At 40.4% G+C, this 123,789-nt stretch overlaps 3 protein-coding genes and 1 long non-coding RNA gene across 9 annotated transcripts; all 4 read left to right on the forward strand.

The window, feature by feature from the left end:
• Positions 1–4,963: 4,963 nt before the first annotated feature.
• On the forward strand, positions 4,964–8,385 carry ptcd2 (pentatricopeptide repeat domain 2). Of its 2 annotated transcripts, XM_026173367.2 has the most exons (10): positions 4,964–5,122; positions 5,425–5,517; positions 5,602–5,731; positions 5,817–5,934; positions 6,038–6,116; positions 6,215–6,306; positions 6,404–6,517; positions 6,719–6,793; positions 6,868–6,981; positions 7,271–8,385. In XM_026173367.2, exons 1-10 carry the CDS (start codon positions 4,993–4,995, stop codon positions 7,490–7,492), a joined length of 1,167 nt encoding a protein of 388 aa, XP_026029152.1. In that variant the 5' UTR covers positions 4,964–4,992; the 3' UTR covers positions 7,493–8,385. The 2 variants fall into 2 exon arrangements, with proteins under 2 accessions (XP_026029152.1, XP_026029153.1); XM_026173368.2 differs by lacking the exon at positions 6,719–6,793.
• A 255-nt stretch (positions 8,386–8,640) lies between these two features.
• cacfd1 (calcium channel flower domain containing 1) lies at positions 8,641–17,560 on the forward strand. Of its 3 annotated transcripts, XM_026173375.2 has the most exons (7): positions 8,641–9,350; positions 9,717–9,829; positions 9,962–10,048; positions 12,911–12,983; positions 13,537–13,662; positions 13,815–13,922; positions 14,320–17,560. In XM_026173375.2, exons 1-7 carry the CDS (start codon positions 9,301–9,303, stop codon positions 14,408–14,410), a joined length of 648 nt encoding a protein of 215 aa, XP_026029160.2. In that variant the 5' UTR covers positions 8,641–9,300; the 3' UTR covers positions 14,411–17,560. The 3 variants fall into 3 exon arrangements, with proteins under 3 accessions (XP_026029160.2, XP_080160286.1, XP_026029162.1); XM_080304160.1 differs by lacking the exon at positions 9,717–9,829 and having other exon boundaries at positions 8,663–9,350; XM_026173377.2 differs by lacking the exons at positions 9,717–9,829; positions 9,962–10,048 and having other exon boundaries at positions 8,713–9,350.
• A 1,878-nt stretch (positions 17,561–19,438) lies between these two features.
• LOC145429985 (uncharacterized) lies at positions 19,439–21,646 on the forward strand. Its single transcript, XR_013910353.1, has 2 exons — positions 19,439–20,125; positions 20,434–21,646. It is a non-coding gene; the product is annotated as an uncharacterized LOC145429985 (long non-coding RNA).
• A 15,797-nt stretch (positions 21,647–37,443) lies between these two features.
• Positions 37,444–94,551, forward strand: LOC113025520 (carboxyl-terminal PDZ ligand of neuronal nitric oxide synthase protein). Of its 3 annotated transcripts, XM_026173362.2 has the most exons (11): positions 37,444–38,003; positions 39,690–39,761; positions 68,450–68,542; positions 68,649–68,707; positions 70,087–70,195; positions 70,863–71,004; positions 71,687–71,859; positions 76,645–76,806; positions 77,727–77,931; positions 78,702–79,032; positions 92,465–94,551. In XM_026173362.2, exons 1-11 carry the CDS (start codon positions 37,899–37,901, stop codon positions 93,024–93,026), a joined length of 2,013 nt encoding a protein of 670 aa, XP_026029147.2. In that variant the 5' UTR covers positions 37,444–37,898; the 3' UTR covers positions 93,027–94,551. The 3 variants fall into 3 exon arrangements, with proteins under 3 accessions (XP_026029147.2, XP_080159697.1, XP_080159696.1); XM_080303571.1 differs by lacking the exons at positions 37,444–38,003; positions 39,690–39,761 and adding an exon at positions 42,458–43,714; XM_080303570.1 differs by lacking the exons at positions 37,444–38,003; positions 39,690–39,761 and adding an exon at positions 43,804–43,945.
• Positions 94,552–123,789: the final 29,238 nt, after the last annotated feature.

Raw genomic sequence — 123,789 nt, forward strand, 5'->3', positions numbered from 1 at the left:
TTCTTATCGTGTGTTATTGAGCTGGAAGCAGCCATCAGAAGATGGGTACACATTATCGTAACAAAGGTTCGGGCATGGTACGCAACAATAGTCAGGTAGGCAATTGTGTTATAAATAATTAAACAATACTCAACTGGCACTGAGGCCAAGAAAATATCCCTCAAACCATTATACCATGAGCAGCCTACCACCAGTAGCCTAAGCCAGGATGGATCCATGCTTTTATTTTTTTATGCTAAATTCTGAATTTACCATTTGTCTTCTGTTGTCCACTTTTGGTGAACTGATGTGAACTGTAGCCTTAGTTTCCTGTTCTTAGCTAACAGAAGTGGCAACCGGTGCAATCTTCTGCTTCTGTAGCTCATCTGCTTGAAGTTTCAAGGTGCTGTGTGTTCAGCAGTGCTCTTCTGCATGGCATCGGTTATGTTTTTAGTTTGCTGTTGTTTTTCTACATATACATATTTTCATGCACTGAGTTGCTGCCATGTGATTGTGTATTAGATATTTGCATTAACAATCGGCTGAACAGGTGTATCTAATACAGTGTCCAGTGAGTCTATTTTACAGGGTATAGAGTGCTAGTTTCAATTTAAAGTCATATAATTACCTTGTCACCAAGGTAATTATAAGATTTCTTGAGGACCACGGACCTCTGAAAATTCCTGCCACGGTAACAAAAACTACAGTCAGCCTCATAATGTTACTAAAGTAAAAGTTTCAGAAAAAGTAGGTACATTGAGGATTTTTTTTTTTTTTTACATTTACATTTTTTGCAAGTGAACAAAATTTACATACTAATATAATCTACTTTATACAGTGATCTCTATTTATTTTAAATTAAATGCCCAGCATGCCTTGGTTTAGCCACCCAAACTAAGAGCACCTGTATTTGCATCTGTTGGTACTATATCTATCATTAGAAATCTGTCACTGGCTACATAGAAACTCCTCTACACTATCTGTTCATTTTCAGTCATGTGGCAGGGATTGTTGGCTGTAAAGTGAAATTGTGGCCGAGTGGAAATTACTTCTTTTAGCCTCATTGCCAACAAATGTCCCTGAAAGTCAGAATTGAGGAGAGATTTATGTCCCCACAGAGATTTACAGAGTGGACTGGAAGCCTCATTTAGTTAGTCTAAGGGGATGTGATGAGGCTAAAATAGCTAAGAGTGAGAGTGCTTTAATACAATCTGTAGGGGTATTAATATAATCTTGTAAATGTGTTTTAAGCTTTGGTTTATATACTGCCAATAGATTATATACTTACATTCATATTTTCATGGTTTTTTTTGTATTACTGATTGATTTGACAACCAGATTAATCTACATAACATTTAATTATATTCAAAATGAATTAGTTTTTCTTACCGTCACAGGTCATTTTTGTCCAAAGCTGTTAGATGTTTGTTACCATTTAGTTAACATTATCATGCTAATGTTCCAAATAAAAATAATGAGCATTTGTGGATTAGCATTGGTATTATTCAGCTCAAAGCACAGCCATGACTAAAAGGCTTGAAGATACAAGTCATTAGCTACTTTTGATCGATCACTTTGTTGAAACAATTCATGCATAACTATTGAGAATCTGTCAAACTGTAAAAGAAATATATATTTAAAAACTAATTAACTAAGTGTGCACAGTAAAAGTTGTTGATGGATAAAAAAAAGTATAACGTTAGTGTAAAATTGTCTGCAGTGCTTTCTAGTTGTTCTGACATTGGCATCTCATTGCCAGCGAAGCTATACAAAAACATGAATTACATATGCTTTATTGTTTGTTGGAAGATGCTTAAACAGATGCTAACAAACCAATGCCACTCCAAAGTGTGCAGCTCACAGCAGATTTAAAGATAAAAACAAAAATATATGGATAGATTGATAGCTACACAGAGAACAAGAAACGTGTCACAAGAATATGAAGAATGAAAAAGAAAAGGCAGAAAGGAGACTGATTATTTCAGACTTTCTGCAGCATGAACTAAACACAAGAGCCTTTCAGATCTGATGCTCCAGAGGTACCGGCTGAGAAAGAACAGATCACCAAGAAGGAACACAGCAGATCAAGATGATAGGAAATGTCTTCACCATTCAGAGTCATTTTGTTGTGCAGTGGGAGACCACAGCTTCACATGTTTGATGTCTCAGAGCAAGTGAACACTGAGCTTTGCAAGCCAAGCTTTCAGGGCTTTTAGCTAATATACAGCACTCTAGTAAACGGACAGCCTTTTTTCTTTTATAATGTATGCATATTTCCTTTGGCCTACTACTTATTTATAAGTTATGCAAATAAGGGAGAATCCCTACTGTTTCTTCAAACCCTAAGCACAGCCATGGGCCTTTAAGATCAGCCTGCAATCAGTGTAATCATAAGGCATTCTACAGATGAAGAAAAGCTGTGGCTTTATATGTCTAACACAACCAGCCTCTCACAGTAATCATTGCCAGCTGTTTTTCTTTTTTTTTCTGCTCCAAAACTGTCTCAGTGGGGACATTTATTAATGATGATGGGGCACCCCAGGCAATTTCCAAAACTAAAGGGAAGTGCACGCAGGGATAAATCAAAGAAGATGTAAGTGCTGTGATCTGTCAGCTGAACCTGGCCATTTGTCAAGGGAAATCGGAGTCTGAGTGCTAAAATAGAACCCCTACAAACAGTGTCGTGCTCCCTGTCGATTATTGCATCATTCCAGCAACTTTGCACAAGCTGCCATCACACTGATCACTCAGCCTGTGGTTATAGATAAGCAACACAGGTTTTAAAGTATGTGAAAACAGCCATATGCTGTTATAAAAACAGAAAGAGAGAGAGAGATGGAGAGGGAGAGAAGGAGAAACCCATAGAGACACATACACCTTGCAGGAAACCATAAATTATACAAGGCCCTGTGTCTGATTGGCTGAGCCAGCAATCTCAGCCGGATGGGCTGAGTTCATGTTGCCAAGGCAACTGTTGGGGATCCTCCCAGTCACAGCCCTATTTTCTCTGTGAAAGACTATCCATCTTAGGAGTTCATTTAAGAAAATACCTCAATTATAGGAATTACGTTTTCAAAACTTAAAACTTACACTGCTTTGCAAAACAGCTTCAGACTGAAAAATTGCTTCATCTATAGCTGCCCACTGCCTTCAGGGAGAAACCACCTAAACATGCAAACCTGTAGGAAATGAGAAAAAAAGAGAGTGAAAAACTACTGCATACTGGGTTCCATTTATGAATTGATTTACTGCTAATAAACAACATGTATATTTTTCTTTTACTGTAGTAGTCTGTCTGAATTTTAACATTTTTGACATTTTTCTTACACCCCCACCATGAGAAAGATTAAAAAAAAAAGCATGCAAAGGCATGATTATATAATACTGTCCGGGTCAATGGGTACACTAACTAGCAGCAGAGTTTGGCACTTACTGCAGCCTTTTATGTTAAAGTAATGTTCCTTTAAAGTAATTAGAGGAATTCAAAAAACATAATAGCTTTTACTACACTGCTTGCGTGCAGAAGGATATTATTGCATTGGAAGTCACAAAAGCCACCCAAATTGCCTCTGTGGTTCAGTGACCTGACACAATTTATACAGCTGGAAAAAATAAAGTATACTCTCAAGGGGTTGAAGGAGAGATTCTTTGCAGTTTGGGATACATTGTTAAAACATTTAGAGAAAATTAAACCATACCCATCTGATACTCGCTTGGCAGCTACCGTATACCCTTATTGTTATGATGACGATTCATTTTGTGCAAACTATTGCCTTTTAAGTGCACATCTTTAAATATGGTGAATTTTGATGTACCTCATTTAAATTTATTTATTTATTTATTTATTTATTTTTCTTTCTTTCTGGATTGGTGTCCAATATGTTCTTGGGGTGGGGTACACATATAAAAAGAAGCATTGTAACTTCGTTACATGTATATCTTTGTATTACATTCTTGACGCTCAATAAAAAATATATTTAAAAAAATTTATGAATTCATTCATAGCCCTACTTGTAACCCATATTTTCTTTTTTTTTTCTGCATGACATGAAATTGGCATACAAGTTTGGAATGGTTTTGGATTTTATAATGTAAATTATGGAACTCTTACACAAATTGTATTATCTTATCTTATCCTATCTTATCTTATCTTATTTTATTGTAAGTGCAAAATATGATTTGGCATGATATAGGTGTTTGCTCATTAGAGAACATGATGTGAGTTTTTGATTCACCTTTTAAAAATATAGACATAGAGGAGCCCAAAGCAACAAGGGGATCTGGAATGATAGCTTGAAACAGAAGAAACATTTTACAGAGGAGGTGAATTTATCTTAGCACTGTAAATGTCAAACAGGCCCAGAAATGACTTAAATATAAATAAAACATTTTTTTTGTTTGTTCAGTAACAAATATTACAGTAAACAGCAATATAGTAACAAAGACTAATACCATATGAGTGTAAACTCATAGTTGACTTTCTGAGTCCCTGCATTTTACATTATTAAACTGTGTATATTATACCTCACTGTGTGGGTACAGTACAAACACTGTAGCTGCTCCAAGCAATGACGCCAAACCAGAAATGTTCTGCAGCACAACAGCACCGCCTGCTGGTTAACAGAAAAACACATTTTCCTGTTTGCTGCCGTTTTGTTCAGTAATAAAATTTCGCGTGGCCTTTCTGGAAACCACGATTCAAATAACATAGTTAAAGCTTCGTTTTAAATGACGATCACATCATTTCTGATGTATAATAAAAAATCTGTCTCCTTCGACCTGCTTAAAGAAACTGAGCCGGGTCATTAAGCGGTGCCATTTTGGATCATACCAACTGGAAATTGCACATGACGGAATTAAAAATAATAACTAATTATATTATTCAGGTTAAATAAAATATTGACATTTTTAAGTGTTTTATTTTGATATGGCTTAATTTCCAGGGCGGAAATTATTTTTTATTTAAAACCTTGCTTTATTATTACCAATAACATCCCCTTTGATTTCATTGCCATGGTACAGCCTGTGGGAGATATGGCGCTGGGCAGACTTGGTAAATGTTGTCGGTCGTTATTATATGAGCCCTCTAAAGGAGTTTTTTACGGTGTTTTACAGCTAGGCTGGATTGAAGGCTGCATAGGAGGTAAGACAAACAAAAGTCGCCAACAAATGTTGTCACTCTTAAAAGGTAGTACGAAAACTGCCTGGTTTGCATAGCGGGGGAGCTAGCACCCTGTAAAGCAAGCACACGTGAATTAAAGCAAGGTACAGTTGTTCTCTTTGGCTATGTGAGTATTGTGCAAGCTATTCTATGCACGGCTACCTTATCACAGGGACTCGTAAGAGCTTTCTTCTCGTATAGTTATTATTATTTTTGCCCATATATGATTGCCATGTATGGGTAACTGATTATGGATTCATTCACATATTTTAACCACCCTACAGCAAAAAGGCATTTGTTGTCGGAAGATGTTATCAAGCTACAAGACTTCCAGCAAAGAAAGCTGGCAGTGGCTCACCATGTCAATGGATCGGAAGGTAAAGTAGTTATTCTTGCCACTGGCCCAGCTCTGCAAATTTATGTCATATAAAACTTACTTTTGTGTAAACCTCACACTACAGGGAATTATATTAACCTATTCAGTCAGAAGCTGCAAAGGAATGAGCTGATATTGCGGGATGATTTGAAGCTTCTCCTTCACCTGTGCCAGTCAGCAGATGACATGCAAATAGCCAGAGATGCCATCTATAGGTAAGTGCAGCATTCATACAGGGATATTTGTTAAAAAACAACCCATCCAAATCTCACTTACCCATTGCTGGCTTGCTCTCATAAGGTATCACACAGAAAACCGTAACTTGTTGTATGGAGACTTCAAATTTGGTCCTCTCTTCATGAGACTGTGCTATGAGTTGGGTCTGGAGAGCATGGCTTTTGCTACAATAACAGACAAGGTAAACTGGGTAACATCCAAACTTGAGTTAAACAACAATAACTAGACTGGGCATATACTTTAGTGTTTGACTAATAACATTTTATTTTCTGCTGTCTGAACAGATCATGAAAGGATTTTTCCACGACACCACATCCTTTAATATAGCCATAGACATGTTGTTCATGAAAGGCTCCTTTGAAAGTAAGTAACAGATTAACTCCTGTGTTTTTTGTTTGTTTGTTTTTCTCCCACAGTGATTATGATATTTATATAATAATGCAAACTTTTAACTATTGCAGATGCTTTGGAGGTTCTAAGAACCATGAGGAGCCAAGGCATACCATTCAACAAAGACACACTCACGTTAGCAGCTGGTACCTGCTATAAGCTGGTAATGTTTCAGATATTTTACTCTTTTATGTCCATTCAACATTACAACCTCATTTATTCTTATATTTGGACCGATGCCCTGTTTTTGTGTTGGTCAGAATACGGCAGAGACCTACCGGATCTGCATCGCGCTCATTGAAGAGGAACAGACCAGAGGGCAGTTCATCCCGAGGCATACTTACTGTTTCGCTGTAGCACTAGCACTTCGAAGAGTGAGTTTTACATTATGTACCTCTTTTGCATGAAGTGAGATATAGCACATATTTAGAGCATCATTTGTTCTCTTTTCTTTGTGTGTGTGTGTGTGTGTGTGTGTGTGTGTGTGTGTGTGTGTGTGTGTGTGTGTGTGTGTGTGTGTGTGTGTGTGTGTGTGTGTGTGTGTGTGTGTGTGTGTGTGTGTGTGTGTTTTCCAGGGTGACCTTGAAAAGGCTCAGTCATTATTTTCACAAATTATGAGCACCGACAGCAGATTATGCCAAAACTTTAAGGTAAAGGTGCAGCATGTAAAATGTAATGTGCATTACTTCTTCCTGTCATTCTGTGTAATTTGTTTGTACTTTAGGTCCTAATACTAACAATGTCTGGAGCATTGGCAGAGGCTATTTCTATCCTTTCTGCAGCCATGTTGCCAAAAAGTCCATCTTTTGTAAAAAAGCCAGAGTTTTCTCAGGAGGTGGTAAGTGAAACTACAGCTACTTAAAATTACTGCAGCTGCCAGGCGATTGGTTAGGATTACATAATTGTTGTTAGTGTAAATGCTTACAAGATGAGTGGTGCATTTAAAGTTCTACACATTTTTTGTCCTGTTTTAAACATTGGAAAATCTAGTCCAAAGGAATTTTGATGTATCCTTGTGCTGTTATTATTAATCCATGCTACTCTGAGGAAATGTTACTCAGATTGTTCTCTCAAGCTTGAGAGAACAATCATCTGCCCAAGAGTTGACTTGGTGTCATCCGTTTCAGGTGGATTTGCTACGTTTGCGGAGTCAAGGCAGGCCGCATATAATAAAAGTGGAGCAGGTAGTGACTCAGCTTGAAAGAGACGGTCAGGTGACTCAGCAGACGCTCGATGACATGCTGTGCCGCACGCCCACAGGGAAGAGGAAACCAGCGCCAATAACACTGGAGAGGAGAACTAGCCGGAGAACTCTAAAGCCTCTACAGTCCACTTTACTGTCAGAGTGAGGCTAGAGTTGTCCATTTAAACACTCTGACATTTCCCAGATTTGACTTTGATGTTATAAACGCACTCATATGATATTTAAGGGCCCTGACCAGCAGCCTATTAAAACACGCTTGTCCTCGCCAGTGCAGATACAACAGCCCATAGCATTGCACCTAAAGAAGCAAAATTGCCAAGAGGAAAGTTTATTTTTCTACTGCATCAGCATCATTGACAGAGTCTATGCCATCTTCAATAAAGAACACTTTAATATTTTATGTTAAATGTGTTTAAAATAAATTCACAGTACCTGTGCATACTCTTAGACTAATGAATTATTATGTGAAGGCACAAAGCAACACTTTTGTGAAAAGGTAGCTTGCCATCTTTAATGCTGAGTCATTTGACAGTCTTGTGTCATATGCATTAACTATCGTTAGCTACCAAGCAATCAGAAACAGGGACAGGTTTATTTGTAAGGCTCGTTTGGAGGTCATAAGTGGGTTTTCTGTTTGTTGGGGGAGAAGTGTGTTATGTGTATGAATGAGTGCTCAAAGACAGATTTATTAAAAATCTAAAGTTTTGGGGGGTGTTGCTGGAATCAAATGATTTTGCTTTCTCATACTTTCTAAAGAAGACACTGGCGATTGTAAAGAGCAAACACTGGGTATGTTGTGAGTTTTCCCTGTAGTCGACACTAGATATTTCCCACATCTTTAGTGTGGTTTAAAGGTTTAGTGTGTCTTATCTATATGAATGGGGGGAAAGTGGGCCAGATCTGTGAGTCTAAAGACATTTAATTACACATTTAAAAATCCCTGAGATATCTTATGAGAAAAAGAAATTCAATTGTAACTGTACAACTCAGTGTTTCTACATGGCCTGTACTATGAATAAAAGAAATGTGTTACAGAAACATTTGTTTTTTAAAGGAAAATTCTATTTAGTAGATACTGAAAAAGAAATTGAGATTTCTGTAATTTAAACATGTAATTTAGTTGGGAGAGTTCTTAAATGGTACTAACCAGCCACAATACTGTGGCTAGTCTTGAGTGTACACTCCCAGCACCTAATGCGACAACTTATATAACATTATATACTTATATAACATTACTTTAGTAGAAAATTATTACAATGCCAACAGATGGATGTGAAATGCTAGTATTTCTACTGTAACAGCATAAATTAAGTACAAATGCCAACCAAACCCGCCCGTAGGAATTTGCCCGGATGTAAACAAACCGTGACGTACATCAGACCCTTCCCACAATGCAATGCTTACGTCTATTTAACACGTAAAGAGGCGAAAGACTGAGCTGCTAAATTAACCTGAACACACCGGTTGGACAGTTTGGAAACAGCAGAAAGAGAGCGTGTTTGTTTTTTTGTTTATGTGACTGATTTTGAAGTTATATGAGGCGGTGCGGCGACATCCTCGCCTAGCGGCCGCTGGTGGCGGTGCTTTTTAGCGTTAGCTTGCCGGTTCGCTGGGACTGTCATAAGCCGTGTGTAGAAGCTCCTCGTAACATCGGGCAGCTGACCCCAACTGGAGCAGACAAAGGAAAGAAAATAATTTATTTTAAAAAAGACGTATAAACTGAAAAAGATATAAAACTATTCGAAGGGACTACGAGGTCGGAGTAAGATGGTTAGAAATTAGTTTGCTGGGTACTGTTACATTAATTTAGAGATTCATATTTGGGTGTTTGGTGGTCTGACATTTGTAAATACTGGCTTTGGTTAGCTTTAGCAAGCGTAGCTAGAAAAACACAATGAGCACCGAAGAGACGGCAGCGCCTACAAAATCCGCTCCGGATGATGATGGAATGACATGGTGGTACAGATGGCTCTGCAAAATAGCTGGGGTTTTGGGAGGAATATGTAAGTAGTTGTCAAAGTCTTATGTCACTCCTCGAGTAAATAACGTTATGTCCACAGAAACCCAAATCCTGCCATGACAACACGCTTAGCTTTAGTTAATACCACAGACTGTGCACTATGACCACTGCTGCTGCTGTGTGCCAGGTCACGACATTTACTTATTTTGTGTGACAGCTATGTGATTAATCTTTACGCCGTAATTGATACTGTTATGTGACCTCCTCAGTATGCAGATGAGGGGCAGCTGCAGAGTGACATGGCATTTTTTTATAACGTAACATCTGTTTTAGATTGTGAATATGCCGCAATTTAACTGCACAGCCACTAAACAAAAGCTTTGTCACTGCTTTGTCCCCCTCGCTGCAGCAGCAGCCACTCCTGGGCACCGTCTGTTTGTTTGTTTTTTCATGCCATAGCAGCTTGTTCTGCCAAAACGAACCGCGGTGCACATACTCAGGTATTCCCCTCAGGAGTTTCATGTGAGGCTTTTTATTTATTTATTTATTCATTTATTTATTTATTTATTTATTTAAATATAACTGCTGGCTCTGCAGTTTTTGCAGTATCCCTGATCCACCCTTCCTCTCCCTGTATCCATCTCTCCTTCACAGTGACACCAGAGTCACCGTGGCCGTATCACATTAACAGCTGCATATTCAGTGGCTTCTGTATTATTAAGGAAGCTGGATTGTCTGAAGGTGCAGTGGATGAGTTTCAGCATGAAGCTGCTCTGTGGTGTTATTTGGTTTAGTTACCACAGTGGTGAAAACTGCAAGACTTGAATACTCTCTCAACTCCACCCTAAAAATACAACTCTGTGTAGACATAGATTGGGGTTCTGCACTCAAGGGTTTTCACGATTTAGTGCAAGGTGGGTTTTTTTATTTATAACATTAACTACTGGCAAATAACCTTTTGCATTTCCTTTTTGTTGTTGTTGTTGTTGTTGTTTTGCAGATTTTGCAGAGCTGAGAGTCCTGTCCTCAATATTACTTAATACAGTATTTAGCATAAGATTTAGAAGCAGTGAGATTTTTTTCAGATATATCTTCTTTTTAAAAAAAATAGCTGTGGACTTCACATATGAAGTAGAGCAGGGCGATATGGCCAAAAATATTTATCACGATATATATTTGAAAATTTGCAATAACGATATAACCGACGATATAATTGATGCGAGACAAAATACAACTCCACAACATTACTAGCGCAAAAAGACAACCTTCCATTTATTTTCACTTAAACAAGAAGCTGGTTTTTATGTACATTAAAGCTTTATAAAAATGTAACAGTGCAAATGCAAATTCCTTGCTGAAAGTTTAACCAAAAGGCATTTCCAGTAGAAATGGGCTGACATATCCTGAGCATAACCATGTATAATATCCACTGAAGTTAAAAAGAGGTGCTTTGCAACATTAAACTGCAGTGTGCAGTGCGTATTTTTCGGACCATAAGGTGCACAGGATTATAAGGCACATTAAGCGAAACAAAGCAGTCAGATAAATCAAACTTTATTAAACTCATTCTTCTTGCTTCCTCCCCTTCTGTACCATTGTTTCATTAATGTTGAATTCTCTGGCAGCTGCTCTATTCCCATGTTGTTGCAGTATATTAATGACTAACCTCGTATTGTGGATGGATTATCTCAGTTGTTCTCCTGACTGAAGTTTGGTCCGTTTACAGCATCCTGCCATGCGATTGCATTTGTCTCTAACCATGAAGAACCTTCACGTTAACTTTTATAAGTGGAAAAGTGTTAGTGTTCGTCCTCCAGCTTCACTGTTTATGTTATGCTAACATAGCTGTGTCGCTAGCGATCACGTAGCACATCATTATATACCAGCTAGCCCAACTTCAGTAACCCTACAAACGTCACTGCTGTTTAGTTTCCTGTCTTCATTTATGTTGGAAGTGATAGCAGAGCTGTACGTTTGAATTTTTTCAGAAATCTCTCAGTCAGAACATGCTATATCATGCTTAGGTAACTAGCGAAACTAGCGAGCTAACTTCCGCTAGCTTCCTGCTAACTTCTAACTCCGTTAAATGTAATAACTTTTGTTTTCATGGATGCCTGGAAGTTAAACTTTATAGTTACACCTGGTAAAGCAGCAATGCTGATCGTTTTATTAAAGATGAAAGGATTTAGACAGTTTTTAACTCTAAGTGATGCTGCAGTGTTGTTTGACCTGAAGAATAAGGAGTTTAGGACCCAGATTACTCCCAGATTTAAGAGCATCTTAGTCCGACAAATACGACAATAACAACGGCCGCTTGCATGTTCTGCAAAAAATGTGCTTTGTTGTGTATCTGACGGACAAACACCAAACCAGTTCCACATCACTGAAGTTGCACCATTTTTACAAACCAATTCTGGTTCATCTGTTTCACTCAACAATCGGCCATGTGCGTATGAAAACAAAGGCACTGCGCACGCGCGTTTTACTCCCATTCTATCGCGATATTTCATTTTCCTATCGTTGCCTAACATTATACCGGTATTACCGTGAACGGTATAATATGGCCCAGCCCTAATATGAAGTATTGTAATTTCAATGTAGTGGATATACGCACACACACAGCAGACTGAAGATATAATAAGAGCCAACCCCAAAACTTTACCTGTTCTATTCTACATGGATATCGTGTATATAGATAGCACTTCTTGTGTTTACAGTTGACTGCATTACATTAGTGTGACTCAAACTGGCAGTAATTTACACCATTAGTTCATTTTCTGTGTTAATTGCTTTATTTCACACACATCCGTGATATGTGAGATGCCAAGTTGGATACATTAGAGCCTGCCAGAAATCCTTACATGTAGGAAGTAGACATGGCTTTTTTACACAGCTTTTGAACTCACCATTTTCTACTGAGCTTTTGGTCTGTCTCATTTTCTGCTGTACACATATTTATTTTTTTACATACAATAGTGGACCTTCTGCGTCTTAGCAGTGGAAAATCTTCCTCACACTGAGTAGATGTTGTCTATCATAATCACTGTGGAGAAATGCTGCGAGTGAAAGGATTAAAAAGTTTCAAACAAATGCTAGCCAAAAAGAGGGACGCGGCCTCAGTTATGATGCAGTTATTATTAAAACACTCTGAAACAAATTCTCTTGTACATGAAAAAGGCATCCTGCTTTGATTTTTGACCTGATTTCTCTCAAATTTATTCTGTGTAGTTAATCTTTGGGCCAGGCCTTGTTTCATAATCGCCCTTTCATCGAGATAGGCGTGCTGTATTTGACCAGTTTATTTGATTTTCGTTTATTTGTTTCAGAACAAACACAGAGCACAGTTGTAGCGCTCACGAGACCTCTTTCATTCTGTGTTTGTCGTCCTTTTGCATTCGTAAGTTTCATATTTTCCACGTCACTAAGCAGCTTACACATGACAACTTTCCCACACAACTTTCGACACTGAAGTGGCTGAACTGTATTAACAGCTTCAGCCGGATGTATGGGACGGATTATTTTCTCTATCGCGCAATGATCTGCTTCTGTGGTGTCATAATAACAGCCCTTTGCTTTGTGTTTTGTCCTGTCCAAATCATGCAGCCTGTGCCATCTCAGGAGTGTGGAACTGTGTCACTGTGAACCCTCTAAACATTGCTGCTGGAGTGTGGATGGTGTAAGTCCCATTAGTGTCGCACTTTTGTAATATTCACATGCCACACAGCTAGATAGTTTAAAGGACAGTTTAGAGGTGGAAATGCAGTAAACATAATACCAAATGACCTCTTTTTAGGCAACACTGTGTGTTGGTGATGTAGCGCATTCAAGGACAATCAGAAAGTTGCCTTTTCTGGTCCAGTTTGTGTAAAGTAATGATTAAAAACACCAAATGAAGAGCCTTTCAGCGAACTATACATTGATATTGAGCAGAAGTCTCATATAGCACCTAACCACACCTACTCTAACAAAGGAGGTATGAAGAGTAAATTGGAGCATCTTGCGCCAAAGTGCCTTAACAATTCTTTATTTTAGGTAGGATTTTTAAGTTATAAGCAGGTTAAGTGGTAACTGTATCTCCAATTTGGCTAGCTGGCTCACTGTGAGAACTTTGTTGTTGTTTCCATGACAGCACAATACGTCTTTTCCAACTAGCTGCTGCTTTTAGTAAAAGGAAAGGGCAAAGAATGATTTCCTTGCCGTGCTTACGTATCCTCTCCTTCCTTCTCAAGGTTGAACGCCTTTGTGTTGTTCCTCTGTGAAGTCCCGTTTTGTTGTCAGTTCATCGAGTTTGCTAATGCGGTCGCAGCTCGTGCAGACAAACTCAAACCCTGGCAGAAGGCCTTCTTCTATTGTGGGTGAGGATGATTTATGCCACTGGAGACAGAAATGAACTATATGGGGGGAAAAATAAAAAACATTTGGAACTTGGGTTTTCTGATAGTTGTGCACATCGCATATAATCTTGGAAATGTACTTAATCAGATTCAATGACTTTGCCTGTTCTCAGGATGGCTCTGTTTCCTGTATTCTTGAGTTTCTCCTTTACAACCTTGTTTGGGAACGCCATCGCCTTTGCTACAGGAGTGCTGTACGGCCTCGCTTCTTTAGGCAAAAAGTAAGAAAGAAAATATAATGCATCTGAAATATCTACACAGTACAGACTGTGCAATAACGTGTTTTTTGATATCTCACCCACATTATATCCCATTGAAACAGGCTCTCACATTAAACATTAAACGTTTCATTATAACAAGTTATCATGTTTTTAATCTCAAGTTTAAATGCTCTAACAGTTCTAATGCAATTTATGTGGTTTCTTTTGTTGTTGTTTATTCACGTAAAGTAACTTTTCACTTTTCAAGATGAGCTGTCCATTAACCTTGCAGTTAACAGTGTCATCTATTCCTGTCATTCTTTCTTTCTTTTTTCCTCCCCACACTTCCCTGAACTTAACATTTTATTATTACCATCACTCTCCTGCACCCCTGTCTTTCCTTTCCCTCCTCTTCCAGGGGAGATGCAGTGACTTACGCCAGACTGCAGCATCAGAAACAGGGGGATGAAGAGAGGATGACAGGAACGACAAACGGGGCTCCAGAGTGAGGCCTTTTCACCAGCTGTTGTTTCTTTCCCTCCTCCTCTGTTCTACACTTGGGATTTTTCTCCTGTCCTCTATCCATCCTACCTCTTTCTCCGCACCCTTTTCTTTACTAAAATGTTACATTCTTGTTGCGCTCACCTGCAAAACAGATTCAGCCTGTTATTTGGTACTTGCCCTATAAACGGGATTCATTATTGTGACCTGATCACTTATATTTAAAACTTAGTTTTTATGTTTTGTTGTGTTTTGCTGGTTTCAGTCATACAGCCTTTATTTTTCTCTCTTTCTTTTTTTTAAACTGACGTTGTTGTCGCCCATAAAGCCTTTCAGGAAATCTGATCAGAAATTAATGTGATTGTAAATTGTACATATTTGACTTCAGGTTATTCACTTTGACTTTAAGGCTGCAGTTCAGAGTTGTGTGTCAGAGGAATTCGCCCCTTTGCATTCTTTGCGTGTGAGTGTGCCTCCCTGCTGTGGCACCGTGTCTCAATGCAATTTAACAACCGTGTGGCCAGAGTGGGTATACTTTTTTTTTGGGCACAGCGTGGTACACAGTGTCAGCAGTGCAACACATCAGCGGGTTAAAAAAAACAACAACAAAAAAGTTATTACACTTTAATAATGCACAATGTCCCGAGGTAAAGAACCGCGTGTATCAGGAGCAGGAATTGTAGCAAACAGAGCTGCCCTCGCAGAGCTGGGAGAGTGGAATTATTGCCTGGAAGAACGTGACTCTTTTCTCAGCTGTCCTCAGATCAGATTCGTCACATTTTGGGATTCTCTTCAGCCTCAGGAGGCTACGTTTGCAGCTGCGAGGCATGATGTGCATCACACATGTGTCAGATCACACTTCAGTAATACTCAGAATCAGTTGGGGAGGGAAGCCTTCTCAAGTTGCGGATGAGCCACAGCTCATCTAGAGAGACACAGGTTTATTTTCTGTATCCTCTGAAGGCTGAGACCGGATCTGCTAGAGAACTTTGAGCTATGTTTACTTGCGCATTGCACCGGCACAAACTGGTTTTGGCGTTCAAAACAAAAAAATAACACTGTCAGCATTCACAATGACACTGCAGCGACAAGATTGCATTTAAGTGGTGCAAACTTTTGCGACTGGCCCTGTTGCGTATGTATTTCTAGAAGTTTACTTTCTCAACACACAAAATACAAGGAGGAGAATATTTAAATCACATGATACACAGTTTACTGCTACCTGCGGCAATATTTAACGCAGAAAAAACACTAACCACACTTATAAATACTATCTGAGGATTTCACTCATGTGCGAATTTGCTTCACTTAGTAAGTCTGGACGATAAAAAGCGATTGCGGGGATAAGCGCTGTCACTCCAGAATGTATTATTGTATTTGAGAATGTTAAGGACTATTGTCTTCTGACGATAATTAACATTCCTCTTTGGTTTTACTGAGTTAACAACATATGATTTGCGTGTAATATTTTTGTATGTGGCTATGTTTTGATTTCATGACCTTTTATCAACAATCTAGAAATTTCTAGACCAGGAATGTCAAAGTCATTTTATGTCATGGGCCACATGTGACTTGTTTTTATCTTAAGTGGGCTGGACCTGAAACTCCTTGTTCTGTCAGTGTAAAGACATTTTACTACACATTTAAAAATCCCTCAGATGCAGAAAAGTGCAGATTTTTCTACATGATCAAAAAATGTTGCTGTAGTACATGAACGAAATGCATGAGCACAAATAAATGTGTAAAATTACAGAAAAAAATGTTCTGGTAACTACAAAACTGAAGGATTGTGCTGATTCTAATGTGGACTCATTGTAGAAAAAAAATTCTGCATTTAATAGTGAAAAAACGCAATCTTTTCTGTGATTTAATTGTTTATCTATTACTTAATTACTTTAGGGTAGTATGGATGGCAATCGGGGAGGTCCTTATGTGTATAAAAAGCTCTAAAGCTCATGAAAACACAGTTAAAAGTCCAATATCAAAGCCATTCTGTGGGCCAGATTGGAGTCTTTGCCGGACTGATTCTGGCCCCCAAGCCTTATGTGTGACATCCTCAGTCTAGGCACTTAATGTCTGTCAACCAAAACCTTTTATAAATCTCTGGCCAGTGATTTCAGTAGCATAGCTTCTGAGCACACACAGGTCTAAACTGCAGCTTGACGTCATATTTGAGGGATATTTTTAACATTGGAGAATGTATCTGGTGCATCCAAAGATAGAGACCTTTTATCTTTATTTTTGTTTTGTGCTTTTTATACATTAACTTTTCAGTTGGCTTAAGTTCACTTGAGGTATTTGTGTAGCTTTCAGTTGAATGGCAAAACCTGCTTGTGCTGCTAACGGACAAGAGACCAGTCGCCAACTTGTGGCATGTAGATTTTGTGAAACGTCATGAAACGAGGAGCAAAACTGTGCACTCATTTGGGAATCTTTGTGTAGCTGGGGTTTCTTTTCCCGCTTTAGAATCCGTTAATAAGTATCTGCTGATTTCTTTGTGTCTGACATACTGCTCTCTTATGCTCTACCAAAACCCATCCACAGTTTAATGAAGGGAAGTGTCTTGATTCAGGGAGTAATTGGTCTGTATCCCACACAGTCACCACCGCAATGGTTTCACTCAAATGAGGTATGCAGTGCTCACCAGTGTACCGTGTGTGTGGTTTGTTTTTGGGCCTTGCCATTGTTATTTTAGCAGTAATAAGGATGGAATAAGTGTTTACACATACCTCTTACAGCTGTTTCTACCTTAAGTCTTGACTGAGTGAATTATTCATACCATCACCATCAGCTCTCAGGTATCATAGTTAACAGTGCACAGCACACACAACCAGCCTGTGCGTAGGTCCTAGTCGAAGCCTGACTCTACGATTTTACTGTATCACCCGAGTCAACGTGAAAAGCATTTTGTCATGCAATTAAAACACACACAAAACAGCCTTCACACACATCCAATCCAGTGATATGCTAAAGTCTAACACTATAAAAGCGCTCCACTGCTGTTTAACACTGCTTTCTCTGTCCACGGCCATCCACAACAAAACAAATTGCTGCAGGTGTTGAGTGTATCTTGTGCTGTAAGGGATATGTGAATAATGTGTGTTGTGATGTGAATCCTGATCATGTTACAAATTAGTGAATAAACAAAATTGCTACTACTGCGTGGTGTTGGCTTCTTCTGTACCTTTTTGTATCACTCTCAGGTTTGTATTTCTTCTATCACGATGATCAGGTCAAAGTTTACATGTTTATATTAATGTCAGAGCCCATCTAACTTAGTAACTGCAGTTCTGTCCTCTGTCATTTCAAATATTTCGTGTATAAGACATAATAAAAAACTGCTTTTTACCAAATCCTCTTATTAGGTAAATACTGTACATGACATGCATTACTTATTTAGCAAAAATGACGGCCTAACATCTCCACTTTGTTCTCATCTGTCCAGAGGACTTCCAGAAATCTTGTAGTTTGTTCAAATGCAGCTTTACAAACTTACGTTGTGTTGCCATGTTCTTTTTAAGAGAAGAGGCTTTCTTCTTCTTGTTTAGTTGCTTTCTACTTCTGCTGTCAAAAGTTTTCTCATATAACATCCTAACTAAAGAGTTGGAGATGTAGCTCTTTTGCAGAGTAATGCACACTTTGACCTTGGGGTCATCCACTCGTGGGAAGATTGGCAACTGTGTTGAATGCTTTTCCACTTGAATAATCTTTCTGACTGTAGAATGACACGCTATTTCTAAGTGGCTGTATAACCACACCCAGATTGACTGGCATTGACAAGATCTTTGCTGATGTCAACAAGCTGCCAAAACTTCTGTTTTTTAATGGAGATGCACATAACCTCCTGAGCTTCTCTATAAAAAGTGGGAGAAAGTATTAAGGATGTGTTTAGTATTCACATGCTGCTTCTTAGTTTTGGTTTGGTTTCTGTTTAATAAATAGTGGTGTGGTGTAATATATCATGTTTTGTCATTCATCCAATTTTAAGACCTGCTAGGGGTCCTGGTTAGATTTATCATGTTTCCTCCCCTCATCCCAAACCAGGCTGCCTCTCCCTGAACTAGGTTCTGCTTGAGGTTTCTTCCTGTTAAAAAGGAGTTTTCCTTCCCACTGTCAACAAAGTACTTGCTCATAGGGGATCATATGATTGTTGGGGTTTTCTCTGTAGAGACTTTACCTGACAATGTAAAGCGCCTTGAGGCAACTGTTGTTGTGAATTAGTGCTATATGTATAAAACTGAATTAAATTGAATTGAACTGCTGTTCTCATATGCAAAACCTTAGAACTGGAAGTGTTTATTTTAATTTATTTTGTTTTTTGCCATTAATGATTACTCTTGTTAAAAAGTTGTACACCTGGGAAAAGTAAGTATGATATGTCACAGTCACGCGTGGTTCTTTTCAGTTCTTTTTCAAATGTTATTTCCATTTACTGCAGCTAGGTAGAACCTTTTTCCTCTTTAAATTATTCAGCTGTGGTTGAATCTGGGCAGAACATCCTGCTCCTTCTGAAAGCTTCAAAAGACAAAGCATCTCTCTGTCTGAAGTGTGGAGTTAGGCAAGAAGATGAATACTGATGAAAGACTAAATTTTATAAAAAGATTTCTGTTATACGCTGGGGGTTTGGGGGTAATTTTGTTAAGTGTTAGAATGTTTTGGGGCACCTTTGATTGTGTTTTCTTAATAAAACAATTTCCCACTGACATTTTAAGATCCTTTCAGACAAATAAGCCTTACTTTGAATGATAATCTTGGAAAAAATGGCCCCTTTATGTTTTGAAAAACCAAATGAAAGCAAGTAAAATTTGTTTATTTTTCATGAAGTCCTCTCTGCCATTTTTTTAAACTGCACAAACTGTGTTTGTGACAACTGTTTATTGAATTTCATTCAGTTTCAGTTTTATTTATACATCACCACATCACAAGATTCACCTCAAGGTGGTTGTAAGGTAATGATTCTGCAATAATACAGAGAAAACCCCAAAAACCAGACAACCCCCTTTGAGTTCCCACTTGGTGACAGTGGGAAGGAAAAACTCCCTTTTAAGATAAGATAAGATAAGATAAGATAAGATAAGATAGAACTTTATTAATCCCTCGGGTGGGTTCCTCTGGGAAATTCGATTTCCAAAAAAGCACAGCACCGACAGAAGTTACAGAGTTATACACACACACATATATATATAAATACAGAGACAATATAAATAAAATATACGAAGGGGATAAATAGAATAAATAGGAATAAAAATAAAAATACAACAGGAAGAAACCTCTGGCAGAATCAGGCTCAGGGAGCGGCGGGACAAAAGACACACTGTGTGCAGATGATTCATAGAAAGGTTTCAGTGTCACATAGATGATATTGATAGATATTACTGTTATCATTAAAAAGAGATTTCAGTGTTATCTCTTATGCTTCCGCTTTTTGTATTGTTACAAGCAAAAATATTTGGGCTTTTTAACCCTCTGATGCATAGTGGTCACTGGAGTGGACAGCTACTAAAACGTACATATCTCTTTAATGCATTGGTTTCTATGGTGGAACTGCATATTAGCCTCTAGAGTGCTCTCTGCTGCCATGCTCCATTGAGGTCAATTCAGTGTTCAGTTAGTGCAACTGCAAGTAAATTTCCTCTGAATCAAAGATGGCAGACAAACTGTCACCCCTGCCGACCACTGCTGGCATATCCTGTCAATCCTTCTATGCTAAAAGAGCCCAACAGGTAAAAAAAATATGATGATATGCAGTAACATCTAGGGAAGGATATTATCTGTTTGGAATAAGAAATTGTTATGTCTAATATGTAGAAAACTACAATTAACCATGTGTCCACTGTAGTGGACATCATGCATTACCCACTATATTTTTTTAACATAAGTCATAAATTGTCTCACTGTTTTTTGGGACTGTTTTGGTTATAATTAAGCATATAATTGTTACATTTATAAGCTACTCATTTAAAATATATATTTCTGTGCAGATCAGCTGTAGTTTGAGTTACTATAATAATTATTTTATCATATTTTGTAGACTTCAAATGCAGCAAAGAATAAGGCAGCGTACAGAATAGTCCAGGAAATTCCATCCAGCTCCAGTGATGATGATTTCATTGATGAGTGCAGTGATGAGGAGTTCAGTGATAAGTCCAGTGATGATGAGAGTGGCTGCCAGAGCAGAACAGAGACATAGGAACTACGGATGATGAAGACACAGACAGTCAGGATGCAGAAAGTGAGAACGATGAGGGGCAGGATGAAGAGGAAGGTCAGTATGATCAGGGAGCTGTGGGAGATGGGTACATGGCACCTGACCATACTCAAGCCCGCAAAAATATTTGGATAGTCCAAGACAATGACTTGGTTGGAGACTTGCCTCCTTTTCTAGGAGAGTGGAAATTGAATGTGGAGGGGAAGGATCCCATAGATTTCTTCAGACATCTGTTTCCAGCAGATCTAATTGATAATATAACATACAACACCAACTTGTATGGGAAAGAACTGTCAGTAACAAGAGAAGAGATTCTCCCTCCAGCAATGCAAAAGAGGAAGACCCAGTGGGACCCCACAACCCGTGAAGTGGAGAGCAGTCACCAAAGTAGCCTGTGAGGTCAGGTTTGCCACAGGATATCACTGGCCCCAACTGACCGAGGTGAAAAATGCAAACAGGTGCCATGATGTTGTGTGCACACGGAAGACCAAATACATCTGCATGCAATGCTGTGTGCCATTGTGCCCTGGATGCGTTGCAAACTTTCGCACAGCCTAGGTGTGATGAACATAGAACTGTTTGGAGATGCAGAGACTAAGATGTCAGTTTGTGTTTTCTTCCAGCATGCTACTAAGGGCTTGGTAATACTGTCCTGCATCGTTATAGAACTGTGTAGACTCAAAAATGTTTCTCTTGTTGGAGATAGTTTGCCATATTCAGGTGTAGGATTCATAGCTAGGACTGTTGATTGGTTTTGTTATTTACGTCTAAACATTGGGGCCTTATGAGTTGAAAGTTCCAAAAAAATTGCTGAGATGTTTTTCAAAGGATACAAGCAAACAAGTGTTTGTATATTTACAATAGAACACAAGGTAATTAATTTTTACAGTAAATTCACAGTATTTCATGCTAAGTGCTCAGGCGCATGTAGTCCACTGGAGTGGACAAGTTTATAACTTTATAAAAAAACATATTTTTGAAAAAAAAAGAGTTAAACATTTTTTTTCATGTCCTGAGAAGAATAAAAGCACTTAAGCACTTTTTTTTTACATTTTGCCGTACACTATTGCTTTTTTATTAGTTTTCTTTGAATTATTTGTATCTAAAAACTCATGAAAAATAAACCCAGTCTGACTTGATTTACCAGCACTTCCCCTAAAGTATGCTGTATAATAAATTACCTATTTATTAACTACTATTTAAATTTCCTTTGTAGTGAGTCATTTCACAATACATCAGTATTACATTTTGCATTGCTTCCTGGAATGTGCAACACATAAATAATGCTATCTGTAAAACTGCTCTGAGAATTCTGAATAAAGTTCTCATGTTTGAACATGTGATTCTATTTTCTATTTTCTTCTGGCCACTGAAGAATTCATGTCTTTGCCTTGAGAAACTCTTGGGTAGTGTTTACAGCATGTTTTGACTCATTGTCCATTTGTATGATCAAGTATATCTCTGTACACATTAGAGTTCATCCTGCTACTCCCAGCAGCAGCTACATCATCAATGAAAAGCCATAACATAGCCTTCACCATGTCTAACAGACGATGTAGTATGCTTTGGATCATGAGCTCTTCTTTCCTTCTCCATATTTTTTTCTTTTCCAATCATTCTGATACAACTTCATCTTGGTTTCATCTATTCTAAATAATTTTTTCCAGAACAGTGCAGGCTGTTTTAGATGTTTTCTGGTATTATCTAGTCTGACACTCTTGGACTCAAGTGTAACTAGTGGTTTGCACCTTGTTCTATGCTTTCTGTATTTAAATTCATGATGGTGTCTTTGACAATGATACACCTACTCCCTCAAAAGTGTTTTTGATGTTGTGAAGCTGCAATCATCTACTTTAATACTTTTGTTAAATCCCTTTAATTAAAGCTGAACTTCAACCAGATCTTGACTGTTAGATGAGAAAAAACAGGCGCAAAATTTCAAAAAAGTATGGCCCTAAGCATATACATACATACAATGATGCTTCACTGCAAACCTGCTCCCATCACAAGCCTGTTTATGTCTTGTGTAATTATGTCTCCGCATGTTTTCATTATCTGAACTCTGTGATTTGTCACAGTCTGAGTCTTCTGTGTGGTTTATGTTTAATAACAGCTGTTAAAGTCAGATGACTAGACAAGGAGTTACCTGATGTGTTCTGCAGATTAGATAAGTGTGAAATAACACTAACACAGCCAGATGTAGATCAGCTGCACCGCATGTGGATAAGATCAAACAGGAATGTTTCCATTAGTCTATTACATCATTAATTGTGAGACCTTTTCATATTCACAATGACCAGATACTAAGATTACAGAAGAGCAGACAGTGGACAGAGATATTTACAAAGCAAATAAAAATGGCCTAAAGCACAGCTTGTAGCTCAGGTGGTAAACATGGATGCTCATTTAACTGCAGGTTAAATCCCAGAAATGATGTGGGCTTCATAGATAATTGGCAAACCTTCTGGAGGAAACCTGGTCTTGTTAGGAGAGACCGCATCCATCCCACTTTGGATGGAGCAGCTCTCATTTCTAGAAATATGGACAAATTTATTAAACCCCCCCAAAATATGACTATCCAGAGTTGGGACCAGGAAGCAGAGTTGCAGTCTTACACGCCTCTCTGCAGCTTCTCTCCTCCTGCTACCCCCCCAAAAACCCATCTCCATAGAGACTGTGTCAGCTCCCAAACAGACAAAAAACAAACTAAAAACCAGCAACAAACAACTTAAACATAAACAATTACAAAGAAAGAACAATAAAGTATCCACATCTGAACCAAAGAGTAAAACAGTGAAATGTGGATTATTAAATATTAGGTCTCTCTCCTCCAAGTCTCTGTTAGTACATGACTTAATAATTGATCAACAAATTAATTTACTCTGCCTTACAGAAACCTGGTTGCAGCAGGATGATTATGTTAGTTTAAATGAATCAACACCCCCGAGTCATTCTAACTACCAGAAATCTCGAAGCACAGGCCGGGGGGGCGGTGTGGCAGCAATTTTTCACACCAGCCTATTAATTAATGAAAGACCAAGACAGACTTTTAATTCATTTGAAAGCCTGATGCTTAGCCTCGTCCACCCCAGCTGTAAAACTCAGAAACCAGTCTTACTTGTTATCATCTATCGTCCACCTGGGCCTTACACAGAGTTTCTGTCTGATTTCTCAGACTTTATATCTAATTTAGTTCTGAGCTCAGATAAAATAATTATTGTGGGTGATTTTAACATCCATGTAGATGCTAAAAATGACAGCCTCAACATGGCATTTAATCTGTTATTAGACTCAATTGGTTTCTCTCAAAATGTAAAAGAACCCACCCACCACTTTAATCACACTCTAGATCTTGTTTTAACATATGGCATAGAAACTGAACATTTAACAGTGTTTCCTGAAAACCCTCTCATGTCTGATCATTTCCTGATAACATTTACATTTACAATAATTGATTACACAGCGGTGGAGAGTAGACTTTATCAAAGTAGATGTCTTTCTGAAAGCGCTGTAACTAAGTTTAAGAATATAATCCACCCACTGTTATCATCTTCAATGCCCTGTACCAACATAGAGCAGAGCAGCTATCTGAACGCTACTCCAACAGAGGTCGATCATCTTGTTAATAATTTCACCTCCTCACTACGTACGACTCTGGATACTGTAGCTCCTGTGAAAACTAAGGTCTCTAATCAGAAGTATTTGACTCCGTGGTATAATTCTCAAACACGTAGCCTAAAGCAGATGACTCGTAATCTGGAGAGGAAATGGCGTGTCACAAATTTAGAGGATCATCATTTAGCCTGGAGAAATAGTTTGCTGCTTTATAAGAAAGCCCTCCGCAAAGCCAGAACATCTTACTATTCATCACTGATTGAAGAAAATAAGAACAACCCCAGGTTTCTCTTCAGCACTGTAGCCAGGCTGACAAAAAGTCAGAGCTCTTTTGAGCCAACCATCCCTTTAACATTAACTAGTAATGACTTCATGAACTTCTTCACAAATAAAATTTTTATCATTAGAGAAAAAATTACCAGTAATCATCCCACAGATGTAATATTATCTACAGCTACTCTTAGTACCATTGATATTAAGTTAGACTCTTTTTCTCTAATTGATCTTTCTGAGTTAACTTCAATAATTACTTCCTCCAAACCATCAACGTGTCTTTTAGACCCCATTCCTACAAAACTGCTCAAAGAAGTCCTGCCATTAATTAATTCTTCGATCTTAAATATGATCAACCTATCTCTAATGATCGGCTATGTACCACAGGCCTTCAAGCTAGCTGCAGTTAAACCTTTACTCAAAAAGCCATCTCTAGACCCAGCAGTCTTAGCTAATTATAGGCCAATCTCCAACCTTCCTTTCATATCAAAAATCCTTGAAAGAGTAGTTGTCAAACAGCTAACAGATCATCTGCAGAGGAATGGTTTATTTGAAGAGTTTCAGTCAGGTTTCAGAGCTCATCACAGCACAGAAACAGCTTTAGTGAAGGTTACAAATGATCTTCTTATGGCCTCTGACAGTGGACTCATCTCTGTGCTTGTCCTGCTAGACCTTAGTGCAGCATTCGATGCTGTTGACCATAATATCCTATTAGAGCGATTAGAACATGCTGTAGGTATTACAGGTACTGCACTGCAGTGGTTTGTATCATATCTATCTAATAGACTCCAATTTGTTCATGTAAATGGAGAGTCCTCTTCACACACTGAGGTTAATTATGGAGTTCCACAGGGTTCAGTGCTAGGACCAATTCTGTTTACATTATACATGCTTCCCTTAGGCAGCATCATTAGAAGACATAGCATAGATTTTCACTGCTATGCAGATGACACCCAGCTCTATCTGTCCATGAAGCCAGATAACACACACCAATTAGTTAAAGTGCAGGAATGTCTTAAAGACATAAAGACCTGGATGGCCGCTAACTTTCTGCTTCTTAATTCAGATAAAACTGAGGTTATTGTACTCGGCCCTGAAAAGCCTAGAAATATGGTATCTAACCAGATTCTTACTCTGGATGGCATTACCTTGGCCTCCAGTAACGCTGTGAGGAACCTTGGAGTCATTTTTGACCAGGACATGTCCTTCAATGCACATATTAAACAAATATGTAAGACTGCGTTCTTCCATTTGCGCAACATCTCTAAAATTAGAAATATCCTGTCTCAGAGTGACGCTGAAAAACTAGTTCATGCATTTATTACTTCCAGGCTGGACTACTGTAATTCATTATTATCAGGATGTCCAAAAAACTCACTGAAAAGCCTTCAGCTGATCCAAAATGCTGCAGCAAGAGTCCTGACAGGGACTAGAAAGAGAGAGCATATTTCTCCTGTTTTGGCTTCCCTTCATTGGCTTCCTGTTAAATCCAGAATTTAATTCAAAATCCTGCTCCTCACATACAAGGTCTTAAATAATCAGGCCCCATCTTATCTTAATGACCTTGTAGTACCATATCACCCTATTAGAGCACTTCGCTCTCGCTCTGCAGGCCTACTTGTTGTTCCTAGAGTATTTAAAAGTAGAATGGGAGGGAGAGCCTTCAGTTTTCAGGCCCCTCTTCTGTGGAACCAGCTTCCAGTTTGGATTCAGGAGACAGACACTATCTCTACTTTCAAGATTAGGCTTAAAACTTTCCTTTTTGCTAAAGTATATAGTTAGGGCTGGACCAGGTGACCCTGAATCCTCCCTTAGTTATGCTGCAATAGACATAGGCTGCCGGGGGATTCCCATGATGCATTGAGTTTTTCCTTTCCAGTCACCTTTCTCGCTCACTATGTATTAACAGACCTCTCTGCATTGAATCATATCTGTTATTAATCTCTGTCTCTCTTTCACAGCATGTCTTTTATCCTGTCTTCCTTCTCTCACCCCAACCGGTCGCAGCAGATGGCCGCCCCTCCCTGAGCCTGGTTCTGCCGGAGGTTTCTTCCTGTTAAAAGGGAGTTTTGAATGGCAGTTCACCCATGTCCCTTATGTCAGTCAGCCTATTCTCCAATCTCATCATTTAGCCTGATATATTCAAATAAGTTCAACAATATTTTTTAAAAAAGAGGAAAAAGAAATAAGAGGCTTATGGGATCAATAACGTCATGGGATTTCTGCTGGATGCTTGGCAACCAATTAGCAATGATACAGACGTACACCATTTAAAGTCTACTAAAAATTTATGTGTTAATGCATTTCAGGGTCATTGGGGAGGTTGGACGAGACTGGATACACCCTGGACAGGTCACCAGTTTGCCACAGGGCTAACGCAGAGAGATAAAAAGCCATTCCCACACATCAATGGGCAATTTAGAAATAACCAATTAATCGAACCCCACTAACGGTATGTGTTTGGAAGCAAGCTGGAGTACTCAGAGACCAGACATGGGAGAAGTCTGTGAAGGTTCTCAGTCATCCAGGTCATTGTAGTCAAAGGAGCTTGCAAAGAAAAGCGTCTGGACTTCTTTAAGTTGCTTGAAGACGTTTCACCTCTCATCCGAGAAGCTTCTTCAGTTCTAAGGTCAAATGGTGGGGAGTCCCAGATTTAAAGAAGTCCAGACGCTTTTCTTTGCAAGCTCCTTTGACATGGGAGAAGCATGCAAGCACCACCAGATGGTGGATTCAAACCCAAGGACTTCTTGCTGTGAAGCAACAGTGCTAACCACCACACCACCCAGTAAATTTAGTAAACTTTTTTCTTTTAATATAATTTGGCTTTTTAATTTAATTTGGTTGATGATCCTATAATTCATGTTTTAAAATTAACTGTGTTTTAAGAATATTCATGGAATTTTATGATAAAAACTGTCCAACAATAAAATACAACAGAAAGCACAAATATTCACATAGACCATGGATCACTAAGGGTTTACAAAATGCATGTAAAAAGAAAAATACACTCTATAGGGAATTCCTAAAACAAAGAACAAAAGATGCTGAAAATAAATATAAAAAATACAAAAATAAGTTGACCAATATTATACGTGTATGTAGAAAGGAGAATTATAGTAAAATATTGAACAACAATAAACATAATATGAAGGGAATATGGGATGTTTTAAACGGTATCATTAAAAATAATTCTGGACAACAAAGTTATCCTCAATACTTTATCGACAATGGCAATATTATGGAAAACACTGCTGATAAGGTCAACAGCTTTAATCATTATTTTGTAAATATTGGACCAAAACTGGCAGAACAAATTCCTGAGTCACTGCCATCAATAGCCTGTAGTGAAAACCTGATTGATAGGAACCCTAACTCAATGTTCCTCACATCAGTGGAGGAAAAAGAAATAATTGACATTGTACACATGTGTAAATATAAAACATCTACTGATTGTAATGATATTGACATGAAAATCGTCAAGAAGGTCATTGAAGGAATTGTAGGACCTCTAACATATATTTGCAACTTATCATTTCAGACGGGAAAAGTGCCAAACAAAATGAAAATAGCTAAAGTTGTGCCGCTGTATAAAACCGGAGCTAGACGCAACTTCACAAATTACAGGCCTGTTTCTTTACTACCACAATTCTCCAAAATCCTAGAAAACCTGTTTAATAAACGATTAGACAAATTCTTAGATAAATATAAATTACTCTCTGACAGTCAATATGGATTCAGATCAAAAAGATCAACATCTCTGGCATTAATCGAATCAATTAAGGAGATTACAAATGCTATAGATCAGAAACAGTATGCAGCTGGAGTATTTCTGGATCTCAAGAAAGCATTCGACACAATCAATCATGACATATTAATTAATAAACTGGAACGGTACGGGATCAGGGGGGTTGTACTGCACTGGGTGAAAAATTATTTAAGTGACAGGAAACAATTTGTGAAGCTGGGTGTCCATTCCTCATCATGCTTGGACATTGCTTGTGGTGTTCCACAAGGCTCTCTACTGGGTCCAAAATGATTTATTATTTATATAAATGATATTTGTAAGGCATCTGATATATTAAAATTAGTATTATTTGCAGATGACACAAATATTTTTTGTTCTGGGGGGAATCTAAAGGAGCTGCTGGATACAATTACTTCAGAAATGTGCAAAATTAAAAAATGGTTTAACAGGAACAAACTATCGCTAAATCTAAGTAAAACTAAAATAATCTTATTTGGGAATTCCCTTAGAAATGCACAAGTGCAGATTCATTTAGGTGGTGTGGAAATTGAAAGAGTACTTGAACATAAGTTTCTTGGTGTGATTATAGATGATAAATTAAACCGGAAGTCTCATATAAATCATATACATAACAAAATTTCAAGAAGTGTTTCAATCTTGAGTAAAGTAAAACACATTCTGGACCACAAATCACTCCACATTCTCTATTGTTCCCTGATTGCACCGTATTTGAATTACTGTGCAGAGGTTTGGGGCAATACTTACAAATGTTCCCTATCATCAATCTTTCTATTACAAAAAAAGGCCATAAGGATAATCCATAAAACTGGTTACAGAGATCATACAAATCCACTATTCTTAAAATCAAAAATTCTAAAATTCACAGATCTGATTCATTTTCTCACTGCACAAATTATATATAAAGCAATAAATAACCTGCTTCCTGACAATATTCTAAAAATGTTTTCTAAAAGGGAACGGGGATACAATTTGAGGGGGGAATTAAATTTAAAACATCCTCGTATCCGTACAACATTAAAAAGTTTTTGCATCTCTGTGTGTGGAGTGAAGCTGTGGAACAGACTAAGTAAAGATATGAAGCAATATCCGAGCATGGCGCAGTTTAAAAAGCGATTTAAAGATATGGTTTTTACAGGGTACAGGGAAGAGGTAGAGATTTGATAGGGTGTTCTTGTCTAATATTTTCATGTGTGTGCGGGTGCACGGGTATGTTGGTATGGGTATATATATATTTGTAGGTTGTGTATCCTTTGAGGTGTTAATGGGGTTATTGAAAATGTGTATATGTGCGTATGTGTATATACGTATGTATGGATAGATAGAAACATATATGCATATATATATATATATAAAAATGAATAATAAAAAAAATACACATGACATATAATGTAATTGCAAGGAGGTATTTCTGTAGTCTATTGATTACTAGATAGTGGAAAAGGGGTGGGATTAAATACCGGTAAGCTTATGCTTCTTCCTGCTCCTTTTTGAACATGAAAGTTATTTGTAGTTGTGGTTGCTCGTTTTCCTTTTGTTTTGCTTTGTTCATTTGTCTCTTTTAATTCTATGTTGTTGTACTTTTTCAACATGTTCAAAATAAAGATTCAATCAATCAATCAATCAAAATAAAAACCCAGGCGTATGACAAAATGACTGCCAAGTGGCGAGACTTGAAGGGTTTCATCAGCTGTGGCTTCACATTTGTCACACAGACCTGAGAGAAGCAATGCTCATCTCAGCTAATGCTCAGTCAGAAAGAAAAGATGCATGTTTGACGTTATCAGTCAGAGCACACTGACCATCCAGCTCATTTTAATCTGACGTTTTGAGAATGCATCTTGTCTCACACGGACAGACTGATAGGCTGCGTAATAACCTGCAAAAGTATTAAAAAAACCACCACTCCGATAGCTGCTGCTACTGATGGAACTTTTCTGTCTAACTGGATGTCATTACCATAATAGCAAAAATACAATACTTTTAATTACACACTGTGTAGAGAGAGGAACACGATAGATAGAATGCAATAAAATGGAAGACACATGTTCACACGTGGTGAGCTGTAATGGAGAAAGGGCTAGTTTTAGTTGTGTTTAGTTTCAAGGTGTTCTGTGAATGACTGTAAATGATAACTAGGGCTACCTAAACTAACAATTCACACACCACGGTCACGCAAACACATGCGCTCAACGGCAGAACATTTACAACAGCCTCACAGCGCACACAGACTTATAGGACACACACGCAAGCCACGCTTATTCATATTAGTGAATATACACACACATAGTCAGACTTATGGAGCCTCTCACCACACATTTTTTTTCTCTTTCTATTTACAAACAAGTGATGTTTCCACATTCTCTTTACCCGTCTAAAAGAAGCTCCCACCGTACATCATTAGACATACACACACAATTATGGGCACACTAAGGTTTGTCACATGGAATGTAAATGGAGCTGGCACCAGAGAAAAAAGGTTAAAGATATTTAACCAGCTTAAAAAACTACAGGCAGATGTTGTTTTATTACAAGAGACTCACAGGCCTGTCACAGGTTTAAACGAACTTAAAACACCTGAGTTTCCTAATATGTTTGCAGCCTGTTATAATTCTAGACAAAGGGGAGTAGCAATTTTAATACATAAAAACTGTAATTTTACAGTACTCGATACAGTTATAGATCCAGAGGGTAGATTCCTTATTATTAAATTATCAATATTTAACAAAAAGCTATGTAAGTATATATGGTCCAAATGTTGATGAACCCTCATTCTTCCACGGATTTTTAGTGCACTCTCTGAACACCTTGATTGCACACTTATTCTTCGAGGCGACCTCAACCTTGGACTAAATGAAGAAATTTAGTCCAAGGTTATTATAGTCTTCATATTTAGACTATAATGACACTCCCGGAACATCAGCATCTGTTCTATGGGAAGCAGGGAAAGCTGTGATGAGAGGTAAAATAATTTCTTTCTCATCACACAAAACGAAAGAAGAAAACAAAAATATTCAGGAACTAGAAAAAACCATCAAATCCTTAGAAGAAGCCTACGTGTGCGACCAAGATAAAGAAATAATGAACAAAATATGCAAAACAAAACTAGAATTAAATGAAAGTATTAATAAAAAAAACACAATTCCAAAGACTTCGCTTGCAGAATTTTGAACACAGTAACAAATCAGGTCGATTTCTAGCTAACCAGTTAAAAATAAATAAAGAAAAAACAACTATATGTGCTGTTAAAGATTTATCTGAAAACACAATATATGACCCTGGAAGAATAAACAGCATTTTTAGGGATTTCTATGAAACTCTATATTCATCACAAATACACCCATTTAAAAATGAAATTGATCAGTTTCTTGACAACACAACTCTTCCAAAATTACTAGACAGTCAAGCAATGGAACTGGATTCACCACTGACGCCAAGTGAACTCCAGGAAGCCCTGATAAGCATGCCCAATAATAAGGCTCCAGGTCCAGACGGCTACCCTTCAGAATTCTACAAAGAATTCTGGACAATTCTGGCACCAGTATTCCACGGAATGTTGCAGGAAATCGAGGAAAATGGCAGACTACCACCAAATATGAATTCTGCAAACATTAGTCTCCTGCTAAAACCAGGCAAAGACCCTTTATTTCCCTCAAGCTATCGTCCAATATCCCTTATTAATGCAGACCTCAAAATAATCTGCAAAGCTCTCTCAAAAAGATTAGAGAAGATAACCCCCTTTTAATTCATCCTGACCAAACTGGTTTCATAAAAGGTCGGCACTCATCAACAAATGCACGTAGATTACTTAATTTAATAGACTACTCATACAGTAAAAAAATTGAAACCACAATATTATCTCTAGATGCAGAAAAAGCGTTTGACAGAGTTAACTGGAAATTTTTATTTGCAACTTTACACAAATTTGGTTTTGGAAACTCTTTCATAAACCGGCTAAGAATATTATATAATTCCCCAACAGCTTGTGTCAGAACAAATGACCAGACATCCTCCAGCTTCTGTCTCCTGAGGGGCACCAGGCAGGGATGCCCACTCTCCCCCTCACTTTTTGCAATTTTTATCGAACCACTAGCAGCAGCATTTAGACAGGCTGCAACAATTAAGGGCATAAAATGTAAGAACATAGAACATAAAATCAGTCTCTATGCGGATGATGTGTTGCTTTTTCTCCAAAACTCACAAACCAACCTTTCTGAGGTAATCACTCTAATAAACTGGTTTTCAAGAGTTTCAGATTATTTCAATTAACTGGTCAAAATCTACAGTTCTTCCAATTATCTGCTCCTTCCATAATTCTTCTTCTGCCCCACTACAATCTGGAAATATTAAATATTTAGGTATTAATGTCTCTCCTAAGCTTTCAGACTTAACTAAATTAAACCACATCCCATTTCTAAAGAAAGTAGAAGGCGATCTGACTAGATGGAAATCTTTACCCATATCACTCATGGGAAGGGTCGCCACTATAAAAATGATGATCTTGCCAAAAATAAATTACTTATTTTTGATGATCCCTAACAAACCATCACAAGATTGGTTCAGATCTCTTGATTTGTATATTTCTAAATTCCTTTGGAAAGATAAACCCCCGCGTATCAGCTTAAAACCGCTACAAAGAACCAAGGATAGAGGAGGATTAGATCTGCCTAATTTTCAACAATATTTCTTAGCCAACAGGCTTCAGTACATCTCAGGATGGTTAAAACGTACCTTCTTAAATGAGCCCTGGCTAGATGTTGAACAGGCACTATGCAATAATCTAGAGATTTCTGACCTACCATTTATCAGCTCAAACATCAAAAGACATGAATGCTTTAAAAGCATCAACATCAGCTCTTCTCTGACAGCATGGTGGGAGTTTCTAAAAATAACGGAGTCTTCATTAATCCCATGCAAACGTACACCTATCTGGAACAACCCTGACATATTACAAAACAATAATATGATTAATTTTCCAGAATGGAGTTGTAAAGGAATTAAATACTTAGAACATATAGTAGAAGGAACAGACTTTATTCCATTTGACAGACTAGTTATACAATATGGGATCAACAAGAAAAGATTTTTAGAATATCAACAAATTAAATCCATAGTAAAAAAGAAATTTAATCCCAGTGAAGCCGAATTACAAACACCACTAAGTGCGGCACATTTTCTTACTCTTAAATCCCCTAAATTATTGTCTAAAATATACAGAACACTTTCTAAATTAGATGAATCAATATCCATTCCTATTGCAAAGTGGGAAGCAGATTTGTCAGTTGGCTTAGACCAAAACTTCTGGTCTCAGATTTGCTTAAAAACCTTTAAATTGATTAAAAATCCCAGTCTGCAATTAATACAATACAAAATACTACATAGAGTGCACTATACAGGTCATCGGATGTTCCAGATGGGCTTTACATCTTCCAACAACTGCTCACACTGTCAAGGCAATACACCAGACAATTACATCCACGCTCTTTGGTTCTGTCCACCAGTGCAGAAGTTTTGGCGCGAGATATGTGAAGACTTATCAAATTGTCTCAAATGTAAAATTCCAACCTCCCTTTAGTGTGCTTGTTGGGCAAATTGGATGATGTCACTACAGAAACTAATACAGTCCACATGGTTTTTACTGCCCTATGCATCACCAAGAAAACGGTCCTCATGAGCAGGAAAAATAAAAATAATCTTAATTCTAGCCAATATAGAAACCATCTAATAGATCACATTAGTCTCGAGACAGCCTCTACCACCACATTAGATCAATCCCTCTGGGCTCCTTTGATCGACTCCATCACCTAGCGGGGGTGGGGGGTCGTAGTTTGGTCCCGCCTTCGCCATTGTGGTTGATGTGGAGGTTGGGACGGCTTAGGGCGTCTGAAGAACCCCTAGGGACGTTATCCCTGGAGGGCTTAACCCAGGGGTTGTGGTCATAACCTGGTTAGTGGCTCTGGTTGCTCTTAGAGGGTGTTCTCCTTGTGGCTGCGTGCAGCAGGCCTGGGGGAGGGTCTGTGCTGGAGGACGTAGGGGGCCTCTGGATGTCTGGAGCCTGGATCTCCTCCATGCCTGCTTCATGCCCTGGGGGACGGGGCTATGGCTCTCTACATCCTCTAGCAGACCATTACATGGGGAAACCTTTTGAATACAAGCGCGCTGATCCACACAGGTGTGCACACGGGTGTTCACTGTTCATAGACATAAACTACACCTTTATTGGCTGCTATTTCCAAGCACATTGTGCGCTGTCAGTCCTGCTTGCTACACAACAACATTCAATATTTAGTATTTACTGCTGTTTACACTTAGCTACATTAACGTGATGGTGTTGTGTTTAGTATGTTGCTTTGTTTTGTTTTGTTTTTTTCTCTTCTTTTTCTCTCAACAGGTGATCCAGGAGATTTTTTTTCTCTTCTGTCTCTTTTTAAGTGCCCTTTCTCACTGTCCCTCTTCCCTTCTGTTTTTCTTTTCCTTCATCTTTCTTTCTCCCTTTCCTATCCCTCAGTCATGTCTGTCCCATCTGTAACAACTGAAAATAAAATAAATAATAACAACAAAGGTCGATCAAATGGACCAATACGGCAAGGCCATGATGATCCGTTTGGCAAAGTAAATCCATTAGGTATCCTTGTTGGTCTTCAGACAACAATTCTGACGGCTAAAGAACCAAAACACATACAGCACGGTGACTGCCAATTTAACTTATAAGAACCAGAGAAAAGTGTGAATACAATCAAAAGGATTTAGCTGCTAGCAGGTTATGCAGTTCATTGTGTCTGTATCAGGTGTGATCCAAACTCACCTTCTAAATGGCCAATAGGAATGCAGTATTTTTATCATTAATGGAAAAATTGCATTTTACTGTCTTTGATATTTCTTCAAAGTAGTTTTTTCCCCAAAAAATTTCCAGCTTAACCACAACCTCTATGGATTCTTTGCTTGGATCCCCCCCCCCCCCCCCCCCATCAGTAGCACTGACCTTACATGGAGGTTTAATAGATGCTTAATGCCTGTTTGATGAATCAAGGTTAATTCTACCCATCTGTCACCAATTAATTAAAATGGCATTATGTGAGAAAAAAAGTGTTGTGTGTCACAAGACTTTCTTCTCTCACTTTTAAGCTCTTGCCCTTTAAGTGCCGATTTAGTGGGATTTAGTTGTGTCACCTGGCTTCCACTTTCTCACATTCATGCATATTCATTCATTCAGTCATTTGATTTACAAGGATTAGTCTCTATAGGTCTCTAGCTCTGCTGTCTCTGGAGAACAAGGCGACAAGTTCAAGAAAAAGAAGTTTACTTTTTCTTGAAAAACAGCTGGAAAAAAGGCAAAGTTACCTTTAAAATTCAGTAACTTATAGTAAACGGCCAGCAGAGGGCGATAGGACATAATTTCATTTGACGTCTGGAGGATTTAACTTAGTTTTTAACGCAGTAATTAATTATGTAATAGATTAGCGGCTACTACTAGTACTACAAAAGGATGGCTCTCTTTATTATTGATGCTTTAAATACTGAACATGATGTTCCTCTTACAGACTGCTCACTGGGCTTAACGTTAATTTCTCAGGACGCTCTTATCAGCTGTCGGTAGCTGATAAGAGCACCCTGACAATTAACCCTCTATTCACTGTTTCTCACATCACGAAACCAAAAACTGATTTCCGGTATTTGTCATAAACAAAACAAAACAAAAAACGACAGAGTATATTTAAACTGGTGTAAATGACTTGATGGCTCACAATGTGTGAAACGTGTTAAATCTATTTATTAGGAATGATATGAGGCAGGGGCGATTCTAGGTTCAAACTTTTAGGGGGCCTCAGCTCCCACTCATAATGTCACGTTATTAATATTAATGTAATATGCTGTTTCCAAATGTAATCAGTCCTTTTCACATTTGCAAACCTCAATTCAATTCATTGACATTAAAAATGTTTTTTTAAAGAGTCGTCTGGCCAAGAGGGCATCAGAGTTTGCAACAAATATAACACTGCTGTTCTATAATGTGACCAAAAAGGATTGGGCTGATTATAATGTAGGTGCAATAAGCCATACATTGTGTAAAATGACATGCCACTGTGCAACCATCAAAAACTATCATGCAGGCATGCAAAGGGGGCTCACTGAGCTCGTCTTATAACAGACTCACAGAGGCTCTGGTTAGAAAACTCAAAGGGCTGATGAAAACGAAGGGCTGATGTGTGTGAATCCCAGCCATTTAATCAGCAGCATGAGCTGATCAGACCTGAAAAGTGTCTTTAATGTGGAGAAAAACAGCCCAGGGCTCATGGTCCAACAGAGCCACTGGATGATGAAATAAGAAATAAGCGGATATATGGCATGAGGGTTTTGAGTGGTCTGATGGTTTTCCAAACTGTATCAGTCATACTTTTAAGTGGGGTTTCATTCAATGCATGATATTTAACAGAACTTTTGTGCAAGTGGATCTATTCTATAGCCTACATCAAGTGTGTCAAACATAAGGCCCAGGGACCAAAATCTGCTCAGCAAAGACTGAAATCTGGCCCACTGGATGATTTTGGAAAGTGTGAAGGAGGGCACACGTTTTGGACTTTTAGGTAAGTTTTACAAGCCAAGCCATCCATACTACACCAGAGTAAATAAGCAATAAATAGACATGGGTTTTTAAAATGTTTACAATAGAAATTTCGTTTATTTTAACAAAGAGTCCACAGTAAGTTCCTTGAAATTTAGTTGCGAAGACTCGCGAAGACTGCGAAGATTTTTTTCATTTATTACATTAGCATTTCTTTATCATGTAGAAGACACCTGCTGCGAATATTATCAGTCAAATTCAATGACCGCTGAGAAGCGGGTGTAGAAGAACTGAGAAATACAGATGAAATCTCACCTTTTCCCCCCTTAAGATATCTCTGGCATTAAACGCATAATTGAACTTCTTCACACTGACAGAACGTGCAGTCTCGCTGGTTCGACCCACTTAAGATCAAAATGTAAATGTGAGTAAATGTGATCCAGATGTGATTAGCAGCTAATTACAGTTTTATTTCCACAGCAGACCCACCTTCGGTTTCCAAAGGTTTCTAAGGTTCATGTCCCCAGGGGAGGACCAACTTAGTCGTCGGCCTTCCTCCCAGCTCCTGGGTTGCGTCATGCTTGGGGACTTCACTCCAGTGAGGGACCTGCTTTGTGCTTTGTGGAGAGAGAGAGAGAGAGAGAGAGAGAGAGAGAGAGAGAGAGAGAGCGGCGTTCCCACCAACAGGACGGGATTCAAAAAAAGGGGGAAAAAAGCACAGCCAGCAGGCAACATCACCTGCAGAGCGAAACAGCGTTGGATTTCCCCGGTGGGAAACAGACATCCGTGTTGTTTTCCTGTATGTCAGAGGCTTACTGCGTGTAGAAGAATTCGCTCAAGTGTCTTTTCGGTGTTTTGTATCAGGAAAAAAAAAGAGGCGCGCAGTTTTGTCCTTCTTGAGGACCCGGGACCTTGTTGACGCTCGGAGCGGGTACGATGGACCGCGTTTCCGCCGGGAATTCGCTCTTGGAGCCGAGCCGTGCGCACACATGGGGACTGTAGCGCTTCCAGCCCGGTTTGTTTAGCGGTTGAACCGTGTTTACTGTGCCGGGAGAGGAGGTCAGGAAAGCCGCGATGCCCACCAGGAACAGGTACAACCTGGTGGATGATGTGGCGGACTCGAGGGTGCCGCTCCACAACGAGGAAGCTTACCAGCACGGGATATATTTCCAAGCAAAGGTGAAGTCCGGAGAGAGCCCGAACCTCCTTAATATGCAGTGTTTTCAGAGTTACATGAGCCTGCTGTGTGCTGCTGGAGCGGCAGGTGCACTGGGCTGAAGTTTGAACACATGGTAGCTTTGCCTGCAGGTCCTCAACCTCACACATTTATTAGTGCACGCATACATCTAAAGTCTAAAATGTTAAAGACGGGACTCGGAGCAGATGTGGGATGACTCAATCGTCTAAAAGCCGATAAAGATAGATGATCATTTTTGATGCTTTGAGTGCATTTGGGAGCTTTTCCCAACTTGCTGAATTATTAAGGTGATCGCGAAGAAACCAGACAGTATTCAGCTTTAATGATTGCTTTTATAGTGGAGATGCAGCTCGTGATTGCTTTCATCATTGGTTGCTTTTTTTTTTTTTTTAAGATTATTTCCAATAATAGCAGTAATGGTTTGCAATAGATGCGAACAGATAATTAAAACAAAATCTGTTTTCTTAGATGTGGAAGTGATGTTAGATCCCGCTGTTTTTGTCAGATTAACAGTGCAGGACTTCAAAAGTTTCGGTTTCCGTTTATGTGAAACAGGAAAAGAAGCTGAAAATAGCAAATATCTGGCACTTTGCACAAAGTCATATTGATGGACCAATCGCTGTGTGAGTCATAGGCACATGCGTCTTTAACTGTATTCTGAGTCTGTTTGTTGTTCCGTTTGATCAGCAAACCGAAAGGGTTAAAAAAAAAGGGAGTGTTTCTGGTCCAAAGTTCATTCACATGGGTGCTTGTATCTTGTATCTCACTGGGCCTGCTCAGCAGCAGGGTGATGTCACTGTTCCTTTCTTTCGCTGAGTGTCCCATAACTCCTCAGCACAAACCTGATATTTACTGTGAATATACAACACTTTTCAGTCAGATAAAAACAGTAAAATATAAAAGATGAATCCCCCCCCCCAAACAAAAACCAAACAAACAAACAAAAAGAAAAATATGCATGATGCATTTCTAAATTCAAACACCATGAGCTGCAGAATGTACACAAGACAATGAGTTATTAAATTTAAAAAAAGGAAAATCCTATTTACCAAGTAAGCAATAAATTAAGGCCAGTGTTGCTGAAGCTCTCAGACAGTTTACTGTAAAATGATAGAGACATCAAAGGCGTCATTGTCCCCAGAGCCCCTTAATTACACAGGCGCGTATTCAAATATATGCAAGCCACAAAGAGCTCATTAAAAAGGCATAGCTTTGCTTTGTTTGGGTTTTTTTTGTCATACATTAAACACATTTTGTCTTAGAGACACCCTGTTTGACACTTTGCAAAGAAAATCTGTGATTGGCTGTGTTAGCTGATCTGGGGCGAGCAGTACCACATGTTGGAGGCTCGGTGAAGACGGCTTTTTTCTTTTATTGAAGTGAATAGTCTAAGTGATCCCTAATTTTGGTGCCGTTTGATAACACCCCCCCCCCCCCCCCCCCCCTACTTGTCTTCGGGAGGCTGTTTATCTTCCAAGGATGAAAATGGAAAAAGAAATTGCACATTTAATCTTGTGAAGGCAGAATGGCTTTGGGAGTAGAAGCACGAGGGATTGGATACACTGATCTCAGTTTGTGGCTAAGGAATATTAATTGTGCAGCTGTTTTCCATGGGACAATACCTGACGCTGATGCTTTGTGTATGTGTGTTTGCGTGTTTATTGCAGTACGTGGGTAGTCTTGACGTGCCCAGGCCCAACAGTCGGATGGAGATCGTGGCAGCCATGAGGAGAATCAGGGTAAGAGCCAAAGACAGTGTCATCCTATGTTTAAGCCTGGAAGCAAAGACACACACACACAGACTCACACACTCATCAGTGTGTGAGTCCAGCGGTGAGTGGGCCTTGATGGAGGACAGAAACTACCTTTACAATAATAGGAGAATCGCACACACAGTAGAAAAAAAAAGAGCATGCTGTTGTCAGAAGGTATTTGTTCCGAGGAGGCAGTGACGCATGTGGTGCCTGGACAGCGTGTCACGGCTTCTGACGTGGGAAAACAATGCAAGGATGAAAAAGTAAAAGGGCTGAGGTGGATTGTGTGGCTCTCTTTGCTGTGTCTCTTTGCCTCTTTGAAAAATGGGGAGGAAGCGTATACATACATGTTGTGACTGCCTTTGAACAAACTCAGCCTGTGGCTTTTGATTTTTGCATTCTGTTGAGCGGATAGTTTTTTTTTTTTTTCCTCAAATCAGCTTTATAGTATAAGATGATGACCCCCCCCCCCTCTCCGCCCCCCTCCTAGCTATAAAATCATATCATTGTTACTATCATCTTTGCCCCAGAAGGCCGGCGGTTTCATCAGGAAGCTAACACAAAGCGAAATCAGACAGCCAGGCTGGTCCTGTGATCTAAGTGTGACTCACTAGATGTGCTTGGTTCAAACATGACAAAGCTCTTAGCTTTAGCCGAGTGTGTGTGAGCTACTAAAAAGTCATAATGTGTATTTACCCCCCTGAAAAATGCACAAGATTTAAGGACACTCATGCAAGCATCTCTTGGGGGTTCTATGTTTTACCCTTTTCGGGTAAATTTAAAACACTGCAATAGTGTGAACTTCAAATTTGTATAAACATTTGTACAACCGCATTTGTATAAACATAATGCAACCCTACATCTGGAAAAAAGCAGGGTTGCTCTATAAACCTGTGAAAGCTGTTGGGGGGTGACGATAACACACCTCTAAATTTACCACAATTCCAGCAAACCTGTAAATCAATAAAGGTGTAGAGTAAACATGATCATAAGGGTGATACAGCACAGGCTGCAGGTACAGACAAGGAAGGAAGATGCTGCTGGTTGCTACAAGAAAAAGATCATCTTGTACATTTCAAAAATGTACAACACTTGCAACACAGTGAGATCTGTTTACTATGTATTTATGAAGCTCCCATATAAAAATACACAATTTGTCATTAGTGATTATTCATGTTCATGTCTAAGAGTGCGCTCTCATTCGGATGCATACATGTTGGGGTTGTGCATATCTGTATATTCACTTCCTTTCAGAGCCAAAGAAAGCTGCTAAGGCTGCAACTATTAGTGTATTTAAAAAAAATATGACGTAATAGGAAATTATTAAAGCTCTGATTTGTGTCAAATAGTCTCCTGATGACTGTAAATATGATAGTGTGGCTGTCAAACAATTTGGTATCATTTTTATAGATTTTTTCATGTGTTCACAACTACATGCATCAACATGTATGGAAGTGTACCCAGGCACAGGGAAAGCATGTAAACTCCCCATAGAGAGTGCCCAGCTGAACATGGGACCCTCATAGTGTGAGGCAACAGTGCTCACCACGTTACCACTGTACCACCCTATTTACCTGATTATTATTCTTTTGCACTTATTTCAATTCATTGCATAGAAAAAAAGTAATCAAAGATCAAAAATCCATTTTATAGAACAGTCCCACTTCAGTTCTTTTAGAACTTCGCTCTTCTCTGCAGATGGTTGACAGAACAACCATAGAACAAGCCGGAATCACCCACAGACCAATCGTCAAACATAGTTTTGATGCCGCCTCCATCTGACAACAAACACTCTCTGCAGGTAGACAGGCTGTCCACGAGGTTGTCTTTGCACTAGCCCCATTCAGCCGTAAAACACACTTAAGACTGATACACATATTTGTTCCAAAATATGGGCCAATATTTTTTCTTTTAGACTCGTGAAGCATAAACATTTCTCTAGAATTTGTTATGTGTAGTTATTTTTGAGGCCTTGTTAATTCAATTCAATTCAGTTTTATTTATACAGCGCCAAATCACAACAACAGTTGCCTCAACATGCTTTATATTGTAAGGTAGTAATCATACATATGGAAAAACCCAACAATCATATGACCCTCTATGAGCAAGCACCTTGGCGACAGTGGGAAGGAAAAACTCCCTTTTAACAGGAAGAAGCCTCAAGCAGAACCAGGCTCAGGGAGGGGCGGGGCCATTTGCCGCGACCCGTTGGGCTGAGAGAAGGAAACCAGGATAAAAGGTATGCTGTGGAAGAGAGCCAGAGATTAATAACAAATATGATTCAGTGCAGAAAGGTCTATTAACACACAGTGAGTGAGAAAGGTGACTGAAGAAGAAATACTTAGGACAATATAAGAATGCAGTTTAAAAATAATCTTGCTTTATTGTCACAAGACATGGATTATCTGTTTAAACTGCCCAGCTGCTATGTTGCCAGCAGTGGAGAAACTATGCAACATCACCACTTCTTAACTTTAGAAATTTGCATGCAACGGCTGTTATAGATGCCAATACTGATATATTGCCAAATAGCTAATATCGGCCAATATATCAGCCCTAAAGATATATCAGTCGGGCTCTAAGCTATTCCAGCATCCACAACAGTTGTAGAGGAACCGAGTTGTGTGACGTACACATGGTTGCCTACTCACCAGACCTTCTAGAGAAAGCTACCATTTTTAATCAAACTTGTTTCCTTTATGTAGATTTTGTCAGCAAAAACTAAACAGCAACCTAAAAGAATAAAGTCAACACAGATGTGCCAAATACTCCTGGAGTTTATGTTTTAGGTCTGTTTTCCAAGTGAAATGTAATTAGCGTTGTATAGATGTATTTTGAGTAGCCTTCCTTATTTTCACTTCATCCTTTTTTACAAAAGCAAAGAGGCTCGTCTTTGATTTAATGCGCGACCGTTTGGCTGAGGCACTGAGCAGAGACTCCGCGGTGCGAAGCATGATTAAAGAGAGTGAGGAATAAACTGATGGCAGCGGGAGAAAGACTTGGGAGAAGGAAGTCCTGGAATCTAGCAGGGTTGTGCGGTAGCTGGCAGAGCCGTAGTCGTTTCATATCCCTCGGCTAATCTCTTTGGTCTCAGTGGATGTGAGAAAGCAGGCGCAAACATGAGAAGGGAGAGAGGAAGGGCAGACAGCACAGACCATCATCTTTGTATAAACAGTGGATCTGGGTTTGACAGAACGCAGGAGTCGTGCTAGTTTTTGGGTGTTTTTTTTTTCTTGTTTTTTCACACACCTGCCATTCCCACGGAGAGAAAGTGAATAGACACAATTTTGTATCCTGTGGATCTTTTCAGAGTCGCTTTTTTTGTTAGACGTCCTCCCATTATGGCTGACTGGTCATACTGTGTTGGTTTTGTCTGAATTTGCTTCATTCAGTGTGACCAGTGACATAGAAAGTTTGCGAGTCTGTGTGTGTGTGAGGTTGAGTGCTCTATAATAGTGAGACCTCTTGTATTCTAACAACCTCCACAATCGATTAACGAGGCAGAATAACAAAGGCTGGTGTTGCTGCATCCACACGGAAAGATTTGCGGTCTTCCACGGCTCACTGCCTCAGAAAAAGGGCGTGTGTATGTAATGGAATTTCTTTGGGAGACAAACGTGTGCTATTTACAGGAGGCCACAGACTCTCTACAAAGAAAAACAAGTTTGAGGCTATTCTCTCTCATTTTCCCCCGACCCGCCTCACCCCCCTCTCCACTGCTGTTTTCTTTCCATACCCTCACTCTTCCCCTACCAAAATAGACTGCCTCGATTTAGCCCATCTCTGGCTATCTACTCAGTGCTGACAGGAATAGATTTTAGGCTGAGGGCAGGCTACGCATGCTTCTCTTTGAATTTTGATCGGCCCTAATGGGATTTTAAGCCTCCCGCACGTGTCTTTCAGGATGCATCTTCCTTTCCCAGACCGCCAACAGTCAGGTTTTTACATCCTTTCTTTCTTTCTGCATTTGTCTCTGCGTCTGTCTGGATCATCTCATGAGAAGAGCCCCTGTCTGCCATGCGAGAAGGAAGGATACTTTTTTTTTTCCACGTTCCTGCTGTTTTAGTTTGGCTTCGCTGATTCTGTTAGTCTTCTGAGAGCTTGCAGAACTGTCATGATTGTGTCAGATGCAGATATTGGGCTGTCGAGGGGGATGAACCTGTCACGGGGTACAGCAGAACTTTTTACATGAGTTAGTTTTACTTTGTTGAGTTTTGTTTATCATGCCTATTTTATAGTCAGACATAACTCCGACTGTAGGTAGAACAACTGTTTTGTTTTGGTTTTTGACATGACAGTAGCTGATTGTTGAATAAGTAAATATTGGTGTGTAGTACTGTCATTACTTCTTCCAGTTTCTCCCAGCAGCCCAGGATTTTGTCAACAATTATCAAGCTGCAACTTCAGGGTTTAACAAAAGGACACCCCAAAAACCGCAGTACCTCTAAACACCACGTGAGGCTGGTTTCAAATATGACTCAAATCCTACAGACTTCCATTCAGCTCATTTACACCTTCATAACAAAAGCATGTGCTTAACATAGATACTGCAGGTCCATGGGCACTAACTGAGATCTGTCTATGCTACACCTGCACAAGTCTGAGCCATTTAACTGGAAGTCTACAAGTTTTTTTTGTGTGTGTATTGTACCTTTTTGAAACATTTCCAAGACAATATTATAACAAGCAATATAAACTGATCTGCAGTTGAATGCACAAAAGGACGGTGGCGAAAGTTATCTAGGATGAATTAGCATTTGTTCTAGAATTTGTGATATTTTGTATGATAGCAAGAAAAAGCTAGCTAGTATTTGTCAACTATCAGCTTCGCTCAAATGATTTCTTTGGAGCCCTTTGAAGACACTGATACTTCAACACACCAGAACCAGGAGATCTGGCTATCTTTTATATACAGTCTATGTCAAAAACCATCAAGTCACCAGACAAATTGAAGGAATCTGCAGTCGAAAGCATGTGCGTTTGTTTTTAACCATCTTCTTTAATTCTTCTTGTTCATTCACTCAGTTGTCATACAACATACTGCATCACTGTGATACTGGTCAACTTATTTGGCAGTGGCACAAATCATTTAGAGAATGACTGAAATATTAGTATTCATTTCCTTCCAGTCTGTTTCCATCGTCCATTAATTCTTAAAGGTCAAATTTTGGCAACTAGCCCTAACAACTGTTTTCCCGTGCCTGAAGGCTCCTAAACATACCACTTAGTCATAGCACTTGTGAATGAGTGTGACGTTCATAAATGAGGCATTTCGCTCAAAGCCTCTTGTAGACTCAAAGTTAGATTAAAACACTTCAGATAATCACATAACATGGCCAGGTATGACTGAACTGCAGTCAGGACTCAACATGAACAGTTCCTGAGTTACAGTTTTGCAAAACAGTTACACACCCTGCATGTTCCAGAAAGCCGGGGGAGAAATGAAAGCACAGCTTAATTCCAGGCAGTTGTAGATCTACAGCAAAGTGGGGGTGGTTGGTCACCACGTGTGAATGGGGGGGATACTCTGTTTCCAGAGAGGCATGGACAATAATGAGAGGTTATTGTCTTTTTTTTACTTTGTATTCATGCTAGCTTAATGGCAGATGTACAAGAGCATAGTCGGTGACCTATATGTGTAGTGGATTAGACGTGATCTCAGCTTTGAAAGGGTGCACTCATCTTTTGTTTACCCGGGGTGAACAGTGGTACCGTCTTCTTGATTAACAGTAAAAAAGTTACAATTTGTGACCTGCTGCGTTTGAGCCTGGTAACACTAAAAAGTGGCACAGAAGAATTTTAGCTATAGAAAATCTATATTTTGTAAAGTTGATGTCGCCAAGCTTGAGTCACTGTGCAATTAGTCTAGTACCGATACCTTTGTAATGCCACAGTTCTTAGTATTACACGTGCTACTAAATATATTTTAAATCAATCAAATGAACACATTCCAACAAAATTTTTAAATATACTCAAACTGACAGGATGAATGCTATTCTTTTCTGCAGCATCTGGTTATTTTGATGTGACAAGTTGTCTTTATCCTTTGTAAAAGTTGTATTCAGTACTGCAGTTTGCAAAAACTAATAGCAGAATTTTAGGATGCTGAGAAACAAGGCAGAATGTGGAGCAGAGGAGAGAGACTAATTTGTTTCTAAATTGTCACAATCAAACCTTTTTATTCTGAAGGTTATTTGTACCTTTGATCCTCGTCATATGTAACCATCATTCAGAATGAACCAAAGCTGACCCTGATGTGAAGCATTCATCCAGATTTGCTTTGTCTCCTCACAAAATCCACCGATTGTATAATTCAGTGGAATTCGGTTGATTTTGTAGTAAAAATTCAACAGTTTGAAGTGCTCATGAGAGCAGCTTCACTGTAACGTTCACTGGAAATTAATTCACGGAAACTTTATTCCACATTCAAAATATGCAACACAAGTGAGCACTAGCTATTATGTAATATTTGATTTTGTCTGATAGTGTGGTGTATATTCCTGGTGTGTGGGGTAGATAAATATCCTAAAGGGACAGCAAGTCTTTCTTCACATGGTTGGACAGACGGCTAGTAAGTGGTCCCTGTCTCCAGTACCAGCTTCACATGCACAGACACACAAGCTTCTCCTTTCATCATCATCCCTAAGGCTATGCTTTCTTTCAGCGCCACAATTAGTCAAGTCTTATATACTCTGATGTCCCTACACTCACCCGAAGCAACGGAAAAGACATTTCTAAAACCATGAACTCAATCCTGCTGCACAGCCTGAAAGCACAGTTTTCCATAGGCATTCAATGTCCATTAGACTCTGTACCTCAGCACACAGTTCAGGTTTTATTACATTAACCAGTTAAACTCATTTGGAGTGTGTTTTTAGATATAAAATGATTTACATTACGGTGGTATGGTCTCTGAAAGTGTATAGCCAGAACCTGAGCGGTCCTGTAGCCTGCCTATTTCCACTGTTAATGCTGCCACAAAGCCTGCCGTAGCTAATCTCGAGTACAAACACAACTAAAGTCAACGAACCAGCAAGTGGATATGCTTCTGTGTATTGTTGGAACACATATGCCAGGTTCCTGCCAGAAAAGACACCAGTTCTAGGTGGATAGGACAGTACAAATGACCAAATTACCCCCTCTGCTAAAACACTCATTGTGCTGAGATAGACAGAACAGCCAGTCTGCGTATGTGCAACTCTCCAAGGAGAAACGGGGATGAACACCATCTGACAGGTACAGGTTCGTAACATTTGTCTTGTTCTTCACTGACTTTTTAAAATTGTATTTTTTTCATAATGAAAAAATGGTTACCTGCAGTAGCATGGTTCAGTGACATGTGGTGACTGCTGTTGCTGTTTAAGGTTGAGCTCAGTTTAAATACTTTGTACAGTGCTGTGCCCCTGTGTCACACTTACATTTAGATCATCAAACGTATTTTAATATTAGATTTATTAAGGCAAAAAGGCTATTCAAACCTACCTGGCCCTGTATGATAAAGTAATTGTCCCCAAAACCTAACAACTGGTTGTCTCACCCTTGGCAGCAAGGACTACAATCAAGTCTTTGGGATGACTGGCAATGAGTCTTTCACAACTCTGTAGAGAAAGTTTGGCCCACTCTTTTTCACAGAATTGCTTTAATTCAGCCACATTTGAGTATTTTTAAGGATGAATGGCCTGCTTAAGGTCATGCCAAAGTATCTCAATTGGATTTCCATCCCAGTCTTCACTAGGCAAACAACAGTTTTTAGCAGGAACAATATGCTAATTCAGTGCTGTAGGAATTCAATTTTATGGCGTATTTTCCAATTATGTCCACAAAAGTTTAAATAAGGCAAAACTCAACTACAGTTAAGTTGTCAAATGATTTAAAGGAGCATTGAGAGAAGCAGGATGTGCCAGTCTAACTTGTGGCATTGCCAAGAGTTTAAATATTCATGTAAATGTGTTATTTCAGTCTTATTTAACAAACTAATAAGCATCCCACAAACCTGTTTTTCATCTTCGATGTGGAGGAGAGTACAGTTAAGACTGAGAAGTGTGTAATGAATGTTTTTAAAGATGAGTCAGAAACATTGTAGAAGAAACTGTGAATGTGCTGTTTTCTATACAGGGAGTGCAGAATTATTAGGCAAGTTGTATTTTTGAGGAATAATTTTATTATTGAACAACAACCATGTTCTCAATGAACCCAAAAAACTCATTAATATCAAAGCTGAATGTTTGTGGAAGTAGTTTTTAGTTTGTTTTTAGTTTGAGCTATTTTAGGGGGATATCTGTGTGTGCAGGTGACTATTACTGTGCATAATTATTAGGCAACTTAACAAAAAACAAATATATACCCATTTCAATTATTTATTTTTACCAGTGAAACCAATATAACATCTCCACATTCACAAATATTTTTTTCCCCTCCTTGTAAATCTCACATTTGATGATGGACCGCAGGTTCTCAATGGGGTTCAGATCAGGTGAACAAGGTGGCCATGTCATTAGTTTTTCTTCTTTTATACCCTTTCTTGCCAGCCATGCTGTGGAGTACTTGGACACGTGTGATGGAGCATTGTCCTGCATGAAAATCATGTTTTTCTTGAAGGATGCAGACTTCTTCCTGTACCACTGCTTGAAGAAGGTGTCTTCCAGAAACTGGCAGTAGGACTGGGAGTTGAGCTTGACTCCATCCTCAACCCGAAAAGGCCCCACAAGCTCATCTTTGATGATACCAGCCCAAACCAGTACTCCACCTCCACCTTGCTGGCGTCTGAGTCGGACTGGAGCTCTCTGCCCTTTACCAATCCAGCCACGGGCCCATCCGTCTGGCCCATCAAGACTCACTCTCATTTCATCAGTCCATAAAACCTTAGAAAAACCAGTCTTGAGATATTTCTTGGCCCAGTCTTGACGTTTCAGCTTGTGTGTCTTGTTCAGTGGTGGTCGTCTTTCAGCCTTTCTTACCTTGGCCATGTCTCTGAGTATTGCACACCTTGTGCTTTTGGGCACTCCAGTGATGTTGCAGCTCTGAAATATGGCCAAACTGGTGGCAAGTGGCATCTTGGCAGCTGCACGCTTGACTTTTCTCAGTTCATGGGCAGTTATTTTGCGCCTTGGTTTTTCCACACGCTTCTTGTGACCCTGTCGACTATTTTGAATGAAACGCTTGATTGTTCGATGATCACGCTTCAGAAGCTTTGCAATTTTGAGACTGCTGCATCCCTCTGCAAGATATCTCACTGTTTTTGACTTTTCTGAGCCTGTCAAGTCCTTCTTTTGACCCATTTTGCCAAAGGAAAGGACGTTGCCTAATAATTATGCACACCTGATATAGGGTGTTGATGTCATTAGACCACACTACCTTCTCATTACAGAGATGCACATCACCTAATATGCTTAATTGGTAGGAGGCTTTCGAGCCTATACAGCTTGGAGTAAGACAACATGCATGAAGAGGATGATGTGGACAAAATACTCATTTGCCTAATAATTCTGCACTCCCTGTATTCAGATTAGCACTCTGTTTTCTATAATGTGCCGGCAGTTTTTAAAGACACACAAGGTTAAAAGTCTTTTTTTCATAATCGCAACAAAAAAGTCTATTTGACCACGTGTCCGTTTGTCATATTACTTAAAATATACGTGCCATCTTTGGAAGTTGTGCTTCTCTGCCTGGGGGCATTCTTCCTTAGCATGAGTAGGCAGATAAAACTGGGCCTATCGTACTTTAGTATCGTTTGTTGGATAATGATTGAGGAAAGTGCTGCAGGCTTTCGAGCTGGCAGGATAGGCTGCCCTACTTCTAAATGTGATTTGGAGTCGCGTGTGCGTTTGTGTGGGTGTGCGCGCCTGCACATTCATTTCACTTCTCTCATCTTCTTCCAAAGTGCTACATATAAAGCCTGAAGGTCTCAATCTTCCATTCCCCCAATTCAGCTCCCCAAGACCCTGATCTTCTTTTTGTTTTACTACCGTATTACTCTCCCTCTCATCATTCCTCTCCTGTCTCAGATGTGCCGTGGTTCAAATATGCACAAAGCAGTTAAGGATTAAGCTCAGGTTGATGCAAACGTACCTCCATCAGTTAGTTACACATTACTCTTGCTCCTTTAACAGCTTCCTACTGCTTACTTGGGATGTCTTGATACCTTTAATGTAGCAAATTTATGATTTCCATATTTGGAGACACAGCTAAAGCATGGCTAATTTCCAGTTTGAATTGAACTCATCAACTCAGGTGAACCAACACTCCTCCTGACATGAATGTGGTTCAGTGTTCTCATCAGTCAGTCAAGCAATAAATTATTTCCTTCCTTCCTTATCTCATCTCACCTCATCTTAGTCACCATCTCTTTCCTTCCCAAAGCTGAGCTCTTTTAACCTTTGTCTGTGACAGTGATATTTAACTTGTATTTATATGGATTTATAGGACTTGCTTGCAATTAGGGCTGGGCCATATCATACCGTTCGATATAATGTTGGGCAATGATAAGAAAATGAAATATTGCGATAGAATATGGGTAAAATGCGCATGCGTAGTGCCTTTGTTTTCATATGCACATGGTGGAAAAAGCACGGCGGCGACGGAGAATGAGAAGGGCGAAAGCGGATCGTTGAATGAAGAGGATGAACCAGAATTGGTTTGTAAAAATGGTGCAACTTCAGTGGTGTGGAACTGGTTTGGCTTTCGTCCGTCAGATACACAACAAAGCACAATTTTTGGTAGACCATGCAAGCAGGAAATACGGCACACTTAAAATCAATCCTTTGATTTTCTGAAAAATTGACAGTGCCCCTTATAATCCGGTGTGCCTTATGTAGGAATTCTGGCTGTGCTTACTGACCTCGAATCGATTTTATGTGGTACACGACGCTCAAAAATCGGTCAAAAATTTTTTTAGTACGATACTACGAAGCCGCACCGCTTGATGGATTTTCGGAGCATTACAGTTATCGTAGTCAGGAGCCTCGCAGAGTGATACGTACTGTGCTTCAACATAATACTGCCTTATTGTGTGCGTATAACCTCTTAAGTTTTGTGGATATTATACATGGTTATGCTGAGGATATGTCGACCAATTTCCACTGGAAATGCCTTTTGGTTAAACTGTCAGCAAGGAATTTGCATTTGCACTGTTAAATTTTTAGCTTTGATGCACATAAAAAACAGCTGCTTTAAGTGAAAATACATTGATGGGTTTTTTTGCACTAATAAAGTTGTGGAGTTGTAAAGTATTTTGTCTTGCATCAGTTATATCGTCAGTGATATCGTTGTTGCAAATTTTCATATGTATATCGTGATAAATATTTTTGGCCATATTGCCCTGCCCTACTTGCAATTAATATATACCTTGTTTTAAGTTGCATGTAAACCTGTTATGCAAATCTAATTGAATTAAAAGCTGTGCATTTTCAAAAGGCAGTCCCACATTTATGTGTATTATGGACTGATACATAGAAAGCACATTCGAGTGTTTAATTGAAGTAAAAGGCACCTTGTTTTTAGCGTCATTCACCCAATCACAAAGCACTTTATTCTGTGTTTGTCTAACATTCACTCACACACTCACATGGGTGGAAACTTAGGGTTCAACATCTTTCCCAAGGATAATTCACATGTAAACATGTAGACCGGAGCTAGGGATTAAAATAGCAACCTTCCAATGACTAGATGACCCACCACGGCTGCTCCACGGTATAATGAGCTCTAGTAGATGTTTCTTCTTTGTGGACAGGCTGTGATCACCTGACCAGTGATACTGGGACTCTGAGGCTTACTGCTCTTTGTGGATATATGAGCAGATCTTACATGAGCTATCACGACTGCTTTCCAGACCCTAGCCAGTATAAAGTTAGTATAAAGGTGGAATTTGCACATTACACTACAAAGTGTTATCAGCTTAAATTGAAATCTATAAATTCTGAGCTAACCTGACACTGATGATGGACACCACAACCAGTAGTTGTAAGATATTCCACGCCTTAAACTTAACCACCTTATTGCAAATGCACTCCTTTGTCCATTGTAGCCTTGGAATAACACACAAATATTATGTTTGTTATTATTTAAACAACAATTCATTAATATTAGATAAAACTATAAATTTCCAGTATCATGTCACTTGCTGAGCAATACTATTTACCTTTGAAAATGTAATAATCATGTGTAGGGCTGAACGATTATGGAAAATAATCTAATTGCGATTTTTTGCCCCAATATTGCGATTGCGATGCGATATGCGATTATTTTTTAAGGTCTTTGTCTTCTGTATTATTAAACAAAGACAAGCAATACATCATATAGTATATGGCCAATACTATATTACATTAATTTTAAACTGTTCTTTCCTGGAAGACAGACCTCTGTTATGATGACATGAGGTGATGCATGAATTGATGACTGACATTTTTATTTAACTTCTTCAATCACAACAGTATATTTGAACATACACAATAGTTTATTTTTAGCTTACAAACATCTGAGCATAAAGTGCTGACAAGGAACCCTGGTGTAAACATTAAAATGAAAGTCAGTACAATGTGCAGATTGCAGAAATATACATAAAAAAAATCAGTGGCTTTACCACACTCAGTTTTTCGACATCTGTGAACTACTAGACAGTCATTCAATTAAAAAATAATATTAAATAAATAAAACTAATAAATAAAAAATACACACATCTTACTGATCTCTGCAGTCAGTAACATTACACATAAAGTGCAAACATAATAGCAATTGTATAAACACACACACAAACACACCTTTAAAGTTTAAAGGCGTGAAATTGGACGGTCTAGCCTTCTGAATCAGAAGGCTAGTTCTGATTAGCGTCACCGCTGTCTCGGTGGAGTTTAATAAACTCGGCCGTCTGCTTCTTGCTATCTAAAATATAACCAGACACTGGTGTAAATTCTCGACTGTCTCATACTTCTGTTTAATAAGTTTTCTGTTTGACGTTTAGTCAGCTATGTGAAAACCAAGGAGGAACCCACCCGGGGGATTAATAAAGTTTTATTTTATCTAATCTAATAACTTTAATCTCAGCCAAACCGATTTACTCACGAACAAACAAAACACTGAAAAAAGCCCAACAATAACATTTTTAGGTTGTCTAAGTGACTTATATATTACGTTTAACCCGAGCAGCGAAACTCCGCGGTGATCTGAAAATGATGTGCCGGGAGTTGTGCCGTTCTCGGCCGCATCAGTAACCCTCGAGCTCCCGGCTAGCTGTCGAGCTGGTGGGAAGCAGACGCCTCTGAAAACGTCGAAGCACTTTTGCAAATATGGGATATCTTGATAAACCGAGCAGATATTTGATGTTTACACAGCTACTTTCTCGCCTGAAAATATGTTAAAAGTTTATTTTGTGACCCAGAAAGATTAGTATGAGTAATTTTAAAACTTAGTAGCGGCCGCCATTGCTGGAAACTGGAGTTTGGCTGGGCCGCGCTATGAATTCTGGGATATGGTAGTAATTTGGACAGCCTTATAATCACAGTATAATCGCAGCCTTTGCGGTTAGAAAATTGCACTTGATCATGTCGCGATATTATCGCAAATGCGATATATCGTTCAGCCCTAATCATGTGAATGTAATATTATGTGTATGGCGATATTTGTTCAGCTGTTTGAAATAACCTGCCCATTGAAAAAGTGTAACAAGCTAGGTTCTGAACGTAGCTTTATTGACATCTGGATCCACGTACTCAGGATTGATGTAAAGAGGATAAAGCATGTGAGTGTGTGCAGGCAAGACGTTGTGGTGCCACTGCTTTCTGATTTGAATGTATGCTTGGCATCAGCTGGTAGAATCAGCCTGCAGCACAAGAGAAGTTATAAAATGATGTATAAAACTGCCAATCAGATTTAATAACTTAATAACTGAAGGTGCCAGATTGACATTACTTATTGTTCCCACTCATTTGTACCTCTGACGGCACCCACAAGCCAGTGAATGCGATCAAACTAAAAGCAATCTAGCATAATTCTCCAGTTACTGTATCGCACATTGGCAGAGCCAATGATGTTCAGTGGGAGATTTTGTATTAACATAGATATCTTTGAGGCCACAACCTAACATATAATATATATGTTAAGTTGTTGCAAACATATATCAAATTGTTCAAATACTTTGTAGCACCAAACATGTTCACTTCAAGTAAGACGTTTGTTTGGCATAAGGTGAGCACAACGTTCCTTTTTAACATTATTAATTATCTTGCTCTCTTCGACAGTGCATCTTTTATCCTCTCTCTTTCCCCTCGCCTCCAATCGGTCGCAGCAGATGGCTGCCCCTTCCTGAGCCTCCAGCTGGTTTTGCTACAGGTTTCGTCCTGTTAAAAGGGAGTTTTTCATTCCTACTGTCACCAAGTGCTTGCTCATAGGGAGGTCATGTGATTGTTGGGGTTTCCTCTTTGTTATTGTAGGACATTTACCTTACAATAGAAAGCGGCTGCTTTCTATGACTGCTGTTGTGATTTGGCGCTATGTAAATAAAATTGAGTTCAGTTTAGTTTGTCCTTTACTCGCAAATTTGTGAACTCACCTAAATTTGATGTCTGTGGCACCAACGGATGTTTAGTAGGGAAGCTAGAGCTCTTCTTTCTTTTAAACAGAAACGTCGTTGTCACTGGATCATTGAACAGTTCACAAACTAGACAAAGCTTGATTATAAACATAATCTGCCCAGCTTTGATGCATACTCTATTACATACAGTGCTGAGAGTGTTTTAAACAATAGTCTAAGTCAGTCTACTGGATGATCTCACCATTTGTGAACTGTGAGTTTATCCAGTTTATCATGTCAACATGTATTATCCACAGTAGCTGCTAATACCACTCTGTGATTGGCCAATACAGGCTCATACTTGTCTATTAACAATATCTTTGTCTTACAAAGAACCGTGTTCCTGCAGCATAAGCAGTATAGGTTAAAATACAGATAAAATAAAAACTGTTGTATTTTTAGTGGACTGACTGAAGACAAAAACATCAAGGCTTTCATGTTTTGTGATTTCCTTTACAGATTTTATGTAACAAACTGCTGCAGTGAAAGTTGGAGAAACTGTTTGCTGCATTCATTGTTATCTTCACAAGCATCAAGCCATCAGGGCAGAAGAACTGAATGAATAATGAGGGAAGAGACAGCCCACAAGCTGTATAATGATATGCACTGGAGGCTTTAGCTTATTTTGGGAGCAGAATCTCAATTTCCTAAACTCTGAACTCTTTCATGTTTTCTTGTGCTTCCTTTGAATAATTTGATCCCAGCTGAATTTCTGTGTAATCTTTGACTGGTCTGGTTTCTCACTTTCTCTGCCTGTCTTTGGTGGCTTTTGATAAAGCCTAAGCTCCTTAGATCTTGTTCTTTTTTCATGTCTATTTGTCTCTATTTCCTGTCACCATCACCTAGATTAGGTACATCAGACAAGTGCAGGAACATGTTGTAGCTTTCCAGAATGATCCTGACTCCATTATACCAGCAAGCAATTTCATTCTGCTGACCATCTGTAAAAGAACTTTGGACACAGTCATATCAAATTTCAGTCATATCACCAACCTGTGTCTCTGTTGAAGAGCCAGCTATTTGTGAAAATCTAATTAGATGCCCACAGCAGCACTTGTGCCCAAACTGAAAAATCCCATGAGTAGATTGCCATGAAACTTGTCTCCAGAGAATAAATCCTTTACTTCTAGTGCCTCGTTAAGCCCAATAAACTTTATATGGAATGCGTCTGCAGTTACTGATTGTCTTTAAAAAACTAGCACAAACATGAATTCACCCAGAAGGCCATCAGTCAGTAATTTACTTCATTTAGCACCATGATCAGATACAAGTGCAATTTTTCCTTTATGGTGGTTGCTCCATCACGTCCCCCAAAGAGCCAATTAGAGCCAATCATTTTTATGCATTCATGCACAAGAACGGTAGAGGGTCTGTTCTGTTTTGGGGGATTTCACTGGCAAATGTCTAGATGTGGTATTTATGAATACTTTATGAATACTTTATGAATGTTGGCTCTCTTTTCCTATTTTTTGCATAGGGGACTTGCTTCTTTAAGGAGCTAAACTAAACTAATATTGCCCCAGATTAGAGCTTGGCAATTGGATATATGAGCTATTTGCAATCAACTGAGTTCATCAGTGTAAGAGTAATGTAGTTCTTCTGAATCTGGTAATGTATGGTTAAGTAATGTAGAATGGAGCGCCAGTGTGGAAATCTCAATTCTTGTCTCTGAACAAGTTATCTCAGCGCTTATGCTAAGCAAGCTAGTTACTTGTAGCTCCTGACTGAGCCTGACTGATATATTGGCAAATATTGGTTATATGCCAATATACTGATATTCGCATATATAATGCTGATAAAAAAAAATAAAGAAGAGAAGACGTGGGAGAAACACCCTTCAGCGATTTTATGACAGTTGCATAGTTTGTCCACCAGAGGGGGTTGGAGTCGAGCCAAGGCTGCTGCATTTAGCTTTGCAGCAAAACACCCAAGATTATTTTTTAACTGCACTGTCTAGGGCTACTCGATTATGGCAAAAATGATAATCACGATTATTTTCACTGAAATTGAGATCACGATTATTTGCCGATATTTATTTAACCCTTTAAGACCTACTATAGAACCAAGTCCACCAGAGCTTATATTATTTTTTTTACATGCTGTAGTGCCATTTGTGGGAGCATTTCAAGTTGCTATACATCAATACAACTGTTATAGCCCATATTTTAATAATATGTATGCATTAAGTCCATAGTAATTACATAAATTGCAAAAAAGTGCAATAAACTACAAAAAAAATTGAAAATCGCTTTTGTTTTGTTTACATATATTTCTACTTGGAGAAATTTAAGAGGTTTATCCCTCAAAACTTTAAATGCAATAAAGTTGCAAAAAATAGTTTCCCACCACAGGAAATTTATTTTGAGTGTCTTCATAGTTTTATTTTGGAGATACAGCAATTTTTATATACTGCAGGAAAAACAAAAAACAATCCTATGATGCAAATTTGCAAAGAAAACAGCATGTGCATCATTTCACTGTGGGAAGTGTTACGAACAGCTGATAGGAACGGCAAAGCGTGTTTCTGGAATATTATGTTTTTGTTCCTGCAAGCGCTTTTTATGCAATTTTTGCAAAGCTATATGTGGAACGAAACCGTGACCGAGGACAAGCTGATGGCATCAGATGTAAGTACAACTCCTCCGGTTTCATATGCAAAACAAATTATTGCGCTAGCTTACACGGTTCAGGTTCTACAGGGATTTAAAAATAGTTACCAAAAACGGAGCTTACTGCTCTGACCGGCTTTAAAGGGTTAACAATGACTTTAAAAAAATAATATAAAATAGTGTGCAACACCACTGAAGTTTTTTTTTTTTTTAAACTCTCTTTTCAACCAACGGCAGTCACTCTCCAAATAACTTCTGCTTAGCTTTCCGAGCTTCCCTCGGGTCCTCTTAATCAGCGGTCTCCAACCTTTTTTGCGCCACGGACCAGTTTATGCCCGACAATATTTTCACGGACCGGCCTTTAAGGTGTCGCGGATAAATGAGGGAGGGGCTAATAATCGGCTCAGTCATTTTTAATGATCGTTGAAAGCCCAGATCGTAATCGTGATTAAAATTCGATTAATTGAGCAGCCCTAGCACTGTCACATTATCTTAGTAATATGCAATTTTTTCAGATTTTTGTGTGTCTAAGAAGAAAAAAAAACCTTTTGCTAATATATAAATACAGCTGGGCTCTAAACACCATCATACATCACAGATTGTGAGGTTTTAATGACTGCTGGCTTTTTCATGTTTAAACCCCACCGGTTAAATCCCCCAAATTGGTAATATATTCTTTTACACGACAAACAAGTGTGTATGTGTGTGAGCAGCGTGGGTCCGCTGTAGACTTTCTGGGTAATAAGTGAAAAGGACAGTACAGGAATAGTCCTGGTTATCAGACTGCACACTGCTCATCTCCACTAAGTCCTTTGATTCTGCACAAAAGGCATTCGGTGTATTTGATCTCTTTGATTGCGTCCAATCTTCTGCAGTGTATTACTACTGAAGGACCTCAAAGACTCAGGGCCGCGAAATGAAAACACCAAATAAGATACCTGATTAATTTAAAGAAATGAATGCAGGCCAGATTCAGTCTCCTCTTTCTCTGTGACTCCACTCGACCCCTGCCATTTGAGTTTGTAGTTACATTCCAGGTATTGTGGGAATCGTACAATGATTTAAACAGTTCACTTAAATATTATTACATACAGTGTTAACCCTGTCTTGTGGAAGGATGCAGTCAGGTTGGAATGAAATTTGCAGACAGCACTAAGCTGACTGTCATCAATCAATGCCATGTGGTGGCACACTTTGCACTGCCTTCTGTTGTCAGACATGTTGTTGCTGGTGTAGTGGGCTGCATGAGAAGCTGTCTCAGTCATAGATTTAAGCTACTCACGTCTGAGCTTCATGAAAGCTCTCGAACTCTCTTAAAGCCTCCTCAAGGGGACTTTTTGGGGGATGTTTGCATGTAAGGCACAGATGGTGGGCAACCCTGATTCACAGCCCATGTTTGCCTCCCTAAAACAGGGTTAGCATGTGATTAAGCACTGACCTCAAACCTTGCATTGTTCGAGTAAATGGTTCATCACATAGTGTTTCCCCAACACCCAAGATGATTTGTTTTTAGCCCAACAAAGAGACAGCACACAGAGAACAACTACTGAAATGATTAGTATCCATTCATCCATCCATTCTCTTCTATCCAATTAAGGTTCACAGGGGGTCTGGAGTCTATCCCAGCTGCCATAGGGCGAGAGGTGGGGTCCACCCTGAACAGGTCGCCAGTCTGTTGAAGGGTTTGAAATGAAATGCTTAACAGATTAACAAAAAACTGTTTTACCAGCTATTTTGACAATCAGTTATCAGTTATTCTTAAGATGCTTTATATTGTGAGGTACAGACAATAACAGAGAACACGCCATATGAGCAAGCACTTTCAACTGTGGGAAGGAAAAACTCCCTTTTAACAGGAAGAAGGACTCAGGGACGGGCAGCCAGCAGCCATGAAGGGTTGAGGGGAGACAGGAAAAACTACACACAGTGGAAGAGAGCCAGAGACTAATAATGACTAATTATTAAATACAAAGTAGTGTGTAAACACACAGATTTCTAGAAGGGGAAATCAGAGCCTTATTCAAAAAAATCTAAAAATATCAAAACATTTTTTCTTCTGGGTCTCAGCTTATTTATTTATTTTTTTCAAAGCAGATGTCAGATATTACATACACAAGTGTTTATTAGTCAGCCTATAGTACCGTACAAGCTCTGTTACAGTATGGATGTAGATCGCTGATGGTTGCCCCCCTGCACTGGGTGCTAAGGGGATTTTATGGCTTGTGATCTGACAGCGTTCATCCCAGTAATCCTATTACTCTGACTGCTGCTTTGCCAGACTACTGCTTTGGACAGAGTCACACTCAGCATCCCTGTATCAGCCAGATGCCTTCGTTTACCCCCTTTCTGTATGATGCCCTGTTGCCCCAGTGGCTCCACCTGCCATTTCAGACACACAGTTTGGTTTCAGTTTTCATTGGTGCTTTTTTAAACAGAAACACTCTGGCCTAGATGGCGTCTTTATTGTAATATAAACCCCTGGCTAAATCGATCCTGAGTGGTATCCAGACAGCCGTGCGCTTTATAAATGACACAGAGGGCTATTATTTGCATCACTGTTGTCAACCATACCGAGCAGGTAAAATTATCCAACAGATTCAGCTGTTCAGATTCATCATCAGGGCCAGATTTCCTTTCCTTGAGAACTGTGTTTAACTATAAAGAATGAATAATTTTTACCCACACTCTTTGGAATAAGTCTGATTATGACCTTCAAAACACCAACAAGTGTTCATAGTATCACATTTAATGTAGATTATTTCCATAATTTTAACAAAACTGCACAAGTTTCAGACACTGTCACTGTCTCTTAACCTCCTAGGACCTGCGTCCACATATGTGGACATCACATTTTGGGTTATTTAGACCAAAATACTCAATTTTGCTCTACAAGGGCCTGATATCCACTTACGAGGACATTATGCTGCTACTGTTCTATCAAAATTTTAAACGAATATCCTCATATGTGGCTCTTATTTTTCTTAAAAACAAAAATAAGGTAAAAAAAAAAAAATCTGGTAATTCTTTGTTTTTACATTCATCGGGCTCCAATATGCACAAATATCAAAGAGAAATTAAAAATGCATGCTGTGGAAGAGTTCGGGTCCTAGGAGGTTAATGCAGCACTGGGTACTGAGATGCGTGTTGGTACAGTTCGCCCTCGCTTCCATTTTTTCAGATGTCAAGACATGCCTGATTAATTCCTCTGTTTTACACAACGTGTTAAAGCGCACCTGAAACACAAAGAAGTGTGTAACTCACTCTTTTAAGATAAGGGTTTTCTAAGTTGTGAAATAACATGAATAACAGCCTCAGCTCCTCGTTCACCTTCAGCCTGTTTCTCATTGAGTGCAAGTGCTTGGCATGCTCAGGTTGTTCCTTTGTATTTCCTCCCTTCCCATGTGACTAACCCCGAGTAGATGCCGTCAGCGCCCTGGGACTGGCTGTCCTTTCACCGTGCCTGTCAGTGACTCACTCAAGCGTGCGCCCATTCTCACTCCAAGGGCGCCAGCGCTCGAGGAGTGCCTGCCTTGGCCCGCACTGGGGCTTAGCTGCTTCTTCTGACAAGTCTGCCTCAAGTGTAGTTGAATCCTCTCCAAAGGTACTCACATCTCACGTCACGCTCGCTGCTTACCATCCGCGGAAGGTTTTCGTCTTGACCTTGCCGCTTTCGTTTCAAACGTAACGACACGATGGCGATCAATCCATGCGCTCCATTGTATTCGCTTCCCAGACTTTCATTCTTTTCCTCTCCCCCCTGCACAGATGCACGAGCACGAGCTGTGATGGTCAATTCTGTCTGTCAGTCACTGTAAACAGACTTGCGGTGTAAGTAATGAAAGCCATTTATCTAGAAAAGTAACAGCTGGAGATCCCAGATGGAGCTGGTGGAGAGTCGGGACCAGCTGGTGAAGCCTGTATTCCTGGTAGAAGATTGTCACTAAAGTCCCAAAATAAACATGCTGAGGTCAGGTTAAAGAAGAGTAAATGACGGTGAAGCAGCGTAAACAAAGCCCTTCGATCAACACTGTGCCATGTTCTACTGAAGAAAAAAAGCTGCAGTTATTTAACAGCCTCCCGTCTTGCGCGTAAGCCCGCTGTCATGGAGGAGCCCCTATTTAGCAGGCCGTTAAGTATTCTGTTTTCTGCTAACACCAGCTCTCTCTTGAGAAAAGACTGCTGCTGCTCACTGGGGGCTGCAAACAGGAGTAATATCATTACACAGTAGAGAGCAGTCAGCACACGCGTTATTTCTCTTCATTTTGTCCCCTCAAACACACATATATATCTATATATAGAGAGAGAGATATGTAACGTCGCCGGGGTAAAGAAAAATAAAACTCCCCTCCATTTCTGATCTAGGCCAAGGTCGTTTTCCGGGGTAATTGCACCGACACACACATTCCTGCTGACTAACGATGAGACGTGCCAGGAGGTCTGGGCATCTCTGCTATCGTGAGAGTCACTCTGTCCTCCCTGTCTGGCCTCAGCAGCAATTTAAGCTCCACTTTCTGTTCAACTCATGCAGCAAAGTACATTTTCTTCATTTTTAATTGAATTTCGTTTTTTTCCCCCAGTAATTTGATTTCCCACCCCTCTTCCAAAAAAATCTTTATTTTCATGTTAAATGTTCAGCTGTTGGAGTAGCTAGTCTTTCTTCCTGCCTCAGTTCTGCTCCCAACAGTCATCTCATTGTACCCTGAATCCAGGAAAAAAAGCAGTGAAATTCCTTGGAACTCCCCAAATCTGGGGAATTATAATGAAGCCGTTGCTAGGTTGCGATCTATAGGGCCTATTGTGGGTTCCTGTATGGATTCAATGGTACAACGGGGAGCATGAGTGACCCACAATGCACCTCGCATTCCACTGCTTTTCAGGATTGCTGAAAGCGGGGAAGGGTTGTGAGTGGGAGTCGGGGGTGCGCCCTTCTCATTCCATGATTTTTATTTGCCCAACCTAAAACCCTCCTCATTTATTCATTCTTAAAATGTCCATTAACATCAAGCAGGAGGGGGAAAAATGTCCTTTTCCAACCTCTCATTTTAATTTTCTCAGAAGCCAGAATTTGAAACATGAATCGAGTAATGTTAACTGTAGGACTCGGTGGCCTTTCATTTAGAGGTTGCTGGCAGGTACCATTTGGGACCCGGAGGTTTATTTACAGTATCTGCAGTGTAATTACTTCCACATAATGACTGGGAGCTCTGTTCTTTGCTCTGCAGCCTCTCAAGAAAAAAGGGATATCAGTCACATCTTTGTCTCTTTTTCGTCTTTATATATGTACAGTAAGAATACTAAGAATAGAAAGATTACTGATCACATTCAGGGTGAAAATGGGCGTTACTTGTATACAAACACTATCTGAATTCTCCCATGATCACCATACAGGGTTAATTTAGGTAGCAGGGTCTATAGTATTATAATGTTTCTGATATCTGTATTTAAGGTAATCTAATGGTTTAATGGAGATTTTTAGCATGTAGCATGGTAACATTTGCTCATTAACACTGAACTAAAGGTGCACCTGACTGTCCAGGCCAGTCAAAGTCCTGGCTAGTCAAAGTCTAGCAGACATTTCAGTGATAAAATGTAGCATCACAGTGACGCTCGAGGGAAAATTAGGAAAGGTAACAGGATTTGTCTTTTGGACATGAATGTCAAAGCTGCTGTAATCCATCCACTAGCTACTGAGATATTTCAGTCTGGGACAAAGTCGTGTACTAACATTGCAGGCCTTAAAACCACATGAATAGATAGTCTTACATATTAAAGCTATTTTCCAAAATTTTAGTATCATTCTGAGGGCATTGCAGTTTGTCAGATAAACAATCTCAAGTATCTGATCTGGCTGCGGCTCTCATTGCCTTGAAGCTATTAAATATTTAATTACTCACAAATTGAAAATGCTCTGTAACCTTTTTTTGTCTTGCCTTCTTATACTTTCCTAATAAAAAGTGATTGATCTCTCTCCTTTGGTTTAATCTTCCTCTGTGTTTCTCTGTTGTAAAATAGCTAGCTATGTTCGCCTTGAGCTTTTACATTGCTGTAGTACTGCAACACTCACTGTCAGCATTGCAACTAAAGTTTTATGGTTAAAACCTAAGTCTTTGAAGGGAGATTTTTAGCTCATGTGCCTTTGCATGTCTGTTCAGTCTTCATTAGTCATGCACCTTTCATTACATTTCAGATCTTATTCCTCTCACGTGAGCCTGTAAATCTGGTTACCTAAATTTCTCTAACCTAATTCAGAAAGTTTCAGCATCCGTAGCAGCGCGCTAAAGTGAACTAAGCTCTTCTCTGGAATATCCTGAGGGTTTTCAGAGCTGACATATGCAACGGCTTAGTGCATCTTGTGTCATGAGCTTTTAATTGTTTGTTCTGATGTCAATACCGGGAAAACCATAACAATGCAAGTGCATTAAAAAGCCTTAATATTTCAAAACACTTTGCACTTAAGCAAAGAAAATATAAAAATTTCATACTTTGGATGAAGTTGCAAAATCCCACTTTGCTTCACCATAATTCTGGCATAAACTGTGAATTATAAATGAGCTGTGTGAGTGTTCTCACATCCTTGTGCAAGTACAGTATAAAGGTAGTTTCGTGTCTCCTGTTTTGGTATTTATTAGACCTCACAGTGTAGATCAATGTATGGAGGATATTTTTGTTCTATTTTGTATTCCTCTGTCTTACATTAGATTGGTGTTGCAGATTTTTGTTAGGCTTTGGAACTGTTAGTTAGTGTTAGTACTTAGGTAATTCAATTTTCAGTTCAATTCAATTTTATTTATATAGTATTTATATAGGCTGCTATCATGACCGGTTGGGGGTGAAGGGAGGAAGGCAGGACAAAAAATACTTGGAAGAGTGTCAGAGATTAATATTAACTAATAGCTCGCAAGCTAAAGTATTTTAGTCATTGTCATAGCAGTTGTGTTGTTTAGGTTTTAATTTCTGGTTTATGACCAGACACTAGCCTCATGATGCTAAAGTATGACTCTGATGCTAGTTTGCTGCATGTTAGTATTTAGCTCAGAGCACCTCTATGACTGTGACAGTCCTCTTTTTTTAGCTCTCGGTTTTTTTATTCCTCAGTCTTACATTAGAAATCTGTTGCAGATAATCCGTTTGGTCTTGGAGCCCCAAAAATCTTTCAGAAGTTAATTCTGTTACTTTCAGGACTTACGTTTAGCTTGTAAGCTAAATTGCTTTAATCATTGTCATAGTAGTTGTATAGTGTAGTCTGTACTATCTTGCTGATAGTGATTTTTTACACAGCGTGGCTCTCAAAAAATAAAGAAATGATTTAAATTCTGGTTTATGACCAAACACTAGCCTTGTGATGCCAAAATATGACAGTAAACACCAAGAATGCATGCTAGTTTTTTTTTCTCATGTGGTGAATTTGCCCTGTAGAGTCTATTATTTCTTGCATGCTCCATTTGCCTGTCACTTTGTTGCTGGAACGTGAAAGTGAATTTCCCCAATGAGGGACAATAAAGAATATTTCTATTCTATTCTAGTATTTAGCTGAAAGCACTGCTATGGCTGTGACGGTACTCTTTTTTTGAATCCTGACTAGAATTTCTTTCTGTTTCTGCAGTGCATTTCTCTGTCCTCTTCCACTTTAAAGACCTATTCTCTGTTTAATCAGCTCTCTCAGGACTCCTTTCTGTATAATTAGAGACTGAAACTTTAATCACCATGGATCCAGGGCTGAGAGAGCAGGGCAAATAGACACAAGGAGAAAATCATCACAAAACACGGAAACGGGTGACAAAAATGACTTCATCGAGTCACAACAGTTATTTACTCTGTCTTTGGAGACATTCAGAGTGTGAATATATATAAGGTTAAAATACAACACAGATGTGACTCAGAATCATATCTGTTAGGTCTTGAATTCATAAGGCTCAGCTAATTGCTATTTACTACCATTGTGTAGCTGAATTAAAAGGTCACAATTTCCGGGGGGTCCTTACGTAACAACGGTTGTCTCTTAACCTCCTTTCCGGTTGTCTCTTTGTATCTGCTCGCCTCTCCTCCTATGTTCTCTCTTCCATTTTATAGGCTTCTTACCCTTCTTTGTCTCTATACTTTTATTCACATTTATTTTGCATGCCAACATCTTATATTCTCTTCTCTTCCATTCTTTTTACTCATTCAACGAACTGAAGTATAATCACATTTGCAATATAATATAGAAAATTTACTTTTGTCAGACAAGTTTTTTGCTGAGATTTAGAAGAAAATATATGAATCTGACTGCATTTGGATACATGAGTGTACTTTGGTTTTGGTACAACTAGATAAGCAACTTCAATGATGCTGAAGGCTTTTTTTATATTAAGATGGAGGAAGGGGAGCTGTGGAAGTTGTTTAAGTTGAGCTGAGTTGAGTTTTCTAAGCTAATCACAATCATGTTCAACTCCAATCAACTCCAGGCCTTGAGGGCCGGTGTTCCTGCAGGTTTTAGATGTGTCCTTGAACCAACACAGCTGATTTAAATGGCTAAATTAGCTCCTCAACATGTCCTGAAGTTCTCCAGAGGCCTGGTAATGAACTAATCATGTGATTCAGGTGTGTTGACCCAAGGTGAGATCTAAAACCTGCAGGACACCGGCCCTCGAGGCCTGGAATTGCCCACCCCTGTTCTAGATAGTAAGGTCTCAACATTTCCCCTCTGCAGCTGAATTTCATCTCATATTGCAGGCATATGTTACCAAATATAGTCCACAAAATATGGGCATTTTGGGACATGAAAGATGGATGTTTCCTGTGGCCTCACTGTAAGCCATTATAGCTGGTAGCTCACAAGAGTTGCTTCTTATTTATAACTGATCTGAGTCGACAGGCCAGACTTGCTAACTTCCTCGGCAGAGTGCCTGGCCAGCTGATGAGGTGGAAATGTGTTAGTCACTCTGTGCAGACACAGCTGTTGTGTACTTCTCAGCTAACAGAATGGAGACAAACCCATACCCAAGGCCTTGTACTTAAATGTTGTTTAATTTAGTAGGATAGTTTGTGTTCCAAGAAGAGATGTGGTTCAGCTCTGCAAGGCCACAGTCTTTATAACACGATACTCGATGTACTCGACTTGCATTGCAGCTGAGGGGCTGTTTTGTCTGTCTCTGAGAGCTTTGGCGAAGTGTTTTTTTTCTTGGCTGCAAATGTTTATCGGACTTGATCAGAATTCTTATTGCAAACTGCCAAGCCATTAAAAATGCTGATAAATTAAAGTGCACTGCTGTTTTTGTTTTAATGCTGATAGATTGTTCTCTTAATGCTGCCACCCTGCCAAAGCAAGACATCTCTCACTGCAGTGAAGAACTGGAGTTGTTGGTATATGTGTGCGATGCGACTGTATAACAAGTATGAAACACAATGTCAGAGTGAATTTTAAGTGAAATACAACAACCAAAATCCCTCTAATCACGTTCAGTGTTGGGTTTGAGCACGTGATTGACTGATTCGGTAGATGCATTAATGAGCAGCTGAACAGGTGTATGTAAAAAGTGACTGGTGAATGTAGTTTCTAAGCATTTTTCCAAAGGTATCTGATTTCATCCTGCATGTGTCTTCAGATAATCATCTGCAAGCAAACAGATGGAATTAGGAAATTGCTATAAAAGACTTATTTTCTATGATCATTCACTATTGTGCAGTCTAATTCTTTTTTTTTTTTTTTTTTTTTTTTTGGCCTGTCCCGCTTGGCTCTTTTGCCATCAGAATTATTGTCTAAAGGCAAAGTAAGATGCCCAACGGATTTACTTTACCAAATTAACCATCCCAGCCTTGCCGTAATGGTCCATTTGATTCACCTTTTATTGTTTATTTTATTTTCACTTACTGAATACGGGACAGACTTGACTGGGGGAAAGAAGGGGAGAAAGAAAGAGGGAAAGAGAAACAGCTGAGAAGAGGGACGGGGGAGAAGGGCAAAAGACAAAAACCAACAGAATGAGCAGAAAAAAAAAAAAGAAATAAAAAATGCATATATCAATCACCTGGGTCACCTGCTAAGAAAGAAAAAAGAAAACAAGCAGAAGAGAACAAGAGTAATAGAATAAACAGCATCACAATGATATATGGGAATATGACAGTAAATACTAAATGTTAAACATTATTGTGCAGCACATAAGATCAACAGAACACAGTGTGCTTTGAGGTAGGAGCCAAAAAGGGTGTAGTTTGTGGGTGTGATCACCCGTGTGTACACCTGTGAGCATGGACGCGCTTGTTTTTTTAAAAGGTTCCTTCATGTAATGATCTGCTAGAGGGTGTGGGGGGGCCACAGCCCCGTCCTCCAGGGCATGAAGCAGGTATGGAGGAGATCAAAACTCCAGACATCCAGAGGCCCCCAGAACACAAGAGACCAAGGAAGACCAACAGAGGGGCAGCCGCGCCACTGTCCCAGAAAGAGCTGAGGAGAGTCCCAGATGAGGGGTCACTCAGCAGCCGCAGAGCAGAATCCAGGGGGGGTTGCAGTGACATGCCCGTGAGCTCCGCCGGCAGCCAGCCGTGCCTGAGTGACCGAGCCCCAGGCCGAGAGGCCGGGGGCACCCCACCTCCGAAGTGGCCCGAGCGAGCCCCAGGCTCCAGGCCCCGATAAGCGGCCGCCAAGGAGTGAGCCGGTGTGTACCTGGACGCCCATCCCCGGACACAAAGAACCACCAACGCACCGATGTCTGAGGGGGTCCGCCACTGGCAGGGGAAGTGGTGGTAGGGGGAGATAGGCCTCCAAACCTTGGAGGGCCTGAGATGTCCCCAGAGAGGTGGCGCCTGACACCCAATCTGACATATAGACACAGACATACAGGCACACACAGATACAAACATCCATTCCCACCCTCATGCTCTCATATGCTCTTACTCCACACTCAACCAACGTGGAGACAGACATAGAGAGACGCTGTACACACGATCACACTCCCCAAGCGTACTCTACAAACCGGGTCTAGGTACCCCCGCCCCTGGAGGGGGGAACTGCACCCAGACCCAGGTGGTGTTACCCTTTTCCCTGCGGTGGGGGGAGGCAGACCGCCCCGACTCCGCAGCAGCAGGGAGGCCCCACACTCCAGACCGCAGTCGGACGGCCAACTCCTCCTCCTAGCCCCCCCGCTCCAGCAGGTCGCAGAGAACGGGGGTGAGAGAAGACTCCAAACCTCCCTCCACCCGCTCATTGTAGTGTTGATGCATGTGTGTTCTAAGGTGCATTTAAAACCCAGGAGGGCATGGAGCTACCTGCCAGAGAGCAGCAGGTAAGCGCATGGTCCCTCCTGCTAGCCCTCAATGTCTACGTGTATTTAACCTTGAGAGGTGGGCAACGACGCCAGGGGTGGGGTGTACACCCTGATGGTACTTTTGGTGCAGTCTAATTCTTACTTAGTTAAAGCTCCACTACTGCAGCAGTCACATTTCTATCCTGCAGAAAAGATAAGATGCTCTTTATGTATGCATGATTAATATTCCGATCTACTTTTTTTCATTTACTTTCCCAGTACGAATTCAAGGCCAAGAACATCAAGAAGAAAAAGGTCAGCATCGTGGTGTCTGTGGACGGGGTCAAGGTGATGCTAAGGAAGAAACAGAAGGCAAGCTACCAGAATCCAAAATGACCGTTTTCTCCTGGATTCAGAAATGAAGCACCACCACGAGAATATTGGAACTGAGATATAAGCGCTTTCTTTTCATTCACAGAGAAAGGAATGGACATGGGATGAGAGCAAAATGCTGATCATGCACGATCCAATATACAGGTCAGTGCACCCCTCGAAACAAGTTCATATCTTCATATATAAACAAGCAATAACATCTCATCTTCCCTTTTTCGGTTATAGACTCAGAGGATAAAGCTGCCTGATATTCAGCACAGTCTGTTCTTTGCTCTCTGCATCTTGATGTATGCTTTACCCAAAGTAATTGCTTTGAGTAGACTACAGGTTATACAGTGTACCCCTCTAAGTGGATATTTTGTCCTTTACTGCGGGCCCAGTGGATGTAGCTTTTGCATGCTTTACATGTCCTCACGTGTACGTTGCTATACATAATGGGTGGCTATATATGGAAAACGAGGCCTACATTCATAATACATAGGGGACAGCTTATGCATGCACTGTAGTTAGTGAAGCATGTTTCTGTCATTGTTTAATTTTTTTTTAGTCAAACAGTCACCAGTTGACAAGGTGAAGATGTCACCTGCTCCCAAGCGATTTAACTGTAACGTGTCAAAATTGTACTGCATATCAGATGCTAGTAGGAGCAAGGTTTGTGTGCAGTCAGAGATTTGAGTGCAAGTTCATGTAAATTATGGATAAATCTGTGGGAGGATCTCATTTGGCAGAACCACACCTCACCAAGGGTCTTAGTGATGTTCAATGTAATTATCCTTTCTGTGTGTGTAAGTGTGCTTTTTGAGCAGTAGGTCGCTATAATTTGTTTGCCTGCTTCCCAGTGGAGACATTTGACAGTAGAGGAGCTAGAAACAGATGAAACATTGACCTGTGCCAGTTTACTGCACTGGCAGTAGTGTAGTATCAACCACGACATAATGTCTGTACAGTATAAGCCACAGTAGTGTAGTACAGTAGCAGGTGTCTTTGAAAAAGCACTTTGAGCACAGTATTGCTCTTTTACTTGATTCTGAAGAAGGTGAATTATTTGTGCTTGATTAATGGCTCCACACCCTCATGATATAGGATTTTAAGACCGATAACAAAGCCAAGGTTCTGCGATCACGTTAAAGCCACTAATATTTTTTTCTTTTAGAAAAAAAAGTCCCTTTCAGTTGTTATGTGTAGTTATTTATTAATTAATTTATTAACTTATTTATGCTCTGCCTGGCTCTGCTGATTGTTTGTGACACTCCAAACACACGTTGCCAGTGGGGAAGTTGCAAAGTGCCCTCCGGTGGACAAACTATGCAACATCAACATAGACAAAGTAGTTGAACGGTGTTTCTCCTGTTTTTTTTCAGCCATAATAAACGCCAATACTGAATTATTTGCAGATAAGCAAAAGGCAAATATCCTGGCGCTGCTAAATCAGTGGGGCTCCACTCATTTATTTGCTATTAGATACAAATGCCTAATATTAAAAGGCAAGAGAGTTTTTTTTAAATCAGCTGTTGTGTTTTCAGGATTTTCTACGTATCACATGACTCCCAGGACTTAAAGATCTTCAGCTACATTGCAAGAGATGGCTCCAGTAATTCCTTCAGATGCAACGTCTTCAAGTCAAAGAAGAAGGTACAGTTTGACTGGCTCACACGTCTTCTAACCAGACTCATGAAAAGCTTATTATGGGTCCCCGCTATGTCCACTATGATAGTTACAGCCATTTGAAGTTAGGGCCAGCAGAGCTTGGTTACAGGGGCATAGCCGCCTTTAGAGGCAGAAGAAAGAAAACACTGTGCAGAAGACATCAGGTCTGGTAGTTTAGTATTCTGTGATTTTCACTTTGCTGTTTCATTCAAGAATATTTCATTCTGATGATATCAGCTCTGTTATTCGATATTTGGTTTTAAATTTGATTTAAGATTCAATTTGTAGTGGCTTATTTAATATTCGGTGGCTTACCAGATCCACAGCATGCTGTGAATACAGAACAGATGCACTCAAGGACAAAGATTACAGCTGCATATTTGAGACAAGGATTTCTTTACTTTTCCCCATTTTAGGTTCTTTTTATATGTCCGCAGTTTTTTTGCAAGTTACTGCTGCTCTGGTTTTTACATCAGTCATGAAAATTGTGCCACAAAGGGGATTTTGTTTTTGTCCAATTCATAAAATGTCAAAATTACTAATAGTTCATATTTAAAACTTGTATTAGGCTGATCAGTGTAACTGACTTATTATGCTGTACTTCTGCTCTAAGCATTGATTTCTATCACAATGTTCCTCTTTTCTGTGGCAGACACAGGCCATGCGTATGGTGCGAACAGTAGGTCAGGCGTTTGAGGTGTGCCACAAGCTCAGCCTGCAGCACGCCGAGCAGGACGCTGACGGGCAGGCTGACGGAGAAAGTGACAAGTCAACAGAGGAGCCCAGCAGCCACGGTGAGGACAACATGATGAGATTTACTAATTTTTCTGTCAGTTCTAATTCAGCTTACTATCTACACGTTTATTTATTTATTATAATAAATATGACATTAAAATGGAGCAGCACTGTTACCTCACAGCAAGATGTTCCTGGGCTCAAATGGCCATGGACACTCCGTGTTTGGGTTATCTCAGAGCACTCCGGCTTCCTCCCAAGACATGCAGTTAGTGAAGTTAGGTTAACTGATTATTCTAAATTGCCCATAGGGCTACAGGTGAGTACTAATAGTTGTCTCTCTCTGTGTTAGCCCTGCACCAGATTGGCGACCTGTCCAGGGTGTACCCCGCGCTTGCCCTATTGCACCTGATCTGAATGCTATAATATACAGTTGGTGCAAAATTTCCATAAAAACATCAAGAGAAAACTGAAAATATTATTACGGTTTTAAAAAAAAAAACTGGGTGATTGCCAGTGTTGCATGTAATGAGGGTAATTTTCAAAGTGACTGAAATGTTATCTGACATAAGAGAGCTATTCATGATGTGTGTGCTTGAAATAGCATTATTATAGAGTTATATAAATTTGGGCCGTGTTTGTTTGATAGGCGCTTGTTCAGTAAATTACTCTTTAAGTTGGACATGTGAGAGAACATCTAGCATGTACCAGATGTGGACATTTTTGTGTATTCCTCTACAGGTCGCACACTGACGGGGGCAGAGCGAGGGGAAGATGAGCATGACAGCAAACATGAGGGACGGCGAGGAGGAGAAGATCCTGCAGCTGGCAGCTCTCTGTGTGAGAAGGCAGTGAGCGAAATTCTCCAGAGCTTGGCTGAACTCAACGTCGTCAAGCCTGGACAGACCATCATGGTAAGATACTGTAAGACAAAGCTGGAACAGGTTTGACATATCAGGTACATGAACATACAGAAACATGTTGTTTTATTATTCATGAAGCTCAGGATATTTCACCTAATACACAGGTTTTTATTTTATGATATATTTCCCTTTCTGAAAAGCCATCAGTCTTACTCTGTATTGCACACAGAAGTTATGGTAACATTTTGTATGTCAGCATCTTATTTATTTTTCAAACTCACACGATTACATTTGGACAACACGTTAGAGCTGGAAGGGTTTATTTCCCATTTCCAGCATTAAGAGAATGAAATAAATTCCAGCCGAACAGCCTCGTTCACATACAGTCTACTGCAATAAGTGGACGCATACATTCATTTGATTACTGTAGAGAGGCAGTTTTTGTTGTTTTATTGGAGGTAAGGTAAGATGAGCATGGGAGCCAGTCGATGGTATCGGTTCCTTCATCCTCCAGAAACGTGCATATTTTTGCCACATGAAGCCCAGCATTGTCAGGTGGAGCCCAGAACTCATTGCACCAACACAGGGTCTCATGATGGATCCAAGGATTTTATCCCAATACCTAATGACAGTCAGGGTGCCGTTACTTAGTTTGTAGCAGTGTATGCATCCCTCCATGGATATGCCTCCTCAGAGCATCACTGACGCACCACCAAACCAGTCAGACAGATAACATAACGTTCTCCATGGCTTATCCAGACCCTTTCATGTTTGTCACATGTACTCTGGGTGAACCTGCTGCCATCTATGAAAAGCACAGGGCACTAGTTTTAGCTCCAATTCTGATATTTCATGACAACTGCCAGTCGGGCTCCATGGTGTCAGGCAGTGAACACAGGGCCCACTAGAGGATGACAGGCCCTTAGGTCACCCTCGTGAATACTACTTCTGATTGTTTGGTCAGAGACGTTCATGCTGGTTGTCATTTTGTAGCTCTGGCAGTTCTCATCCTTTTACTCCTTACACAAAGGAGCAGATACCTGTCCTGCTGATGGGTTAAGGACCTTCTACAGCGCTGTCCAGCTCTACTACAGCAATTGTCTGTCTCCAGGAATCTCCTCCATGCTATTGAGACCGTGCTGGGGGACAGCAAACCTTTTGGCAATGGCACGTGTTGATGTTGAATCCTGGAGGAGTTAGACTCATGCTACCATTTCAATGGCCTCCACCTACAAAACAGTCAATAATATAAAGCGCCTTGAGGCGACTGCTGTTGTGATTTGGCGCTATATAAATAAAATTGAATTGAATTGAATTGAATACAAAACCATTTCTGTTTTGTGTCCCATTGTTCCCCCTCTGTCGATAATTTCATTAACACCAAAGCAGCTGAAACTGATCAACACCCCCCTAACTCACCTGATCCATATCCCACAAATTAACCGACTTGATGCTGTACTCTGATTAAAAATTCCCCTTTCAATTTAATGCAACAATGAGAAACAAGCTAAAAAAAAAAAACTGCCTTAATTGGCATCATTCATAAGCACAATCTCAGTTATAACAAAAAGTCTGTTTGTTTTGAAAAATCACACAAAGAAGCAGCACAAGCCAGGTCTTACTTACGGAGAGTACAGGGACTATTTCCCAAGTACTTCTATGAAAGAGTACTAACTCTTTAACTATGCCAATATTTTTATTAAACTTGACATGCAAAATTCCCTTACACTGCAGTTTCACATTCACAAACTTGTACTATAAATGCCCGTGTTTTATACGGGAGTATATATTTCCACCACATTTTCCATGTGGAAGCTCCTGTTTTATTTCTGACACTGGCTGTAGGGGTGAGGCAGGAGCTTTCACACTGTAATGATGACTTTCATTTTTGCATCAAACGGCTTCTACCTTTGTAGCTGCAGGGCATCAACTCTGATTCATTGCTTTGGCTCTAGTGGTGTTTTGATACTATAATCTAGGCATATCACTGCCAAATGGCTCATTGAACTAAGTAAGTACAGTATAGTGCTTTCTCATCTACTGCAGTACCTGACCACATCACTGACTGCAGATCTTCATGACTAATAAAAGATGCTATTTGGCAGCCTATTGTAGACATAAAATAACCTGATAACTCTTGCATGAGGTGGGAAATAATAGATTTTGGTTAGATTGTGTTTAACATGTGGCAGAGCTTGAATCCCTGTGAAATTAAAAGCTGACAATGATCTTTCTTTATGGTTTTGAGAGCAATAGGAGGAAAAGATGCAAAGGCTTTGGTGTGTTCTGATGTCTTGCTTTTGGATTTGTCACCAGGACCAAGTGTGGCAAGCACAGTTGTTATCATGCTACTAAAAGAGGGAGAGTGCAATAGGAGCAAGGAACCTGAATATTTTTGCTGGCTGGGTACGGGCGACACTTAATCCCAAAAACCCAGCGTGTTCCCTTTGATTTTCTGAGAAACGCCACCGTAATCCCATTGAGGGGTCCACCAACATTTGCACCATGAAGATAAGCAAGAAGGGAATAAGAGAGAGTGAGCAGCTAGTAAAAAAATAGATGAGGGAAGGAATAATGAGAGATATTGGATATCAGGAAAGACGTAAAGTAAAGCTGACAAAGGGACTGGCTGTATTTGAATGCCAGGATGATAACACTCACCACAAGGGTGGGAAAGAAATGAACAGAAATGCCCCTGACACCATCTGAAGTGTTAAATCAGCTTGCTTTTTTGAGTGTATTTTTTGTTAGACAACTACTAACACTGATTTTCATCAGTTTGAAGCTTTTTCATAACTTTTTTTAAGCTAATAATGTACATTTAAAATGTTATTACCTTAAAAAAGTCTTCCTTAACTAGAATTCTTAAGTAAGTGAACATTTGTTGCCCAATAGGCTGTATATAAAAGATGGACATGGCCACTGTGATCACCTACTGATTTGTAGACTACCATTTTACTTATAGTTTGTCATCTTATGCCTCAGTCACACAGGCCTAGAGACGAGTCGGGGACCCTCTGACAACCTCTGGTCACTGGTGAAAAATGTGTATTCCCCAACTGGTTTGAGAGTGGTTCCTGGTTATTGCTTTGAAATTGCTTATAAAGGGGGCACTGGATTAAAAAGCTCTTTGTGGTTGCTAACACTTTGTTGCCTGTAGTTCGTATGAAAGAAAGCTTGTCTGCAGGCAGTAGTAAAACCCACGCTGTTTGACACAAACCTCTTCAGAGTAAAAGTTGTGCCCAACTTTTACTTTCAAGGCCAACGTTTTCCATTTCTAGTTTGTGTTGCACTTTTACCAGTATCCGCTCGTAGAGCAGTTAGCAAGTGTTTGTAGACATGGAAACTTACATCCAAACCATGGGTAACTGCGGCAAACAGCTACCAAACAACCAAAGATATCACAGAGAATTTTTCAGCACAGCACTTTGTACCTCTTTGAAACCAATTTCATCTACCAAGTACCAACAGCTTCCAGCAACTGTTTGCCTACTGGCAGGGGATGGGTCACTGACTGGTTGTAGGCCTATGCAAATAAAGTTTTAGCAATCAGTTTCACAGTGTCTGCCATCAGCCTCTTACCATTTGATATGTTTTTCCTCTGAGTCTGTGAAACCAGGGCCTTATGTCGCCATCTTGTTTTTTGGTTTGCTTGTTTGCCTCTATTTGAACAAAAGAGTAGCAAAGGTGATGCGCTCTAGCTCTAGCTAGCTAACTTCCCGTGTCCCGTGTTAACTATGATGATTCCAATTTTAATTAGCCAAAAAACAGACTGTAAACAAAATGTATTTTTTGTTGTGCATTTTGATGGTTACTGGTTACTAAGGTGCCGGCCATAGCCTATCCCAGTGGTGGCTTGAAGCATGTGACATTGTTTTTATTAATTCCCATCAACTTCAAAAATAGCAAGGATGTTAGAGACTAAAATGGAAAGCTCTTGTGTAAAATGGACAAAATGGTGTGTTCATAAAGTTATGATCACTATAGTTTGTTGCTCATAGTTGATTAAAAATGTGGTAAAGCAGACTTGCTATGTGTCAGTGTCAGAACCTGTGAGAGCAACATTAGATACATTGATACATTAGAGCTAAAACCTCATCTTTAATGTAATGCCAGTGAGCTGCCTCTCATAAAAATCTGCCTGAACTTGAAAGTACATTACAGTGTTCTGCCTGCCCTCTAGTGGTGAGATGTGGCATTTTCTTTTCTTTTCATTTCATTTTAGTAATAATAAGTGGTGTAATTATACACATATAAATCTTGTGTTTTATATGTTTTACATGTATGTTCTGTCATGAAACCATCACCACACATACAGACACACACACAACCTCCATTTTTTGATGACTGCAAATACCCCAGATGCAGAAACCCACAACCTATCTGCCCTTCTTACTGTGCAAGGCAGGAGGGGAAGTGAAAAGCTACTTAAGGAATGCCCTATATCTCCAGGAAATTTTTATGCTACCAGAGATCATCTGGAAAATCGTTAAAAATGTGTTACAGGACAGATGGAGGCAGGATGGAAGGAAACGAGAAAATCATATGGTAATGAGCATATAGCTTATAGAAGTGGCATTACAGCAGGGGCCCCTCGGGAGCTCAGTGGATGACTATCTTGATCTTGGGGACAGAACAGGAAAGTCTATATCCCGCTAGTATGGTAATTGCATTAATCTGTCCAAGGTCTATAAATAGGTCATGTTATGCAGCTAGGACATGCAGCTAGCAGCTCCGTGGGTTCTGAAGGCTCGAACCTCATACCTTCGTCCCAAGCCAGCCTGTTTTCATCAATAAGTGTGTTTTTTTCTCTCCGTGTTGTTTGTCTGGGGTTAGGACTTCGATCGAAGGTCCCTCTTCACTGTGACATCCCAAGGCATTACTCCCAGCAGCCCTTGCTCTCCTTCTATTACTCCGCTGGCATCACAGCACTACCTGCAGCTTCTTCAGCAGCAGCTGCAGCAGCAGCAGCAGCACACACACGTGGCTGTTGCTCAGGTAAGAATCATATACACACAGTCTTACAGGGTGTACAGCATTAGACACACACAAAAATCCCAAAGTACAGAATACTTTTTAATCCTCTGCTGTACATGTAATAAAAATACAGATTCAGAGCTTTATGATGAGATTCACTGTAACTGGACTTAGCTGCACGTCAGATATTAAGTGGTAAATGTCTCTATTCACACTTCATAAATAACTAACATTTAAAAAATATTCTTTTATGTTTTTTATTATCGTCTTCTACCAGCAGGATTTCAGATTATTAGAGGCACTTTGAAGATGGCATTTCATTACTCAGAATTAAAATAAATGATTTTTGCTATTGCCAGTAACTTTTTAGGTTGATCCTGGCTCATGCTGTGAATTTGCCTAATGGCAAAAATGACTAAACTTCCTTTGGCCTATTTAGAAACGTACATGGATAATGCACAAAAATAAGGTAGACTTTTCTCTGCTTCACCCCAGAGCACATTCCGAATTTGCATAATGAGAAAACAGCAACAAACAGTTTATTACCTGCTTCTCTGTGTTTCTCATATTAATGTTGTCCCACTAGAGGGCAGAACTGACACAGTAATGGAAGGACAGTTATTGCAGCTTAATATCTCACTGCCTGGGCTGAAACATAGACACACAAATGATGATAACAAAACATTTGAATGCAGTAAGTCTTCTGCACCAACCACTTAGTCAGTCTTAGACCCAAACAGCCAGAATGTCAGCACTTCCCATTGCAGTCTAGTTATTATAAATATAGAAAGTAACGTAAATCTAAATTTGTCTCCGCAAAATTCTGGAGCTTATGCCGGGTGCGATGTATAAGAACACTGTTTATGTTTCCATTTTGCACGCTCAGGTCAGAAATGTTCCCACTCAAACAAAACACACCTCGGCCTTTGTTCTCTCTCCAGGTACAGCTGCTGAAAGATCAGATGGCAGCAGAGACCGCCGCTCGTATCGAGGCTCAGGCCCGCGTCCACCAGCTGCTGCTGCAGAACAGGGATTTGCTGCAACACCTGACCCTGCTCGTGCAGCAGCTGAAAGAGCTGGAGGCCCGCGCCCTGAAAGCAACACACCCAGGGCAGCCGCAACAGGAGCTGCAAGCTAATGGACACGGTAGGCGACTGGAGGGGTGACTGCTGAGAACAGCATGTTGCCTTTTGAGTAATTTGTTGTCAGGTCAGGTTGTCTATGTGCTGCGGTCTTGATTGCTCACTCCTTTTTTTTTTTTGGCCTGTGGATGAAAGTCACGACACAAGCCACGCTCACTCACCGATTTCCCGCGCTTGCCAGCATTGTCATCTGTGCTTGTGGTGATGGAAGATGAAATTTCAGCATAAACTGTCGAGCAATTCAGCCTGGAGAAATTTAACCAAACTGAAAAGGAGTGTGTGGCTGCCAGCCCGACAGATGACATTTTACGTTGAAAGGACTACTGCGCTTTTATACAGGCTTGAAAATTAAAATCGAGAACCATGCATCAACCCCATACTGTGTTATCCCCCCCCCCACGCATTCCTGTGTAACGCACAGTGGCATAAATCATACTGTGCGCAGTGGATTAAAAACACTTCCCCTCAGCAATATCTTACTTCTCAGTGAGAAGGTGATGATAACAGCCTTTATTCTTTGTTCTTTTTCAGCTAAAAGAATGAAACTAACTAGAGGCAGAGCTGTCAGTCTCTACATTAGTTGTGTTGGCTTAGAGAAAATCTTGCTGACCTCAGGTGCGGCTGGCCTGAGATCAGTGCACAACCAGATCTTTTTCTATAATGAAAGTTAGAAATCTTAACAAACTATTCTAAAAAGTCTGCATGCTGGTTACAGGTGACTCGTGTCATTAAACCTCTTCTTGATTTGTCTCCCATTTTTTCTGTTTTTCTCAGATGGCCAGCAGTCATCAGGTGGCTTAGTTTCAGCATCAGCAAAGTCCCTGTCCTTAAATCTGAAGAATCACTACAGTCAGACCCTGGACCACCTCATCACCTCCACGCCCTCACGGCTGTTCGAAACCTCGCCCCTGTCGCCCACCCAGGTGGGCTGTGCTGAGTCCTACCTCAATCTGCTTAACATGGAGAGCGGCGTCAAACCACCAGCCTCAGCCAACAATGACCTGGACCCCTTCATCAGAGCAAATGGCGCTGTGGAAGACAAGGAGATGTCCGGCAATGAGATTGTCCCGTTCACATCCCGAAACTCTGCCAGCATGGATGAAAAGTAAGACTGCTGTCTTCATGTTTATTGTAAAGAAAAAGACAATATTGGGTGGCTGGAGTGAAGCAATTACATATACATACATACAGAAATTTCTGTTTTGTTGTAACGCTATTACAAACAACAAATTGGCTTATCCCAGCATTGGGAAATTGTTCATATCACTTCCTCAAATACACAAGAGTGAGAATTCTTTTATACAAGAATTCAGAGAGTGGAGGACATCACATGCAGTTGCCTGAGGGGGGAATTTGGTATATGAAAATTCCTTGGCTATCTAGCCTAGGCAAAGCCCTGCCACTAACAGTTCAGAGTCTGTGCCTTCACAGCAGTGTGATCAACATAGCACTGTTTGTTGGTAATAGCAGCAGCGATGTATCCACCAGATAGTGGTGGGGCGTGGAGATTTTGCTCATCCATCTCCCATGTCCATGATGACAGAAGAGAAATACGGCTTGTATAGTCAATCAGTCGTTTTACATATCAGGAGATAAGAACAAAAATTATGTGGCTTTTAAAATAAAGTAAAATTCAGATGAACAACTACAGATGCCATATTGCACTGTGTAGTTATTTAATTAGTAAAAGTTCAAATGCACATGCTGTGCATAAAAATTTATCTACACCTTCATTGCTTCTAAAGGAGTTAAGAGGGTAATTAGCAGCCGGGTGCTGCTAATCAAATGCATTTGATTTATTCATCATCAGCAAGTGTGAGCACCTCTCTAAAAGGAAACGTTTTGGCAGTTTTGCTGGTCTCGAGCATGCAAGTGTGTGTGTTAACGAAATGGCGAGGAGGAAGGACATTAGCTCTGATCTCAAAGAGGCAATTGTTGCTGTCATCAATCTGGGAAGGGTTATAAAGCCATTTCCACACAAGTTGTCCATCATCCTACAGTGAGAACGATTATTTAAGAGTGGAAAATATTCCACACACTTGCCAGCCTTCCCAGGAGCAAATTCACCCCAAGGTCAGACTGTGCAATTCTCAGAGAAACTACAAAAAAACCCAAGAGCTACATCTCAGACTCTACAGGCCTCAGTTGGCATGTTAAATGTTAAAGTTCATGATTGTACGATTAGAAAAACGCTGGAAAAGTATGACTTGTTTGGAAGGGTTGGTAAGAGAAAGCCTCTTCTCTCTAAAAAGAATGCGTAAGCATGGCTTAAGTTTGCAAAGTTGCACCTAAACAAATCTTGAGAATTCTGCAAAAATCTCCTTTGGACAGGTGGAGGGGTGTTTGGTTTAATGCACAGTGGCACATTTGGTAAAAAACAAACCAAATTGGAACTCATTCCAACTGTCAAGCACGGTGGAAGAGTGGTGAAGATTTAGGCTTAGTGTGCAGCCACAGGACCTAGTCACCTTGCAGTCAGCATTAACTCTGTATACTAGTATTCTAGAGTTAAATGTGAATGATGTGGAGTATTATAAAAAACTGAAAAGTAATAACAAGCAGAACTTTGTTTCAAAGAAGTTGATTGGATTGGTAACCTTTAACGACGCTAGCAGGCGGGTTTTGCTAACTTTGGACTGAACAGCATTAGCTGTTTCTCCTGTTAAGTTAAACTAAGGAGTATAGATTGACATTTAGCACACATATCCTCGTCCAACTTGCTGAACATTTCCCCCGAACGTTAAGCTCCTTTAATGGCCATGCATGCTGCTTATGTCAGTTTGTGTTTGGGGTAACCAGGCTACGCAGCGACATACACATCCGCTAGCTTTCAGTGTTATTAGCGGGGAACAGCTCGACTCAGCAGAAAACGCCTCCAGCTAATCAAAGTGTGACTGCAGTCAGGGGATTACAGAACACGGGGGAGAGAAGGTTTCGGGTTAGACAAACAAAGAGGGGATTGGAGTTGCTCATGAGAGGGAATGAGATTTAAGAGAAACACACGAAACTCCATCAGCTCTAAACTCTGGCCTCGTGTTTCTGTTTCATGAAACAAACTCATGTTGAGAAGCCATTAAACCACACATCGAGAGAATAAGGACAGTAAATGTGATCGTTTTCTTGCAATAATTCATTATTAATGTGTTTTGCTTTTCAGGCTTACTCGAGGCTCCATTTCTCGCTTGCACATTTTATCTTGTGAATTGCTTTTACTACCTTACCTTTGACTCAGCATCTAAATTGTCTGGCATGCCGCCCAGTGATACCTGTGCACGCACACACACACACACACACACACACACACACACACACACACACACACACACACACACACACACATGCCTTGCAAACATATATAGAACTACTGTGTATAATCACTTTTTAATTAGGTTTAAATGCTCTTAAAACCCCTCCTGCTCTAAACTTTTACTACAAAAGATCCAGGAGAGTTCTCAGTCAGGATAAACTCTTTTAGTAATTTCCTTTTTATCCAGTTTCCTTTTCCTTTCATTCACACACTTAAATTGGCTCTACAGAGCATCTTTAAGATGATTTCAAAACAGTGAAGGAGGAAAATGGGAAGTTGACCTGGCAGATTGCTTGTGCTTATCCAGACTCATAGCCTGTGGTTTCGTCCCAGCCAGTCCCCACTCACATCCATTCACAACCTGAAACTCTACCCTGCTACTATCTTTTTTTTTTTTTTTGCATAAGCAAAAGAAAAAACAAAGGTTAACCTCAGACGTCTTCCAAAGAGAAGCGTCCTGTTACTGTACATTTCCATCCGAATATTGAATTCTTCTGGGAGTGTGCGGCTCGCATGCAAGGCCCTCTCGCTCCCGCTGTTTCACTGCCCCACCACATTTTCTATTTTAAAAGACGAAGTAGCTCAGGAACTTACCACCAAAGTGACTTTTCTCTGGCTGCCACCCTCCTCCTCATCCTCCTCCTCCTGTATTGGCTTGTGTTAGCGTCCTCTCCTGAGTGACATCATCTTTATGTAAAAAGCAATCTTGAAATTTGATGCCCGGCTCTTACACAAACGACATACAAAAGGGATGAAAGTCAGGGTTACTGCTGAGCAGAAGAAATACACAACAAACAGTTTTGACCTTTTTTGCTGTTTAGATTAGGTGATGTGATGAAGCTTATGTAGCCCAGCCAGATCTTGTAAATTTGCTACAGCATAGGAAAAATAGAGGGGAGGTGGGGGCGGCAGTGGAAAAATGGAAACTTCATCTCCTTTGTGTTATTGTGTCCCCCCAGCCCACCCGTTTGCCAAACTCCTTTGCATTACCTTTGACGCAGTGAGACACCTCCTGTGTCTGCCCTCCCCCACCCGCTGCATAGCAAATTTTATTGCTTCCATTTGCTTTTGTTTTCTGGATTTCCCCAGCGGATCAATGTTTACAGCCTGAGTGGCCCAATTTTATGTTCTGCGAATGACTAGACAGGTCCTCCAGTGCCATCTTCTCCCTCCCATCTCTTCTTTACCCCCCTCCCCGCCCTCCCTTGCTCCCATATCTAGCACTGGTCAAGCAGAGTGACAGAATCTATTGGCACTGTTAATGCAAAATCACCACGCATTATCCTACAAATTCATATGTGTGTTCTTCAGCTCGCCAGCTGTCCCCGGTGCTTTATGTTGCCGCTTATAGCGTTCGGTGTATAGCCAGCCGTGTAGTGAGTCAACCTTTACACAACACGAGTGGGATCAAAACAGGATGTTATAGTAGGCTTAAAATACACTTTGTTGCCACAACTTTGAGCTGAGTAAGAGGATGACTAAAGTGAGCGGAGACTCCTGAGTGCACGGACGTTTGTACAAAATGTTGAGTCAATCCATACGTTAGTGAGATATCTCTACCTGGACCAAAGTGGTAGACAGACCAAAGATTGACATCCCTTGAGCCACAATGCTGCTAAAAGCTGCAGCCTGCCCACACAGAGCTCAGACAGAAACATATAGTAGCCAGCTTATATTCACAAGTGAGTCATACTTTCCCGTGGCATACACTGCACTGTATACACTGCATTCTCTTCCACTCTCTCCGACAGGACTGCATGTTGCATAATCACATTTCCTGACCTATCTCATGATATTCCTTTCTCCTCCATCTTTTCTTCATTTTGCTGCTTCATCACATCATGGTCTCTGTTTCCGAGCTGCACTATCAGACCTCGCCGGCTGATAATTTGATTGCACAAATGTGATGGGAGCGTACTGGATAATGGTTTTAGGCATTTGGGCAGAACCCATACTGTCCGCTGAATTTGCATGCTGTTTTTCACAAACAGTTACTGTAATGTTTTTTGACAGTTTTTCAGCAAGATTCATTCGTGCCTTCGGACTCAGATTGGGCTGAATGTGATGTCTGCAAAGCTGGAAAGTTTGTAAGAATGAGCTTTGACAGGCACTCAAATTGGCAGGTTTCTGCTTTTCAGAAAAATTAGTGGAATTTTGAAGTTTTGCAGACTTTCACGTTCGTCCATCTACAAACTTAAACGTCCCACACGGACATCTAACCAACACCCTCGACTGGGGTTAAGTGTTAGTTTCTGTAGAAAAACAAGATGCTTTTACAAAGGCCCAGCGTCCCCTTTGAGTTTACACGTCCTACTTCTTTTCTTCTTTCTCTTCGTGATTGACTGCTTTGTTCCTTTTTATTTAATGGTTAAAAAATTAGTCATGTGTACTTAGGTTGTAAATAAATGTTTTAAAAAGCCTTTGCTCCTCTCTCCGCTCTGTTCGTTTATTTTCATGTGAGATTTATTAGTTCAAGAACAGACAGTGAAAAGGCTGTCACATATCTTTGGTAGTAAAATAATTCAGGGAAAAGGCACTGGTACTCCATCTACTAACCATTTCTTAAGTAATAGACTTGTCTGTGGAAAGTTTTTTATTAAGAAGATATTTTGTTTTTGTGATATTTTTGAGTTATGGAAGGAAAATTAATCACTACTTTGCAGATTTATCATGTGCCACCAAGTAGCAATGCACCAATCCAATCTAATGGAGTCCAGTCGTGAGCTCAGTTCAGTCCTGACTCGAAAAACTGGATTGGATTGGATGTCAGAGCTGGCACATTTCAGTTCAAACCATGCATCATTAGCTGCTAGCAGGATCGCTAACGTAGCATGTAGAAAGCTAGCAGCAAAGCGACAGCAGCTTGGAGATATTTTACTGTAGCTACACCAGCAGCTTTTGTTTTCTCTGCAAGTTTTTAATTTAACCACAAATTATTTTCAAGCGAGGTAATTATTGACATTATTTATGCATGCCTAAAGTAGTTGACTTGCATTGCTGTTCTAAGGCAATTGACAGGCCTCAAGGTTTTGTGTTCTGTCCAGTTTTTACAGATTACAATACATGAAAAAAATGCAGTAACTTATAGTGCCAGAATAACCAGCACAGTGAATGACAGTAATCCTTTCAGTTTTAAGTAAATTCCAAATTCCAAAAATGTTAGAATTGCTGTGAAAATGTAAATAAACGAACAAAATTCTGTAAAATGGTATTAGCGCTTTTTGAATTTGACAAAAGCCAAAAAGGCTAGAAAAGTAAGTAGCACTACAAAGAAACAGCTGTTGGGGGGAATAACTAGGTTAACAGGTCAGTAACATGGTTTTTACAGGCAGTGGTTTCACTGGTCTGCAAAAACCTGGTGCTACAAATTGTGGAAAAGTTCAGAATAATGTAAAATTGTGAAGAATTTGAGAAAAGCATCATCAGTAGTACATAGCATTGTCAAAACATTAAGAAAATCTGGAGAAATCTCTGTGCGTAAGAAAGAAGGATAAAAATCAATACTAGATTTCCATATCTTCTGGCCTTCAGGAAGCAAGGCATTAAAAACAGGCGTGATTCTGTCTGTAAAGTCACTGCGTGGGCTCAAGAACACTTCCAAAAGTATTTGTCTGTAAACACAGTTCATTTTGCCATCCACAAATAGAGGTTAAAGCTCTAACATTCAACAAAGTGCCCATATGTGAACACTGCTCAGAAATTCTGCTGTCTTCTCTGAACCAACGCTCATTTCAAATAGACTAAATTAAACTGTAAAATTGTTCTGCGGTTGGATAAACTGAAATTATTTTTGGAAAACGTGGACACTGCATTCTCTGGAGTAAAGAATAGAAATTGCATCTCTGATTGTATTGGGGGTGCATTATTGTCTGCATAATTTGCAGTTTGCACATCTCAAAAGCATCATGAGTGCTGAAAGGTGCAAACAGGTTTTGCAAGGAAGGCATTTCATATTTTAGATAGACAATCCTAAACCGCTTACTGCAGCTATTAAACAGCACAGCTTTGTAGTTGAAAAGTCCAGGTGCTGCCCTGCCTGCTGTCCAGACTTTTTACTAATTTAAAACATTTGGTCCATTATGAAATAAAAATGATGACAAAGAAGACCCAGGACTGTTGAGCAGTTAGATTCATATATCACAAATAAAATGGGACAACATCCCTCTCCCAAAAGTCCAGCACCTGGTCTTTTCAGTTCCCAGATGTTTATCGAGTATTGTTAAACCATGGTGAACATGGCCCCTTCCCTACTTCACAGCTTTTTTTAAAAGATGTGTTGCTACTATCAACGTCAGAATGACCCTATTTTTTGTTTAAATTGGTACATTTTCTCATTTTAAACATTGGTTATGTTTTCCACATTATATTGCAAGTAAAATATGGGTTTGTGAGATTTGCAGAGCTTTGCTTTGTGTATTTATTTACATTTTACACAGCACTCCAGGTATTTTGGAATTGAGGTCATGCAGTACTTTGCAATGCTACCTTTGGATTTCAGGTCAGCTAAAGGTGACTTTTGTAAAATGCATATTTTCCACAAAGCATTTTGAATGCGCTATCTCTCTGATTTTCACCTCTTGCTGGCATTTGCAGCTGTATTCAGCGCCACGCACCAAGTCAGACTGATGGAAAAACCTTTGGTCTAGTCAGGGAAGTGCATGTTTCCACCTTATGTAACACCGAAGTTATTATTGACTTGTTGAAGCTGAGTTTAGAATGGGGGAAAATACTTCCACACCCAGCTGCTCGACCGAATATCTCCATTCCTGTCTGCTACTGTGTGGTATTAGATATTACCACGGAGGGTACCAATGATGGAAATGTTCAAATCCAAAACCTTTTAGCTGTTATTCCTTCCACATGCATAGCTCCCCGACTCTCTGTCGTCTAATTGTGGCCTCTCTTTGGTACAGGTGTGAGGACCCGCTCCTGCTCATCCTCTTCTTCCTCTAACCATCCCTCATTTCCTAACGAGATATCATCAGCCACTGCCTTAAACCCCCCCAGCTCATGCCTTTCATCGCCCTGTCCCCATCCCCATCCCTCTCATCGTTTACCGCACCAACCTGCTTCTCCCTGGGAGCCCGGGGAGCTCTCTGCCACTGCCTAAGCCCCCTTCCTCTCTTCCTCTTCCTCCTCTTCTCTGCCCCTTCTCCTCCCTCTATGTGAGTATTACTCATGGTAACCAGCATGTGGAGCATGTGTCTGTGGCACAAGCATGAGGCTGTGCATGCAGTGGATGAACAGTGTGGGTGTTCGCTGGCTCGTGCGTAGGTCTCGCCAGTGATTTCTCTGCTAATGACTGCGTAACCTCTATTTACATTCAAATGTGCTTCTGCAAATTTAGAAGCCGCATTAGCATTGAGGTAATCAATGAGTCACAAATGTTTTATGCACAGCACTTTTGTCTCTGTTTTCCACCTTTTGTTGGATTGTTTTGTCTCTCCCGGTTTTGCCAGAAGAGAGGAAACGTTCTTGTCAAGACGTGGTATTATTTTATCTGTGGAGGTTTGGCCTGAGCTGTAAAACTGTCAGAGCAGGGCTGGAGGAGCGGCACATCTTTATGTACCTGTCTTAGACTCGATCTGTTAGAGTCGGCTCTGTGAGATATTTTAGAGTGTGAGTGTGTGTTTTTGTCACATGCATGTTTTGATTTACCGAGAGAATCTGAGAAGACCATCCACCGCCATAAAGCACCAGAGGTCTCACGTACTGTTCTGCTGCATGTGTGACAAGCAGCTATTAAAGAAACCATCAGAAATCTTGTAATTAATCAAGTTCAGTCAGGACTAGAGCTGGGCGATAGAACGATAACGATATGTATCGCGATATAACTTTTACTCGATAGAGAAATTAAGCTATCGCGATAGACCTCGCCGCTCTTGTCCTCAAAAAAAAAGAAAAAAAAAAGGTCAGCCAATCCAAATTAAGTAGCGCAGAGCCGCAGCGTCACGGCCGCAGCGTCACGTCGCGTGACTTGTTACGTACAGCACAAGTGCCAAGCCGCACGTGTGTTTGTTTGGGAAGCAGCCAGCGGGTAATGGAGCCAGCGCGTAATGGAGGAAATGAGTGTGCCGACTAGAAAAATCAACCGAGCGTGACCGAAGAGAAAACAGATGATGGTTCCAATGCCGGAGAGATTGTCAAACGGAAGAGCCAAAGAAGTTCCGTAGTGTGAAGGTATTTCGGCTATTTCAAGTCTGACAAAAACAGAGTAGCGTGCACTGTAAATTGTGCCGAAAGCAAGTCTGGAAATACAATAAACTGGTGCATGCGTCACACTGCGCCACGTTATTGTTTCGGTGAAATGAATTTCTACAATACTGTTACTGTTAATTCTACTCTCTGCAGTGTTTAAATGCTTACATATACACACAGTTACTGTCCCTCCACACTTACGACTCGGTTCTGCTTCTATGCCCCAGCTTTGTTTACTTTTTCCCACCGAGGCTTCTAGACTTCTGATTGGCCAACATTTAGGCACGGTTAGGAATCTAGCGCCACCTGCTGCTTTGGCATGTTCATAGCAGCGTTTTCCTTCATTTCTGCCTTTATGTGTGGACGGGATTATTTTTTAAAACGAAAACGGAAAATCTCCGTTTTCAAAAATACCCATGTACGTGTGGACGTAGCCTCAGTCTCTGACTGGAAGCGCTAATTCGTCATTCGGCTTTTGTCAGACTAAAGTAACTGTTAAAACTGTTTGAAAAGCTCAGCTATACAACAAGGAGAGCTTGAGAATTTCCTTTTAGTTCTCAGTTTATTTGATATTGACAAAAGTTAGTCAGTTTTGTCTGTTCTTCTGTAAAACAAACTAAGATTTATTTTTAGAATTAATATTTTGTTTCTAAGTGGAATTGACAATTTAGTCTGTTTCGTTTGTCCTATTTTGAAACTTAAACGCTTTAGCGGCTGCCTTTTGTGTAGTTTGCAATATTTGCCTTTATTTATCTGAAAAAGTCTCATGTTCCTTAAGTACATCTACCCTGTTGAACTTATTATGGGAAATAAATATTTAAATAAAAACAAGCTGCTGATTATTTCACATTTTACTTGTGAGCAACGGCACATTTAAATCTTACAAATATAGTTATTTGGCTTATATCGTGATAGATATCGTTATCGCCTGAAATGAAAAAAACATATCGTGATATGAAAAAATCTCATATCGCCCAGCTCTAGTCAGGACCACTACAGTCAAAACAGAACTGTATTTACATCAGAGTTAATTTATATTAATCAGCATTTATGAAACGTGGAAAGGCCAACCGGGAGCATTCCTCCCATAGCAGCAGCAAGACCTGCAGCACAGATCCGAGTGGCATTCACTGACCAATATGACAATTAAGTCACACACAGCACTAAGGGAGGAGCTGGGGTGGAATCCAAAGCAGCTGGCAGGTGCACAACAACTAAACTAGTTTTAATATCACACCCTATATGAGATTCCAGTTGGATGCGTAGAAGATTGCTGAGGAGTCATTTGCTGCTGGTTAGCTTGGGATCAGCCGGGAATTGTGACTGCGCTTGTCTTTGTGCCCTGCCTCAATTTAGAAGTAGTGGAAGTAGTAGTTTTCCAGCTGCATTGTGAAAAAAAGATAAATCCACAGTGACCTCAACTGAATCTAATTGCTGATCAAATGATACACCAGAAGTAAGCACTCATGTTCTCTTTTGAACTGTGTTTGTACTGTCATTGCAGGTACTCTCATAATAATCACTTGACTTTATAGGATAATGAGCACTGGACGACTTGATCACTGTGGGCTACTGTGGGCCATTTCACAGTCAAAAGTCTGACCCCAGTCCTTAGCTCATCTTGTATTCTGTACACCTAACGGGACTAACTGAGCATTGGATTTTTAAAGTTCAGTGACCTATTTTCAGTATTTTCTTGCTAAAGTATCTACTGTTTAATCACTAACACTCTGTAGCTCTACATAATATAGAATGAAAGCTGTTATGTTACATAATAATAAAATTTAAATTAGCTCTTCAGACTCAAGATGTGAAGGATAATACATGTTTTATCCAGCAACAACAGCTGGTTATAAGCTAACGTCATGCCAGCTAATGTTAGGCTCATGTATGTTACAAATCACGCTTTCACTCTGATAAACAACTTGATTACATTCTCATAATGTATGAGAGCTTATTTGCTAAATGTCAAAGTTTCGCTCACAGCAGAAAGGGTTAGCAGACTGACACTCAATACAAATAAACGGTGGCCACCATAGCTAGGATTGTGCTCTTGAATTGGGAAGGGTAAAGAAATCTACTGACGTCTAGTGGTGAGATTTTACACACTGTAACTTTAAAATACAGACATGGTGTTGGCAGAGTATTTATTTAAAATGTTAATATTAGAAGTTGTAATGTTATATACATTAACATTAGTTTAAGCATTTATTGAAGCAATAATTTACTTTAATTTAGCCAATCAGCTAGGGCTGCCACGATTAGTCGACTAGTCACGATTACGTCGACTATCAAAATCGTCGACGACTGATTTAATAGTCGACGCGTCATTTGAAGCTTTGTAAGATCCCAAAAGCAGGAATAATGGCAGGATTTAAGAGTGTAATAACGGACTGAAACAGAAGATGGCAGCACTGCATGTACAAGGATGCCAGCTGCCGTTAAACCCCGAAGAAGAAGAAACTGTGTCCCAGAATTCATAGCGCGGCCCAGCGCAGTTGTCAACAATGGCGGCAGCTAGTTAGTTTTAATATTACTCTTATTATTCTTTCTGGGTCACAAAATAAACGTTTAACATATTTTCAGGCGAGAATGTAGCTGTGTAAACCTCAAATATCTGCTCAGTTTATCAAGACACCACATATTTTCAAAAGCGCTCCGACGTTTTCGGAGGTGTCTGTTACCCACTAGCTCGATAGCTAGCCGGGGGCCATAAGAGCACCGGACTCCCGGCAGATCGTTTTCAAACCCACCGCCCTACTCAGGTTAAACATATACAAGTCACTTAGATAACTTAAAAATGTTATTGTTTGGCTTTTTTCAGTATTTTATTTGTTCCTGAGTAAATCGGCTGAGTTTATTAAACTCCACCGAAACAATCTGCACATTTAATTAGAATTCAATTAACTATCATCTTGTCTTTATTTTTAGTTAGCACAGACCTTAAACACTTAAAGCTGTAAGCTAATGATAGTTATATAAGAGCAGATGCTGCTGGTGCAATAAGCTGTACTTTTACGTTCAATGGATGATGATCTGATTAGTCGACTAATCGCAAAAATAATCGGTGACTAGTCGACTATCAATAATCGTTTGTGGCAGCCCTACAATCAGCACTATAGCTGACTTAACTTTGGATGCTGTTGAATGTCAGTTGTTTTAAGTGGTTCGCTAAAGTATTGGAACTATTTCCTCGTCCCTTGCAATGACATGACAGCATTTTTACATTTTGCCTTTGGCGAATTGGTTGACGAATTCGTTGGTCATCTACCTCGAATACTAAGTACTTCCATACCAGCCGTCTTATTAATGAGCGTGGCAAAGCAATTACAGCAGCTGTACTAGTCACAATCTTCCAAGTGTAGTTTATCCTGTGCTTGTGTGTGTTCCTGTTTTATTTCTTTAGCAAGTGAGGATAAACTAAAACACTTCCTGGCATATTTCATCTCGTTCAGTTCCAGAAGATTCACAGCTTCAGTACAAAGGCCTGCTAGAGTACTTAAGGCAAAAACACAAAAGTACTGTCACATTTTCAGAATTTTGGTATTGAAAGATATCAGCAGTATCTGTTCTGTTGACAACCCCAATCCCAGTTGTATGTCCTGGTCTTCCAGAGTAGTGCTAAATCAAAATAGTGACAGAAAGTAGAGGAAAAGAAAATAGCCTGATGCTCAATCCAGCTGGAATCCAAGCCACAACTTGGCAGCACTTTAAAAATAACACCATTTAAACTTGCTGCAGAGTCAAACCGTTAAATGAGCAGATTGTGCGTGAACAGTGAACCTACCAGCCCAAAAAGAAGCTAAATATGAGTAAGAATCAAGTGGATTCATTTGCCTTTAGGGCTCACTATGTGTGCTACTTTGAGTATAAACATGAATGTCTCCACCAAAAATTTCTTAACATCGTTTCATGGAAAACCACAAATGTTAACCTGCTAACCTCATTAAAACTCAGCCTTTGGCCACCGTTGATGCAGGTGCCACATTTTGTGTCAGTCCATAAAAACAGTTTCCAATACATTTAACTGAAAATAAAAAAGTTACCACATGCTGTCCTTTGAGGAAAAGTCGAGGGATCCTAAAGCAGTCGGCTCCATTCTCAGGGAACCACAACCTTTGAATGCCGGCCCTTTCATTGCTACATTTTTCTTCATCTGCATTGCAATCCCCACAGCTACACTGGCTTACTAATGATACCCCCCTGTGCCTTTGGAGTCAGTGGAGTTCAGGTTGACTTTTACCTTCCTGTGCTACGTTGTGCTGCTCCATTTGTTAGTGTAGGAAATGGCGGATAATTATCTCAGGAGATGTTTTCCCCATCATTACTGTAGCTGTCATCATCATCCTCGTGTGGAGACGGCAAATACATCATTAGGTCACATAAGTTCATTACTCAGCCCAGGATTCACCCACGGACCAGATTTCTCGGGGGAACGAAGTTAGCAGCCACAGTTATAATGTAAATGGGAGGAGTCGGGGAGGAAGTGAGGCTTGTTATCGGATGTTTGTCAGGAATCATTTTCCAAGAGAATGCCTATAATTGAGTGTGGTTGTGAGCACTGGTGCTTGTCATGATGTTATGGTGGTAAAATCAGAGTGAGCAATGTAGCTATTTCTGGTTGGGGGAAAGCCTGCAGCTTTTTCCTTGCTTCTTTACGCTTCCCCTCCCGCAGTCTTTGGCTCTTTTTCTTCGCCCGTCCCTCCGTTTCCCCCGCAGAGAAGCTGTGGGATGTAGATAAGTTCCTAGACAGCCGGAACAACAGGGAGCCAGAGACAGAGTCACTGTGTCGTGTAGTAGCAGCTTACACCACAGTGCACTCAGGTTAATGGAGTATAATGTGACTGATGGAGCAAAACTGGCTCAAGGTGCATTCTTCTACTAATAATGTAGAAAATTATGCTGAATATAAATAAGCAAAAAAAAACCCAAAAAAAACCAAACAGAAAATGTGCTCATGAATCTACTGTTTCTCAACATGTTAGCCGGTTGAAGGCTTCACTAACCGGTGCCTCTGTTTTCTCACCGACAGGTGCAGGCAGATAATCCCCAAACTCGACCCTCCTCCACCTTCCGTAAACCGCAAGAGAGCTAGCAGGACATTGTCTCCAGGGTCAGAGGTCGCAGCTGCGCCTACGCCCGCAGAGGTCACCTCTAACGACGCAGCCCCCAGCCGTAGCAGCAGTATCTCGTTCCCTGACATCACCCCCAGCTCGCTGTCATCCGGTGACTTCCACTCCCTGAGCAACGGCGAGAGCAGCTCCTGCTCCACCAGCGAGGACTCGGGCGTGCGCTCCGAAACCAAGTCCCTGCTGTCGCCCCTGCGTGACGACGACGACCTGTTCGGGGACCGTGGGACATTTTTAACAGCCTCCAGTGGCTGTAACAGTCCCGTGGAGGAGAGGGGGGAAACCGTTCTCTCAGCCGCTGAGTCGTATCCCACTGAAGCCCCCACCCTCACTTCACAGTCGGACACTTGTGGCCACCCGCTGCCCTTCTCCCCGATGAATGATACCTGCCTTCACATCAGCTTTTCTGAGGATGAGCTGCTGGAGAGCAGCCAGGAGGACCCTAACGTCCCTCAGCGGAGCTAGGAGCTATTGATCTCCTGGAAAACTTCCATCATCTTCTGCAATCAGCTTTTAATCTAATATTTACTATCAGACCCTCCTATGTTTGCACTGGGCTCTATTTCAGGGCCTTTAATCGTTCCACCCACTTGTGACACAGTACAGGCACACAGTAGCTGATACCAGTTCCTGGAAAGTACTCTATTGTACAGTTGATTAGCCTGTGGACAGATTTAGTATTTTTGTAATAAAATAATGAGCTAATTTACTTTTTAGTGACTAGAATGTTTAGCAGAATACATGTAGCACCTCTTGCACCGTTAAAGTCAATTTAGCGTAGAATTCAAAGCCAACGAGGGAACACGTTTTATTTTTGCTAGTAGTCGACGTTAAAAGATTATTTTGTATGATGGTTCACTGTGGTACAAACTAAAGATACACGATGACCATGCAAGTGCTTGTGATTTTGATGTTGGGAGAAGCCTCGATTTCTGCAGGAGCACCCGACGGGTAATGGTGGGCGGAAAGAAAAGAACAAGAAAGTCAGTAAAAATGGAAAATGATGTGTTGCGGTCTGCGCACAGCTGTGTAGCGCTGTGCATTATGTTTTTGTACTCTCAGAGGTTAGTGGGTTTTAGAATGGTTTTTTTCTTACTTGCATTTCGTGGGCCTTAAAGCACTGCTGGGAAAATGAGTGGAATGTCTGCAGGTATTCCGTGTATTCAATTGATTTGTTTTGGATGCAATCCTTTAAAACCAAAGGGGATTTTTGAATTAAAAGCATTTTCTTTTTGAGAAACTCGACATGAAGCTAATGACCGTGAAAGTAATGGATTGCGCCCGTCTGAGTGGGGAGTCTGTTACAAGATACTGAATGGGAAGATAATTGGGGAATCAGAGAGGACCTTGGAGAAAGACAGCTTGGCAGATGGATTTTCTCTTCTTTGCTTCTATCTTTGTCAAATCTTGAATACCCAACAAATCTGCTTTCGTTTTCAGGGTGAATTAACCTAAACGGTGGGAACATTGTTGGCATTCAATCGAGAGAAAAGGACCTCGAGTAGTTTAAAGTGAATCAAACTTCACTCTCATCCCAACAGTTTAGTTATAAAAGAAATAATTGTATGAAGTTGAAATGAAAATGCCAAAATGTTCCACCATAGATCAAACCAGATTGAAAAATTCAATAAACTGAGTTACTTTAAATGTCTGACATTTTATAAATGAAATCATAAAATGTTGAAGAAAATGCTAGAGATAATAATCGGAACGACGGACGATGAAAAGCAGTAGCTGTTTAACTTCACGTTTATAAGGTTTCTGTTGCCTTGTTAATGGTGTTGAATAAAGTGCCACCTTCTGCGAGTCGAAGTGAATATAAATGGAGATGAGGGGTAAAGCACACAAGGTCACAGGGGGGGAGTGTAAAGTTGCAGGTGTACAGGCAAAACACAGAAATCAGGCTTTTCCCAACATTACACGTGGCAGGGAGCTTAACAGCAATAACATGTGGATGAAAAAATAATAAAGAGAAACAGCTGAAGAAAAATTTGTTTCTGGTTATTTGTGGATCACTTGAAATGAACTAAAGTCTTAGACCCTTACTTCCTGTTACTTTCTGCACACAGGACACCTAGGGAGAAGAGTGCTATGGAAGGAGGGGGTTCAAAGAAAACCTGTGCTTACTGTACTGCTTACATTTCCTGTCGTTGCACATATTTTAATCTGCTGCCGATCTTTGTTCACACGCCTTTTCATTCAGTGTAATTTCCTGTAACCGCTGTACAGTCAACACCATTTGAACCACAGCCAGAGCTGAAGCTACATTGAGAAGATTACACTGCAAATAGTAACGCAGCGGTGTAAGATATCAGCGCACAGGTGCGGCTCTGAGGAACTACTGTAGCAGCTCACGGCTGGATTCCAATAAAGACTGTGCTGTTGGTTTCGTCTCCTCGCTTTGAATGGAAAGCAGAACAGACAGATCGTCCGCTCTTCTGGCCTGTTTGGCTATGCATTCATTATATCTCATTACAGTCCCATTTGACATTAGGAATTCATGCCTCTCAAATTCTTTACCACACACTTAACATTTTCAAGGCTTGACGACACTTCCTGTCCCTTCCTCCAAGGCGTTGTGCTCCCAAGGTGTCCTTTTGAAGGTGAGCTTTTTCTTCTCTCTAGTCCACGAGTCTGCAAACTTCGCTTCTACAGTGTGCCCTGTCGCTTCAGGGTGCAAACATCTGACTGACAGGCTTATTAGCCTTCAGGGCCTCAGTGTAATGCAGCTGTAGCAAAGAAGGCAATGCTGTTATTTCCCTGCGCACCTCTCTAATCTAAGGACTGCAAACACCACCTCTGCTACAGTCTGGAGATAAGAAATTAGCTGTGTAGTGTCCCTGCGTGCCTTCATTCTCACCTTCAACATGGAATTCCCCTGCTGGATAATCAATAATGCAGGATGCTTGTGCAGCTTGTCCCTCCTCTCTCTCCTATTTCTCTCCAGAGAGGTGGTTTCCATCCTGTTCAGTAAGCCCATTCAATACAAGACTGCATCTGATCTGCGATCAATCTAACGTAGCCCATAGAAGCTGGAAGGCAGCCTCACGCCAAAGCCCCAGCTCCTCGGCTTTACATAGCCGTTTAAAGTAGATGTCCCTCGTCCTTTATATGCCCATTAATGCTGCTGAAAAGTCATTAGTCTGTGTACGGACAGGAGCGAGCCGGTCAGTGATAAAAGCTGTGTGTGTGTGTGTGTGTGTGTGTGTGTGTGTGTGTGTGTGTGTGTGTGTGTGTGTGTGTGTGTGTGTGTGTGTGTGTGTGTGTGTGAGAGATGCTGGTGATCACAGGCACAGGGACCGACTCATTATGCAAAGCCTGCTGCTTTTAACAGCTGCCAGTAGAAACCAAGATAAAGAAACAGATCAGATCTTGTTACCTTTTTTTTAAAGAAATCATCCGAGAATGAGGAAGCCCAACAGTTTAATTCTGACATCAACACAACAGGGATGTGAAGATAGCAATTCAGCGCATTTTAATTAATCTAATGTTTAAATGTTCAGCTGCATTTAGTATTTACAGGGCAGAAGGCTCAGAAAAGTAAACAGAGAAGATAGAGGGTGTGATAGTGTCATCTCTCTTTAAATGCAAATTTGTAATATCAAAGTCCTTGCTGGATACCATCAGTTTTTCTCGGGTCATAATTATGTAGCAAACACATTAGCAAGAAGTTCAAAGCAGAGGGCAGGATACAAGTTTTCAGGGTAAAACTCTTTTCCTTTTAAATGTTTCAGTGACTCCATTTTTATATACACAGGATGTGAAAAGTGTCTTGCTTCCTCTTTGTTATTGTTATTAATATGTATAGTGAAATCACTAAGCTGGTGCACAAAGAAGGCTGCAGCCACGTGACTTTTCACCTTTCAGACAAAGTGAGGGAAAAAATGTCTGTATTTTAATTGCTTTTTTTATCTGTTACAAATTTACTTTGGTGTGGTATGAATGACCACAGGAGAGTTCTCTATCAATAGGAAAAGCTGTAAAATATCAACACATTCTCACTCCCTAAGCTTAATATTTTACGCCAGGTGACAAATCGTCAACATTTTATGCTTTTGGGTACCCAACGCGTTCCTAAATGACGACATCGGAAAAAGGAGAACATATAAGAACCGTTTGGACTCAATCTACACATGTTCGTTCATTTTCTTGAAATCGCTTTGGAAAACACTACTTTACGCCATTTAACTGCTGGTTAAGGTTCAGAATAAGGTTATGGTTACGGTTAGGGATAAGGTTAGGTTTAGGGCTGGAACACATGGCTGGAACGTCTATTACCGTCATTCCACTGGAATTCAGCCATAACCCGGTGGCTGAAAATATATGGAAATACAGTTAAAAGTCCAAATGCTATGCCCTCCTTTACATTTTCCAAAGTTGTCCAGTGGGCCAGGTTGGAGTATTTGTTAGACTGATTCTGGCCCCCTGGGCCTTATTTTTGACACCAATGGTTTAGATATTGCTCTGTAGTTATTCCTCATAAAAAGCTGAAGTTTAACATACTGATTCAACAAAAAATATTTTTAAAGCATAAACACTAGCTGTGTATTAAATTGCAGAGAAGAGTTGTATGGGAAAGACTTTGGTTGGCTTCACCATCTATACCACAAAGCACATCTAAAAGAAAGTAACTTGATTGATTTCGACACTGGTTGGAGTGTAGCTGTGGCAGGGTAGTGTTTTTAGGTAAACATACTATGGCAATGCAAACCAAACCAGTGTAATATGTACACATCCCTGCGTTTTATCACGTCCTGGTAACATTTGTGATGATTACTTCCAAGGTCGGCTGCAGATGACTTTTGCTCTTATATTTTTGAAGAGATGCTTTCAGGCAGAAGTGATTGTCTCGCCCTTTTAATGTAGCACCGCTCCAGTTTTCTTGGGTCCTTGGATGGGTCCTTCTTTTAGCTTCTTTAGTGAAATACTTTGTGAAATCTACCCTTGTCTTGTTTTTGATGAATGAGTCAAGTTTGAGGTGCCCGTCATTACCAAGTGCAACCGAATCAGGTATCAGACAATGTTCTGTAAACTTTTTTTGATTGTCCGGTTATACTGTTGTTCTATAGTGTCAAATATTTTAAGTGAAACAGGAAATAGGGGGCATGGTGTGCTGCTTGTCTTCCACTGCCCTTGTGATCTCTTTTACAGCATTTTTGAAAACACCTGATGCAAATTCTCAGTCCTGCATACAAGTTTATGATTGGTTTTCTGGAGGCTGTTTATATCACAACTTCAGTTCAGTTCAGTTTTATACATAGAGTGCCACTTCACAGAAACATGCTTTCTATTGTATGGTAAGGACACTACAATATTCAAGAGAAATTCAATTGAAATCCACTGTGAACAAGCACTTGGTGGTGCTGGCAGTGGCAGTGGGAAGAAAAAACTCCCTTTTAACAGGAAGAAAGCTTTGGCAGAACCAGACTCAGGGAGGGGAAGCCATCTGTCACTGGTTGCGGGTGGCCTGCTTGCCTGCAGTTTAAATTGCACCAAATCATAGCAGTCCTCTGAAGGCTCTTTATATTGTAAGGTAATGACCCTACAATAATACAGAGAAAACCCCAACAATCAGACAACCTCCCACTGTCCCGTTTGGTGACAGTGGGAAGGAAAACCTCCTTTTTAACAGGAAGAAAACTCAGCTAGAACCAGGATTAGGGAGCAGCAGCCATCTGCTTGGTTTGTTGGTTGGTTGGTTGTGAGGGGAGGAAGATAAGACGAAAGAAGAACAGCAGGAAATGGGCCCCCTAGAAAGTTTTGAGAAGCAGTCAGGTAAGCAGATAACATTGTACCCAAACCTTTATTTCTTTATTATAGTAACTAGCATGTAAGTCTTGGGTTGTGGCAGGGATAATAACAGCAGTCTAGGCTGACCTGGAGAAATACTGGGAAAAATGTTAACAGCTAAGAGACAGAAAGGCCAGCAGCTGCCAAAGTAGTGACCCTGGCTCCAGGATGGTTCCGGCTCATGTGATCCAGCCCTAACTTTGACCTTTATCAAAGGTCAAAGTTTCAAGCCTAATCTTAAAAGTAATATGTATGCATTGTATAAGGCAGGGGTGGGGGAACTCCAGGCCTCAAGGGCCTTTGTAACTAAGGGCTGGCTAAATTACCTCCTCAACATATCTTGACATTCTCCAGAGGCCTGGTAATGAACTAATCATTTGATTCAGGTGTGTTGACTCAGGGTGATATCTAAAACCTGGCCCTTGAGGCCTGGAATTCCCCACCCCTGGTATAAGGGTTATATTTTTTAGTAATATATAGGTTACACCAGGACTCCATATCTCTTGCCTGTTGTCCAATAAAATTGTTTGTTTAGAACTAATGTATATTAACTATAAGCTAAAACAGAAATGGTTAAAAAGTAAAAGCCTAAAAAAAACTGCTTTTTTACCCTGGCACTACATACTAGGTCTGATATATTTCTAAGTCAAATTTGCTTTTGTAGAACCGATCACAGCAAGCAAACAACAGGATGCAGTGAGAGAGCACTGACGCTGAATTTCAAAGAGGATTTGACTTTTGACTGTCCCACAGCATGTGAATAAAGTACCCAGCTGCCCTCAGCCAATGCAGCAGAGATCAGGAGAGGCAAATATGGTGACTCCAAAGTTCCCCCTATACGCTGGAGAGCTGAGGTCACAGTGAGGGAGAGGCTGAGTGCTGAATTTCTTGGCTTTTCCCTAAATAGATATGTAACTGTAATGGATTTAATGATCACGAATAAGTTAAAATATCATGAAATTCAATCCAGACAAGCACAAGAATCATATCTGTGGTCTTGTTTATATCAACATATGTGCTTTCACATAAAGCCCAAACCAGACACATTGGAGCACTCCTCTCTGGTCCTTTGTAGCCAGAGTCTTCTTTCACTATGTCATGGCTTTATTAGGAAGACAGACATTTCAGATATGTAAACAGGCAGACAGATGGAGCTGGGAACAAGAGAAAAAGTGATGGGACTGTGGAGACACACAACAGCTCACTGGAACACAAGTGTCATGAAGCTGTTGGACTGTCCACCTTTTGAAATGTGCGTGTAGATGGTCTTGCATCTTAATGCTGGTAAAACCCTGTTATCTTTTTTTGGGGTTATTTTTACAATGAGAGAGCCATATGCGGGAGTTTAGAAAATGCAGATTTTATTCATTTATTTTTTTGTCTCTTGGTTGTCTGGAGGTGTGTAGCACAGCTTACATTTTCTGTTTGTCATTTCTTTTTATCAGCTTTGAGCACATGAATGTTAAGCGGGCAAAAACTGCTGCTGTGTGCTGTGTTACACCCCGGCCTAGGCAACCGGGGTGCAACGTAGAAAAACAAAGATAAGGAAAATAAAACCACGAAGGCTCTCCACCAAAATCCCAAAACGAAAATATCCCATGACGAAAGTATTAACAAACCCATTCACAACTATTTACAACAGACTATTTACAACAAACCAACAGACTATTTACAACAAAACACCAAACTATTTACAACACGGGGGAGATCGCGACCATGACATACTGAAACACAAGGCTTAAATACATAGAAGGAGCAATCAGGGAATGGACCACAGGAGGGAAACACAGCTGGGGCAAATTAGACCTGACGAGACAAGGAAACGTAAACTGAACACACTAAGATAACACAGACTTTCAAAGTAAAGCAGGAAATACATGACAGTCACGCAAAAAAACAAAAAACTGACAACACCGAAACGTAACATTTCCCCCCCACCCAAAAATCAAACATGTAACCCCAAGTGAAAAGTTTGATCCAGACAGATGAAGCCGATGAAGGCTGGAGCGGTCCCACGGACCCTCCAGCAGACGATGAAGGCTGGAGCGGCCCCTCGGACCCTCCAGCGAAGGCGGATGAAGGCTGGAGCGGTCCCTCGGACCCTCCAGCGGAGACGGACGGCGGAAGCGAAGGCAGACGAAGCTGATGAAGGCTGGAGCGGTCCCACTGACCCTCCAGCAGACGACGAAGGCTGGAGCCGTCCCTCGGACCCTCCAGCGAAGGCGGATGAAGGCTGGAGCGGTCCCACGGACCCTCCAGCGACGACAAAGGCTGGGGCAGTCCCACGGACCCTCCCCCCAGCGAAGGCGGATGAAGGCAGACGAAGCTGATGGAGGCTGGAGCGGTCCCACGGACCCTCCAGCAGACGACGAAGGCTGAGGCGGTCCCCCGGACCCTCCAGCAGAGGCGGATGAAGGCTGGAGCGGTCCCTCGGACGCTCCAGCGAAGGCGGATGAGCAGCCCACCAGCTGCACACACGGACACGCAGCCCACCAGCTGCACACACGGACACGCAGCCCACCAGCTGCAGAAGGCTGGAGCGGTCCCTCGGATCCTCCAGCGAAGGCGGATGAAGGCTGGAGCGGTCCCACGGACCCTCAAGCAGACGACGAAGGCTGAGGCGGTCCCTCGGACCCCCCAGCGAAGGCAAATGAAGACTGAAGCGGTCCCACGGACCCTCCAGCGGAGGCAGATGAAACTGATGGAGGCTGGAGCGGTCCCCCTGACCCTCCAGCAGACGACGAAGGCTGGAGTGGTCCCACGGACCCTCCAACGAAGGCGGATGAAGGCTGGAGCGGTCCCCGGGCCCTCCAGCGAAGACAGAAGGCCGAAGCTGTCCCTCCTTCGGACCCTCCAGCAGACGACAAAGGCTGGGGCAGTCCCCGGACCCCCCAGCGAAGGCAATCCCGGACGAGCCCCCATATGTTACACCCCGGCCTAGGCAACCGGGGTGCAACGTAGAAAAACAAAGATAAGGAAAATAAAACCACGAAGGCTCTCCACCAAAATCCCAAAACGAAAATATCCCATGACGAAAGTATTAACAAACCCATTCACAACTATTTACAACAGACTATTTACAACAAACCAACAGACTATTTACAACAAACCAACAGACTATTTACAACAAAACACCAAACTATTTACAACACGGGGGAGATCGCGACCATGACATACTGAAACACAAGGCTTAAATACATAGAAGGAGCAATCAGGGAATGGACCACAGGAGGGAAACACAGCTGGGGCAAATTAGACCTGACGAGACAAGGAAACGTAAACTGAACACACTAAGATAACACAGACTTTCAAAGTAAAGCAGGAAATACATGACAGTCACGCAAAAAAACAAAAAACTGACAACACCGAAACGTAACAGCTGCTTGAAGAGCCTGTGCAGAATATCAGAGCGAAAGCTTTAGGTGAGCTTTTTGTACAGCTAGACCCTGGAGCCGATAAAATACTCACTAGTTTCAAACCATTTCCTTTAACAGATGTTTTTTCTCCCTCTCTCTTTTTTGGTAATGAGGTCAAGCAGAGGAGTAGTAATACCTATCACATTTGCAGTGTGCTCAGAAAAGATCAGCTATGGTCTGAAAGCCAAGCAGCCCTTGTTATTTGCACTCCTGCAAGCTGATAAAGCCAGGCCCTTTTGCAAAGTTAAATATAAGTTACAATGACCACTACTTGGAAGTGATGTTTGATTTTAAGTTAACAAAGGTTGTCCAAACAAAGGAAGCTAGATGATGAGTGTTCTGCAGAAGCTGTTGCTTGGTTAATCATGAAAACTGCACCTGTAACATGGCAGCAATCCAGTCCACTCAGTTAATCTCACTGTTGGAGAGAGGTTAAATTACTCATACTGTCTCTCTTACTGGAAAATAATACTGTGTTATGTTTTTACAATAAATATCAAGCGGTCAGTTAGTTTTGCTATAGCAGGTACTGGAAACACATCCTGGGCCACCTTAAATTTTCAGATCATCAAACACATTTGAATATTAGATAGAGGTAACTCGAGTAAATACAAAATGCAGTTTTTAAATAGTCACTTATTGTCCAGCAGGTAACAAAAGAACCTAAATAATGCCAAGCCCCACTTGTCTCAGTTAAGGTCAGACTTGGTTATTTAGCAATAAGAAAAATACTGAACAAAAATGGTGTCTATGGGAGAGTCCTAAGGAGAAAACCACAGCTGACCAAAACAAAACGAAATGTTCTTCTAACACTTGTCAAAAAAAACACACTTTGATGACTCCCAAGACTTTTGACTCTTCTGCGGACGAGACAACAGTTCTACTCTTTGGTTTGAGTCCATTTACATCTGGGGAAACTAACACAGCATTAACACAGCATTTCATAAAAAGAGTTTATTTGTGCCGGTAGTACAATGGTCTGGGGTTGATTTGCTGCCTTATGAGCTGAATGTTTTCCCATAATTAATGGAACCATGACTTCTGTTCTCTACCAGAAAACCCTGAGGGAGAATCTCTGGCCATCAGTTCATGCTATTAAGTTCAAGACAATGATCTGAAACACACCAGCAAGTCTGCCTCTGAATGCCTCAACAACCCAAAACAAAGGTTTTGGAGTTGCCTAGTCAAAGTCTAGACTTTGAAGGCATGACCTTAAACAGACTGTTCATGCAGTCCTTCCACTGTGGCTCAATTAAAACAATTTTGCAAATAGGAGTGGGCCAAAATTCCTCCACAGTGATGTGAAGGAATTTTGCCGGTTATCACAAATGCTAAATTGCAGTTCTCGCTGCCAAGTGTGAAACAAATAGTTGTTAGGTTTAGGGGGCAATTACTTTATGACACAGGGCCAGGTAGGTTTGGATATTTTCCCCTTTTAGTAAATTAAAAAATAATTTATCATTTAAAGATTCAACATTTAAAAGCTGTATTTTGTTTAATGATGTGAAACATGTAAGTGTGATAAATATGTAAAAGACTGAGAAATCAGGACAGCACTGTCAGGTCATCGTTATTGTCTATAGCATTATACTGTCTTGATCATTACCAGTATAATCCAAACACTGGTGCGACACATCGACCAAAAAATGTACAGATGAAAACTGCAGAGAATATTTGCACTTCTACTGTGTGACTAACAATAAAAGATATATTTTGTTGAAATCAAAACATGCAGAGGGACTTTCAGGAATACAGTGATTAATGGTTTGCACAGAGAGTAAGGAATATACGTTTACAGCATAATATTATCTCTGGCAGTTTTGCCTGCGGTTTTTCCTGGCTGCTGCAGACGACGGGTAAGAGCCTGACATCTTTTCAGCAAACATCGGGGGGAAGACAAAAGCAGAAACAAAGATTAGGCTACTGCATGTTATGGAAGAATTAAAAACAGGGTCTAAGGTTTGGCACTCGGTGGCCATTGTGAGCTTGTGAAGTTCTGAATGATGCTGTATATTTTTCTGTGCGTGCTTAAAAAGAAGGGATTCAGCACCCATGCACTTACTATACTGTATCACCGAGAGAGGCTGTTAGACTCAGATCATTTTTCGTTTCTGTTTTCATAACTTTTTAAACCTTCACAAGATGAACTTTAGGACTTTAATTAATCCTCTCGGCTCACAGCATAGCAGGAAGAGAAATAACCTGCTTTCACCGGATGATTAAACATTCCACGGCTTTAATTAACAGTGCTCATCTGCAAACTACCTACACGTAGTCTATAAGATCTATATCCTTGGCTTTCCCCATGCTATTATGCACCACAATCAGCACACTTTGAAATTCTACAGGCTTTACAGAGTGAAGATGGCTACTTCCCGCTGCACGCATCATTTCTCATATTTAACCTAATACGTCAACAGCACCCATTTTGACAATTCGTGCTGGGGTGAACTTAGGTGTAGTTACTGACATGAATTATGGTCCCATTTTTATTTAGTAAGTCACAGCCACAGTACAGTGAGTCAATGTGCACAACACCAGCTTCATGGTCCAGTCTAAAATTAAATGGTCCGTGTCCATTTTTCAGCTAGTAGTATTACCTGAATTTCCCTCTGACTCCTAGTGAATTACCACAGTGCTTTTAGTATATGCATCAGTGATTCACCATTCATTCCAGTCTCTTTTTAGACTTGGCTATAGCTTTCTAGCCTGCATTTTGTGTTGTGCCTTGTAAATTAGCTGAACCCAGTAAACCTCAGTTTACACCATGCTTTTAGATCCTTATTTTCTGATCTGTGACACAGACGTGTGGAGCTAAGGCTGAAAGCAAGATTATTACCGGTAGTTTAGCATATAGGTCATAAGCTATAGTAAATACATTAATGCAATTTGTTCTATTTAATTCAGTTGAATTTGGTTTATAAATAGCACCAAATCACAACAACAGTCACCTCAGTGTGCTTTATATTGTGAGGTTTAGACTTCAAAATAATACAGAGAAAAGCCCAACATTCAGACAAGCAACAGTGGCAACAGTGGGAATAAGAAACTCCTTTTTAACATTATATAAAAAATGATTGACGTTGTCAACTCTATAATACTGTTCAGTTTCTGTGGGTACAAACCCAATAAATAACAAAGGCCTGTGCATCAGGGGTCCATTCAGTGTACAAGGAGTAACGTAAATCACATTGTTAATAATTTGGCGTGATATTTTCCGTTCTTTAAATCAATAATTAGATTAATTGTCACAGCCACAAAGTCATACCTACACTCAGTGTAGTAAAATGTGGTTTATAGTTCTGCCAATCCACATATATATCATTAGTAAGGACTAAGAGCTATGCTAACCCAATCTCACAGATTAGCTCTCCTAACTCTGGAGAAGCATTAGCTGCAAAAAATATCAGCCTAAATGTGCAAATGCAATCTTGTCGATTTTACGCAACAGAACGCACCAAGTCTTTCGTCCATGTTTATTATTAGTACATTATCATGCACACCCATGGAAGTAAAGTAATCTCCACCCCAATTTCATGATGGCTTCAGCTCAGTTTCACTTCCTCTTTGTAAACTCCAGAGTTCAAAGAATTTTCTCAAGAAGGCTCCTTCTGTCTCTCTGCTGTCTTGTAAATTCTTCCAAGCACTGAAACATTTAATCATCTTCATCATCCATCTTCAAAAGTGTTCACTAGAGGATGTGACCGACGTTCCTATTAAAATGATACTGTACTTATGCAGTGGTACTTAAGATCGCAAGACCCTGAGTTTGTTGTGTTTTAGTATGACTTCATTATTCAGTGTTGTCACTAAGGCTACAAATCTTTAGTGCAGCAGCGTCTGAGAGTAAGGGAGAGAACACCACAAATACCACAGAAAAGTGAGCTCAGAGTGACCTGTGTCTGACCCTGTATGCAGGGCGGTGACTCTTAGCTATCAAAACAGTGACTGTTAAAGATGGAAGATATAGCCCATACTGAATGCACTGAATGCATGCTTGTTTAATAAATGCTAAATAAGACCACAGTTTGTTAAATGTGCTGTCATTTAAATATTTTTTTGTTTGGGGGGTCATGTGACTACTTTTGTGTCAGAAACGGTTTATCCTGCACTTATAATCAGAGATGGGTAATCCGATTACTTTTTTCAAGTAACGAGTAAAATAAGGGATTACTATTGCAAAAACGGTAATTAGATTACCGTTACTTTCCCGTAGGAACGCTGTGTTACTGCGTTACTAAAACCGTGATTTTTTTTGCGAGAATGTCTCATGACAGTGACGTAAGCGAGTGCCATGTTCGTGACAACAGCTGTGTGCAGATCAACAGTGGATGAGAGAGTATGAGCGTGCAGCGTTTAAAGCGTGGAAGTACTGACCTTACTTTGAGTTTGATTCCATAAAAAGTGACAAAAACATTAGCGTCCATTGTGCGGGAAGAAAACTTCTTTTTACAGCGAAAAACCCCCTAAACTTCCAAGCAAGCACCGAGTGCGCTATGACGTAATGGGAAACTCAGAGAAACTCGCGGATTCCTCCACTGACCGCTGCGGCACACCTGCACCAGGGTATACCTCCGCCTACCCGACTCCTGCTTTACAGGTGAAAATAGAGCAACAGGACCGCTAGTCTTTGATTTTATTTATTTTCTGCTGTGTTTTACTTGCATCTATTTGAAAGAGTGAGTGTAAACACAAAAATATATATATATATTTTATGTGCTGGAATGTGCAGAAAATAGGTTTAAATGTTAAACAAATTTCTTCCAGTCAGAGAATGTTGCATATAATTAAATTTTTGCTTAATGCATAAAGTTAAAAGATTAAAACTAATAAAACAAGTTTTAAAAAGAGACTTTTCCATTTGATTACATTTTGTATGATGGATTATGCAGAAAAAGTTGAATTGGACTGAAAGATCTATCGCTTTATCACCTCTTCAGGTTGTAAATCGTGTTTTTAAAAAGTAACTAAGCAATTAATTACTTTAAAAAAAGTAATCAGTAAAGTAACGGGATTACTTTTTTGGGGAAGTAATCAGTAATTAGTTACTGATTACTTTTTTCAAGTAACTTGACCAACACTGCTTATAATGCACCCAAATCCTTGACCCATGAGTCCATGCACTGAAGGGCTAATGGATGCACTTTCGAACTACGCTATTAGTGAAGCAGACACATTTTTCACCTTTTCACATGTTTTCCTCCTCCTGTTATTTCAGTTAGACTAAATCCATAAAATGACATCATGATGTTTAGTGTCATTTGATATCACATCATATCCAAATGTCTGTAACATGTACATTTCTTAGAAAGTTTGTCATATATCCACTTATAGTGTCCAGTGGTAAGATATACTATTAAAGCACTGATTTTTCCATTAGCTGCCCCCCTCCACAGCCTTCCTTCTTTTCTTTTTTTCATTGCTTGCCTCAGTGTTGTTAATGTGTTTCAGACTTCTTCTCATGGTTATCAAAACAGTAGAGTACTGAAATGAATTCTAGCCAGCAGACCCTCATTGATTTTCCAGCAGAGAACAATCATTTCATTAAGTTCCACCGTGTTTATCTGTGTGTGTGTGTGTGTGTGTGTGTGTGTGTGTGTGTGTGTGTGTGTGTGTGTGTGTGTGTGTGTGTGTGTGTGTGTGTGTGTGTGTGTGTGTCCTTGTTCACAATCTGCCATCTGGACAAAAATGCTTAGCTCAGTCTTCATACGCATGGACAGTAGGAGAGAATGACTCACTGTTCGTTGCACAGACAATTGTGTGTTGATACAGTGTTTTCAGTTGCACTCACAAGTGTCCCCTCCCTAAAACAGCTGAGGCAGATTGGCACCATGCTCCAAAATGAAGAAGTAACATGTAATCAGTTGTGTCTCCGGATTTCAAAGTGTTGCGATATTTAGCTGGGCGATGCAGAGCTAAGAAAAGTGCATGAACTATGTTTAAATTTTTTTATACTGTATATGTAAATGAATACCAATGGATTACAGTAAAGCGAAATTGAAATGAAGCTTTATGTGTAAATTCAGTAAGGAGGATCTATAATCACTCATCTGCCTGCTCATCACCCGAGTGTTCGGCTGCTTTTCTGTTCTTTACATGGCTACCGCTTTCCCACGCTGTTAATCTCAATACTGATATCATTTCTCTAGTCCAATCACCTTCTCGCCCACCTACTTTGCCCACCTATCCAATCAGCCTCTGCTTTGCATGGATTAAACCTGTGCCCACCATTATTCTCCCTTTCAGATTCTCTTTCGTACAACCCACCTCCTCCCCATCTCCACCTCACAGACACCTCAGAGCTCCATTCAGCCCTCGGTCTTCATCTTCACCACCAGCGTCTAGACCAGGGGTGGGCAACTCCAATCAACTCCAGCCCTCGAGGGCAGGTGTCCCTGCAGGTTTCAGATGTGTCCTTGAACCAACAACACAGCTGATTTAAATGGCTAAATTAGCTCCTCAACATGTCCTGAAGTTCTCAAGAGGCCTGGTAACGAACTAATCATGTGATTCAGGTGTGTTGACCCAAGGTGAGATCTAAAACCTGCAGGACACCGGCTATTGAGGCCTGGAATTGCCCACCCCTGGTCTAGACTCTGGGCGGCTCCTGTCCTAAATCCTATCACACCTGGGATGACCATCTGCCATGATGGGTCATGGGAGTCTAATCGCCAAATATATTCATTTCTTTAACTCAGTAAATCATGTTCAGTTCTTCCAAGTGATCTTATAAATGAGCTATATTTAGTGACATTTAGAAATCGTCACTAGTGTGTTCTCAAATCAGGGACTTTGAAGGAATGCTGGACTGTTTTTTTCCATTTTAGCTAAACAATACCCATCATTTATCATTTAAATCATTTATCTGTCCCATATTACAGACGCTGATTCATTTGGATGGTAAGAAATCAAGAAACCACAAATAATCTTTCAAAAAGAAAGTATGTTGGAAAAGTATTTTAAATGTGAAGCACAGCATTGATTATATATGTCATTGTCCTGAGTCTGTCGACTCAGCGTTTTGTGTTTCTTTATATTATTCTATGTGCTTGTTTATTCTGTTATATCTTTTGCCAAGGTTTACCATTTGTTGGGGTTTTGTTCTATGCCTGCCTGCTCCCACTTCTCTGTGTCTGTGAGTTTCCTGTTTTATTCTGAAGGTCTCTGTCTCATGTGAGTGTGTTCAGTTTGATTTCTCTGATTTCTCCCAAGTGTGTTCCTCTCCTGTCTCTCATCCCTTGATTGCTGCTGTGTGTATTTAAACCCTGTATTTCCATTGTTCTCTGTTGCATCGTTAATGTCTACTCACCCTCAGTCTACGCTCTATGTTCTGGTCCCTGTTTACCTGCCTGTTAGTTTATATTTTCCCAGTATAGTTAGCCTTCTGTTCAATCTGCAACCTGCAAATAAAGCTGTTTACTTTGAGTTCAACTTTGCCTCACTGAATCCTGCATTTTGGGTCCTTCCTCCCTGCCTGCCTACACACAGCCATGACAATATATGTGTAAACGTGTATTCTTTATTTTTACCTTTTATTTAATATTCTCCTTTATACTAACGTGAGAAACAGTAAGTCAGTTCTCCTGTATGCCTATATACGTAGTAAATTAACAATTCTTTGAAAAAAGTCATTACAGCAGACTAGTGCTGTCAGCGTTAATCACGTTAAAATGACCTTAACGCCATAACCGCAGTAACGTGGCAAACCTCTGTTAGCGAGTTAACGCGGATCACCCCGTATGAGGGGCTGCGCGGCGCTAACGTATTAACGAGCTAACTGCACTAATGCGTGGACGCCATGCAGCCCTCGCACGGGGCGATCTGCGTTAACTCGCTAACGGAGGTTTGCTGTGTTAATGCGGTTATGGCGTTAACGTCAATTTAACAAGATTAACACTGACAGCTCTACAGCAAACCCACGTTAACAGCAATCAGAGATTAATATAAAAAAAATTTACCGATGGCAAACAACATATGTAATATGCAGAACTAGCATAGCGGTAAATCCACACAGCTAAATTATATGCATGCTAATGCTAATAAAAGCTTTTTCTATACATCTTCATTTTCCAGACAGACACTGACCAAATATCAGAAAATCTGGCATGGCTTTAAAGTGCTGTGTTTTAAATATTGCAGTGTGTGTGTGTGTGTGTGTGTGTGTGTGTGTGTGAGAGAGAGAGTCATAATGTAAGTGACACAGAGCAGCCAGTTAGTTGGTATAAGCTCATTCAGCTGTTTCAGCTCTCTCTAAATCTGTTTTCACACTCAATTTGTCACATGAAGAGGGGAGATGAGATTTGAGGCTGCCTTCACAAGAGGGAATCCTTTTTTAAGGGAACATCAAGCAGGGGGGAAAAAAGACAACCGAAGCTCTCAGCTGTAATTTACTCCAACCTTTTGTGCACTCCTGTAATTCTTCTGATTGTGGTTTTAAATCTGCACAATAAACTGGAATATTTCACCAAAAAGATGTTTTTATTTTATAAACTCAACACTTTCCACCAGTCACACTTAAAAAAAAAAAGAAGAAGAAAAAAAAGAGATAACAAAAAAAAATCAATTCCTTCTTTATGGAGATGAATCAGATTATTCACACTGTAGTGACAAATTGATTGGAGCAGTGCTGAAGCAGCATGTGCACCACTCACCGGAGAGACACGGAACGGAAAAGCATCCCGTCTCATTTGCTGCGCTCAATCTCATACTTGTCATGAAGGAAGAATGTGTAGGCAAGGACGCAAACCCACACACACATGAAATACACACATGATGCCATAAACTCAGACCTGAATCAGGGATAAATCTGACTGATTTATGTTTTTAATATATCTCCCTCTCTTGCTTTATAGCACATACGTTGCAGTCCCATTCGTTTACCATCCTCACATCAAACTGCACAGCAGCAGGTAATTTTGTTATGGTGGTATCTTAAAGCAAATATGAGTCTCCGGTTTGGCATTGCAGCTCCATTTGCCGACCCAGAGGCATCATCAACCCATCAAATAGACAGCTGTGTTTCGTCCATGACCTTGAAGAGTAATTTACCTCCTCATTCATAAAAATTGCCATCCTGTCTCATTCTAACCTCGTTCTAGCTTTTTCTTTTCTCCCACTCCTTCCCCCCCCTCTCTATAAGTGCATCTCTAGCACACCTGTTTGCATTTCCCCACCTGGGATTTCTTTGATGGATCGAGCTCTAATTGAAGCCAGCAGATGAAACCTAAATGGCAGAACATGAGGACTTAATCTGTTCAATCTGATCAACTCACAGAGGTATTCCACTCACAGATGCAGCTCAGAAGAGTGCACAGAAGACGAAATACCTCAAGAAATCCTTTAATGTCACGTGAGGGATGTTTGATGTGGACTTTGATACGCAGTGGTGGAATACCAAAGCAAAGCATTCACAGGCAGACCTCATTTTCCTTCTGACATACAGATATCTGATTTACAGGAAAACAACCATATGTGCAATTCTAATAGGATTTTGGAAAATTTCCCAGTTACAGTTATATATATATATATAAAAAAAAAAACTTCAAGAAGTCCTGTCACATGCTTTCCAAGATCTTTGGACTGTCCACACTCCCCATATACACAGTCTGTGTTCCAATTCTGGTGAATAAAATTCTGGGGGTTGTTTGTATTTTGCACTAACTAATAAGGTACTAATTAGTGTACTTACACTAAATAACAGGTATCTGAGTGTGTGATGCTAGCTAGCATGCAGTGCTCTCTTCTAAATAAGGTCTCTCCCGTACACGGTAACAGCCACAAAGCTTTCGTTTAAGGATAGCCAAAACGGTGGTCCATGAAATAATGAGTAACATCAGGATGGCTACATCTATCATTCCTAAGCCACATGACTAATTCTTTCTCATTCTTCCAGATATTAATCACAAATCAGACCGTCAGACATGTTCAACAGTGAAAACTCTGGCACAAAAAAACAGTCATATCTAAGTCTGAGACTGAGTCAGTATCTGCAAACAAGCGTCTCATCTTCATTGTGAATCTCACTGGATCCCTCTCTTCAAGCGTAGGCTCTACATATCAGATACAGACATTAAGACCAGGACATGGTCCCACAGCAGGTAAATTATAGAACGTCTAGATGTAACTTAAATGAAATCCGCACAATTCAACTTTGAAGCAGTTGCTAGCCTTTTCACTGTAGATGCGTGTGTTCTTCATATCACTAAAGTGTACCACTCAAAATCTTGGCCATTGTGTAAATAACAGATGCTCGCCACCTCCGCATCACTTGTTTCTAGGACTGAGGCAAAAATAGAAAATTGACATGAAATGAATTTGCAGAAAAGCTCCAAAATAAAAGTCCAGAAGATTAAAAGAAACATATTAAAAACTAAAAAGATGAAATGAATCGCACACTGAACACAGAGAAGGAGAGAGACGGTACCGCAGCTCATTCGACCTAAAGGTTTATCAGCAAGGATAGTAGATAAAAACCCTGTTGTTGGTCTCTGTGTGCCTTTCCTATTGTCTCATCTCTGAGGATACTGTCGCATCTCTCACATCAAAAATGAGCCACAAGAGAACCTTCTCTTATCCTCCTCCTCATCCTCCACTGTATGAATTCAAGAAAGGAAGAGACACCAGTGCCTGCATGTGTGTACACTTGGAAGAGGAACATGTAAGAAAAAGAATAGCTACGTGTGCGACAACTAAGCCTTTTCAGCAACCAAAGCAATGAAAAACAGTGCGCTTTAATCACTTTTTTGGTGTTTTGCTGTGTTGCCCCTGTGATCAGCAGAGTCATATATATGTAAATGAGTCTACAAATTCATCTTCAGAGAGTGAGAAACAGGAACGAAAGAACAGCTGTAGGATTTTCTGTTAGGGGGCATTCAACCTATGTGTACCTTTGTTTGCAAGCAATGAAAATGCATCACCTAATACTAAAGACGCCAGACACTGGGACGTCAACGTCAGGCACAGTTTTAACTGTCAGCCTGCGATTGTTTGTAATAAGGGAGTGAGCCTGGAGCTGTATCTGGAGCAGCATGAGTGACAGTTTCCACCCAGTCTTTTCCTGTGTGAAGACAGTCAGATGTCCAAGCCCACTTATAGATTATATATTGCATTCAGCTAATATCAGCGTATGCATGCCTATTAATGGTAACTAGAAATATTCATGTTGATAAAAGCTTCAGTTTACTGATGTCGCTTCTAGCTATGACCAGTGGCTGACTCTGTGCTACTCTCAATGTGTCGTGCGTTAAATCATCTCTTATTTGCCTCTATAAATCCACACTCCTGTTACATCCACACCACCTTATGTAGTTGGCCACTATAGAGGCAAAGGGACGGAAACAGATGCTTCAATTTGTTCTGTTAAGTCGAGCAAAGTTTTCATTAACATACATTTCCATTTTTCCATCTATGAAGAGCAGTGTTTTTAAGACATAAGACACAGAATACTAAACGTGGGCGAGTGGGAGGAATAAGAGGCTAAGAATAGAGGTGACAAGGACAAAGAGAAATTTATCAGTGAGAAGTGGGCTGCAGAAATTATTACTACACATTTAAAAGAGGAAAAAATCCATCTGTCCTTCAAGTTTCTTTTCCTTTCAATAATACATCTGTATCTCCGTGTGGAGGCAAGGAAAGCCCTTCAGGTACATCCTCGCTTGAGTGACTGACAGATGTGGTGACTGGGAATCCCTGCAATCACAGATGGCACCTGCCCACCTACCGTCCTCAGGGAAACAGCCGGTTTGCAGTTCCCCTCATGTGTATGCATTTTCAGGTGCGCATCACACAAACAAATATAACAGTGTGTCTCCAGCTGCGTCGCCACATGCAACTGAATGCCGAGAGAAATTGATGTTTCTTATATCCAATAATCCAGACAATGAGCGACATTTAACAGGAAAGATGTGGTTATTGCACGGATGCATTAGACAATCCTAATCCAATATCTGACAGGATGCTGTGACACAGACACATTATGAATAATTGACATCTGTTCCTCCAATCCTCCTAAGGTCACAGAAAGCCACCAAAGGCCAGGGACGCTGAAGAGAAGCAAGTGATTTGCATGAATTTCGTCTTGTATGGCTTGTTGTGTACAGGTGAGAATAATACTTTGATCACGCTATGTAACTGTGCCCTGCGTGCACAGGCAGACTCACACTACACCATCAAAACATCGTAAGTAAAGCTGGCAGACACACGATACAGAGCTGCATGTATTCATTCAATTAGTAATCTATGTTTCCATCAGAGGGACTTCCTCTGCATATACACAGCAGCTCACTTAACATCTGCTGATGAGGCTTTTTCATGTAAAGGGCACGTCCAGTGACTAATGCTTGTAACCCAAAATATCTGCAGCTCGTTACTCTTAACCTTCACTGCTGTCCAGAAAGTACTGCTAATATTATGCTTCATTTATTAACATGATAACTGGCAGTGTTTTAATCCGCACACCTTTCTGCTCTAAATACACTGAATGTGTATTGATCCAACAGCCTTCAGCAAAGGCAACATTTTCAGCTATTCAAGTAACATTTGCTAAAAAGCATAATGGCTGGCTGATTTAGGACATTATGTTTTTACCCAGGACTAAAACCTTGCTCCAGTCGGCTATATCTTTAAGCAGCTAATGCTAAGATTAGCATGTCCACTTACTCGTGATAAAAATGTGATGGAATAATTATCCTGACATTACGATTGCAACTTGGAGCAAAGCATGAAGTACAACTCGAATCACTGTGAATGTCATTTGATAGAAAACTGTCTCAACAATAAGGGACAGTCATAGACTGCATAAAACAGATGACGACATCCACAGTGTCTATCTCTCTTTATCTTTATCTTTTTTTGAGCTAGGAATGACAAATGACATGAGGGTGGAGCGCTAAGTTATAAGCTAATGCTAGCAAACTTGGTAGACAAATAATGCATGGGTGTGTTGGCCAGACACAGACAGGCCTACTTAATTAGTGGCAAAAGCGACTGACAGACATCTGGGAAGTAAGAGAATTGAATTTAAAATGCTCCAAAACAGGGCAATGCTTAAGTCATGTTCATGAGGCTCCGCTTAGTGATTCACATTAGCTGACATAATTGCCTATCACACAGCAAGTGGCCAAACCTCTTAAAAGTCGTTTGAGAAGTGGAGGATAAGTTTAGCTTCAGAAATTGTAAAACTTGAATAAACAAATGACTAAAATAAGACAAAAACAATACCAATAATAATAATTCAGTTATTCAGTGTAAGTTTGTATTTAGGAGAAATAAGAAACCATGAAAAATTAGATTTGTCCATTGTCCTTTGACCATTAAAGTAATGACACTCACCCTCATCTCAATTTCAGATAAGCCTTGAATTAGAATATTTTAAGGAACGTTGAGTAGCACCATCTGCCCCATTAAACACTGCTACTCTTGGTGACCCCAACCTGTGAGCTAAGTGTTGTTTTTTAAAAAAAGGAAAAGAAAGAAAGAAAGAAAGAAAGAAAGAAAGAAAGAAAGAAAGAAAGAAAGAAAGAAAGAAAGAAGACTTTCTGGCTTCCTACCAAGGACTTGGTGTTTGTGAGTTTCTGTATTTGTTTGTGCGTTTGAGTGTGCCTCCTTCAGTAATAAGCTAACACTGTAATAGGCACACAGAAAGCAGTCAGAGTTTACTCAGGATCTGCAGTGAGTCAACTAAGCACTCGTTCTTCAGGATAAACTCAAGTAAATTACAAAGACCCATTTCTTTACATCAGTTCATTGAATACATATAGTGCAGTGCTGTGTGTTAATGTTTCTGCTGACATTTCTTTTTTTACAAACCTTAATGTCAAAACTAGCCACACTGAAGAAAGCATACTGAGACCTTGCATTGTATTTTCTCAGCTTAGCACAAGGAAAACACATATTTAAGTGGGCAAATGTTAACATTCGCACTCACACGCTCACATGGCCATTAGGTCGACATCAGTGATCACAGACCACCGGGCTGTAATTACTCTGTCCCTTTGTCTGCCCTGTTGCAGATGGGGGCTTGGGCTTTTATTGACACTTGAGTAGATAAAAGAGGCTTGGACACCTGCACCTAATCGAATAGAACAGTATTATGATAAATCCACACTTTGAAGGCTTAATATTGAATTTTTCTTGACTCTGTCTTATAGGTGTTGATTTAATTCTGTGTAATACTTGGAGATGGAAGTTAAAATTGAAGCAGAAAAGCTTACAACTTCGCTGATTATAGGTTTATCACATATATTATCAATAAACTGCAAATATTCATGTTTCTTGGAAGATAAACTGTTAATAACATATTCCGCACTCACAGATCATAATATTGTTTATTATATCATGGCAATAAGAAAAAATATAATAAAATTAAATGAGTTTAGGCCCCATAAAAGAGACCTAGGGAATCGTTGGCAACTGTCTGGCAGCCGCCAGTCGCTAGGGAAAAAGTTTGCCAACTGGTTGCTGGAGGTTGCTTGCTAATGCTCGGGGAAAGATTAGTTTTTGGCTAACACTTGCAAGCTAATTGAATAGCTTGGTAGTGATTGGTAGGGAAGTTTTTAGTGTGGCAACCACAGCCAGCAAACTTCAGGGACCACTTATTCATTGGTCCATTTAACGGTGCTTGTGACGGGTCAGATAACCATCTTCCAGGCCCGTGTGTCTAAGACCTTAGCGATCAACTTCACTGAAATATCTCAGCCAGCATTAGCACCTGCCATTACATCCGCCATTGTTTACAATTGCAAATGATCATATAATTTCGTTTTGTCCTTTTTCTTTGCAAAAATGTACTGGCTACTTTGACAAATCTTTTTATGATCTGACTTTCTGACTAGACAGAAAGAAGAGGCTTTATTATGGAAACCATGAATAGAAAAGGTTAGGAAATACTCATTTTAGTCTTTATCAGTTTACTTGTTATGTTTTAGTAATGTATATGGTTTTACATATAATATTAAAGTCCGTAGCAAACTAAATTCATGTAAGTAAACTACCTAAATGCAGTGCTGTACTTTCACTCTCAGATAATTTATGCTACAAAGTACGAGGGTAGCGATAAGAGAGCACAGAAATCCAGAGAAAGAAAGAAGGAGTGGAGTAGCAGAGAGGTTTACGGATTAGCGTCAAAACGAAGTAGCACTCTGGGAAAAAAAACAAAAAAACTGAAGCACATTCAAGATGACTAGCCGGCAAAGTACGTGCAGCTGTGAGAGAATTTGTAGGAGAGCGATGAGAAGGTGACTGACAGCCTGCCAATTAATACATGAATGTATTCGTGAGCAGAGAGGGGTTTTTTCTATCTCCCTGTGACGACTGAGATTAAACGCATGTATGAAAACATTACAATTCAGAAGTCGAAGCAGCCTTCATCTTTAATCCATGGAATATTAATCAATCCATTCATTTTAATTCTGGTTTGGGGATGTGGGATCACCGTGTTCAGACAAAAGGATGCTAATGGCTATTCTACAAACATCTTTGTGCTATAGCCATTCACATACCCTCGACACAGCTGGAAGAGAAAAGACATTCAGACTAGGTTTTGTTTGTTTCACATGGGGTCAGAAATACCTGGCAGAGAGTAATTTCCCCCCCTCTCCTTAGCTGAAGGAGGATTTTGACATTTTGATGTTTAGACTTTTCATCCTTCAACTGTTAATGGCTTTTGAAAGCAGAAACAGCTCTGTCAGTGGCTCAGCAATTATGAAATGATGGCTTGAGCTGTGATTTCATAGCAAATTACTGCAGGACATCAGTATTCAGACACTTTAATGCGCCTGTCTCTGTGATTGCTCAGATTTTGCTCCTACGTTATGCATTTATCAGTGTAATCAGTTGCCGCAGGAAGCGTAAAGGTGTAGGAGATGTTTCTTTTATTTGATTTTGTAGCTGATGAACAAGTGCAGCACCTAATAACATTTGCTCTTCAGAGTTCCTCGGTTTCCTTTGTTATCATGATTTCCATCTGCAAAGTCATTTCTCTGATTGGCTGTGCGATCTTTTAATCAGGCATGGGAGGGAGAAGCAAAGAAGTAAATAAAAGGTTGTCCCTTCCTGCAGTAACAGTGCCCTTGACGTCTTTCTCCCTGTGGCCTGAGTGAGGGCAGTCAACCCCAACGAAACCCCTGCATCTGTTCATCCTCGGCTACATGCAGACGCACACACTGTCAATTGATCTTTAGCTGAGAGTCTCCTCTGAATTGATTTGAATAATGATTAGGGCTTTTTGCAAGGTTTCTGTTCCTTTTTTACATTTTAAGGACTGATAAAGAGCGGCACTTTAGCTTAGTCTGCAAAAAGAGGTCGCGCCTTTTCACACTTTTTTCACACTTTAAATGTGAATACCCTTTAAATGTTAAAAAATATATTCCCCCCCCCCGCCATATTTTTGAACTGAACAGGCATGACTCACTAAAATGAATAAAAGATGCTTAATTATGATGTGTGGAATGAGAGGTTGCTTTTGTCATAGACGTAGGGTATCCGAGTTAGACGTTTTTTGGCAAGTCTTTAGGAAGTTAGAAGAGTTGAGGATAAACCAGACGACATGTCCACAATCCAACACTTTGGTAGGTGACCTCAGGAAAAGTGCTTGATGCTTTAGCAGTTCTTGTTTGCACATCACTGTCACTGCAGTTGTGCTCTCTCAAGCATGAGCCCCAATTTGTGAAGTGAGTAGCTTGTTCAAGGATACTTGATTTGAGCTTTATATTTAAGAGTCCCTGTTCTTTGTTGGTGTGCATTACTTCTGTGTTTGGCTTGATTACTTCCTGGGCATATCTGTCTATTCCCTTAAGAAAACATGAATATTGCTTTTTATTCAAGTCAACTACCGTACATAAAAATGCTTTTAACGAAACAGTAGATAGACTTTGCCTCTTAAATGAAAACTGATAAATTAAGAATCTACAGCCTCACTTTCGTATTTCTGAGGCAGAACCCTGAAGTTATACAGGGAGTGCAGAATTATTAGGCAAGTTGTATTTTTGAGGAATAATTTTATTACTGAACAACAACCATGTTCTCAATGAACCCAAAAAAACTCATTAATATCAAAGCTGAATGTTTTTGGAAGTAGTTTTTAGTTTGTTTTTAGTTTTAGCTATTTTAGGGGGATATCTGTGTGTGCAGGTGACTATTACTGTGCATAATTATTAGGCAACTTAACAAAAAACAAATATATACCCATTTCAATTATTTATTTTTACCAGTGAAACCAATATAACATCTCCACATTCACAAATATACATTTCTGACATTCAAAAACAAAACAAAAACAAATCAGCGACCAATATAGCCACCTTTCTTTGCAAGGACACTCAAAAGCCTGCCATCCATGGATTCTGTCAGTGTTTTGATCTGTTCACCATCAACATTGCGTGCAGCAGCAACCACAGCCTCCCAGACACTGTTCAGAGAGGTGTACTGTTTTCCCTCCTTGTAAATCTCACATTTGATGATGGACCACAGGTTCTCAATGGGGTTCAGATCAGGTGAACAAGGAGGCCATGTCATTAGTTTTTCTTCTTATATACCCTTTCTTGCCAGCCACGCTGTGGAGTACTTGGACGCGTGTGATGGAGCATTGTCCTGCATGGAAATCATGTTTTTCTTGAAGGATGCAGACTTCTTCCTGTACCACTGCTTGAAGAAGGTGTCTTCCAGAAACTGGCAGTAGGACTGGGAGTTGAGCTTGACTCCATCCTCAACCCGAAAAGGCCCCACAAGCTCATCTTTGATGATACCAGCCCAAACCAGTACTCCACCTCCACCTTGCTGGCGTCTGAGTCGGACTGGAGCTCTCTGCCCTTTACCAATCCAGCCACGGGCCCATCCATCTGGCCCATCAAGACTCACTCTCATTTCATCAGTCCATAAAACCTTAGAAAAATCAGTCTTGAGATATTTCTTGGCCCAGTCTTGACGTTTCAGCTTGTGTGTCTTGTTCAGTGGTGGTTGTCTTTCAGCCTTTCTTACCTTGGCCATGTCTCTGAGTATTGCACACCTTGTGCTTTTGGGCACTCCAGTGATGTTGCAGCTCTGAAATATGGCCAAACTGGTGGCAAGTGGCATCTTGGCAGCTGCACGCTTGACTTTTCTCAGTTCATGGGCAGTTATTTTGCTCCTTGGTTTTTCCACATGCTTCTTGCGACCCTGTTGACTATTTTGAATGAAACGCTTGATTGTTCGATGATCACACTTCAGAAGCTTTGCAATTTTGAGACTGCTGCATCCCTCTGCAAGATATCTCACTGTTTTTGACTTTTCTGAGCCTGTCAAGTCCTTCTTTTGACCCATTTTGCCAAAGGAAAGGACGTTGCCTAATAATTATGCACACCTGATTTAAGGGTGTTGATGTCATTAGACCACACCCCTTCTCATTACAGAGATGCACATCACCTAATATGCTTAATTGGTAGTAGGCTTTCGAGCCTATACAGCTTGGAGTAAGACAACATGCATGAAGAGGATGATGTGGACAAAATACTCATTTGCCTAATAATTCTGCACTCCCTGTATGGATCCGTAAGCATCGAAAGATCCACTTTGGCCTTCAAAGTGTCAAATATATCATCGCAGGATGAACACGGGGCTCAGTGAAAACATGTGGGTACCCTCCACACATACACTGGAGTTACACCAGTTAAACTGGAGTCCTTCAGGTGTTTTTCTAACAAACCTAAAGTAATACAGTGGGGCAAAAAAGTATTTAGTCAGCCACCGATTGTGCAAGTTCCCCCACTTAAAATGATGACAGAGGTCAGTAATTTGCACCAGAGGTACACTTCAACTGTTAGAGACAGAATGTGAAAAAAAAATCCATGAATTCACATGGTAGGATTTGTAAAGAATTTATTCGTAAATTAGGGTGGAAAATAAGTATTTGGTCACCTCAAACAAGGAAAATCTCTGGCTCTCACAGACCTGTAACGTCTTCTGTAAGAAGCTTTTCTGTCCCCACTCGTTACCTGTATGAATGGCACCTGTTTGAACTCATCATCTGTATAAAAGACACCTGTCCACAGCCTCAAACAGTCAGACTCCAAACTCCGCCATGGCCAAGACCAAAGAGCTTTCGAAGGACACCAGGAAAAGTATTGTAGACCTGCACCAGACTGGGAAGAGTGAATCTACAATAGGCAAGCAGCTTGGTGTGAAAAAATCAACTGTGGGAGCAATCATCAGAAAATGGAAGACATACAAGACCACTGATAATCTCCCTCGATCTGGGGCTCCATGCAAGATCTCATCCTGTGGGGTCAAAATGATCATGAGAACGGTGAGCAAAGATCCCAGAACCACACGGGGGGACCTGGTGAATGACCTGCAGAGAGCTGGGACCAAAGTAACAAAGGTCACCATCAGTAACACACTACAACGGCAGGGAATCAAATCCCGCAGTGCCAGACGTGTTCCGCTGCTGAAGCCAGTGCATGTCCAGGCCCGTCTGAAGTTTGCCAGAGAGCACATGGATGATACAGCAGAGGATTGGGAGAATGTCATGTGGTCAGATGACACCAAAGTAGAACTTTTTGGTATAAACTCAACTCGTCGTGTTTGGAGGACGAAGAATACTGAGTTGCATCCCAAGAACACCATACCTACTGTGAAGCATGGGGGTGGAAACATCATGCTATGGGGCTGTTTTTCTGCCAAGGGGACAGGACGACTGATCCGTGTTAAGGACAGAATGAATGGGGCCATGTATCGTGAGATTTGAGCCAAAACCTCCTTCCATCAGTGAGAACTTTGAAGATGAAACGAGGCTGGGTCTTCCAACATGACAATGATCCAAAACACACCGCCCATTTGAAAGTCCTGGAGTGGCCTAGCCAGTCTCCAGACCTCAACCCCATAGAAAATCTGTGGCGGGAGTTGAAAGTCCGTGTTGCTCGGCGACAGCCCCAAAACATCACTGCTCTCGAGAAGATCTGCATGGAGGAATGGGCCAAAATACCAGCTACTGTGTGTGCAAACCTGGTAAAGACCTATAGTAAACGTTTTACCTCTGTTATTGCCAACAAAGGTTATGTTACAAAGTACTGAGTTGTATTTTTGTTATTGACCAAATACTTATTTTCCACCCTGATTTACGAATAAATTCTTTACAAATCCTACCATGTGGATTCATGGATTTTTTTTTCACATTCTGTCTCTCACAGTTGAAGTGTACCTCTGGTGCAAATTACTGACCTCTGTCATCATTTTAGGTGGGGGAACTTGCACAATCGGTGGCTGACTTTTATATTTTTATGACAGTATGTTTGCACTGAAGCACCGCAGCAATTTCCTAATGTTGTAAACCTGCTCAACATTTGGCAATAAAACCCTTTCTGATTCTGATTCTGACTAAATACTTTTTTGCCCCACTGTATATCACTGACTACACATCCATGCTTTCCCCTTGATCCACAGGCATGTCCACAAGCAAAACACTAGCAAATGCTAATCCCAGAAGGATAGTCTATCCAGTGCTGGGTTTTATTTCCTGTTTCTGTGACCAGTTTAACCAGTAAATGAGAAATAACAAGACTGTACTAGGACATTTGAATATTTTTAACAAATTAGGGCATGAACAGAATAATAATAATGGATTGGATTTATATATAGCGCTTTTTTTCTAGGCACCCAAAGCGCTTTACAATGCCACTATTCATTCACTCTCACATTCATACACTGGTGGAGGAAAGCTACAGTTGTAGCCACAGCTGCCCCGGGGGCATACTGACAGAAGCGAGGCTGCCATATCGCGCCATCGGCCCCTCTGGCCAACACCAGTAGGCAAGTAGGGTAAAGTGTCTTGCCCAAGGACACAACAACCAGGACAGAGAGCCCAGGGATCGAACCGGCGACCTTCCGGTTACAGATGCGATTCCCAACCCCCTGAGCCACGGTCGACCCAAAGAACCTAACGAACCTTTAGAGTTGTTCGTGGTGTCTGGCATTAGAGTGTTGGGATGTTTTACAACAGTTGATGCCGTGTGGCTGGGATATTGCTCTGCTGGGGGAGGAAAATTTGTCCCTTTGTTATAAACTCCATTATCATGTTGGATTTTGACTCTGACTCACTCACAAAAGGCCCTGCTTTGAGCTGCCATGCCCACTGAAATAAAAGATCATCTCCAAATTTGTTGCTTTATCGTTACACTGTAACCACGTGAGACTGAAGGATAATACTGGCAAAGGTTAAAGGTAACACCAGTGAGATGCTATTGTTATGTAATAACACGGAATATGTTTAATTGTTAGGAAAAAGAAAATAAATACATTTTAAGACATTTGTCCATTCAAAATGTGACATTTTGTTATGTCGCATTATCATTTGTTGTTTCATTATGAAAGTACCATCATCTCAGCTCCGGTGGAAAGGCAATTTTCACATAGCACCCAATTGGAATGAGAGAGGCACAATTACTGTTATGCTCTGGAGGACAATTCTCTTCTCCAGATTGGAAAATATTATTATTTGACACATTTAATTATGCCGTAAACATGCAGAATGAAGATGCATGCGTACTGTTTATCAGATCTGCTGTGTCCGTGTTAGTTTCTAGTGGAAACTAGTCTCCGACTGACTTGCTTTCATAAGCCATGGCTGATGTGTGAATGCTTTTACGTTTTTGGATGCATATAACTTTGGGGTAAGATGATAACTTCTGCCCTGTAGTTTGTGTGCTGTCTCTGCAAAACTGGATTCAAAACAGATATCATAGTAAATGTGCATACAACTGTAATTAACTTAAACAGATTAGTTATTTAGCGTACCACAAGGTGCTTTATATTGTGCTTTATAATGTAAGGTAAAGACCCTACAATAACACAGAGAAACCCCCAATGAGCAAACCCCTTGACTACAATGGGAAGGAAAAACTCGCTTTTGACCCCCCTTTTTTTACAGGAAAGTGCAACTATAGAGAAAAGGTGACATGCAACGCCTCGCATAATGGCATAATGGTGATCGTCAGCGTTACATTTCACATCTTTTATGGATTGCACAGAGGTCATTGGGGTCACAGTAGCTCCAT

This window comes from Astatotilapia calliptera, chromosome 7, assembly GCF_964374335.1.
Source record: "Astatotilapia calliptera chromosome 7, fAstCal68.1, whole genome shotgun sequence".
Taxonomy (NCBI): Eukaryota; Metazoa; Chordata; class Actinopteri; order Cichliformes; family Cichlidae; genus Astatotilapia; species Astatotilapia calliptera.

Bases quoted from the DNA above. Each gene is read 5' to 3' on its own strand.
- ptcd2 (XM_026173367.2), top strand. From the start codon at position 4,993: ATGGTACAGCCTGTGGGAGATATGGCGCTGGGCAGACTTGGTAAATGT. The intron at 5,518-5,601 runs GTAAAGTAGTTA...CTCACACTACAG, and splicing joins CCATGTCAATGGATCGGAAG to GGAATTATATTAACCTATTC. The intron at 6,307-6,403 runs GTAATGTTTCAG...TGTGTTGGTCAG, and splicing joins CTGGTACCTGCTATAAGCTG to AATACGGCAGAGACCTACCG.
- cacfd1 (XM_026173375.2), top strand. From the start codon at position 9,301: ATGGTGGTACAGATGGCTCTGCAAAATAGCTGGGGTTTTGGGAGGAAT. The intron at 13,663-13,814 runs GTGAGGATGATT...GCCTGTTCTCAG, and splicing joins AAGGCCTTCTTCTATTGTGG to GATGGCTCTGTTTCCTGTAT. The intron at 13,923-14,319 runs GTAAGAAAGAAA...CTCCTCTTCCAG, and splicing joins CTCGCTTCTTTAGGCAAAAA to GGGAGATGCAGTGACTTACG.
- LOC113025520 (XM_026173362.2), top strand. From the start codon at position 37,899: ATGCCCACCAGGAACAGGTACAACCTGGTGGATGATGTGGCGGACTCG. The intron at 71,860-76,644 runs GTAAGATACTGT...GTCTGGGGTTAG, and splicing joins AGCCTGGACAGACCATCATG to GACTTCGATCGAAGGTCCCT. The intron at 76,807-77,726 runs GTAAGAATCATA...TTCTCTCTCCAG, and splicing joins CACACGTGGCTGTTGCTCAG to GTACAGCTGCTGAAAGATCA.